Below are 131207 nucleotides of genomic sequence, written 5' to 3' on the forward strand. Positions count from 1 at the left end.
CTCAGTAGCGTTGAGCCAGTCATGATGTAAAACTTTTGCACCAAACCTGCCTTTTCCTGGCGGTTAGGAATACCGAATACAAAACCAAAGGACCCATAGAAGACGCTACCGCCCGGTTAACATTTTACATTGATTGTGTTCAGATAAGCGGTAAAGGAACCTGAACACTGACTATAGCTCTATGTTGTGTATTGGATTCTGCACAAATATTAATGACCCTCTGCTGTGATAAATGATCTCTTTATGCACAGGTCCCCTACCCTTGGCCTGCCGATGTAATTGCCTCTAATGGCTTGCTCCTTTGTTTCAAATACTCCAAACAGAAGGTCACGCTGTGTGGTAAAGTAACTCGCTTCCAAGCTGCACGGCGACCGGTCCATCATCGTGACATGGATATCAGAGGCTGGCAGATGGAGGGCTGACAAGTCTCTCCATCTTTCAGGTGCCGGTTGGTGGAGTGGAAAACTGAGCTGGGGGATCCGCTACTCTTGGGTGCTTTGAAGATCCATTATATTCCCCCATTGAATGTAACCCTGTATTGTGATTTTATAGCTTTGGTCTTACCCTCCACGAGTCAAGACCACTCATGGAAAATTCAATATCTAATATATATATTTTTTTTGCCTTAAGATTAATAACGGCTTTGCTCACAATAATATTGTAATTATTATATATGTTTTGTTAGACCATAAGGCTTTAATTCAGGCCTTTTGTGCAGCGTGAGACTCAATAGGTATACACCTATTTCGTTGACAACCCTTTGATCACGAGTTCTTGAACGATAGCGTACACGTATGTGACTACCGCCTTCAATTGTACGACGTTCTGCCTTATCATCAACTTATAGGTGTTTGCGTTGCATTGGGTGCTTATCCTGATAAAGAAGCACTTTAAGGTTGATTTTACGCTGTAGACCCCCATAAAATGTTGGGGGCCGAGTGCAGGGGTTTTGGAGAAACAATAATAAAAATTAGCTCACAGTCACAGAATGACCAAAGCTCTAAACCAAATAAACTCTGTGTGTACAGATATGCCGAGACAAAAAAACAGTACATGTAGCCGTATGTCTCAGTATCTTACACTGTGATACACCTAATGTTATCGATCTGTATATAAATCATTACCATGTTGATAATAGTAATAATAGTTTTGTGTGTGTGTATATATATATAGTAGAAGTACTAATCTAACACTAATCTACAGACACCAGACAGGCCAGAAGGCTTGTTTCTCCCTCAGAAATCTCATGTTGCTGCCACAACTGCAAGGCATTCTGGGTAGGCACATGCAAATAAGGTTAACAATTATCAACTTTTGCTTCTATATCCACTTTATACATGGATCCCTTGAAAGTAATTGCCCGCTGTTTAATAATACTTCTACTACCCCTTAAATTTTAGTGGAAGGGTTTTCCCATCACCTTTACCCACCATAACTTATGTAATGGTATTTCTTGGCTACCCCAAGCCTCAACTATTAAGCAGGTATCACGATCTCATGCTGATGAGTCCCATTAAGGACAAGACAGCTAACAATGAGTGATGATCTGGCTATTGCATCTCTTACCTGAGTTTTGTCTAAAGGCTGTCCTGTACAGCGGGCAATTCCTTTCAAGGGATCCATGTATAAAGTGGATATAGAGGCGAAGGTGATAATTGTTGACCTTATTTGCATGTGCCTACCCAGAATCCCTTGTAGTTGTGGCAGCACCATGAGATTTCTGAGGGAAAAACAGGCCTTCTGGTGTCTGTAGTTGAGTGTTTAATATTCTATCCCCTTAAATTTAAGTGCAAGGGTTTCCATATATACCAAAATATACCACCTAGCTAAACGCCTCAGTGATCCTAAATGTGCGCAGGACTATATTGTGTTAAAAAAAAAAAAATCTTGACACCAAGAACCATAGCAGCACACTTTATAGGGGTCCGTGTGGAAGTCCATGTCTTACTATATTTTTAATAGTTAAAAAAAAAAAAATGAAACAGACATCGCTTTAAGGGACTGCAACAACTACAAACGTTCAATGATCAAGTACGCATTTTTTTATCCACTTCTTATTTATTTTTTATTTTTCTTGTTTATTTTGTATGTTTTTTTTTTGTTTGCTTTTTTTTCTGGAGTAACAACACCCACCGTGCATTCAATGTAACAGTAAGAACAGCTTCTTAACACTCCAGTTTCTTTTTTTTTTTTGTTCGGGATGCAGATCACTGTACCTTTTGCTGCATCTAGAAAATGGTACGTTTTCTGTAGGGTTATCAGCGAAGAGCAGGAGGCTAATGAAGGGATGTTCAGGGAAGAAGGGGCACAACCAGTTCGATGGTTCGAGGGGGCAAGGCTAATGTTTGTTACCTGTAGGGCCTTCGATACTGCAACATTTGGATGTCTCCCTATTCAGGGAAGGCTGCAATACACAGGTAATGAATTGATGAGCCTTGGCAGCAGGCTCTATCTCCATTTGCTAGCTAACCACCTTCCCCTATTGTGAAAATGGTCAGGAATTGACATTAATTCACTTGGACTTCGATGGAAAATGATATTATGCGGCGATCAGATGAACTCATAGGTTTTGATGATCTTGTTAGAGGTAAAGGAGCTAAACACATAATCATTCCCTGTATATCAATGGGAGACATTATTGAGATCACCGGTCATTCATATCCGTAGGTCAGCATGTCCATGAACATGAAATATATGAAGATCAATATAGGTCAATTAATTGAATTCTATCTATATGTTCTATAGGTTTCGCACCTCTTTTCCTTCCATAGGTATATATGGATATACAGCAAGACTCCAGACCTCCAAGAACCATACTTGGCCAGGGGCAAATAGATGTTGACTGAGTCTGTAGGTGAAGGGGTAGATTGTCAGGGTCATAGAGCATGGAGCTATTTCATATTCTCCACTGACTTGATGACAGGTTTTCCTTGGTACAAAGAGTCTTCGTGATGGGCTGTGAAACAGTAATTTGAAGGGTCTCTTAACTCTTAGATCTTGTACCGATAACAATTGTTGGGAGCTGATTTTAGAATCTCAATTCAAACAGAGTCTTCCTACTATAAAAAGGTAAAGTCGAGACGGATGGCTGCATGCTCACAAACGAACAACACTAAAAAGCTCAACATAACCTTTCTTTAGGAAGATGAAAACACTCGCACGTAAAGGAAACCGGGAGGGAAGTTTTGTGTTTTTGGGAAAGTACAAATGAATGAAACCTTCCGCCTTCATCACACTAAATACACTCTTCTACAATGATTTTATTAAACATAATTGAAAACCAGCAGAGATGGCCGCCCTGCAGATATCAACCCAGGAATTAAACAAATACGAACTCCAATCGAATGGTTTTGTAATACAGCAACGCATTGTATGCATAACCGATAAATATTAGCCTGGAGTGAATATGATATAAACCAACACTTTTACCAAATACTGTGTACCTCCCGACCAAGGGCTGTGCCGGGGCCGGATCGTTACAAAGCCGGTACCGTTATATCTGAGTAGGACGCAGATTGCTTGTTCTATCAATCCTGCTGGTCCGTGGACTCTTGGAAAACTAACTTCCCTGGCAATACCTGCGAAGCACCTGCAAGTAACGTTAGTAACTCAAACTAAAGGTTAATGAGACAGTTTTGTCTTAGTCCAGTGAAAAATACCGTTCACATCGACTTTTAGGTTTCCTAAACACTTGGTTGTAGAAAGAGTAATATTACATTTGAGGCTGCTACAACGCATTTCACGGGTCCGAAAAAGTTGTTTTTTGTACCTGCAAACATCAGTTAGGAAGGCCTTCCGGACAAATGGAAGTATCGCATCGTACTAGGGGCATTTAACAGTGTCTGAGAAATTTGTGGGTCCAGCATTACACCCAGCAACGCTGTATGGCCCTGAATCAATATATGGGAAATATAACTAAAAGCACAGAAGGGATGTAAGAACGGATTGTTATCCGGAAGCACGGTGAAGAAACACTTATAGAGCACCGACAGCTGTTATTTCGGGTGCTCAGAGAGCAAAAGCTGGCCAAAAAAAAACATGCGGTTCAAGACGAAAGCAGGTAAGATAACTAAATACAGTATCAAAAATCAAGTGAAACGTAATCATCCCCAAAGCCGAGTCTACCAACGGGGTCTGCCCTGCCTGGATGTGTTGACATATCGTATACTATGCTATATGTAGCAAAGCATGAGTGGGCAGGGACTAGAATAAGACACCCCCCTAATGCAAATGACAGAATCTTTTTCTTTTCTTCACTCTATTAACATATCCACTCGGTAACCTCTCAGCTACACTACCCTATGCTAGCGTTTCCAACTAAAGCTCAGCTCATGCTGTGATACATCCAAAACGGTTGTTTTTGCCCCATTTGGGCTTTCTAACTAAAAAAAAAAAAAGAAAACAATTTAAAAAACTGGACATGATGAGCAAATTAAGAAAATGTAGAGTGAGGTCACAGTTCTACATATCTTATTCCTCCCCAACCGACCTTTCTTAATCATCCAATAACGCAATAGGCAAGGCAGGGAAAGCATATGGTATGGATGGGGGGTTCTATATGATTTATGGGGTAGACAGAGTAAGGTGGAGCGGGAAGGGACACAGACACGTACATAACAGATTTTTTTGTGGTGGGTATATACAGTGTTGGTCTTTCTTTCCAATCTCAGTCGCTCCATGACAGTCAAGCCGTTGTGCCCCTTCCCCTTGACTCCTGTCTCCTATCTGTCCTCCCATGCGGTTACACGATAAGGGAAGTGCTACATGCAGCCTCCTGCCCCGCTCCCACCCTGCAGCCCTCCCCTGACTACATCAGATGCGTCTGGAGGTCTGCTTGAAGATGAAGCCTCTGTGAGCCAACGTCTTCATGATGTTAGCAATGTTCCTGCAGTCATCTGAAAGACATGGAAAAAAAAAAAAACATTGTTGAAACATTGTATAAAAGACCGGCCTCTGTGATCTTCTGCATAGTGCATAGCTGTTAGCCGTCTCGTACCGGCCATCTCGCACATCACGACAGCGCCCTTTACCCTCTCGATCTGCTCCAATGTGTGTCGCGTGACACTGTGCGAGTGTGAAAATGTGCGCCTGTGCGGATCCGGCCCACAGCTGCACTTATTTGACTCAATAGCCACTGGCCTTAAAGTGCGGTCTCATCCCCAGCCCGGGCCTGGTTTCCAGACTTATTATTATATTTTCAATTATACATACATTCAAGGGGTCTGACAGGACGAGAATTGACAGACTAAGACAAACCGATACGTTAGGTGGAGAGATCCCGGCTCGCAAGCTTACAATCCTGAGGGAAACATCGAGATTCCTGGCATTTCATCTCACCGATTTAACAATGCATTGTACTGGACTTTATATACATGCTTCGTATGAAGTTAATAGAACGCTATACTATTATTACACGAGAAACACTACGCAGAACAGCTCTGGACCTCCCTTCACAGCCCAGCGTGACACCGGCTCCGACGTCAACTCCGCAACCGCTCACCGATACATTGTAAACCCCAACAAATGTATAAAATATCTACGAGGACACAGAGGTAACATATATTAACCTTTATCCTCCAGCAAGCAAAAGGTTCCTGCAGAACATTTATCTTCAAATCTCTCTGAGCTCCCTTACTGAACTCAAATGCGCCGCGTATGGAACTTTCCGAACATAAACTGGCAAGAACGTCCGCTGCATTACAGGGGGGTCCAGGACAAGTTAAAGATATGGTTATTATATATTATTATATATTATAGTCACAAACCCAAGCATCGAAGAGGTCGTGACTTTGAAAAGGTTAAACTATGTAGTTCTGTCTGTTAAAAACACATAGAAGGACCTCATAAAGGGTACTACGGCCCAGACGTGGGCTTAAAGAGAATAGGCAAGACTGTTACCATTACTTAGTAAACAGGCTGGGCAGCCGCAAGCTTTAAAACCGAAGCCGGACTTTAAATTGATTCTCGCCGTCTATATTTCATGTTGGAAATTGGCTTGTAAATCCATGTTTTGATCTATGGGAAGCGTCTCCTTAAGAAAAAGCAAAAGTAAATGTGTAATTTCTCCCATGACAGAACACAGCAGAGCCGGCCATCCTTCTTCCCTCTCCCCTCCGTTTTGGGACAGCTGTGTTCTGTCGGATTACCGCTTTTTCTTCCTCGCCCCCACGCCTTGATGTCTCCATTTCATTACGCCGCGGCCATTTATCAAGCTGTTACCGTAAGGGTGACTTTGCCAACTTGCGCGTGTGGCAGGCGGCGAGGCAGTGCCATGGAAGGAGGGAGGCAGTGGAGGGGGGGGGGTCCTGAATTTTAAGCATGGAGGGGTAGGCTGGGGAGGGTAAAGTAGAAAGGGAAGATAGGAGAGAAGGGGGAAAATGAAAATGAATGTTCGGAGGTAGAGCAGGCTGTATTGCTACTGATGTGTAAATGATAAAGAAGACTCGACATCCATCTCTTGCTGTAAACCTGCAGAGTGCTTTATAATCAAGCCCAGGCGGTAATAATGTGAAATTAGGTCTCTCTATCAAAGGGGGAGGCCTTTTAATCACGGCTTAAAGGGTGCGAGCGCTGTTTATCATAATTGAACTGTATCTGGGCTAATTGTGGCCATATTTCACTGTCTAGGAGAGACAAGCGCTGTCTGAGAGCAAAGAGAACCGGCAGAGGCTGTGGTTTTGGCTGAAGGGGACCTATCGATGGAGATACTTATACCCCCGAGCGATGCCTTCCAACCAACGGTTACCGATTTTCGGGGTTCAAAACGCCATCGCGTAAAATGAGTTAAATCACGGAAGAGGAAATGTTCTGGCCCTGCCAGGAACCCTACGGCACCTACCTGGGTCTAACCTTCCACAGATTCCCATTGTGGGGGCCGTGTTCAGTGCGATTATTAATGTGGGTATTTGATAAAATGCATTATATTATTATGTAGCATATGTTATTATACATTTGCGTAATTACCAAACACTCGTCTACATTTTCAAATATGTGAGAACTTCCTGAGAATTCATTATGATTTGAATATTTATTACACGGAAACATTAATGTCTGAGCGCTAAGGGACCGGGCATTGTAATTACATGAAATGGCTCTGGGGGGGCTTACATCGCGAATGCCTCACTGTTACCTGTGGATTACGGCTAATTGGGGGTTAACATACATCAGGGCAGATGTATTAATAAAGAAACCCGTTCCTGTCTCTTTCAAAGCAGCTGCTTCATCATTGTCGTTATTGGATTTTTGCCACAATGCTTTCAGTATTATTATGATGTAATGTTTTACATAGCGCCATCATATGCCGTAGCGCTGTACAATGGGTACCTGGGTTTGTCACAGCACCCGTCTCTAGTGCTTAGTACACGATATTTCACCGCATGCACCCCATCTCCTCTTCCCGGCTGCTTGTCACGTCTTGGGTCAGGGTGCGCTCGATAATCATGTTAGGCTTGTGACCCGGGTAATAATCTTTTCTGGAAAACACAGTAACTAGGCCACTTCTGCCGTGTAATTATGATTGGCTTTTAGTTAGTAAAACACTGTCCATGTGCAATCCTGCAACCAGATCCACATATTTTATTACAAATCACTGAAATAACATTTTAAAGGAGAACAGAACTCCGTCACCCTCCGGATGTAGGGATTAAAGATTCGCCTCTCCTCCTTCCCTCGATGGGTTAACAGAACTAATAGCTGTTGCAGTACTGGTCCCAGCGTCAGATATTAAGTTTTTGATACCCTTTAAAATGAGCAACATTGTAATAACTTTTAAAGACCTTTTAGGGCCCTTTAAGGATATTTGACTCTGCATCTTATTCTATGAATTCAATGTATTGATCCATTAAATACGATCACAAAAGGTTACAATTTAAAAATGTACAAAAGCGTACATCAAATTCCTGTTTTCACATATCTTTGAATTATTGAACTGTACAGAAATAGGTGATTAGGTGACTTCTACGAATTGAACCCGACCAAACCCGATAACGTATGTTGGCCTAAACGGCGCGCCACGGACTTCACTGTATTCATCAGGCAGAAGTCATGTAGAAGCGATTGTGTACATAAGCATAAGAGTGCCGGTATAGAGTGAGGTTAAGGAGGACAGTCTGGTGGAAACGTGAAGTTAAGGTCACCTAGAGAGAAAAAAAACAAACTTTTAATTAAACTTAAAGCTCTCTCGGTTGCCCGGGGGCAATGCATTCCAGGTCTAGTTAAATTTTCGCATATGACATAGCCCCGCAGCTCCGGGAGCAGCATGAGAAGTAATTTCAGTAATTTTTAGCTAATGGACAGGGTTATGTCCCCAATAACTTAGCAATGAATTGGACTGTACAGTTCGTGGGATCATCCCTCTGCGCTGACAGCGACTGCTTCCCATTACATCGTGAAGACTTCGCTGCTGCAGGGGCTGCGGAGGAGACGGAGGGTCAACGCAGGCATTAACTCTTCATAATGGGCAAATCCGTATCGCCTTCTCCAACCAGCGACAACGAGTGAAACGGCAAAAAAAAAAAACAGAAGGGGAAGATTTAAGATCTCCCCGACGGGGAACGTTTGGTAAATAGGCTCCTGCCTTTCATGCTGCGCTGATGTCAAAGAAGCGGGACGGCCGTACAGGGCAGGCGCTCAATGAATTACCTGGCAATATACCGATCGCATCCGCCGGGGTAACCGTCGTGAGACAGCGAACCCTGAATGTGACCTTGCAGTATATCTGAGCCCCGTACGCCTCTCACAGAGCTGGCGGCAGAGATATTTGGCCGGTGCGGGGCATGAATGCGAGGGGCTTGCCGGGGGCAGTTTCAGAAGGCCAAGCGTTTTCTACGCGATGGTTGGGGGTCTCCAGACTGCTCTGTATTGGTGCTTTTATTCGAGTAGCGCACATGGAACGAGAACATTGCCGTTATAGGCATGCGTTGGGTCCACCGTATAACAGAGGCTGCGTACAGCTCGGTCACTGTGTTTAAACCCCAGCCAGCCCCGGATCAGCTGTACGGACACATCCCTGGAAAAATCTTTGAAGATTAATATCGTCCCGACTGCGAAAATCAATGTCAAAATTTAAAGGGCAGTTCACGCTAAACAGGCCCATCGGATAATGGTGGCTTTTTAGATTTATAGGCTGAATGTGCTTTAAAAAACATTAAAATAGAATGTTATTGCATGGTCATATCTAAAGATATTTTAGATCTTAATTTACAAGTTCCATGAGTAAGGTCCTAATGAATGGCTACATATAGGTCGGTGCGCTGGGAGAAACTAGGAGTACCCAGTCTCACCAGTACACCCGCTAACTGGAATAAGTAACCGAAAATATTTATAAAGGACGGAGTAATAAGGTTCCTGGTAAGTGTTCTGTGTATTAATGTGGTCCAGCTGCATTATAATTCACCCGTGAAACGTATCATGTGCAGGAATCGAGTAGATTAAAGCTTTGAACAGACTGTCCTGGTGGTCACGGCGGCTATTCAGAGTCTCTTATGCTATTAGCGGCTAAAAGTAATTCCGCGAGACACGCAGACGAGAGAGAACGAAAGCGAGACAGACCAGAAACGCGACTTTCTCACGTAGGTGAGTGACGGGGATTAGCAGCGGCTGAAGGATTACATGCTGACCCACGGCAGCCAGCGTGAACCTCCATATCATCAGCCTCCAAACTAATCGATATCATATATGGCGTCGATGGCAGGGAAATGATCAGTACAGAGTAAAGTCGCTATCCTACATGCTTGGTGGGAAAAATGAATTGATAGATGAATTGAAATAAATAATGTGTAGAGCCAATCAAACAGTTCCTGTACTAGGAAGGGTTAACCAGACATGAAATATTTTCCATTGCTGTGTATTGTTGCCCCGCAGTCTTTATTGGGGATGCCATCCAATGCCGAGATTACGACGCACTAAATCAATTAGAGAGACAGATTTCCATCAGCGGCAAAGTAAACACACTTATTACGATTATCCCCATATTAAAAAAAACAAAAAACGATAAGAGACAAAATCATAAGAGCAACAAAGGACGCGCTGCTAATATGCAATTACAGCGTGGCATTGATTTCCCGTGTAATCCGCTGCGACTGATTTAATAAGACATTACGGGCCGGGCTCGCGGGCCGGCACCAGAGAGGGCTTTATAAACTCTAATCAAAAAAACAAAAACAGATAAAACAATGCTTTCCTTGAACTCTAATTTCCATTAGGACTGCAGCTAAACCTCTATAGGCCTCCAAAGGCCTGGCTGAGGGTGATGTGAACTGCAGTCTATATAAAAGTTGGAGGATCCCAGCTAGCCCGGTAAACCTTTCGTGAGTTGGGTGCCGAGCTTTTGGACTGGGAATTTCTATTCTATATGTTACTCCATAAGATTACTGAATAGTAAAAAGTGTTTTATGGGTAAAGAAAGTTTTCATTTTTAATTTTATTTTTTTTACATTTTCAGCGTTTTAGGTACAGTATGAAAACTAAATCTTCTACACTATTCTTATTTATTCTAGCTGCGGTGTAATCTGATCCGATGTCCTCGCCAAAGCACATGTAGGATGAAGATTGAGGAACAGGAAAAATAACGGTTTACGAAATTCATCAAAAATATGTTATTAATTGAATTTACCAAATATTATTATTACGTGCGTTACAATATTGAGTTTATTCAGTCGGCGGGGCGGAATACCGCAGTTTCTCAGTATAAAGACCAGATTTTATTTTCGGTTCCCCGTATATTTTTATGCTCCACGCCGAGTTTCATTTGGACTTTGGGAATCCTGAGACAGACACGGCCAAGGAAACATGGCGTATTTATTAGGATCCGAGCCTGTTTGTCTATCCTTTTAACGGCCCCTCGAGGGTTTTTCTAACGAGTGCCATTCTTAGATTGCTAAAATACATATTTATTCGGATCTTAAAACAGCCTTTTAAATGTCAGCTTGCGGTTCCCCTGCTCGTGGCACTCCATCGCAACGATGCGGGAAAGGCTCCCCTATCATATCATATATAAACATCAATCATACACAAAATAATCTAAATTATAATAATAATTACCCAAAAAAAAAAAAAACACAAATCAGAGTTCAAAAGTGATTGCCATAAAATAACCGTCCTCCATTATCTGCCGGTAACCCTGGGCTGACCCAGCGCCTTTATAGAACGGCACTAAATCAATTCTGTCTTATTATTACAATATCAATAGGCAATATTCCTACAATAAACTCATTGATTTTTCGACACAGTCTATCTGACTCGGGGAGCGCCCAGTAAAGAGGGACTTACAGCTTCATTCTCTACAGATCTTTATTTCCACCTTCATTTCAGATTCGGGAAAGATAAAACCTAAAAAATGAGGCAGGAGGCAGTTTATATTCATTTGGCCTATTGAATATAAAGTAATATGTTTATGTAGGACATTGAGCTAATGTGATAATCCGCCCGTGTATGAGGGAGAAATCTACTTAGCAGGTATGTCAGTCTGACAAGAAAAATGTGCACATAAAACGAGGAATACATCGAAGCGAGGGAGCGTGCGAGAAAGGATGGCTTCGGTGCTTGCGGACGCAACTCATAGAGAACCAGATCGGCTCCGGGGACAACGGTCAGATTTCTGCCTTCTGTGCCCAAAATCAGAGCGTTTATTGCATTTATATCCTATCTAATAAATTGTACATAAAGTACTAAACCCCGTGTTATCTTTAAAGGAGGAAGAAGCGGAGAGAGAGAGAGGATTCTCAGCTGTTACTGTATTAAGATATCACTCAATTTGTGTTTGTAAATGAGGAGCAGAGATGCTCTTAGTTATTATTCAAATATGTCTTGTTTTATTCAAAAAGAAAAAGCAGATGCAAAGCAAACGGTAACTCGACGAAGCAGCGATCAAAACAAGCCTAGAGGAGCTCTTACAAAGTAGAGGACTTTCTGAAGAACGGCCAGTTCCTTCTTCACAAGGAACGAGAAGGGAAATCGAGCCACATTATACCCAAGAACCCGGCAAAAAGTTAGCAAATTAAAAAACTATTGTACTATTTCTTTAGGATTCTAAAGTGACAGAAGCTACATTTTTCTAACAAGCCGTTAAGGATCATAAAGATGTTGATTGTTTCGGTTGCTTCCTTCAGAAGGTCTTCACCATGGTTGGTCTCTGGTGGACAGTATAGGGTGGTACACAAAATCACAACGATGACCCGCGTATCACCGCATTGATACTCTATAGTAGGTGTCAATAAATTACTAGATATAAATGTCGGATGAGGCGTCGTTACATAATAAACAGCTTCATCAAAATACTCTTTTAATGCCGAAGGGGTGAAAGCTGAGCACAGATAGGAATTAGAAGTCGCTGGAGCATTTGGGTGGCTGGGAATGTGTTCATTTGGTGGTGACCTGGCCTGCACCTGGGCTTCCAGCACAAAGACAGATCGCAGGCAGCCCCGAGGCTGAGCAGGTCCATATTTAAGCTGTCCCCATGCTTTATGGTCCGTACCCGCGGCGAGCCTCAGAGGGATGAGATGCGATCCGTCACTGTTAAAATGGCAGATTTCTGTAAATGAATAATACCGCTGCCTGTTCTACGCAATGCTTCCCTGAGCACGGGACGAACCCCCTCCGCTTCCGCCTTCAACCACTCCGTTCAGTTTGGAACCAAACTTATCAAACCGATCGGATCAGACACACAAAGAATCGCAGGCTTCCTCGGCTTAAACTTAAAAGGTTTCCCTTGTTTATAGAAATATTTCTTCTCACAACGAAACGAGTCGGTGTAGGTGAAACAGGAGCTCGCAAGAGTTTAGGTGACAATTTAAAGGAGCCGTGACGTATAAAAAGACGACAAGAGGTGCACACGCTACCCACAGATCTAGAAAAGACCCTTTATGCGACTGACACATTATGCCAGCAATTCTTATCGTATTGTATTATTTTACATGAAAAGCATTTATTAGGACAGTCCTTAAAAGACTGTGATTTAGAGCCAATTACATACAACATAAAGGTAAAAACGTCCCAATGCAAACTTAATGTGGGGAGGGGGACAGCGACCCTAAATCTTTAGACACGAGTCCCACTCTCACCAAGTTACCCTAACTCTACAGCTGTGGTTGAACAGGATTTTGGCTACGAGTCATATCCTATATCTGGTTAAGCAAAAAAGCACAAACCCTGAACCTAAATTAGCCACCGTTTGCCCCTAATCGCCATCTTATTGTATGTTTGCTATTCTAAAACCTATCCTGAAATAAATCAGTGTAGAAAAACAGCTTTGCTGGAAAAAGTGAAAACAGTCACACCGGTTATTAGTATTTATAATCCTGCTCTCGTCATAACTTCTTCTCCTTACATCATAAAACAGACAGAAAAACATCTGTTTGACGACCCGAAGAACCAAGAAAATGAACTTCAGAAAGTACTGCGGCTTCAACGCGAGAGCTTCGCTGGGATGGAACAGATGGATTAATAGCAAATTATGATATTAAGACTACCCCGGATCCACTTGCAGCTTCTTCTAGCGACAGTCGCTAATGAGAATAATAATAAGATTAACCGCGAGCATTAAACTGGCCCCCGCAGTACGATAGAATACTAAGAGAATCATCTGTTTCTACAGATAGGGAAAGGTGCTGCATTTAGATTACTGTAACATAAATCAGTCGTTGCAAAGGCCTGGGTGGGAGCAAAAAAACCCCTCTATGCCTGTACTGAAGGAGATAGCAGCGGAAACAATGTAGCAACATGTTAACAGACATTTATAGGCCATTATTAATAAGCGATGCATCAGATAGGGGCCGAGGTACAAACGCTACACAGTGTCTTCTGCAACGGCACAATGTTATCTGCCTCGTCGCCTTGTAATAAAAAGCTGGTATCCCGGCCAAACGGGTCAAATCCACAGCTCTTGTCTTTGGAAACGGATATCCATATAACACTGAAACACGTCACATTATAACTATAACTCAACACGTCACATTATAACTATAACTAAACACGTCACATTATAACTATAACTACACACGTCACATTATACCGTATTGGCCCGAATATAGGCCGCACTTTTTTCCCCCACTTTAAGTCTTTAAAGTGGGGGTGCGGCCTATATTCGGGGTCTAGCGCCCGACGCCCGGGACATGCAGTCCCGGGCGCCGGGCAGGCAGCGGGGTTAGGATACAGATCCCCCGCAGCAGTGCAGGGGACCTATATCCTACTGTCTGATCCGCTCAGACAGCCTCCCCTGCCGGCACTTTCCACGGGGGGGGAGTACCGGCACGGGAGGTTGTCTAAGCGCATCGCACGGACGTTCACCGGCAGCGGCGATGCGCCGTTGCCGGTGAATGTGCGCACGATGCATTCTAACCCCCCCGACTTACCAGGGCAGACTCCCGGGTGTCTTGCAGGGCCGGCGGAAGACATCTATGCACATCGCGTATACAACTTCCGGTGCCGGCACTTCCGCTGAGTGCCGGTACCGGGAGTTGTATACACGATGTGCATAGATGTCCCCCTCCGGCCCCGTAAGACACCCGGGAGTCTGCTCTGGTAAGTCGGGGGGGGGGGGGACAGAGTGGCAGCATATCGCGGGGAGGACAGAGTGGCAGCGTATCTCGAGGGGGGGAGGACAGAGTGGCAGCGTATCTCGAGGGGGGGGAGGACAGAGTGGCAGCGTATCTCGAGGGGGGGGGAGGACAGAGTGGCAGCGTATCTCGAGGGGGGGGAGGACAGAGTGGCAGCGTATCTCGAGGGGGGGGGAGGACAGAGTGGCAGCATATCTCGGGGAGGGGGGGAGGACAGAGTGGCAGGATGTTTTTTGGTGCTTTTTTTAAAGAAAAAAACTTTTTCTTTAAAAAAGCACCAAACTTTTAGGGTGCGGCCTATATACGGGGGCGGCCTATATCCGAGCAAATACGGTAACTATAACTAAACACGTCACATTATAACTATAACTAAACACGTCACATTATAACTATAACTAAACACGTCACATTATAACTGCTCCATCTATTACAGGCAATTCGTCTGTTAACCTAAACGCTCATATTCATCTGTTGATCATCACCGCTTTATACATAACGAAAGCATTTTTCATTAGATATCTTAGCGTTTCTGTGGTTTTTATACATTCTTTATAAGTGGGAGCGCCGCTATTCGCATCACTAGTGACTGCGTAGCACAAAGCAAGACAAAATGTGTTAAACGCTCCTCAAAATAAACAATTGATCCGAGCGCCACGCGGTAGAAGACGTTAACATGCGTTAATAACAGAGTGCGATTAAAGACGTGGACAGTGCTGAAGAACTACAACTCTCAGGATTCTTTGAGAGCCGTTGGTGAAGGATCATGAAGGAGATGCAGTTGACCTTCCACTGGAGAGCCACAGGCTGTGTGTGTGTTATACTGGTGTCTAAAGGGTTAAGCGACTGTAAGCTCACTTGGTTGCACAACCTTTTCTCCTCAAGGCGATGCTGACAATCACAAGCTGAATATTAAGAATAAGTTACCTCATTATCCCCAATTACATCTTTGCCTCACACCTCATTTCTTTGCCTAGGGAGGAAAATTAGTTTTCTATTGACTTCACTTTGGCGGTTCGCTCATCTGGTGGTGGACAAAGCTGAGAACAAGAAGTTTCATTTCGGGAGCGTTCTAATTGTGCAATTAATAATCATTTTGCCAATTCTTCTACCCCCCCCCCAAGTCCTGCCTCTCCCTGCAAACACAGGAGCATGCAGTCAATGGGCTCGATGACTTCTGTTTTTTATCTGTTTTATACTTTAAACTGTGTGCTTTAACTGCCATCATATATACTAATATATAACCCCCACCTTATATACCGCAGTGTATCATTCTTTCAATATGCAGCGCTGCGGAATATGATGGCGCTATACAGGTATCTCAATATATCACAACCCAAATCTGCCAGGCCTCTTTAATACATCTATTAATGAATGCGTTATAAAAGCGCCAACAGATTCTGCGGCTTCATTATAGAAACGGTAGGAACCTAGAACTTAACTGCAGATCAAAACCATTCAGTCCCACCAGTCCGCCCATTAATTCCGCCGTAAAGACTCTTAACCGGCCTTTGGTCATAAAAAAAGACAAAAGATGTAGAGGGCGCTGGTCTTTCCGCCTTACCATTGGAATGAGTTACTTTATAGTAAAGTAAAACCCTAGATGAATGTCAGCTGGCCGTCCCCAGTGAGAAGGGCTGAGCTGGCCCTGCACAGTGTATAGTGAAATCGCTGACACTTCCCACGCTAAGTTATAAAGGACCAGCTTGAGAAGCCCACTAGGGTCGACCCTCCATAAAGTCATGAAGTCAATGATTCGCTTTTGCTTTAGTGCATATAGAATACTTCATTGATCTCAGGCTCCGGAGACGTACATTTTACTAAACGTGACAAAGCAGCAGGTTTAGCCCAGAGCAGAGAGCTAGGAACATTTCTAAAACAAGAGGCTCAGCGTCTTGCGTTTTTCAGCTGTCTGCCCTGATTGCGTCTTATCAGTCAGTACAATTGCTTCCTTTATGTCAAGCGGGAGAGAGAGTTTTACAAGTCCTTATGCAAACAGATGGGTCCTTGTCTTGGACACCTTCCAGGAGGACCGGGTGTGAGTAACCGGCTCTGTAATAAACAACATATCGACCGGTCTTCACAGTAACACTGGCATCTCCTGTAAATTGCTCACAATGAGAGGGGCAGATGCATTAGCAGACGCTATTAACCCTGTGACCTAAATGAGCCTCTCTAATACCAATGTTACAATTCAGAAAACCGAATCTTGCTCATCTCACCCAGAAACGCTATCCCATGAATGCAGAAAAAACACCTTGATTTGATCTTTTTACCGGAGTGGCGAGATGCCTCAGACCTCTCCGTGGGTTGCTGGTTGTGAAGCTATGAATATGGGAGAAGAACCTGATTTACAGCGTTCTGGTTTTGGATAAAGACGTGCGGGTACAGGCTATATTCTGGCTAATTTGCTTTATTCAATACTAAGCCCATTTATAAAAACAAAAAAACAAAAAACTGTTACTAGCCAAAACGGTTATTCACACTCTTGTGCCTAATCCAGGAATTACTAATTCTGGTGTGACGTGATAAAAGTGGTGCAATCACCATGGAAACCAAGAGAATGTCCTGGACTTAAATACCTAATCCTCACTCATGGAGAAACAGTCCCGAATCCCTCTATCTTTCCTCCCTCTTTTTTAGGAACTCCACTGTAATGTATATTTGCAATTATGAAAATAAAATACAGTATTCTCATTCTAAATGCCCAATTCTGCTATATAATAGCCTAAAATTCTCACATAGTGTTAGTAAAGCCCTAGCCACCACAGCCCTTTAAAGCCGAAGGACCCTTCTTGTGTTATTTGAAATGCTGGGAGAGAGAAGACATTCAATAAAAGTTCTCTTATCTTTTTGTTCATTTATAACAATGTTTCTGGACCATGCAGGGTCCCTTTGTCTGGAGTGGATTTAAAGACCGGTATAGCAATGTCTTTATTTACAATTGGTCTGTGCCAAAATACACCTAAAAGGGGAAAAAAGTGATTTAACAGGGAAACCCTTCTATATAACTTTACAATCATCCTCCAACCATGATAACATTGCGCTTTATGTATCAAGGACCATCCTGATGTAAAGTGATAAATGTGGAGTTATGAGCTGCATTGGTTTTCATTGCGATCACTCAAAAATCTGACCCCTTATGTCTCAATGTAAATATATTTTAAACACTAAGATATTCTCCTTGTTAGAGGAAAGTTCATGGTATTGTTTCTGCGCCTGCGCAGGCTTCCATGCCTGTACAAATGTTTAATATGTAACCAGGGATAGATTGAATGATATGACTTAGTATAAAGTATAAAGACCCATATATATATATATATATATATAAATATATACGACTTAGTATAAAGTATAAAGACAGCAAGTGGAGTATTTTCTAAACCCGACCCAATAATTGGGCGTGCTATTCATTTAATCGCTGTGAGCCACAAGCGCAGTTGTAGGGTCCTTATGAAAACCGTCTAAACGTATTGAAAATGTCTCTTTTAGAATAAAAACACAAAAAAGGGAATAAAATGGGAACACCCTGCACCCAAGCACGGAATGAACCAGCCCCTTTATTAGGCGAGCTGATTTCTTATCCAGTAACAAGCTCATTCGGAATAATTAGCGTAGTTTACGTAATAATGAAATTATGGAAATGGAGACCACTTATTCAAACAAGTCACCATTACCATATTTTTAAATATTAGACTTAATTAGAGTTTATCACTTGGAAGAACACTGGGAGGCCCGGGGTACGTCGCTCTGTTTTCTTGTGTCTGGGTGCATATGCATGAAACAGTCATAACGTGTTTATTAAGAGCGGATAAGAAGGGCATAATGATGTGTTTGGAAATTAGTGCTATCATACATTTAATGCTATGCACTCCTGTAGGCAAAAAAGCATTCAAATGACTCAATTATATATCCATTATCCTGGCACGATTAAGCGCGGCAGGCTGGCTCTTTTACCCTTTACACTTTCTATCATGGAGGAACTTCAGTCCACTTAGAGCCAGATAATAAAACACTAAACTTGTTAAGGATTAAAAACAAATCAAGGGGAGGGCGACGAGTCTGATGTCGGATTGTATTGTATGGGGTAGGATAAGGCAATATTGGGGCGAGCAGAGTAATGATAGAATACTTTATGGGTAAAGGGGGGGGTGGGATTTGGTCATAAATCACGGTAATTAAGTTAACATGAAAATCAACTTTTGCATTGAGCTAAATGACTGCATTTGCATATCTGATGTTAACTTAAAAGGAGTGGAGAAAGAATGGGGGATGAGGGCAATATGAATGCTGAACATTGAAAGAATGATAAATTAGAGGGAGATCAGAGGAAACGGGGCGCTTTAAAGGCTATGGTAATGAGAGAAGCATCCAAACTAATAATAAAAAATAGCAATTCGGATGCAAATTTTACATGGGGAGGGACATTCCTTTGGTCGCTAGGTGGACGTTTCAGCTTATACCATTTTGAACCAGACCTGCGCTTGCTTAGTTAAGATGGCATTTTGCTTACTCCCAGCCAGCCTCACCCGAAAAAGTGCGCATGTAACACATTTTTGCTCTCTTCATATATGTTACCTTGTTCTTCCCCTTATTGGCAAAAAAAACACAAAAAAAAACAACGAAAAAGTGCTTGAAAAGCGCTCCAAATGTGGTAGGCCCACAGCCGAGACCTGATCCCATTCTTCCTCTTCCGGGCTACTCTCCCAAGTCAAAGATATGCAGCCCCTTCCTTCCATCCATCCATGGCCAAAGCCTAAGGAGGGCTGGATCGTCTAGGATCCCTCTCCACAATGGTGAGCCCCACCAAAGTCTTGCAGAGTGAAACATGGAACGCCAGCCTCGGCCCAAAGCTAAACATTTCTCAGTCCATCCACAAACAGAAGGTGCATGGAGGGTCCAGGTTTCTTCTCCGTGCTATTATCCACCCTACACACAGCCGCGTCGAAGGGGCATCTCTTTCTCAACGTCTATGTACACTGGGTCCGTACGTCCCATCACTCGTATCAGTACCAGTAACTGGGTTTGTGAGATGCAGGTCACTAGATGGTGTGATGCATCAAGCGGCCAAACAGGTGGGCAAAAGGTAACTGTACAATATACACCTATCGCGTTACTTTGGGGAATAAAATTAATTTTTAGGTGGAAAAGCCAAACATTATGCCTAAAATTGCACTCAAATGACACCACAGATTTTGTTGTAGGGAGAACAGCTGCTACTGACTATTGGAATTCTGATACATTTATGAATACACCATGTGCCAGGACTTTTTTCCGTTTCTACCATACACCTAGTTTAACAGCTCGGTGTGTTTAAGTGAAGTGTGTGCATCAGAATTTCAAATTGCAGTTTCTCAAAAATGCTGACATGACATAAAAATGCATGTGGAAATACTTTTTTGACCCCCCCCCAAAAAAAATTCTAATAATGTAGTAGAACCAAGTTTTGTAGCTGGATTCTAATACCTGACACACATTTATCTCAGCTTATTTGTGGTTTATTTATATTATTTTTAAACCAAGGATGGACATTTGACATGTAAATTTAATGCATGTATACCTAAAAGTACAGCTTTACCGAGGTGAGCGTTAATGATGGACAATGCTAAGCTATTAGTCTGGAGACACCCAACGGAATAAAATGGATAACAAGTACCGTAGGATAATGAGGACAACAAGAAACAGACAGGACCAGTCAGGACCCAGGCAGGCTAGACCGTGTGCCACGGGGGGTTAAAGGAAGCAGCGGGGTACATGGAGGAGCTGACAACAAAATAAATACAGGGGCAATGAGGCTACCTTAGCATGGAAAGCAGGAGGGGGTTAGGAAAATCTGAAAATAGAGAAAAAAAAAAAGGCTACAAAGGGACGGTAGGAAGAGAGATGGGCAGAATAAGGCAGCCATCTATTATGGTGAATAACTAATCTGAGAATTTATGATGCTGGTTTTCCGTTACCACACAATTTATATTACAGAAGGAAATTAAGGGGAGCGGGGAGAGAGGCTGGGTGACCATCTTTCTGCGTTACCGCTTGTCTGCCATTTGCAAATCATTATTAATTGAGGCCGGGGAGGCTTGTTCAGCAGGGGCAGTGGGCCCGGACACCGCCAACAGACACATATCTCTTCATCAAGACCCGAGCCTCGTGTCGGGCTCAGCCAATTACCCCTCCCTGATTGGGCTCAGATAAGGAAAGGAGGGGATTCCGGCCCCTGTCTTCTTAACAAATTAAAGAATAAATAGAATTTCCACACGTGGGGTGGAGAGGACCGGGGAGGCGGTAATGAAAAACAATATATCACAATCAACCGGACAGCTCTATTCATACGCAGACGGGATCAGTTCCCCCTTTATCTGCACATCCTGAATGATAGGTCCGGGCCTAAGCTTGTTGGCGGCCCCCTGGACCACTAGCCAGAAAGGATACAAACTGAATTTTAGAGCTTTACACCAAGTCTGTTTGGTGATTAAGCAGTCGCTTTCGTGTAACACATTAGATGAGCAGCGGTATAATTAGAAACGCTGTAAGAACATTCAGCATGATCTTATATTAAGGCAGTAAACTCATGCATAGCATTATGTATCTTCCTAATTGCACTTACGTTGGACAGTGTAGCACATCTATTATTAACGGAATTATATATAAAAAGGAATAAAGAAATCAGCTTCACACAAATCAATTAATTCCAGATACTCGAGTCCACGGTGGTCCTGCCTAGAACACAACCACATTCTGCGGTACAATGCGAAGGAAAAACGCTACGTGAGCTGTCATAGGACTCTCTCGGAATGGGCACCGGACACTAAAATATAAACTTCCAGTATGTTTGCATGATTATGGGTATAGTAAGATTTGGAGCAGGTGAAGAAGTTGCATTTTCTAGCTAAGGGATAACAGCTCCTAAAATTCTACTGATGCCAATATTTAATAACTTTTTAATCAACTTTATAGATTTCAAAGTATTATAAGCTGTATCATAAATTCTACAAACATATATATATATATATACACATATATATATACATATATATATATATAAAAATCAGGGGTCGACAAATTCGATTTGGATCTTGCAGCCAGCCATAAAATAAAGGAGCCAGCTTTTTTTTCTTCCCCAATAATGTTTTTATTTTCCTTTATTACCCCCCTGATCTGCAGTTAAAGGCAGTTGGGGCAATACAACATAACACACCTTTTGTCAGCTCTGCACCATTTTTTCATAACATGGGGTGTATTTTGCACCATAAAGACCCAAAGCTTGTACATTAAACCATTATTCTTACGCATGTTAACACCATATAGCAACAGACACAGACGCTAACATCTTATGCTCACAAACACACACTAACATTTTATATCTGACATACACACTCATAATGCCATAAACAACATCACACTCTTATACACACGCAAACATATACTCACACACTATATAATAATACACACGCTAACACTACAATTCTTTAGACACAGACTCTGGCACTACACATTTACACATATAGACACTGACTCTATAATATACATACACACTCACTACTCAGGGAGATTTACTGCCTATCTTCTGCCATTGTAAATTCGGCACCCTACGCTTTCCTCCGGGGCACATAACGTGCATTACTTGCCCCACAGAAAGTGTATAGTGCCGGATACATTTTTGGATGGGTACCTCTTAGTTCCTACTTTTCCTACTATGAGTTACATGCAGTAAATCCAGTGTTCACCACGGCTGCCTTTGCCGGAGCAGGCACAGAGTAGGTGGAATGGCACCTTTAACAGTCAGAAGTAGTCACCCGATGCAAGGAAAGGGCACTAAAAGATTGACACACTTGTCACAGATTGTCACATCAATGCAAAAGACTTCTTAAATACTTCTGTTATTATTTAATTAGTCGAAGCATGAGATCTGTGTAACACACACACTATATATATATATCTATATATATCTATCTATATATATATCTATATATATATATATCTATATCTATCTATATATATATATATATATATATATATATATATATATATATAGATAGATAGATAAAGCAATACAACACCTACTTTCATAATGTTTTAACATCAAATACCTAAAAACAGGTATCTGAAAGCTGTATCCCAACCGAGAGGGTAATCTATCTAGTCCTAACCTCTCACCATCTCTTGGCCTTCATCACAACCTCTGACACGTTCGGCATCCTTCACCCCCTCCCCTTAAATTTGGACCTTTGTATATTTTTACTTGACGATTGCGTCCGTTTTCTAACCACCATCTATTTTAATTGTACGGTGGGAGTCTCCATTTGTAAAATATGTCAAGGATAGATTAGTTGCTAATGGCTCAATTCCTTCAAAGTGTAAATCAATTGGCTGGATTGGTACAGTCTATCTGTCTCCGTGTCAAATTCAGTCTCTTTAATAGCTAAGGGGTTAATGTATCATTGCTCTTTAAGAATTGACCACGGTTTCTACCTGGGTGAAGCTAATGGGAAATTTCTCCAGGAGCATCTATCATGTCATATGCTCCGTTCCTGTACTAGTACCTCTCAAACCTATTTATAAAGCTATTAATAAGCGAGTAAAATATGTAACCTTCTCAAGCTCGCATCACCAACATCAAAAGCAGATTATATTTTTAATGGATGAGAGAAGAAAAAAAAAAGTATCGGTTCCAACTGGTAAATGTATATTACTCTACAATAATTGGAACCTAAAATATTCAAGTAACTAATTACGCTTCTATCTGATCTTATTTAATATTAATTCTGCCCAAAAAACAGACATACCTACGTGTTATGTATGAGATGTGACATAGAAGCGTTCATCTAGCGCACTACATAAAACTTTCATGACAGTTAAATCAGAAAGCGTAGATAACCGCATTAACAAAATTATGCAAAACTGGTAAAAAATACATTTAAAAAAGCAGAGCTATAAATGACACGGGAGAAGTAAACGGTTCTCATAAGCGCGGGGAATTAAAGATAAGAGAATTCACTGGAAGGCGCTATCCGATCACCCCTTCGGTCTTCTAGGGTTCTAAGACTCTCCAAAAAAAATATCTCATTTGGCTGCACCTGCGGTGGTAAGTCAAAAGTCATAACATAATTCATGTTTCTACCTTTTAAACATGAATCAAAAAAGTAGCAGAGCAGCACTCAAAGCAGAGAGGTACATTTTTAGTGGGTTTGAGCCAAGAACTAAAAACTTATTTTTGCGGAAGGCCAGCTCCCTTCATCTCACAGGGAGACTGGCCTATTTTTAAACACTTGCTCCAAATCACTCGTTGAAGCCTTTGTCTCCTTTCTGCCGGAGACAGATCAAACTGGCTCTTCCCTCAGTTGTCCTTTCTCCCCCGGAGAGCGTGGATTGGCGCGGGGGAATCTGTGACACAAAGACGGGCCTTTGAAAGTCTTGCAAACGGCGTTATTAAAAGAGTTGTGGAAACTCATTTAAAGTCAGTAGGAGAGGCAGCGGGAAGCTGTGCCCCAGAAAGTCAACGGAATCCAAAAGAACAACTAGAAGGGGCGGTTTACCTGGGCAACTTTTGCATCGACGCGGGGTAGAAGGACCGGGTTTAGCCATTGTTCTGTCTAATACTATTTGCTAAAAGTTGAAAATGGTAAATTTGAATGGCTGCGTTCTCAAACTGGTTGTTTTTGTGCACGTGTTAATCAATAATGACCAGAACGAAGACAAGTGCTACCTCCCGTGCTATATTATTTAATTGGGGCACTCCAATGCTTGGTCATATAACCTCCCTGCCTAGGTCCTTCCCTGATCCCTCCACTTCCTGGCCCCATATGGCTAGCCGGTCCTCCTTCACTGCAGAGAGGGCAGTCCTGGAAAATTCCCAGTTATTACCACGTAGCCTTCATCATTAGGACTATAAAAGAATTGGTGCAACTAAATATCATAAGGGTTCTACACTTTTCCCTTTATATGTGGAATTTAGCTCTTTTACTCAAATGCACATTAAAAATTAATCGGAAAAAAAATTGTGTTTCCCCTTTGTGGTCTCCGATCATCCTTTTCTGGGGCTTCACTGTCCAAAGAGGGAACCCACTGAAGTCTTCAAGGAGGACCAAAAGGCAACGTCCACCCTCCCTCCACCATCACTTCAGAGAGCTTGCTCCATTGTTACATTTCCAGAGAAAAAGCAGAAGGTGATCACATCAAAAACACCAACACACTTCCAATAAAACATACAAAGGTGTGCAAAGTGACATAACGGACACAACTCATGGCTGGTGTGTAATAAATGGTATCACTTCACTCACCAGCCATAGGCTGTGGCATAATAGGGAGAAGGAACATAAGTAAAATGGGGTACATGGAGGGGTCCAGAGTGCATTCAGCACAGCAAGTTGGGTGGATAGTGCCCCAGTCGACCAAACCGGGTGGCTCAGAGAGTAGCTCAGGCTCTATGACCTGCCAAGCCAGGGAACCAAGCTTTCCCTCTCTCTCAGACCTACAAGATCTTAGCCGAAAGGCAGATAATGCACACTAAAAATTTTACAATCATTTCCCTATTATGGCACTTAAACCTCTACCTTTCCCCCCCAAAACCCCAGATCCCTAAACCAATAGCGTCTTTCAAGTTACGGTGGCCTTCAGATATCTCTGACAATGAAGACATTCTGCTGCAGGGAGAGAAAGGAGGATTTGGGAAGAAAATTAAAGCTTGTACCGTCTCATCATCCCATTAACAGGATGTTTTACTTCAGATCATTAAATATGTATATCTTATTACATGCCTTGTTAGAGTATTGAGTTCCATTGACTGATAATAAATTCTGAGCCTCATTTCAGCTATAAAGTTATCTGGAGGTGATGAAAGCTCAATAACCTAGCCATGCACATAATATGAGAGAAGCTTAAAAAAGATCATTACCTTATATGTCAAAATTAAAAGTGAAATACGGTTTATTAACATTGGTTTTGTGCTCGCGCTCATCGAGTTTTGTGATGCGCTTAAGCAGCAAAAAACTAAACACAGGGAATTGGACAGTTGATGTTTAAGCAACTCGGAATAAATAGGGCTGTACGCCGTGCCCTAAAACGCCCAGATTTTAGAAACAAAATCCAGACGAACATTTATGCAACCGTATAAGTAACACTTAGCACTGAATGAAAATAAATGCATTCATTCGCTTCTACCAGAGTTGGATAATGAGACTTCTTCGGGTGAAGCAGGCAGTGTACGCGAGTATGATGCCCGCGCATGTGCATTAGTGCATGTGAGCTTTCTTTGACTTTAATGGAAGCTCTGCTCACGTATACGAGAAATGAGCACTAATGCGCATGAATGTAAATGCAGACAAGGAAGGCAGGAAACTCTTGTGCATATTAATACTCATCATGCCCGGAGCGTTTCCTTACCCCAAGAGCATGAAAGATATAATGAATATAAATAATAAATATCAAGTAGAGAGAATACATACACAATGTATCAGCGAAACAGTTTTGGACAGGTCAGGTACTTCAGAGCAGCACATCCCTGCTAAGAATGCCTGAATGCTAATAAATCACTTGTTTTCTGAACACATCAGAGACGTGAGTAATTTTATTCAGAAACTGCCCTGGCTGTTTTTATTTTTAAAAAAATATATTTTCCATTTAATAAGAAGAAGGTCGGAGGCGTTTAAATTCTCCGATTAGGGTACTTTCCATGAGCTCCTTTTAAGTCAGCCTAAGCTGAACTCTCAATGTATGAACTTGCAGATCAATGGTATGTATCAAGTTTAAAGTGAATCCTGGCTTCATATGTTTCAATGGCACTCAACGTCGACCCCCCCCCCCCGCGCACGGCATTTCTTTTAGGGCTGCCTTTCCTTTGCAGACAAACAAGGTGACTAGCATTCAGGGGCACATGGATCGATACTGTAACATAGATCTGCTTCAGGAAAACCAATCGCAGATCAGATTAAAACTGACTTGCTCTTGTATCTTTACAGGGTCCCTGGCTACAATGGAATTGGCAAGCAATCCAAAGGAAAAGGAGGGGGGGGACAACAAAAGGAGAATAAAAAAGGGCTGCAGACAGTTGAAAAGCCTGCTAATGCCCCATGCCACGGACATTTTAATCTGTGACAGCCTGAGGATTTGCTGAAATCTATTATCACGTTTCCCCGTCTCCCGCTCTGATAAAGGCTCTTTCTAATCTGTGTGCTGGAGGTATCGGACAAATGCATTAGTCTAACAACTTTTTTGACGCCTGTCGGAGGAGGTAGTGGCGCCGGGAACAATAACGCTATGAGAGGTTTCTCTGGTCATACGCGAGAATGCAATATTATATTGTGAAATAAAATGTTGCAGGACATTCCCTTAATTATAAGAACTTACTGCCCAGAAACCGTAGTGCAAACCCTGGTATTTATTGTTATAAGTTTAAGATGAAGGAAAATAATGTTATTTTATCCGCAAAAAAAAAGGGGGGGAATAAAAGAAATTCTAAACTAAGATTCAGAATCAGTTTATAAAGTCGTCAAACCAGATGTTTTCTAATGAACTCGGCAGGGACAGCCTAACAACACAGATGTGTCGATTTAAAACGGTTCAAATATGAATATTGTACAGCGCTACAGAATATGATGATAAAAAGATTATTATTAATATGTGCAGAGAACAGAGGGGCCAAGCTGACCAATAATAACGCATTCATCAATGTCTCGATATATAAAATGCATAAAGGCAACTTCCGATCATGGAGCACTTGCTGTCCCCTCACTAGGGCTGGCCCTTCATAATATAGTTATAGTTGGAGTGGAGAAAAGTATTGAATTGAGTTGAGTTTAAGTTTTATCACAACTCAACTGCAACTCACCGTTAAGTAAATAAATCCCTTAACCCTAAAGGTCACCGGCAGCACTGCTGCATTTTGTATAAATCCTCATATTTGTTATCATCGTTAATTTACTTGTCACAAAATGCAGGATAAGCAAAGGGCCAACGTGATATGGCACCAAGAATCCAGTTGGATCACATATATTAAAAAATGCAATGCTAATAGATGGACCCACAATAATAACCAAACAAAGTCAACCACAGAGACGAGTAAATGACTGGAAGGTTATGAATGGAGAAGTAATGTTTCCGAGCGAACCTCTCTCATGTCGCATATTCCAAACACTAACTTCTACAGTGCCTGTCAGCTATTGTGTGAAATTTAAGCTTTTTGTTCCTGTCTGATGTACGTCATCACTACCCAATGAGCCAGTGTCATCTAAATTAATGAGTTTTTAGCGAGACACCGTGAAGCGTTATTGCAGCACTGCTTTATAAATGAATTTTCTCCTTGACACTCTTCCCAAGACAAGTATCGCCATTCTGGGCTTAGCAGGTCTTTCAATTCAGCAATTCCTGACCTCCGCTCCTCACCAACCGGCAAAAAAAAGATGCGAAGACCCTGTATGGATGATAGTACTGGCCCACCCTATTTCCTCTTTCCACTGGGCTTCAGTATTGATCAGTACGCGCAAACACTGCCTTATGAGGTTATTGAGATCGATATCCCCAGAAGAACAAGGGGCAGCCACCAGTCACACCATGGGTATTCTCATGGAAGACTGGCTTCTCAATTTAGCTGTAGATGGGCTTTAAAGAAGCATCGCTTGGTTATCTGTGACACTTGTTGTGCTTCTGTGGCTTGAGATCAGTTCTTTGCGATAGTGTCAGAGTCACAAGGGACAGTGATAAATGACTGGCCGCTACTATTTCAATTCCCTTCAGCTACTGCCAACCTGTCTTGTACATATAATGTATCAGCAACTCTCAAGTTGACAATACACCATTCTCTTAGTATCATCGCCAAGATAGCTCTCATACTTGAGTTGACGCTGTCAGTAATCTGCTTGTAGATTTCAGCACAGATGCCCAAAGGACGCGGAGACATTACGTTTAAATAACTGGTCCCGCATTATGGGCACAGAGCACGCAACATACGGCTACCTGAGGCTCATGGGATATGTAGTTCAAAACAGCCAGCGTGCCAAACTTTCGCGGTCACTGCGTTGAGGCATAACTTCTCTACTTGAGAAAATACGTTTTGGGAGAGTTACTGCCCTGTTGTGTTAAAACAATGCCTACCACTAGCCTCAGCTGTAAACATTATTTAAATGGAGACACATCAGATGTACTTGATGCCTTTTTTAAGTATCCAGACGTGGACTGATCAATTGCACCCACTAGTTCTTTCATCTGGTGTTCATTAAGAATATTACACCTGCGGATATGCAGATATCATCCATTATCATCACATGCGTAGTAAAGTGGAAATACATACTGCGTAGTCACCGCATTCAAGCAGTAGTAAGGGATAGAATAGAGAAGGCTTCCACAAAAAACTATTCAAAAATCGTGGTTTTATTTATTTTGATGATTCTGTTGCAAAAGACACCGGCACTGAAAGGGTAAATGGTAAAATCGAAAAGTAATGCTTCTCGCACTGCTTCCCAGAGTGGGGTAAAATAAATCCATGTTATGTTAGATTACATTAGCCTGACATGGTTTGGCACTAAAGGGTCGACGCTGTTTCTCTCTTTTCCCTTCTGTCTCGAGGGATAAAAGGAAATGTAGACTCTGCTCGCAGGAGATACCGGCTACAAACAGCACCCGTGGAACATTAATTATAGTAATTTAACCGGGTAACACTAACTGCAGTCAGTATAACGCCATCAGTACTTACTTAACACTCCTTAAAAAGAGATTTGGCCACCGACAACCGAGAAAGTGAGTTGTGAAGGAGACCGGGTTAAAATGTTGACAGATATATACATTTCACATTTTCTGGTGGTAAAAACTTCCAGAAGAAGCTCTAACCAGGTCTGGGACAGTAGCTTCATCCAGCATATGAGCATTAAACGTTAATTGCAACATTCATACAGTTTAAATAGTGATTCTTCAGCGTTGCCCAAGACATTCTCCTCCGGTCTTGAGAGGTCCTGTTGTATCCTGAACTGGAACCACTGGGAATTTATGGAGAAAACCGAAGACTAGCCGCAGACTTTCTACCTTTACAATAGTGTACATTGAAGAACCCGTACCTATTTTAATATCTTATCCACAAAGGAATTCATGCAAAACGTTCTTCATTTAAGTAGCACCTAAGGGGACGAGGTAGCTGTAGCTCCACCAGACGCCCGGCTGAAGATGCAGAAGAAGCCATCCCACTAGAGTGCATTACCATTTAAATTGAAAGTTTCCTTTGAGAAAACATGGACAACAAATGAAGTGTCTAGTGAACGGTCGACGAGTGAAGCCGTGAAAAGGTTCAAAGAAATTTCCAAGAGAAATGTTACTGGGGATTACTAGTTAGTGAAAAATACTCAACATGTACACTTAGAGTATACCTGGAAGCAAAGGCTACCCAGTTAACCCCTTAATGACAAAGCCCGTACATGTATGGGCTCAAAATGCATTTTTCAATGGGTTTAGGGACCGCCCATTGTCCTTAAGGGGCTAAAAAATGTGGTGCTTATTGTATTGGAATGGGTGTTAAATTATGTTAAATGTTATACTCACTATTGGTAGGGTACACCAAAATATAAACTGTACACAAAAATGATATATGAGACAGGGAGAAGAACACTTCTGTCTCAAGGAGTTCAGAATCTAAATGTATGGGGTTGTGCTGTACAAACAGGTGTTAGGTTACTATTTTTTTGTTGCTTAATATTTAATTAATGGACCAGTAACTTGTTGCTTTGAAAACCTCCTATGGGGTGGCAATCGAAGGCTTACGTAGCACAACCCTGAATAAAGTGCTATCCCTTTGGGCTAATCTGCTCTGCTTTACATCAATGGGTTAAATTCCAGCTGCCTTATGAACAATGATTAATTTAACAAAAAAAAATGTATTTCAGATTTCATATCTTAACAAATTCTTTGGATCCTTCAATTATTGAAAAAACAATAGAACCACAAAAGTGATATATAGGAGTATAAAGCAAGTTACACCAAACTTCAATTTCCTGTAATAAAACTCCAGAGGGAATCTGTCTTTCCCAATGCTCACTAATTCACTCAAGTGATCTGTATTTTTTTTCTCTATTTGTAATTTGGCAGTATTTCACAATATTCCATGAAAAATTACTTAAGAATTGGAAATGTGCAATAACTTTTCTCTGCCCCCGTCGTTCGGATGAGTATCTTCAGCTTGTTGTTTAAAAATTAATGCATTGTGAAAACAACAATTTGTTTTCCGAGCCCGTTTTCAACCTTTAAATAAATGGAAGCGTCTTGTAATCCAATATTATGGCAAATTTAAACAGATTTATTATTGAAAAGTATTATTGATCTGGAATCACTGTGTATTTTGTCTTAATAAATGCCCCTGTTATAAATGGACATTATTTACGCAGCGCTTAGACTGTAAGCTCTACGGGGCAGGGTCATCATTTCCTAACGTTCTTATAACCAGGGTGGTCCCATACCAAACGGCAGACAATAGTAATCTTTATGTACTAATATACGCACTTATTGTATCACCCCTTTTTTATTATGACTTAAATACATCAATAAGTGCTTAATAAATATAAATATACATAGAGCTACACAAATCATTATTCACTGTATAAGATAGTTGTTATATGAAGAATATGTTTTATTGTGTGTGGTCTGAACACAGAAAATAAAAATAATATGGAACAAATAATTCTATAGGTAAAACCATTAAAAAAATAACTGTAGGACAAATTGGACCATATTTAAAACAGAACGTTATATGATTAAAAAATGTTGGAATGGATCAGTCCACATGGAATGAAAACAGTCAAGTGGGTCGACAACAAAAAGGTAACCAAAAAGGCACCAAATACACCGTTGTATGTCTTAAAACGGAAGGGTGAAAGACACCATGAGGAAGGCACGGTCCGTACTGTATGTCAAACCGAAGGACATTCGCCTGCGCGTCTCTCTCACTCGCAGAGCTGCAGGAGCCTCGGGGCACAATCCACCTACATCCAATCTTTACTTTGCTACACATGTTTCCTTTCCAGCAATGGATTATTTGTTATCATCAAATTACCCCTCTGATAAGATAGAGTGGATGTGATAGCAAACACAGCATTCCCCATGCTAGGAGCCATCACCTGCCCCCCCCCATCTCCATCTCCATCGACATCAGGCAAAGCACTCATACAGTGAACAGGCAGCAGTATTTTATTCAAATGTCAGCAGGAGGAGGCGATTAGAGAGGGGAGAAAGAGATAGCCGCTGGCTGCCATGTTTTCTTGCATCTGTCTTGACAGTAACTGACAGGTCTGGCCTAGCAGAAGGCCAGCATGCGCGTACCTGGACCCAGCAAGCGCACGCTGTGATCTACGGCTGTTTCGTGTACACTGCGGCCGGTGGTTTGATACATTTAGCATCATACAGACGCCTGCCCCGATCGTCCACAGTGAGACTCTAACGCACTTATCATCATACCTGTACGTGTATGTTTTAGGGAGTATGCCTAGAAGCATGACCTATCGATCATGTGACGGAGAAGAAGAAAAAAAAACGTATACAATTTAATTTATTTACTTTTGGCACTTTTAGGACTTGTGTGATGCACTCCTACGCACAGTAGGCATCTGCTACAAAGGCCAGCAAGACGTTTCTTTCTTAACACTCTTTCCTTAGAATATTAATTAATCCCCGAGTCTCACCAACAGACAGAACTCACTGCTTAGGGACCTAATAATAAGAAATACCAAATCTGACATTAAAGAGATCTACCTGGGAAACATTTTAGTTACACGCGTTAGATAACAAGACAGCAGCCGGTGCAATTACAGGAAAATGACATCACGTCTGCAGGACGGACGGACTCTGGATACACTTGGTTTTAAGGGATACAATTTAGCATGTGGTATGGTAACGGGCAGCTTTGTAGGTTTGACCCAGGATTTTACTCCTAATTATGGAGGACACAGGGAGCTAGTATGAGGACTGACAGGGGCACAGGCCATGCCAGACCAGTGGCCCTTGAGTGCCAGTGGGGTGTTCAACCCATTGAGTTCACTCATCTGGCACTAAACAGCGGGGGATGAGAAATTAGTGAAGTGAGAGAAGAGAAAGGTTGTAGCCCCAGGAGGATGATCTTTCTGCACAGGCTGGCACCCACAACACTAATGTATTCTAACAAATACAGACTATAATTATTCACAATATTAGAATTGGATTTACAGGAGCAGGTAATGCATGTATCACCATAATAATTACCAGCATTGGTGTGAATTCACGCCAAGTAAAGCGGCCCATGAAGACGTGGTTATAACAGAGAAACATACACAATGTATAAGCATTGGCTTTATGACACACAGCGCCGCTGTAAAGGTGCTGAATGCATAAATAGAGGACTTAAGCTGGAACAGCAACCTGAGTCTAGAAAGTACTTTTAAACAAGAGCTATTTAAGGTTTATGTTACAATTCAACCAAAGGGGGGGGGGCAAAAAAAGTTATCCAACTCAGCCGCTCCTATTTCAACTGTTGATACCGCAAGGGACGCCAATGCATTTTGGTCCCCAGTAAGAGCAACACTGTTGAGACTAGACAGTCCTCTGGAAGGGACCAATGATTTATTGTTATAAACAACAGTCTCTCAAGGGTGTTGGAGAAGACTCATTTTTATTAAGTCCTTTTCTCGTAATGTCATTCCTACAAAGAAACTTCTCTTTGTAAATATTTCATTAGAAAGCAAAAACCACTTAAGGGCCACTCCACACAATCCCAACTCATTTGAATATTGCTTGAGCAGTTCTAAGGAAGCTACTTATAATTTATCAGGTTTGTTTACTTGCCGTTAACAAGTAGCGTCCAACCCGCTTGGCTAAACTGGGAATGAGAATGTAAATCAAAGTGACACCTCTCGCTTCCTGGTGATGAGAAAGTTTGATTGCAAGGACTAGCTTTAACCCCCATGACTAATGAAGAGATCTGTCCATTTATTGAAGAGCCAGACTGTAGTATGGTTTTTCCCCGGTCCCTTTACCCTCTTTTCTTTATTTATAACACCAAATGTTACTTATGATCCATTCGGTGTGCAAAATGACAAATTTAGAGGGTATTCTGACCTGCATTACACAGAATGTGATGGCGTTCAACTCATTTTTCCAGATTTAGAGAGACTCAGACCTTAATTAGGTCCTCATTCCCCCAATTACACATAAACGGCAACACAAGCAAAAGTATCGACTTCATAATAATGGCCACGCTCACTTAACGAGGATGTTAATATGCAAGATACAAGCATTTTGTATTTTGGAAGGGTTTTTAAAAAGTGTATGACTGGCCTCTATTACTACTGTCCGTCACTGCTTATACCGTTTCCAAATATGATTGTCGTGGATGTAAGTACCCGATTTATTTGATATTGTTGTAAGCGGTTGCCGTTCATTCAGCGTTTGTCTTACCATAAGATACACTTAAGGGTATCGGCTATAATTTGTCATCAAATCCTTAGTACAAATAAATCAAGCGACCGGACGAGTATCCCAAAAGGCAGATTAAGGTAACCAACCTCCTGAAGTAACGAACAACATCTACCATTAGATAAGAGAACATAGCAGAGGTAGGTAATAATTGCCTGGAACAAATAGCTGTTATGAAGAGCGTTCTAGAATGGCAAAACGCCTTGTATCACCATGTCTGTGTTCCAGCAGGCAGCCTTGTAATGAACGCACCGCCTGATTTATGGAGTGGAAGAAGTTTTTACGCATTGGCCCATTAAGACAGACGGCCTTGTTTACAGCTAGGCCATCCAGCTGACGGTACCCCTTGCGAGATGGGAGAGCCTGGCTATTGCTCTTTGCGATAGACATCTCATTAAGGGTTACAGCGAACGAGGAACACGAGATCTATACTTCATGAGTCCTCTGGGAGGCTTTTACCATTTTTAATAAGCGGGCCGGGTTATCAAACCTCCAATCTGGCGACCTTCTTCAATAGTCAATGGATCTCCCAGTGTGTGTACAGTGCAACGAGGCCTTATCTGCGCAGTTTATTATAGTGGCACAGGGTTACAAGGAAAGAAAAGAGTACAGGGAAACAATTCACGCACATATGATATTAGTGCACGGCTGTGTGACAGACCGCTAGGTCGGCGGATCTGCCTGAATTGCTGACCAGTGACTGGTGTAATGTATAAAAAACATAAAACAAGGTCCGCCGTACCATCCTGATATTGTCTCAAGCTGCTAATTAGTATGGCGTTCTGAGCATTGATTATCCATCTGCTTATCTAAAGGACCCCATGTTTATTTGTGTTACAATGTGTTATCAGCACAATACGTTGACACAGTGGGGGTATTATTTAAAAAGGGGTAACGCTTTAAAAGTTACCACTGTATCAACCGATGGACTGGTCCAATCAGAAAACTCTGTGCCAGAAGTTTTTTTTTCCCTAACCTTCCCATAAATAATCCTCATTTACTGTTACTTGTCAATAAATACAATTTAAACTCAAGTTGCTAGCAAGTAATTTGATCATTTCATTTGTAAAAAGTTTTGTCAGCTTATCAAGGTTGTAATTCCAGATCTTCAAATTACAAACAGTGCTGTATAATTTGTATAAACAATCCTCGGTCAAATCTCCCACAGCAGCAAAAGGGTTAATTAGAGTCAGTTGTGTGATTTATGTAACACTAGTGATATGCACTAATGTGTCTGTTGGTTGTTTTTTTTTTTGCTGCGAGCTGCATTATTTATCCACTGGTGATATGTACATTTCACTCAGAGGGGCAGCCTCTTGGCAGCTTTGGCTTTCAAATTACTTGCATCTATCACTTCATCGCTCGTAGGTCAGAGGCACAATACCGACTTAATGATTGTGTTCTACAAGCTACAAATCTGTCACTGCTCTTTCCTGAAAAACAAGCATTCTTTGGAAGAACAGCACAGCGAGCTTGGCTAAGCGCCTATCAGCGAGATTCTGGAATAATCATGAATTATATAAGCGGCCGACCAGCTCTTTAGTAAAGTTGATTGGACTGATAACATATTTGGGAGCTTATTAACTAAATGGAATGTTGATGGCCATGAGGTGTGATCATTCTCTTGAAAATATCTATGAAAACTTACTATGCATGCACCGCCCCACACACACACTCCGATCCCCGGTACGTCATCTATCCGAATTTGCCCGATCATTTGACCACGTTCGGTGGCGCTTCAGTTTAAAGCGTCTCCAAGCAGTCAGAAACCCGTTGCCAGACCTCCCCGAGTGAACTCGAATCCAGCATTAAGGCCCATCAGATTCACTTGAGGAAGATGAGAGCTGGATGCCAATTAATTACCATATCAAAGAGGCAACTTACCTGCTTTAGTGGATGAAGAACTTAGTGGCCACCATGATCAGACAGCCTATGGTTAAGGCTTGAAGTTACATAGTAAATAAGGTTGAAAAAAGACCTAGGTCCATCAAGTTCAACCCTTCTACCTAACCTGCCTATTCTTGATCCAAAAGAAGGCAAAAAAAACCCTAATTAAGCTACTTCGAATTCTGCCAATTCTACCACCCACAATGTGTGATGCTTAAAGAAGAAAAGTCTTCTTTTCTAAAAGTTTTAGATAATCAAATTGGACATCATCCAAGCATTTCCATTACATTCCCATCCGTCTAAATCTGCCAGAGCTCCAGCCTCCTCGACTTAAATCAGGAGATAAACTAAATAAATCTGGCTATTGGACACAAAGATAAGACAGGCGCGTGGTCAGACAAAACGGCGTTTTATAGGCAAAAAACATACAGAGCACACAATCCATACAGCGAACAATACATTTTATACTATATGTAAAACACGCAGCTTTGTGGGAGAGCGCGCCCAATTATCTAAAAAAGGGATAAAAGGCAAAAAGTCTATTTTTAAATGAAATGGTTTTTAATCCAGCTGTACAAAGCTAAAGATGACAGGCCCACAGTCTTGTGCCTTCACAAAGCCTTCCGTATCTGATTTTCATATGGTAACTTTGTTCCCAAAGCTCCTGTAGCTCATTAACATGCGCAGGCCAGCGGAGCCATGACTTGGGAGTGAGCCCAAAGGCGGTGGCATGGACTTGGACAATTGATGAATGTATCTGTCCAGGGCTTTGACACCTTGATGTAGGGCAGCCTTGTAGATGTATAGATTTTCCAAGCTGACCAATCTCCTTATCACACAGACAAGAAAACTATTTATATGATGCGGTCTGAAAATAAATATTTTATTTTTTTTTTACCAAATTTAAAATAAGAACATTTCTAATGGTAAATGTTCAATTAGCCACAATATTCATTTGCTCTGCGACATAAGGATTTCTCTAATAATTCTCTAGGCAGCGGAGATGTATTTGGCCACCCCGCTCACCTCCATGAAGCGACCCCCACAGGTATGTTAACAGGTCTTTAACTTACGTTGTAACGGCTCGCTCCTTTATCTAAAGATCAGGTCAGTTCTGAGGCTCTCAGGTTGAACTATGGAGAGCAAATACAAGACCTGGCAAATTATTTAGTGTTTCTAAGCTGACTTACCTTCAAGTTCAATGGGGGATTCACCTGCGCAGCTTAATTTAGTAGCTACTTTGTATCTGCAGACGGTAGCTGTACTCTGCTGCTCTCCATAGGACTGCCAGAGTCGGACGGATAATTAGTGCGAGGAAAGCAAGCATATCATTGTGAAATTCCCCAAATATTGAAAAGTGTTGGGTTATTTTTGGCTGCACATTTAAAACCACGAAAGATAAAAGACAAAGCACACTTTTGATAAAGCAGCAGCTCCAGTTAATATGTTTTTTTTGGAGAGGTTATCAGTTTTTGTAGACCGTCTTCATGAATTACTTGGGTCTAATCACATACAGAATGTGGAATTAAGCTGTAAAATGAAAGACAGTATCCATTGGGTATAAGGAATGGTTGCTCCATAGCCAGAAGAAAACATTAAAAACAAACTTTGCAATCTAGACGATCGTCGTATTGTCCCGTAAGAAGTGTAGGTAAGCAGTCCCCAACAGTCTGATATTTTAATGATTAAAATACTACCTACGAGAACCACAGTAGATGTCGGACACGCCTGTGGTACTATAAGGGTTAAAACGTCTAATATGGTTAAAAAGGGAACAGAATTCCCAAATTTGGGGACTTTGGTTGGTTCTGACTCTTAAAGGACCCCAACAGTCCAGCTGTAGGCCAGTTTGTCATGATTGGTCTTCAAGGTCTTATCTGTCAAACTCTGAGACCTCAGACTCTGGTCCCAAACTGCACCTGATTATTTACTCAAGAGTTTTACCGTTTAATGATCTCTTGCGAGGCTTTCTAACGATCTTCTGTCCACCTCCTTCTTAATATAATTATTGTCCAACGTTAGATCTACTTGTGTACAAATATTAAAAGGTCTACAGAACAGCACACAGAAAATGCCGTAATACACAACTATTTTAACTTAAAAAAAATAACTCCTTAAAGCTGTTTATTACAAAGGGTTAAACTGCGCAAAATAAACGAACGTGAAAAACCCCTCGCTGAAGGTCTGGTGTTCTTAAAAATTTATTACTCTGTTGCAACATGAAAAATAAGACAGAGAAGTAATCATTAGTATAACCATAACTCCCCGTGCAATAGTCACACTTGTAAATTGAGATTTATGATTGCAGCTGCCAATATTTCAGCACGGCGAGGGCAGAGGAAAGGCAGAGGAAAGGCTGAGAGGCTCAGCATGCTTCTGCTACGGGCCCGGCACGCTTACGGTTTATAACAATCGTTCAGGATTATTGCGATGAATAATACACAATGAGCTGGCAGTGAGCAACTATTGGATGTCAGAGGTCCCGGCAAACATCTGAATAAGTAATAATTTTGCATCTATGTTTTCGGGATGGTACACTCCGGAGGGAGGCGGTCATTTCGTGCAATGGGAACTAAATTACACACGCATTTTTTATTCATCGCACCCTCGTTGTTCTAGGTCTGCACCACTGGTATTTCACTGCTTAAATATTAGCTCATGGGGTTTTAGAGTCCAACGTTCTGGCATCTCTTATCCCCAGAAGTTAGAATAGGAACGAGAAATCAACCATTGCGAAGTGACTCATTGTGTAAAAAAAAAAAAAAAAAAAAAAAAAAAAAAAAAAAAAAATCCCAGGATCCAATAAATCAGTTGCACACGAGATAACACGGTTTTCACCGAATTTGGCAATGTACTTGCGATACATTTGGAAAAGCAGCGTTTCGAGTCCCTTCAAAGGGTTAATCACCCCCCCCCACACACCCATTGCGGGTACATTAGGGGTGCAGCTGCCCTCTCTGTAGCAGATGAGCGAGCGGATTTGGGCGCCTGTTCCTTCTGCCCTTCGTACACCTTGCCGTTCTGCGGAGGCGCAGAGATCAGCTCCAATTAATGCCGCTCCCAGTGGCCAAGCTTCATTACCTCCCCTTCTTCATGAGAGCCATCAGCGGGGGCCTGTATGATTCTACTAATTAGCCTCACTCCGCTTATCATTCCCATTTTCTCCCCGAGACGCATGGCTTATTGACGGACGGCTTCATCTCCAGCTGAAACAATGCATTCCCTTCTGTGTCTGTCTCACTTAATGCTGTCATCACAGCTATTATGAAATTGGGGTTTCATTTACAGACTAATTAAACATTACAGCTTCTTCACAATTACAACACGGGGATGAGGAGGTAACTAATTACTTAAGAAATGAGCTAACATTTATCTCACACATTCTAACCCCCCCCTTCTCTCTCTCTCCTTCTCAACAATCAGGATTAAAAGGCTGTTGTTAAACGGATGGGTAAGAGCAGAGACGAGATGATCTGTATTGGAATTCGCAGCCTCTGGAGACCTCGGACATGTAAAACCAGCACAGCCTCCCCATAACACATAAGCCCACATGTACCAATTTCCATTACTGTATAGAGTTGACCCATGTACATCGAAAAAGTATTAATTGTAGGCCAGCATGGGAAATGCCAGCATGGGAATTAAGATCCATCACAGCTTGATCAGCCAAGTGACTGGGGTGGCCGTTCGGTCCGCTGTCAGCCGGTTCATATGGGGCATGGGAAAAACGTGTACATGATAACACCCGGACTTCTTGTATCTCTCTGCTCAAATATTAGCACTCTTTCTCTCTCAATTATTCCAGCAAGAACAATACTCCAGACGGCTTCTAGTCAACTTTACAAATGTAACTGGATTGAAATGTTACCACGTGGTGGAATAAACACGTCAAACGGTTTTATGTGCATTTTGTCGTTTAGGATCAGGTGGAGTCCTGCTCGGGCACCAAGAATTAGAGTGTTGCCGAACACGAGGATTATCCGGTCATACACAGACACAAAGAGGGACATTACTCTATTTACTAACGCATTACACATCACTATCCTTCAAAGAGTGTTCACGTAGACGCGAGTAGAAATGTGTGCTGCTTGTAGAAAACTAATCTTTGAAGAAGTAGCTACTCATACTGCAATGACTCGTTACTTGTGCACATGCTAAATAAACTTATGGTGAGGATTGATGTACCCCCCCCCCAAATACCCCGTTCCTATCAACTGCATTCATCTACAAGAAGAATAGGTTTTCTGCAGAGAGTTTGATAATTGCCTGACCGGTGCTAAAAATCGATTTGCCAGTCTTCCCAAATCCTACCTATAGTTTGCTGCAATACATAAACCCATTTAATTTACAGAGTAAAATATCAATGTATATGTATTAAAGCCCAGCAAACACAGCCATCGTAAGTTTAGGTTACCAGGATCTCTATGATTATTCATCCCCATTATCTCTCCCTATTGTTCAGTTGCTGGTTGCCGTTGTTTGGATCCTTGGTAAGGTTAGGACAAGAGAATGAAGAGAACTTAGAAAAAGAAATGGGTTAAATTCTGTAGTTTTGGCACATTTTACCAAAGTTCTCAACGTTCTTAAATGAAAACAGCTTTTTAGATTTGTTTTGATTATTCTGATTTTTAAATATTATATATAGTATCGAAAGAATAATAGAAACAACACAGAACGTGCACCCAGTAAAAGCTTTCTACACTAAGGGAGGCGCAAGCAGGATAATAAGAGAACTAAAGAGAAAATACAAAGAATAATAGAGAAGGAGAGAAAGTTGGGGGTCCAACCAATTAGTCCATAATTTACGATCATTAGCTCCAGAAAATTACACTGACAGAACACTGACACAAAAAGTGGATTTAAATATTCTAGAAGCTGTGATGGAGAGAGATACCCACTAATTATCAACACAATTTCTTTAAGTTGGTAAAAATTTTAATGTAGACCGCTGTTTTGTTTTAGTCTTTGAAATGCAACTGAATGACCAGAGATCAGGAAGATTTTGGAAGGAGTAGATGTTCATGTGCATGCATTTCGCTCATCAGCTTCGGAAACTGTGGCCGAACAGTAAACAATGGACCGACCGTCAACTTGGGAAACAAGGTATCAGTGAAGGCCGGGATACAATAGAAGGGGGAGGATGCCGAGCAACAGATTCTAATCATTGTACCTACTCTTTCACACTCCTCAGTTTGTCTCTCCTCGCACAAAAAAGCAGCTTGTCTGCTGCTGAAATTGCTTAGAACTTCGATATCAAACAACCCAGCGATTATTCTGCAAGAACATAATTGAGCTGACCCCTGACCTCCACCTTCAATCAGCGCAGTATAACTATCTCGTTTTAGCTTAGCACACACACACCCCTCTGCTAACTAGCAGCCGTCTGCTCATTAGGAGCTGGGCTATACGCTCCAGAGTGCTGGCCGGCCGTGAATGGCTCGATCGGAGTGATGGAAAGTACCAACACATCTGATCAGCCAACTCTCAGCCTCCGGTGGTTGAGGGGGAGACGGCCGTGTGCCGCAAAACACCAGGTGTCAAAAGGTCTCCTATTTGCACAGCATTTATTACCCCATTGCCCTCCCGAATAAATTAACACATACATTTTATGTACTTATAATTACAGATGCTGACATATCTGGGTCCAGCCCAGAGTAATTAGCTACGATGGGGGACTTGACAATTGTACCGACAGTCACACTTCAATTACTGGTCACTCATCACTTTATGCATCTGACTTGTCAATGAATAGCTTCTGAAAACAGAAAGGATGATGCTAATTGGGCAGCCAGTGAATTTTGTGACAACATGGGTCCAAAAGAACCTTCTTACACAAAAAAAGTGGGTAAATAAAGGGGCAGTATATTTAGCTGCCAATTAAACCTCTTATATCATTGATTATGTTTTGCTGTCTGACCTGTTAACGTGCGAGGCTCTGCTGGAGCTTAATTCACAAAGAAATCAGCATCATTAACTAAATCCTATGGAAGGGCAAGCATAGCGCGTGGCTAATAACAGGAATACTTGTGCACGTTAACGTTACAACTATGTGCTCCCAGACATCAAAGAGATGGGAAGCTATGCATCTTCATCGCGAGTTTCTCATCAAAATCTTAAATAGGTCCTTTATGCCTCGATACGTACACACCTGCCACCTCCTGCCGCTCATAACGCCAAACATAAAATCAGGCGACATCTAGTGGACAGAAGGGGAAACTGCAATCCCCATAATGTGAACTCCATGCCTTAAACAAAAAACAAATTGCAAATTCCACACTCTAAAATATTATTTGCGGTGTGAATTCATTTGCATTTGAGGAATTCTGGGATGCCATGAAAACATTATGTCCTTGGGATTCCATGTTAGAATCAGGATTTTCGCGTATGGTAATCAGATATAAAACTAAAATATGAAGTACAATAGATCTAGAGCACAACAGACTGCAGGCCCAATAAACCTACAATGAAGAATTAATTTCTGTGACTGTTTAAAAATACGTTCCTTATTATCACAGAACAAAAACATGTTGCGATACTGTATGTACGTCTTACCTAAAACAGCATTGAAGAGTTAACTCTCGGTATGTATGCTATCAGGTTATTAATATTAACACTTGGTTATTAAAGCCTAACCTTCGATTTTAAAGACATTGTTCTAGTTGGCGTTTTGCACATATCAGCTCCTGGCGGTAACGTTGGAGCCAGCTGTTGAGATCGGGTATAAGAAACATTATCCTCTACAACGTTTACCACGCTCAGAACCTTTATAATAAGCAACCGGAAGGTTAGAATAATACATTATCTGTTTCACTGGGTCCTTTGAGAGTTCTGTGACCTCTGGTTGGGTGTCCAAAATAAAATGTCATATGTGAAGAGCTCCCTAGGAGATCACATACCTGGCTGGTTTATACACATTTCTCTTTGTCCCATTCCTCCTGCCGGTCATACTCTCCAAGTTCATTATCTTGATCAGATCTTTCACCACAGAGGAGAAAAAGGGCCGCCACCAATTAAAAGATTTTTTTTTTTTTTTTTAGCTCCTACATTCCATGTAAAACATGTTAAAGTAGGTGAACATCTTCAAGTCCAGCTTAATCAAGGAAGCCTCCAGCAGACAAGGAGGCAGAAGGTCACCGAGCTGAACAGAAGCTCTCGTTAACGTCGTGTTAAGGGAGGATCTAGCCACAGGAGCATCGGGTAAGCCGGCAACAAGGCCAACTGGTTCCCGGCAGGCTCCTTAATTTAACTCCACATGTAGGTGCAAAGAGTTGTTACTGGTGGTGCTTGCAAGGAGACTGCCACTTAATTTGTACGGTTTTATTAGTCCTGCTGGTGCTTACCTTGCTGTACACAAAAGCACAGAGGACAATTTCTGTTTAACTAGCTTGGGCCAGCGGAAGGCAATGTAATTCGGCTAGCTTAGGTTTTCACGTGGGGTTAGGAACAGCATCACCCCCTAAACCCAATACAAAGTTAAGCTCATACAATTAATTAACAATATGCAATAGCAGAAGTACATCACTATTGATCTAAGATTTGAAAAAAAATGTATTTAGAAATTATTCTTCACTAATGGACCAGAGATAGTAACAAAAGTTACATGCCCAATGGGGCAAGACCAGTGTAAGACATAACCTGTGACCGTAGGAGTTTGCAATATGTTGCTAATTGTCTCTCAGCAAGTAGAAAAATGATTAGATAAGACAGGACAGTCACTACCAGCCATAAGATTCCATACATGTTCTTAATATCAACTCTGGCCCATACAATACATTCCTCATGATTCTTGGCTATGAATGATGCTCAAAAGCTGTCATTATAGTCGAACAGCATTTTATGGTTACATCTTTGCTCCCTATGTTGGTAAGCCATGTTAAGTTCACCTCAAACTACAAGTCTCAAAAATGAGTTGTTGTCCAAAACAAAGCAGAGGTTTCGACGAGTCACAGGTCAATGTCTGAATACGGCGTTACTTTGCGAAACGGGCAACAGACTGTCAAAGAAATGTAACATCTGTTAGAATCGCACTGTATAGACGTGTCATTCTTATTGTTTCCTCGCACTCCATGTCTCACCTTGAACTACCATTGGTAGGAACGACTCGTGAATATTGATAAAGCGGAAGCTTTCCTGATGTTTTCTCCAAGAGTACATGCCTGCCCGCCTGACCATCTATGTGAGAAGGAATACGAAAGTGGAAACATGTATCCCTGCCAGGGGGCACTGCTATACGGCAGGTAACCTTCAGCTCATAGAAGTTTATGAAAGCATTCCTAACAAAACCGAGGAGCAAGTAAGATTTTAGATCTCTCAGCAAGTAGAAAAATGGTTGGATTAGACAGGACAGTCACTACCAGCCATAAGATTCCATACATGTTCTTAATATCAACTCTGGCCCATACAATATGTATCCAACATTAAGCTGACATTGACTAACATTCCTCATGATTCTTGGCTATGAATGATGCTCAAAGCTGTCATTATAGTCGAACAGCATTTTATGATTACATATCGGCTCCCTATGTTGGTAAGCCATGTAGGAAATCTTGACTTGTTACTAAAGTCTTCTACTGGAAATTATATAAATTAAATAAATAACCTTTCCCCAATGGTCGCTATCCTAAGGTCTACAGCACAGGACAAGCCAAATGTTGGCCGAGAGTAATGAATGTCATACAAACACAGATTCAGGGCCAAGACGGCTCAACCTTGATTTGAGGGCATCATTTGCAGGCGGTGAAGAGGTTAATATCGTGTGTTTTAGCCTCTCTGGAATCACAGAGAGAAATAGTATGTAGACTGAGAGGGATTTGGGGGAGGTGAAGGGACTGGCGTGAAGTGCAGGGTCATCAGCAATTGCACACCCTACAGCCTTCACTCCAAAGCTGGTCTGTCTGCAAGTAATAATTTGGCTGACATTGATTTGCCTGTGTGTGCAAGCACCGGGGTGACAGGAGATAGGAAGCAGACAGCAACAGATCAATGAGAGCTACAGCTGTAACAGCACTTCTTAACACTTTCACATGCAAATCAATCGCTAGCAAAGGGTTAACCCATTGAGCTAAGATTGCAAAAACGTCCATATTTACAGACAGCATCTGATATTAATACAGCTTTCTAACGCACACATTTCTTTAACCAGGCACCAGAAAGGGGTTAACTAGGTTGCCCTATGCTGAGTACCATAAAGGACAAAGAAACAGAGGAACCATAAATATCCTATATGTCATAACTCAGTAGTATCCCCCTTTAGGAACGCCAATCCCTCTTTAGGACCCGAATCTCTGTGCCTCTCTTTACTACACCCGAAATCCCTCTTGCCTAGGAGCTCAAAATGTTTGCTGGATACGACGGTGTCTCAGGGTTCTACAGCCCAAAAAGTCACAATAAAATGCATAAAACACAGTGAAATATGTGCGTTAATTAAATTTGTGTAAATAGATTACTCAGCTTTTAACTCAGTTACTCGGATATCTAAACGGCTGTTAATAGGACACGAAGCAATATAACAAGCGTTGGTAAAGCCCTAGCCACACATTGACAGAACCCAAAGCACAGGGAGATATGGGTGGGTAACATGGAAAGGCTGAATAGCAATGTATTTATTGGCAGTGTCCCCCTCAATGGCTGGGATATAACGCCACATCCCGGCATATAAACAAGTGGCACAGCATCTGGGAACGGCATGCTATGGAGGAAGTACTGGCTTGGCACAGGCCTCCATAATATAAATGGACCCGTCGGCATTGAGCAGCGCCCAACCAGGGAGACTGATTGCCCAATTAGTTGGTCTGACCATAGTTTGGTGGCAAAGGGATCAGAAGACCGATGGCTTTCCCTAAACACATATAGCTTGGACAGTTTCATACACAATATGATAAAGGTGGCCACATCCATCTTAAGATTGCAGTTTCTGGATGAGGATCACAGTAGTTGCACAGTTGCTTTCCAACATCAGTTTTTGATCAAAGGCTACACAATCCAGCTAGAACAATTTGCTCTCTCCTTTTCTGTTATCCGAGCTTGTTTGTGAACCCTCCGAGATCGGGACAGCTCTGTGGAACTCTCGATTGTTTTCACACATACAAATGACTCTACAGAAACTTACATGACAGCACTTAGTACAGATAACTATCTGCACCGCCTAACGCTCCACAACCTCTCCTTATGGTCACTAGTCAGCACGGTTCATTAAAAGCAATCTTTGCATATAAACTGAAGGGTTAAGGGTTCATTTATTTTCGTGTCGCTGTAAGGGCGAGACACACTGACCAGGAAGGGCAGGACACTTTATTTAAAACGACAGGGTTTACGATTCAACCTCCCTTGTGTCATTTTGACGGTTTTTCTTTTTTTTTTTTGAACATAGATGCAAAGAGCAGAGAGAGATACGGCTCCATTTGTTAATCTTCCTCCCCAAGCAGACAGGTATCCTAATTATCTCATAGATACACTCCTACACAGAGGAGAGATAGTGGAAGCATTAAAGGATGCAGAGGTGGAGAGGGAGAGGGGGCAGGAGGAGGTGCTGTCAGGTTTCTTTCCGCCTTTTCAAGTCGTCTTAGCGGTGCTGTCATCCCAGCTGTGACACATCTCAGGCTAGTTAATTAGAATCATGTCACCAAGTTAATGTGCTCTGACTGGACTCTGATGGACTATTGTCCCTCCTGCCTGCATATCTCATGGCGGCCTCTTCCTCCTCGGCTTTCTGTTTCGTAGAGGCAGAGATAACAGATTATGCCTAAGTCACTTCGGTTACGGATACCCAAGGACTGGGGTTTGATTAAGTGTGGGATCGTTTGCCATCGTCGCTTGGTGTCCACACCAAAGTTTTCCCAACTTAAAGCTCACAATGGTTATTTTTAGGGTTTATGTTTGGCACTTAAAATATCCTAAAAGAGCTACATAAAGTTCACTTGTATTACATTTCAATTTATTAAGGGTTGGCTTCATTCTGGAGTGATCTGTGGTCCTCATATAGACATTAGGCTGTTCAGATACATATTTACACATTTAGCACGAACTGTGGAGCTCAGAACCGCACCGGTATATTGAAGGCAAGTGAGAAGCTTAACCCTGAATCACCTTCAGCCATTCCGTGGACACAGCTGTGACATCTGCTTCTCCCTGTAGCTACCCGAGACCAACATTATGTAACAGCTACAATGTTACAGCGATTTATCTTTGTACCCACCAGCTTCTGTATACAATGGGTGCTCCTAAAGCTCCTCTGCACTTCCTTATTAAAGGTTTGCAAAAGCTTGAGGTATCAAAGGCTCCCAAACATGGAACCCAAATATCTTCTGGCTCGTGTATGCTCATTCCTGGAGCTTGCCGAGACCCCATTGACAATCAGCTGTATCACCTCCGGCCCCTACAAAACCTGGGCAAACATTCACCAACAGTAGAGATAATGAGACCAGAGAAAACTGTGTGCAGAAACGACAAAATCTCTCTTTTAACCTTTTCCCTGCGGGACAGAGGAGATCTTGCCACAAACATATTGGCAGTTTAACAGAGGATAATCATCTTACGAACCTTGGAAAGTCGGCCCAAAATGTTTAATTGCTTTTAATTGGAAACGACCACCTAATCTGATTATGACCAAAGTGGTCTACATTTCGCAGGCAAAGTTCTTAAACAGATTAACAGCAGAAAGTTTCTGGGAGGTAGGGAGCTGCTAAAATATTGACACTTGCAAACCCCCCCCCCCCCAGTGGCCAGGGAAGAGATACATCTCTATGTTCCTATATAAAAATAATACATAAAGCTAAGCATACCATGGGCTAGTATACGTCAACATGATATGTGCCGATATGGTGAATCACTGATGTGGCCAAAATATAAGTCCTTGCGTACCCAACGTATCTATTTATGTGAACTGAGAGTCCGAGGCTGTTTGCCCATTTAGGGCTACATGGCTGTTTTTGTTACAATTTTAGTGGCTCACTGATCAACCGATTTATCAATCTAATGGAAATATACGAGGTAAATATGAACATTCCACAAAGATATTGTGATGGGTTCTACTTAGAATGACGATGACTGGGAAGGACATTTAAGGTAATACTGATAAAGCAAGTAACATAAGACCAAATCCTTGGGTACGACAAAGAACTAGACTACTGAGGACAGGCAGTGGTTCTAAGCTTTGGAGGTTGGGAGGGGGTATCCCATATGTCACAAGAGCTGTTCCTAGGTGAAAGATCTCTGCATCACTTGCAAAAAGGTCACCAATGCTTCCAGATTGCGTTTTCCAGCTCATGCACTTAGCAAAAATGCGTTTTCCTCCTTCTTGCTCCTTCATTGTCACCGCAGAGATTTGCCGGGTTGCCTCCGAAACAAATAAATAGAGATCCGTGCACAGCAAGAGGAACGCAGGAGGCGAGGAGGCCATGCCTCTCGTCAGACCTGCTCCTGTCTCCTCGGTGGTGAAAGCTCTCCCCGGTAGTTAATTAGAATTGTGTCACTAAGTGAATGCAGCTCTGCCTGTGCTCTGACAGACGCTCACCTCTGACACAGGGGGTCCAGGAGACAATCCACATCAAACTACTGCAGTGTGACCCTTTTAACACAAAGAGTAAACTCGCAGCACATCCAGTTGAAGCTCGTTAAAACTGTCTACTCTCCGAGCATCCCATTAACCTCTTCGTTCAACAAAAAAAAAAAAAACACAAGCTATTTCTCTTCGTTCTCTGCAGAGCCTAATTAATAAAATGTATTGGTAACAATATTGCACAATGACCTTCTTCTGTCTCTGGTTTCAATGAAAGTCTAAACAATGGCAAAGAGTAGAGCAAATCCAGGTAGTGAGTAGCTTGTTTCCAGTGATAAAGGGTTAAATAAACTCTTACCCAACGGTACCCTTCACCCCTAAACTGGCATGCATGACAATATGAAACATGTACTTTTGTGCTTCTCACAGGAATGATCTCATCTTAACAAGAATGACCATATATTGGCGCTATGACACACTTCAAGAACATTTGCCTTGTAATATGGGACTCTTTGGGATTCAGTTACCAAATTTTGGGTTGGTTCACGTGTTTGCTTTTCAAAAACGTACTACTATTGTGAGCTGGATTACAAATGAAACTTATAAAATGAACTAATTTCAGTGACTTTTCCTGCAGGGTAAAGTTTTCAGGATCCCTCAAACGCTCAGATCCAAGGGAGCCTCGATTAAACACGGAGTGTTTGTGCAAGTTGTGAAACTCTTTGTAATTAGTCACTGGTAGTTTCCTGCGAGTTAATGAGTTCAGATACACTGAAGTAACACAGGAAATGACATCATAGCAACTTGTTGATCTCATAACAACTCATTCTCTCTTTTCCAATCACAAATAGCTGCTTGTTACTCCAAACAAGGACACAGAGCCGTCCCATTACCTGTATTCTACGTACCACATGTGAAGTAAACAGCAGGACCCCTGAAAACATTGATTTTCATGGAAACTGAACCCTTTTAAGACCATTGGCTCAGAAATTCTCTCTGTGGCCCAGTGCAGCAGGGTGATCTAGTAGGATCACCAAAATTAAGCTGTTTGTGGTGTTAAGGCAAATTGTTACTATGAATTTATGTCTACTGAAATATCTAAGGCCAGATATAGGTTTTCTAAAGCTAAACTACTAAACAGGTAGTGAAGCATTTGTGCCAACACCCTACAGTATATTTGTAACACGTAGAGATTGCTTACACGGTTGTGTGATGTAGCCAACAAAAGGAACTGCTGTCTTGGTTCCAGCAGAAATCCTTAACATGATGTATTGGAGTCATTACACTAAGAAGCTTAGAACGAATACAGTCTACTCTATTTTGTACATCCCTGACATCTTGATCCCTCCTCTAAATGACTCTGGTGTTCTTCTTTGAAGCGAGTGACCAGGAATGTTCGGTAGACGTTTCTACACGGTCCAACGGTGACCCCATCTCTGTTCTACAAGAAAAGTCTGAGACTTAAGTGACTTCTTTTCCACTGCACGAGACAAATAGACACCATGGTGCTTCCTCTTCGAGTTGAACGCTCTTGACATTTTATCTGAGAACTTAGTGCCATCTGGTCCCTCTTTCAACTAACAAATGTTATCGTGACCTGATCTGTAGACGGTATGAGGTGTAATTCAATCCAGCACCAAAACAAGCTGGTAGACAATGTCATTGTTTTCTGTTTATTGGGCAAAAATGTTGCCTATGTTTTGACATAATATTTTTAACTCTGAAAACAACCAAATTAGTAAACCCTGCTGGAATATGTTTCTCCTGCCAAATAAATGCTGTATCAGTGACCTGATTTTGTAGCCGCTGGCTGTTTGTGTCAAATCACAATGCCTGCCACTGCCCCTAGACACACGCGCACACCCTGGAAGAAATATTGTGCCGTATGCCATGCTCTGATGCTACGAGCGGTGTCTACGTGGATCCATCTTCCTCCTTTCAGGAAGAACAAATGGCTCTTTTATCCATTGCTTTAATCTCTTCTCTGGCTCATGATGTCATTACCCATTATTCCCTTTCGACTAAATGAATCCTATACTTACATCATCTGGCCCTGACATGAGAAAAGTGTCCAAAGTACCGCACTGAGACATAATGCCCAAATCCATCAACGGTCCCATCTCTACAATTAGTTTATTTATCTTAGTGTTATTCATTTGTCTCTGAGAAAGTTAGTGCGACTCGGGCCAAAAAAAAACAAACATTTTTTTATCCTTTACAATTAATTCAGAAAAAAATAACAAATATCTCAAAAGTTAGGAAATTTCAAAGAGAATAATAACCTATTTGAATGTCAAAAGTATGGTGGGGAAAAAAAATAAAAAGTAGAGCCAGGCCAACGAAAATAACACAAAAACTTATTTCAGTTCCACCTTACAAGGGTGTTTTTCAATATATAATACTTAATGTATCGGACTCTGGAAGGTCAGTAAGAAGCCCTACAGAAATTATTGGGGCTGTATAAATAAAATAATAAAAATTATAACAAAAATAATGCTGGTATACCCAAATCATTAAATGGGCAACTGTGAGTATTTTTATATTTCAGATTCAGTTCCAGTATAATCCAAGTAGTGTTTTGGTTTGAAACGCTGCTCGGTTACCAACCCTGCCGGTGACAGATTGATTTGCTGTAAGTAAGAAGTGACAAGTGTCTGTATATATACTGACACTGGAAGCATGAATTTCCCCCGTAAAGATCCATTCCCATTTGTCCGACTGCCGCTTCCTCGCGGATAGGTTTGGTCCTTGTTGAAATTTTGGGGGAATAGCTGTCATAAGGCACTACTGATTAATGTAAAGGATTTTTGTGGGGGACACAAATTCAATTTAAGAAGCAACCGTAGAACCTGAGTTCCCATTTGAGCATAAAGCGTTAATTCAGTATGTATTCTTCTGGATTAAATTGTTCAGATGATAAACGCAGGGGGCTACATTACTAAAACGCGAGTGACATGCGCCGCGGCTTGTTTGCACTCGGTAAGATAACGATGGACCACCTTGTTTGCATCTTCTGGCTTTCATCTAAGGCGTAGGAGAAACAGAGAAACTCTAAAGGTGTTGCTATCAGCTGTGGTTCCCTGAGATAAGACAATCCAAGAGTGTGAACACTTCATAACTCGGCGTCGCCAAAGAACTCAATTTGAGGGGACGATATTACTCATTTCTTGGATACATTAACTGCATGAAGTATCAATTAAACCATTGATTGCAGGAGTGCTGGGAACTCTTAGCGTGTAATGGGCTGTATCCCAAGCTGCGGAATGGAGGTAAGAGACACTCACGGATGCCTTGCAGAGTGCTGGGGCTGACAGATGATTGATATTATGACTCAATTATAACTGGAAACCCCCATAACTGCCGCCTGAGGATGAAAGGCTGGATCAGGCGGGTCGGGATTTGAACCTATGACCAGGACTTTTACAGGAGCCGTTCCAGGCAAAGCCCTGAGCCAGCATCGCAAGCTCCCCGACTAAGAGTACTATGGTCTCCAACCCATCAAGTAAACTGGGGTATCTCGCACCAAATTGGATGAATGAGAACGACATCCACAGATTCTTTCACGTGTACCTTATCTAAGGCTGTAAACTCGTCTCCGCAGGGCACTCCTAACTTTTTGTTTCTGTAAGTCCAAAGTATTATATGATCCACCACATTCGTCCTATTTACTCATTGTACAACGCTCCAGAATATGACGGTGCTATATAAATCAATAATAATAATAAACAATACTAATACTCAAGCTTCTATTAAAAAAATTCAAACATACAAAAGTATATGTAAAAGATATTTTGGAGTTTCTGTAGTGCAGCACAGAGCACTTCTCTTAAAGGAAGGGGGTTAATTAAATCTCCTCGAACCCCACCAAAAAAATAATGGGTTATTTTTGGCGATTTATGTTATGAAATGCCTAACAGGTAGAAAAGCTTTCTGTCTGATTTTAATTTACATCATGGCTTGAAGATATATCTTCATTATACTCAGGCTGGATGGGTAAACATCTTTAATAATTACACGCGCATCTATCTGCCACCTAGACACAAAGGATAAGCAACAGACGTGAATGCTTCAGCAGGGGTTTATTCACTAAACCGTAAACGAGACGATGGATTTAATCTCACCGTCACTGCATTACGAAGGGCAGCTGCAGTAGAGTTCCCCCCCTACAGTCCTATAAAGCTATGTGAATAACACGTCCGACTATAGAACTATTCTTACCGTTGGGGTGACTTCAGCCCTCTCACAGGAGAAACTTACAGGCAGTCTACAGGTAGTCTCTATATGTAGCGGTCTCGGGTCGCTCAACTGACCACCGGTTTTTCTCATACTTCAAAAAGCATCTGATTATAAGAATCATCAGAGACTTTGTTTGCCTAAGGCACTAACAACTGGGAATTCTGAGTTTTTGCCATAATCTCAGGGTCACGCGGTCTACAGCTGACTCATTCCTATTCTACACCTCTGTGATCTTATCTAAGACTCCCTTTTGCTACCTTTTTGTATGTTATTGCTGATATCCCTGCTTGACTGCAGGTGATTCTAAGTGTACCATTAAATAATAACTGCTTAGAATCTTTGTCATGTGCTATAAATATTAAAGGGTAAATATTTCAAGCGTCAGCACATTTATAAAGTTCCAACTTATGGTAGCGACCACAGGCCCGGCCCTGCTCACTGAGGTTGGCCTTCCATAATGTATACTGAAGTCTGATATCATGGTTTAGTGAATAGTAGGGGAGGGGATAGGAAAAAAGCCTTAAACAGTATTAAAAATGTCTTAAAAATAAAAATTGGGCACATTTTGAGCTGAAATCTGCTAAATACATTTAAAAATATGAACACTTGCTGCGGAAGGTAAGTATTGAAATGACATCAGCAGCATCGGCATTATAATTCCTCGATATATACAAAATTCTGTTTTTTATAATATCAGTTTAACAATTTGTCGATTTATTCAGCCCAATGGCACAGAATAGACCTCGATAAGGAACAGGAGCCAAAACTAGTGTTTATTTATGTAGAGCAAAGACAAGGATACTTGCGGGACCGAAAACCGCTATGTTTTCTTTGGATTTTTTCTTTTCTTATAAATTCTGTCTTTAGAAACAAGCAAGACTTAAAATAATACATTAAGGCTGCCGAGGTGAGGGTGGAATCCTTAATGAAGGGCTGAAGAAACAATTTAATCTTGATGTGCTCAGCTGAACCCCTCTGTATTCTCCCACTCCTGATTTACTGTGGATTTCAGACAAGTGGGAAACGCAGCGAGAGAAAATGTAGGGAAATTATGTATATGATTGCAGTTCTTGTTAAGAATCTGTTTCCAGCCCTCGGCGCAGCTCCTCCAGGGCTGTCCCCACACGCCACTAAAATGAATGCCCACTCAAAGCAGAAACCAAATTTTAATGCAGCGCCTGTCAATAACTCTCAGAGAGCCATCCCTCAGAACGGTCTCACTAATTAAATGCTGCTGAGATTTAAATAATTCATCTCCTTAACGTGTATTGATCTCAGAGTTTTGTGGTTAGAGGCTGAGAACACAAATTAACCCCTTCACGCATAACTAAATCAGCCTCGTACAGATGCAGAGAATAATTATCATGGCTGGGTAGATGGAATGTGTCCAAACATGGTGGCCGGTTTGAAAACTATAGGCTCAGCTAAATAGAGACTTGATATATTAATATGAGCGGCAGTATAGTTAGTTCCAAGGTATATTTATATAGTTCTGCAGGCGCAGTCTGTATGATGGAGTCCACCAATCACAGAACTACGTGTCTTTTTCTTTTAACGCTTACTCTGGTTGCATTATGCATCATAGATCACGGTAGTAACTGCGGTCTCGGGACAGTTACAATGTTTCCAAGTGCCTGCGGCTTTCTACTAGATGTCTTGGACAATTACAATGCAGCATTCGTTTCTAATGTCCAATGTTACAAATCACGATCGGCGAACATTATGGAAGACAATTTCAGACAGAACTTTGATTACCGTAATACTCAAAAAAAAGGATACCTAAATACTACTTATGAGTTTAATCTGTGTTTGATGGTCCACTCCAGTCCTAATTTCATGTTAAATCCATTACTGGGGTCCTTCGTAAACTACAGTAATGGACCCCATTGTAGTGTGGTCGGTTACTGGGGTTATAAAATTAGACTTTTGGCTCTACTGAAACCAAAATGAAAACATCTTACACATGTTCAGTAGCACTGCCATTCTACTCAATTGCAGCAGGAGTGACACCTGAGGATGAGGGTGATGGTGGGTTTAGGTGGAAAGCCCATGGGATGAGGAGACCAGAAGAGTAAGGGCAGTGGGTCAATAATGATGTAGTCTTTGAACTACGGAGAATGTGGTGGCTCCTCACAAACCACAAAGCCTCCTTAACCAACACCTTCGGCCTCAGGCTTCTTCAATGACCCCTCTATTTGAGTTTCTAAAAAAAGTCTACATGAAAAAGAGTGATGGGAGCTGTTAAGATGCCCCATTTGCTTTGCATTAAATATGGCCCAGACGCCCACTGAATTCAATGGCAGCTCCTATTGACTTCAATGGCAGCGCTATTGAGAATTTGCGGGAGTATGATACTAGTGAGGGATGAAGTTACATGAGACAGAAGGCTCATTTTATAACTCCAATAACTAAAGAAGGCACGCTCCCTTTTGAATACATTACAAAGGCCTGAAACGCCCCAAAATGATAGCTTATAAGCAGAGAAAAACACTTACCTATCCCGCTGTGAGGCCTCCCTATGTGCTGCAGACTCAAACCCTTGTTCATATCTAGGAGCCCATTCTTAGGCCAGGTGCCCATCGCGAAGCTGTATGCCTAGAGGAAGGACACAAGCACAACATTGTTAGCTTTACCCTGCGATTTGTGGACACTACTAACCACATAAAAAATCTTTGTGTACCAGATAATGTAATATTTCATATTATACAAGATACATGTTTTCAGGGTTTATTTCGGTACCCTGAAATATCAGATCTCTGAAGGTATGTACTTTTGTAACAAAATAACCTATTACTTATTGAGCTGACATCCCATAATGCACCATTTCCAGTCGAGTTCTAACGTAGATGTAATATATAATACAATATATACATGTATTGTTTAATGGAGGGGCCAGGGAACAGTCCCTGGCACTTTAAGGCCAGCTGCCTTCAACACATTTACCAATCACCACTGAATACTGAGGTATATATTTATATATTCCGATGTGCTTTAAGTAGGGCTATATCTTAACTAGTTTTTAAAAGTTTTTATGGTACGTAAATAACTTTTTTACCTATTGATGCAGAAATCCTTAATTATTACTTATATTACTTAATATATATACGTAATAATTATACCTAAAATAATTATTACTTATAGCAATATGAGTGGCCCCTATTGATATCTGAAGTTTGGTGATATGATTTTAAACCCATTTCAACGTTATAAAGTAAAACCCCCGTAGTATAAAGGAAAATAAATGGTGTTTCGGTATACCATTGCATTGTAAAACATATTTTCAAACACGAGCGCCCTACATACCCAGGGGTATGACCTTTACTCGCTAATCATGTTTACAAGACGAAGCCTTTACATGCTGTCGGTGTCATGAAAAATGTTAATGCTTGTAGGTCGCTTCTAACACATAAAAGTGGGATGAAAAGCGTCTAAAACAGGTTTCTGGAACTGACAATTTGCCACAAAGCAGCTCGCACCAGTCTAATTGTAAAGATAAACCGCATGTTATGTCGTGTAATGAGCGTACTAGGACTAGTTTACCTACGAGCACACAGTAAATAGTCGTACACGCTTGGTATAGAAATCACTAAGTATATTGAATTGCAGACGCATCTTAAAAATGATAATAAAACACATTCCTCTTTATGCTTCGCAGTTAAAAGTATCTGTATATTTTAAATGTCAGATCTAATTTGCACATGAAACATGTAAATGGTTATGTAAAATACCGCACGTTCTCCCCCCCCTGTAATTTGATTATTTTTCATATCAATGCTTACCAGTCGCTAACTGCCCCAATGATTGAATTATTGAACACATTCATATAGCACGCAATGGAGAGCGAACAATACTAAATTTCCTGTATACCGTTTCAGCTGGCATACAAGCTAATGTGAACGTGTTGTTGATAAATAAGTATTGCAAAAGGTTTTTCATTTTAATAGGAGAGCCCTAATCCTAACAGATTTGTCACTAAATGGAGCATTAGGAACATCATTCCCAGAACTGATGAATGGGCAAAAGTATTTATATATATATATATATATATATATATATATATATATATACATACATACAGACACATACATACACATACATAAAATCATAATACACAGTCCCATGGAAAAATATTTTTGTGCTGTATACAGTAGCGATGTTTACCATTCAAGACAACTTGGTCTCATTTCATTTGTTACAATAAACGTCTTTTATCTACAGACTTGGAGGCTACCAATATCATGATATTTTTGGTAGCCGATTCTTTACGGCAATGCAAATAAAGTATCCTGAATAGTCAGTATCCTTAATAGTCAGAGTGTCCCTACTGGGTGATTCAGACTGAGCCATTCTGAGCCATTAGGAAACCAATGTGCTGACTGTTGCACATAGTCTTTGTGACTTTACGGGCAGAGGGGGTCATGGCTCAGTTGGGGGGTTTCAACGACCTCCCCTATAGTATGTGTAAATAATAATAATAATAATTTGAAGTGTGCCGTTGACAGAGGCTCACATAACATTTGAGGCTGATTAATGTATACTTTACATTACTTCAATGACAAAACACATGGTATATATCCCTTATTATAATTTTGGAACATAAAGATCAAATGTTTGTGCATTCATGGGAATACTTTGAAAAATAAATGCATCTTCTACAGGGTAGCCGGGATTACGACATGAAAACATGATCTGATAGCATCTAACTCCTCAAGTGCCTCCTCGCCATTAAGATCATATCTGACATTTCTACAGCCAACATGTCTCTGTTGATTGATCATAATAAAATCATCGTTTTTATGCGTCTCCAGGGGGTGATAAGTTAAGTGTGACAAGGAGGGTCCCGCAGCCTCCCAATTCCTGTCTAGCTCATTTCCCCGTAGTCTTCCTTCATGTTCGCTTTTAAATTGCTTAGCTCTGGACCGGTATGTCTGATGTTCAAAGAACGGGACAAATTATGCACATGGAAAAAAAATACATATCTACAAGCAAACTGCAATTAAAGCAGAGCAAGGCGTCGGGGGAGCAGGGATGTGAGCTCTTCTTTAACTTGGTGCTTTAACGTTACAGTTCTTAAAAGAACAGATAAAGTAAACTGAAAATAAGCAAGAGCAGGGGTTGCTAAATCCGCATAGAACCTAGGATCCGGTATTAAGGAATTCAGAAGCCGGAGGTATACTATACTATTTCTATAAATTAAAGGGGACAACAACATAATTGTTTTTGGAGAAGTGACTTTGCTGGTTTGTAGGAATTTGAGCAATTCTATTACAGTAAGTGAGCTTCCGTTTCTAGTCTACTTGAGGTTGCATGTTGTCACAGCTTACCTCTTAGTAATACCGGTAAAATGTTTAAGCAAATCTGGATGTATCGCTTTCGCATAAAAAAAGGGGGTTAAAGGCACACTCCAGCCATGTTTAATGCATACGATAAATATGTGGTCCCTATAAGTAGAACCCCCCCCATATGCCCCTTTTCTGCTATTTTCCATGTAGGAAAAGTTTCCAGCCAAAAGCATCTCCCTGCACATGATATACTAACTGCCTGCATCAGACAGGAGTCAATTCAGACCCCCCACACACACGCAAGGAAAGCGCTCCCATTGATCTCTATTGGGACACTTTCCTGCCACTGACTGGCTGCTTCAAGCAGCCAATCAGTGGCTTGAATCATGGAGGAGAAGGGCAGCAGCTTCTACTTCAGGTAAGTTATTCATTTTTGAAGAATGCATACTAAGGTACTCTTTAGTGGAGCTGCCAAGCAAGTAACAAAAAATCTGCAAAAAAATAAAAATACAAACATAAAATTATCAGATAAAAATCTTGCTCTGAATATGCAGCATTTTGTTTTATCGTTAAGCAAAATGATTGTAACCTTTCCGTTATATTATCTGTGCTGCCGTACACACGTATACGAGCGGCAGAGACCGAGCGCTGCGTATGAAGACATCGGATTGGCTGGAGAAGCTCTTGTAATTTATAACCTAATAACACAATATTTCCTGTCTCTTAGTTTCTTTTTAGCACATAATTAAGTGCTAGCGTACGCAACCACTTTCTGCAGCCATCTCGCTTCAATCTTAGCCAAACATGCTGCTCTGCGGATAATTAATAGATAACAGTGCTAATCCTATTGGGAGATGATTAGCAATTAAAACTCCTAATTAAGTCTGTGCATAATTCACTGAAATTACAGTTTATGTACACAAAGGGGAGTTTGTTTGCTTTTGTCTGGCCTTTGTACAAATATGTGTTGATATCTTTATTGTTCATTATTTTCCCCGAAGCCAAGACCTCAGTCTGTTGTACATCAGGGCTGCGTTGGACAATTTGTATGTGATCCTGGAGCAGATGTTCAGTCCCGAGAAGCAGAGACCGGCAGATAGCCTCTTAGGTCTTTTTGTTGGGAAAACACGTGTAAACGTTTTTACAGATTAATTTCAGCTTATTTGTACTATAATAACGCAATGTCACCCACAAGGGTCTAAAGGATTACTGTCCAAATCATCGCAAACTACTGCTGCCCTACAATTCCCCCCCCCCCATATAATCTTTTTTTGGACAAAATATCTATTACTTTCCAAACTGCTGTGTATATTGGCATGGACGGCCAGGATGATTCCTCCTTATTTAATTTGCTTTTTGCCTTTAGGGGCAGTTAATTGGCCCTGGAAACTCTAGGACGGTGGCATACCTCTCAACATCTCGAATGGCCAAAGAGCCATGGATGGGGAAGGGGTTCACTGAGATTTTAAGTGACTTTGTGACCTATTGATGGCTATTTAAATAATGGCACAGGGCATGCATAAAATATGACTGTCTGCTTTACATAAATTTAGAAATCTTTTTGATTACCTTGAATTTTAGGGCTCTAGAACCCTATGATACGCTCATACTCCGCAAACACTGTAAACTCCTAGAAAAGACAAACATCAGGGGAGGAAAGATGTTCCTAGTAAGGAAGGACACTTGAAGGTGTATGGACAAGGTATGAACCACACAATAGTTTCTTCGATGGTTCATACACATCTGGATGCGATCATTCGAGGTTCCTGGGACTACCGTTTGTGCTGTTGAGGTTTGGTGGGATAAAATAAAGTCACTTTTAAAAACACATTAAAATACTTAATTTGCATAGTTTTATTTGACATCAATTTTATCACTTGTGGCCGAGACACTTTAAATTTCCTATTGCAGGAGAGCGTCTGATATTTCAACTCAAAGACACTAACGTAATAAGCCACTGGCAGGCTGAGAACCTCCTGACGCCACGGTCTGTTCTGTAGGATTCCAAAACGTTGGGCTGTTCTTGATGTGACGGCCTGAAAGTGGACGAATATGGAGCTCTTCTTCCGGGAATATAATGCTGGCGGTAACAGTTAATTTATCTAAGAGATGATAATAACTCAGGCACTGTAGGGAATGCGTGCAGTGTGTCACCGCACACAGCTTAATTTACGTTAACCCTTCAAGGTCATCGTTTTGTATAAGCAGAGTCCAGGAACTCGCCAGCCATCCAGTGACTGGCCCCACCACTGAAGGTCAAGTAGGCCCGTGCTATGCATATTCAAAGCTGCCTGCAGGATCGATCGGCTTTTAATTGTTTTTTTCCTGGGTTTTGGAAGGAAGTGCCAGGGGCATTGATCAGTTCCAGACGAGGCTGTTCACACTTAAAGCGAGATAAGGAGAAAGAGGGTGTGGAATGATGATGGGAAAAGATTATCAGCTCGGAGAGGTGGGGGGGTAGAGTAATCCTTAAGACTACACAACATTGCATATAAACCGACGATCGACATAAAGGGGAAAGTGACATATATGTGAATTACACCGATAACGTGGAATTGTCAAATAGAAGTCTTCTGCGGGAGAACAGGCCCGTGCCATATAAATCATTATTACACGCATTTTGACGAGCTTCTGACTGGGGTAAAATTATAAAGTGATAATCAATAGCTTTTAATGGTTTCATTTATTGTTATAATATATTTTTACAGGAGGCAAAATTGCTGCGTTCAACAGGGTAACCAAACCAACAATTTTAACAACCACCGCAATGTTTCATACCCATCGATAAACCCATCGGTGACTAGCCTATGCCTTCTTATATGGATGGAAAGGTTATCTATAGAACTTTAGCAAAGTTTCTCCTTTTTTAATGGGAAAAAGAATAGTTTTACTCTTATTGCAGAACGTTCACTTCCCACTGAATCCCAACCAGAGTCCGAACACATCTCAGAAGTGAAAGTGTGAACAAGGATTAACTTGGCCTTGGAGCCCAATCTTGACCTCCTTCCTAACGGTCACAAAAACCCCAGAAAACACAAAAATGCATGTACACGAATGTACTGTCTGAAACGTTTAGCGCCCAAATCCTTTGTGTAATGAATATTACATATAGAAGGTAAGTGAGGTGCTTTAATGGCAACATTAAATGGTCAGAAATTCAATTTATCAACACAAATAATGAAATCTTCTCCGTCAGCCTCGGGAAAAGAAAGCTGCCGTGATTTAAGGTTGGAGGCAATGGGAGAAAGAACAGGGGAGGATGAGGCATAAAGTGTGTTTACTCATGCAAAGAAAAAAATATTTAAGTGATGTAGAGGCGGCAGATTGCTATAACTAGTGAAGAATAACACAGCGCGCTTTTCTGTCAAATCACACTGGAATTTCAGTAATAGATTCTCAGCCTGACACTCCATTCGATTCGAAGGTGATCCGGCTTTATCCCAACCCATCAAATATTAAACACCAGTATTAGCCGATCTGCCGTCGCTTTCCCCCCAGCTTACGACGCTTCTTTTATATTATTCATCCGGCCCTGGCTTCAGTCACTCTAATATTCTCAATGTTATCTAAACATGCCTTAATACACTTGGGTTCTTATCAATTTTCTTTTATAAAACCAAGGGAAATAGGGGGGTGGTGGGTAGTTAAAAAAGTATTAGCTCTTTTTCCTTGTTATTATGATTATTCTCATGGTTATATTCCGGTTTTTCAATTTCTGTGCATGGGAAGCTTAGAGGTGCTGGAGACGTGTGGGGGGGGTGAGCGGAATGGTGGAAGAGAACAGGGAACAGACAAGCCAAGTTGACGGATGCCTTTCAACAAGGGCAGTCTAGCTTGTCAAAGCCTGAGTGGGAGATGAATTGGCATATCTATTCAGGCTGCCTGAGGATGTCATGCAATACAGTTTAATATTCCCAGATAAAGCACCCGGAGCTATCACTATCCTGACACCAGAGTTATTTGTCCCTGCTTTTCCGCATGTTCTCCCCTCTCCATGAGCGCCTCACCCCTCTACTCCAACGAGTACCTTAATGTTCTAATGACCTTCTACATAAGGAAAGTCCTGGGTTAGGTCATAATCATATCTTTCCATTCTAACCTCGATTACAAGAAAGATTCTAAACAACCAAATGAAAAAAAAAATGTAACAAAAGCTACAACGAATATAAACAGAATTTAGAATTTCGGTTAATTATCCAACGCCACTAATGGTACGAGATGAGGGTCTCGCTAATACTGGTGTAATTTTAAAGCCAGACAAATATTTAAGAGCAAACATGAGTATGTCTAGGAGCCAGGAAAATATACTCGGAAAACATTAGCTGGTAACAGTAAAACCCCAAGGGCCACATGTCTACTAGAATTTGTGATGCCACCTCTAGATTTATTCACCTGACACTAAGAAGCGCTTCAATATCTTGCACCCATCGATCCCCAAGTTGCAGAATAAGGAAACTTGGTTAGATAATCATCTTTCGCTCGGAATATGTTTAGAAATGACACTGTGTAAATAAAATACTGTACATTATCCATATTCCTATATTAGTTTCTTAAATAGCTCACAATGTCACCGGAAAAGTCTTGGTAAAAATGCCACAACAAACCACACTAAATGTATCCCATCTTCGTCCGGTTGAAATGTTGTGAGGTATGACGCGGGGTAGTATTTTTATGTGGGGACATGGGGATATATTTGGCTGCAATATAATGTACCTGTGTACCATCTGCAGAAGATTGCAATCACATGATACTACAGCATGGCATGCGACAGGGAATGATGGAGTTGGCGATGTTGATGTGGGGGTCACCTATACACACACTTGACTTTCGAAATCATTACTATAACAAAGAATTTCCATTAAGCAGACGTTTCACATCCGCAGAGTTACCTGTGAAGTGCACCATTTGTAAAACCTCAGGTATTATACCCACAATTACAGGAATGCTACACATAAAAGCCATGTTACACTCCGCAAGTCCTAAAATAGGGAGTATCATATACGTGTTTTTACACAAAATTCTAAGGGTGACTTTCCTGTATTTACATTGATTAAAATCCACCAAGTCAGTAACTGTCAGTATTTGTTAAAAGCACGCAAAGCGCAATGGTTTTGCGTTAAAAGGGAAAGCCTGCCGCTTCCGACACCGATGACAGGGCTGTGTATTAAATTCCTGTCCTAGCGGAACGCCGGTGCCCAAGGGAAACTGTCCCTGATCCCCGGATCACGCGCCATTAGTTTAGTGCCCATCCATCTGTGGGTATGCCAGCAATTTCGCTGTTCCCAGCACCCCGGCCCCCCCCCCCATATGCACTCCTTTACCCTCCTGCCGTCTCGTTCACCCTCCCCTCTAGTGTCAGGGAGCTTTTCCATTAGTCCCTTTAATATTCTGACTCCCTGCACAGGCTGCCATTACATTCAAACACTGATCGCCCTGTGAAATTACTTCGCTAAAATGGAATTGTGTATAATCAGCCGGCTCCATGCACTGTCAGTCCCATCACAAACAGCGAGTAAAGCAGGCTTACGGCTGGATTTAACAGCTGCTACAAGTGTCCGCGTCTTTTATACCAAAAATATCTATATATATATAGGCTAAATACATACAACTAATTGTTTTAATCTGTTACAATATCATTTGTTTGCCAAAGGTGAATAAGGAGCCTTTTAACTTGATTCTTGCTCAGAAAAAATAGTTTTAATCTAAACTGAAATACAGAAACGCACTAAACAATGTAGCGGCGTGTTAAGGTTTGACCACAGCTACATCGGCCACAGTTCTAGAATATCTGCAAATCTGTAAATGATGGGACGTGTAGAGGGAAGAGCCACATAATATCTGTAATGGCAGCAGGGAGGTTCCCCCGACAAACATGCGTTAACATGCGCATCTGTACATACAAGGCTAAGATCTTATAGACGCATGGCTATGTGGTTGATGGATAATCATGGTGCGTATGGCTCCACTGGCAGCTTAAGATCGGAATAGATTTACCTGAGTTTAAAGTAAACTGTGAAATATTGTGAAATATCAAAAATTGGTCTCATAGGTGTTGTAGGTCTCTTCTCTAGAAATAATTCACACCCTTTATCTAAAGAACACAATCAGCTGTGGAAGTGGCATCTTATTAGGGCCTATAAGTAGCTCGAACGTTGAAGCCTTCTAAAGTGTAGAAAAGACAACAAACTGGACAGTATTTGTTTCATAAAACACCAGCAGGTTAGAGTTGGAACATAAATCACAAGCAATGGAACAAGTGGTAAAAGGATGGTATGGCTTGTATTTATGGGCAGGCCTTTCTCACGTAAGCTCAAGGGCATTAAACCCTGACAAACAATTTATCCAATGATACAAGCGACTAAGAGAACAGCATAAAGAAAGGCGAGATACGTACATGCATTTTTAAACGTAAGGGTGACACCAGATCCGAAGAGATGACCTGAGCGGACTAATATGTGAACAGACAGAACAATCCTTCCCTGAGAATTACTACTTCGGGCATTCACAAGAAGTTCATCAGGTTCATTAATCACCAGAGATCCTGCCAAGGTCAAAGCACCGTTAGCTTCTGGGTCACTCAACTCAAGAGGCTGCATGGAAGGCCAAAAGCTCCTGAAAGAACAAGGAGGCCATTGCTCTTCATAATTTAGCACCTTACTGGCATCCTTAATTCTTCTGGGGTTATTGCATAAATGTCATGTGGTAGAATGCACAAGTCTTTTTCAATCATGTCACTTATAGATCTATAAAACTGCAACAATATAATAAAAAAAGAGTTCTAACAACCAAATAATTCAGACCTCCCAACATTTCAAAACCTTTGTTTGGGGTGGGAGGGATTGTTAAAGATGGGGCTAGGGGTAGAGTTTTACCAAGACTTTTTGTCTGAGTTTATGACCTTTAGATATTTATGTAACTGAGTAAGGCATTCATCTATTTTATTCACACAGTTTTATTGATAAATACATTTCCACTGTTTCTGAACACATTATTGTGACTTTTAGGGGTGTAGAAGGACACCTGAGGGGGGGGATGGGTATTGGAGTTCCAAAGAGGGACTGTTCCTCCTAAAGAAGGACATTTGGGGGGAATGAATATTCCAAAATAAGGTACGTGCCAAAAGCTACGGCAAATGTATAGCTGCCAAGCCTCGTGCCATTGATCCAGTTAAACATTTACCTGCGTACTCTTGCATATAACATGACAAATTACACCTGGGACCTGATCCCTTTTTCTAATAATGTTGTTTATTGACGTTATTATTAAATAGCTGTCGTTTCTCATTCACAGACCAAACAATCTTCACCAAGAAGGGAAGCCTTGCAAGCTTTCTTTAAAAACGTCACCCACGGTGGGTTCCGTACCAAAAGCAAAGCTGTAATGTACTAAACGACCAGGCATAAATAAAAAAAAAAAATATTCGGGGTGCCGTGCATTTCCTATTTAGAACATCTCTGCAAATCAATCATCATGAACTTTGTTCTGATGCCACAATGCGGAGGTAAACGGGGGGGGTTTGCCAGTACGTTCTATTTGTATTCTCTAACTAATATGTAATAAAGGCAACACACCTATTAAAGGTGTGTTGCCTTTATTACGCATTTTATTTTGTATGTAGTATCTTGCGGACACAAAATGCCAGCCTCCTCTTGGAATTCTATGTGATATAGGATATGTTGCATGGTAAACGCATCTCCATATTTTAGAAAGAGGGCACACATGGAAGATGCGGTGGAGCTGGGATACAGAATTGCACACAGGGAAATGTAAACATAACAAAGTAGGATATGATTAATCTGGAGCCGGGTGTTAAGTCTCGTACCGTGGAAGTATTGATTTCCTAACACAAATGCTTTGTCAGACCTTCAAATGGGAAGACGGATCAAAGTCAAGTTATCCCGGTGCTTGTTATGCCGCCAATCTCATTTAGCTAAACATTTTAGCGGCACAATGAACCGGAGGCACTCAAGCAGCTAACACCCTGGCCAGCATCGGTAATGTATGGGGCTTCTCCAAACAAATAGAAAACTTAAAAAAATAAATAAAAAATAAATAAAAAAAAGAGAAAGCCAGACAAGCAGCACAATACTGTTTCACAGCATGCATTAAATACAATGCGGGAAGAAGACTGCCTTGGTACCATTTGAAATGGTTGTCCATTTTTAACACTCATGTCCATGCGATAAAATAGTGCATTAAATCTCAAATACAGCCAAAACGATTAAACTGATGAACAAACAACAAGCACAAGCTATTGACCGGATACTCATTAAGTTCTTCTAAAAGATGTCCCCCACTTTGAGGAAACAATACATTTATAAAAGTATCTACTCTTATAGTCCCTGGGTGCATTCTAAAGCAGGGATATAAATGAATATCTCCATTCCCCAGGTCTTCTCCATCAGGACCTGCACTCAGCTGCTTATCTTATCTAAACTGGGCTGCGGGTCACCTGAGTTGGAAGTGTTTTCTAGGCTCCTGCATGCTTGCAGTTGAAGCGGGTTGCCAGCCTGGCATTTACCAACTTTTAAAACGTCAGAACTGAATCAAGCCTCCCCTTAAACGCCGTTCCAGCAAGCAGGAGAAGGTAAGACCTCTACATTGACCATTAAAATTCCACCAGGACTCTGGGATCCTGTACTTTAGCCTCTTGTGCTCCATAAACACAGAGGTTCCGGGTGGAACTATATCTATTTTCTTCCTAGAACTGATAACATCTTCCAACAAATCCTAATGTATAAGGCCTGGCATCCATCTTCAAGAAGACGAAGGAGGGTTGCCACTTCCTTTATTTTTATTACAATTTTCTCTCCTGACAATTATTTCTACATGTCCTAAATGTCCCTCGAGGTGCTTCTGATTGAATGAAACCTGATTCACGGCTCCAATAAGTGTATTTCAATTACATCTGTCATCATGTAATGATATAATGATATATCATGTGATATTAAATCCACTGTAATCATATCAGGGGTTTTTTTAATAGTCCACTAACAGAATTATTGTATCCAAATAATTAGCCGGAGCAGGACTGATACTCTACTTTTAAAAACCACACATTATCCCAAATATTTAAGACATGTGGTATCCAAGATGGTAAAGTACGATCTCCGACATTCATTAGGAAACACACGTTTTTTTTTTTTATGGTAATAAAAAACAAATAGAAACAGGCACATTAGCCCAAAAGAAAATGGGTTAGTAGTTTAAGTTCATGCTTTTTGTTGGGCCGATAGTCTTTTTATTTGATGGTTGAATTCAGGTTATCTCAATGTGTCGTTTGGGATGGTTTATTTATTTACAGCATTTAATTCCTTTTTTTCTCATGTATTCTAATGACATAACACATTTAGAAAACATTTTTGCTGAAAAATAATAAGAATATTAAACTTGAGAAAAATAAAAAAACAACTTCAACCAAAATATACCATTAGGAAGATTAATAAATTACCATTAATGGACATGCTTCTCAAATGGTTAAGATTACAGATTAATGGTACAGTATGGAAGGTTTCCAAAGCCCCTAAATTCTAAAGGACCTGAAATAATCTGTTTCTAAAAGCAACACTTCATATGAACCATATAGATAAATATACATGTTTAATGTCTATTAAAACACAGGACATATTTGACGGAATGCTGAAAAACAAGAGGGTCGCTTTCTTCTGCTGCTGTTCGCATTTTGTCTACCGTTTCTGCACTTGTTGCCCTTGAACAGTACTTTCCGAACTTGGCCAATATTCCTTTGTTGAAGTGTCAACTCCGTCACAGATCCGTGGCATGTGCACAAAGCCATGTTTTCCCCGTGGACCATACGTGACAGTGCTAATGAACGTATTAACCAGAACTGACCGCGGAATAGATCCCCAAGGAACATTAATAACGTCCATCAGCTTGATATATAAAATAGATACCAACACTGTCACTTATTACGCTTGTTTGAGCTAAAAACCAAAGCACTGCAACTTTAAAATGATCTTCATCATCACTTAAGAAGTAATTTATAATTTATCACAATTAACATTCCTGACATATATTCTGTGTACTTTTGGGTGGAAATATAGAGTTTGACGGCATATAAGAACCATTCAACCCATCTAGTCTTCCTATTGTTCCTGCTGTGAGAACCTCAAACTTTATTCACTCCTTGGTCTTATATCGAACATCCTCACAGGTGAAAATAAAATATTAAGTTACTTTACCTGTCCAGCTGCATAAAATGAGCTTCTGATTCATAGATTTTGGGTAAATATTGCAAATATTAGGGGACGGATTGCTAAAGCTATGAAAATATGCTTCACATCCCTTGTGCCAAGCAAAGTCTTCCCGCTGCCCTACGTCACTAGGATATGAGATTTAGACGTCTCTTCAACTACTTCATCACCAATCTAATTTACATAATCCCAGTTATAAACCCATTTATCCTGTTTCTATACACATTATTGTAACTTTTAGGGCTGTACCCGCATGCCCAACATACCGAGAGGGTCTCGCTCTTCTAAATAGGCACACTTGGGACAGATGGGTACAGGAAAACGCCTGCCCGTTTTTCAGATGGCCTTTTCCATTAGCCGGCAAAGCCAAAGCCACAAATCCGAAATATGCACAAAAAATAGAATAAAAATAAAAAAAAGTCACATGATAACTATAAAACCTAATCAGCCACAGCAAGGTGAAAACCCCTAGCCTCCAACACCAACGATAGGGCGTTTGTAGACCCCTGCGCCGGACCGAGACACTGTCAGGCAATTTGCACTCTAAATTATTTCGGGAGAGAGCTTCATTACCTGCCTGGTAAGTTCTGCCCAAGCAGTTAGCTGTAAAAGGCAGCTTTCGGAAATGTTCCACTGATCATTTCCCCAATTTATTTTGGCTGCTCTGTGAAGGTGAAATAGTCAGGCAAGGTTTTAGCATATTTACCGGCAGTTTGTCACATAGCTGTCACACAACAGTCTATATCTTGTTACTCCCCCCCAAGAATAAAGTCCTGCCTCGCCGGGAACATGCTGTCAGGGGGCTTATCTAACAACCCCTGCCACACAACCCCCAGATTAGGAATGGCAACTAACACAAAGTTTAATTGAATATATATTTTTATATGTATAATTGCAGTGACAGAAAGACAAGAAGATCACCGATCACACAATTATTACATCCCAGATGCTATCTATAGCCTCAAATGTAGCAAGAAATTCTTTAATTATTAAAAATATGACAGGTCATGTATTTAATCTAATTGTGTGTGTGTATATATATATATATATATACACACACACACACACATTATATATATATATATATATATATATATATATATACACACACACACACACACACACAGCTGCCAGTCTGACCCAGTGACAATGAAATGCATCAGCCAGTACCATGTTTATATTGGATTTAAGATACTGGCAAGTTTAATGGAAATTACGTAGATTTGTTGGGGAAAAAAATTGTTGTAAATATTTGTCTCTTTCCTGTTGCATTTATAGAAATCGTCTTGCAGTCTCGATAAAGTCTCGGTTAAGAGGAGCTGCCAACCTTCGCAGCTTTTACTAAAAGTAAATTCACTTATAAGGCGACCTAGAGCTTGGGCTTTTTGGTATGAAATTTGTGTACTTGCTTTCGGACAGCTCTAGTTTAACACAAAAAGGGCTACCTTTTTTCTCTGAGAGGAGCTAAATTAGGTGGCAAAATTTGCCAAAAGAGTCTAATCTGTTTCCTAAATAAATATAATTAGACTGACTGAAAATGAGAGAGAATATATTTCTCTTATTTTAACTTTACCGAGAGAGTAGTGGATACGAGGCTATCATAGTAAGGGAATTTAAACATACATGAGACCGAGAACCGTTTATGGTCAGAGTCTTTACAGCAGAAATTACTGACAGACTGGATAAGGGAAAAAAAATTATAAATATAAAATATATATATATATAAAATTAAACGGAGGGGGAAAAAAAAGTAAATTATAACGTATCGGACAAGAAGGACTGTGGGGTTTATAACAAAAACACTGCAAGGTCAATACAGCGCTTTCTTATAAGCCATGTACTCGATACAATTATGTTTGAAACAGAGGAAGTTGAAGTTAAAATGAGAATAATAAAAAGGAAATGTGATTTTAGGCATGGTAATGATTTCTGTAAGATCTCTCCATATCTTCATATCGTATTTCCGTTCCTGGTAAGAGGAGATGTTTGTGTCCCACTAATTCCTCTGTCGGATCAGATGAGGGTACGTCGGGACGGCTGGCAGATCTGAGAACACGGATCGCCCCAGTGGGCAAACGCGTGTAGCAATGTTAAGAGTCAGTATAGTGTGCTCCCCATTTATCAAACTCGCCTGGCCCGCCAGCCGAGCGAGTCTTTCTATCATTACACCTCTCAAAATCCGATTCATGCCACTAATCCTGCCTTCATTCTCACAGATTAATAACATCTCTTTCAACCTTCACAGTGTGATAAATAGACAAAGGGAGAACAAAAGGAGAATCAGAAGTGAGAGAAAAGCAACGGAGACTCCGGGATAATGAAGAGCAAAAGGAAGATAAAAGGCGAACAAGAGATGCCAGCATCGTTTCCAGTCCTAATGAAATCCCAGCCGATGTCTGCGGCAGGCCAGGCTTCAAAGCAGGTCCCACACAAAAGGAGAGTCGAGGGGGAAGGATGGCGCTCAGGAGCCCACGGGGCCAAAGTAGGGCAAGAGTCACCGTGTGTAACAGAACGGTGCAGGGATTTAGCTATTGATCACTCACTGGGGGGCTACTTACGAAGGAGCAATGGCCATTAGCAGATGCTTAATTTCCTTCAAATGAACTCAGCCTCCAGTACAAAACATTCCTAAATGTATCACGTGCTAGAGTAAATCTACGGAAAAATAACGCCAAAATAGACACCGAACATTTCTACATGTGGTTCATGGTGTTAATGGCTTCAGTGAGGATGACACACTAACGTCCTTTTAAACAGCAAACACTATGGTGGTCATTCACTAAACAGTGATGTTTAAGCGAATTCTGGTGAGCTAACTACACTAAATCTGCTTGGTTTTCTACAAGAAGGGGCAAGTCTGACTTTGGAGATGCGTGAACTGCTGTTGGTTCTAGGCCAGTTCTAGCGCCAGAAGTGGAGGAAAGAGCCCAGGCGTAAGGCAGAAGTTAGTTTCTGCTCTTCTGTTATTGGGAGGACTTTGGCCTTTAGTGGGCACGTCAGCAAAGTTCCAGTGAAGTGGACCAGCTCCTTCACCATTACACCCCGAATAAGTGATATTAAGGTGCTCCAGTTTAAATTATCGCCCTCCAATTAAATTTTTCGGGAATACATCCAAATGCTTTAATTATACTGAACAAAATGCAAAAGTAGAAATATAGACCCAATCAAAGACCACCTCTCCCAAAAACGGGAGATCCAGTCTTTTTTATGTTGCTTAATATAAGTAAACCTAGATCTATGAAATCTACCCTTTGCCCCATATTCTACTAGCAATCCCAGTGCCCCCTGCAGGGGTTCAGATCGCTAACTGCTGCAGCGTCACAAATAATTTGGGGCAAAGCTCCTATGCTAAATGTTATTTATAAAATGCAGTGACATATGAAGGAGAATTATAATACCAGATTTAAATCGGTCAACGAACTCATTTTACAAGCCAGTTTATCTTTCTGCAATATTTCTAAAATAAGTTATGTGTTTCCAAAAAAAACAACTAAAAAATGAGATGCTACTCGGAAGGTAGTCGGGCGCATGCTGGAGCTGTTATGGGTAAAGTGAATGTCAGATTCTATTAGAAATATCTGGAACAATGCCATACCACTGAAATATCTAGCATTTGTCCCACTGGAAATTTATCTAGGCAACAGGTCTATCACAAATGAGACACTGATATGTCTCTTCAATAGTTACTAAATTTCCTGTTTTTGTCACTACAGTCCCAATTTTAGTCCCGGGGCTGGTGACCTATTCCAGCAACTCCATGGTCAAGGGAGACGAGGACATTACATGCTATGACACACACAATAGGCAGCCTGTGACATTACATCACACATAAATAACACGGAGAAACGGTGGTAAGTGCAGAAACTAGCTAGGTTTGAATCAGCCGAGTGATTTTCTCTCCTAGCTGGTTCTGGAATAGGTCTTTGTGTGCGGCTGCGAGAATCAGATTGGATCCCCAGTCTCTATAAAAAGCCGTCTCATTTCTCTCGACTCGCATGATGTGAATGTGAAAATCTGAATTATCTCAATAGCTGATCGATCTAAAAGCACAGGGCATTTACTCAGGCAATCAATGAGTTAGCGGCTGCTTGGAGAATGGAGTCTGCGGCTTCAAACAATAGGGTCGGCAACACGTCCTCAAAGCGAGCAGACCCTCTCATCACTCAGAATCAGATGATTGGTGGTACACAGCTGAAACCTACACATCTCGGAGATATTCTGAGTGGAAACATTATTGTTATCATTCATCATTCTTGCTTACAGCAATTCAAAGTAACCCAACTGAAAACAGAGAGGGGTATGTGCAAAAATTACCAGCTAATACAGTTTAAAGGGAAAGAACCACGAAAAAAAATAATCTTAGCTTCAAGACTAAACGGTAAGAAAATACATGTAATACTGATATAATGGCACTGAAGAAAAACTTTATGATTTGTTTTTTCACATAGTATAAATTTAGGCACCAAGCTAAGGAAAGATATTGAAATTTCATTTGACGATATTTCTGTACGCAACCTGAATGGATTTCATAATTGCTACATTGTGTTTCTACGGGAAAGTAAAAAACCTGGATTGACTGTGTTTCTTGATGACTGGGCTGGGGACCACAGATCTAAACAAAACATGGGGTACTTTTTCCGGCACTACCAATAGCCAAATAGGGACATATTTGTCTTCGAGGGGTGCCTACGGTCAGGACTTTACCAATAATTTTGTGCGTCTTTACGACTCGTTGATAGGAAACTTAGTAAGGCATTTATAAGAATAAGAAGCACTGTGGGGCATTGACAACATAACTGTATCCATTCTGTTCTCCTTGAATGGGCTTTTTACGCAGTCTTGGGGGGGAGCAATGATACTGTAGACTGAAGGCGTCGTCTGCTACATTAATTTGGGCCGCAGTATTATTGGGCTGACATCTTTTTTTCCCCCTCTAAATCCCAGGGTGCCATGCTTCAACGTCAAAGAATGAAAACATGGGGGTTCCTGCTCCAGTGTAAGCCCACCGGGTCACCAGTCTTTATTTGAAGAGATATGTGACCAAAAGGATCCAGTCAGAGGACTGGATCTCCCCACAGAAGAGGTAAACCACGAAGCATACCTTTTCCATCGAAGAAATAAAGTATTCGGGACTTGGCTGCACTGTGCCAATTTCCAGTGCTTGCAAAAATCTGCACGCAAATCTCAACATCCTCAACACCATCACAGCCCCAGCTTTTGGCTCGCAATGTATCCACCATGAGTGCTTTTAGTGCATTTACCTGCACAGCTGGCACGCCTCTCACCAAAACACATCAAACACACAAAAGGAATGTAATCATGAGTGTTAATATGCAAAAAAAAAAAAAAACCAAAAACACTATACTAAGAGGGAAAAAAATGCAATTTTGTGTAGGATTTCTTCTACAGCAGTAGGCGCTACTGTGTGACATCCCCTGATTATAGGAATACCCCACATACATATATTGTCTTGAAGGCCATATCCATCCATTACATATTGCCCTATAGTGTATTATTTACAATACTACTGGGCTAAGGGGTTTGGGGGTAGTGAAGGTTTTTTTAAAACCTGTAGTGCCAGGGAAAAAGGATGTTTCTATTTTACTTGTTTTCTTGCACTGTTCTCAAATCAGTATGACATCACTGAGCTCCATATATATTTATAGTTTATGAAATGCTCTCTCTTTTGTTTATTTCTTTACTATTTTCTATTTCATAGAAGAGGAAGAAACTTCTCTCCTCTCCAGTGACCTTACTGCGGGTGTCATCACTGACACCTACCGGAAGAAAATACACAATCCTGTGATAAAAATGTAAACACAGCACAAACACACATAACACCAAGTAAAGCAGTCCGACACTTTTCATCCCTACAACGTAGTCCATGACTTAACTGGCGTTAGTCGGTAGAACCCCTGGGTCATGCAACTAACTCTGCTCAAATCCATGTATAAAAGAAGTAACATTTAAATTCTCAACATTCTCCCTATATTTATATTTTTATTTTTCCGCACACACACAGTATATATATATATATATATATATATATATATATATATATATATAGTATGCACACAAACACACACAGACACTATATATACACTAAAGGTTTTTATTTTATTTTATAATATTTAACCCTTTGCCAGCAGGACAATGAAAGAAAATGTATTTATAAATCAACCTGCTCTCTTGGGCGTTAAAGACCATCTAAAGCAGCGAAAATTAAAACAAAAGAGGAAGGGGAGAAAAATAACAATAATAAAAACAGGAGGAAAAGATTTCTTTGGAAGGATAATGAGCCATTTTTTCCCCTTTTTATGACAAAGACCACAGGCAGCTGGTATAATTACACCACAATAAAAGTATAATGTGTAGCTATCCTCGTAAAGCAACACTTCTGATAATTAGGCAGAACAAACATCTTTTTTTTTTCCTTCTTCCAGAGCTATATATTTTACAGGAACGTGCTCGGCTAGAAACCGGGAAAGAACGGTGGTCTTGGTGTATAAGCAACTGCAGCTGTAGGGCACTAATAAACCACAATTTACACAGATTATTAGATTTTCTTAGATTTTTTTTTATCTCAGTGCATGCATAAAAATAATTTAAAAAATTAACAAAAAAAAAATGTCTTTTTTTTTTTCTTTTATTAGTGTCACCTACACCTTCAATCCCAAATTATACTTTTATTACATAGAAATATAGAACTTGATGGCAGATAAGAACCATTTGGACCATTTAGTCTGCCTATTTTACCTGCGGTAGAGACCTTAACCCCTTAAGGACAATGGGCAGTCCCAAAACCCATTGAAAACAATGCATTTTGAGCCCGTACATGTACGGGCTGTCATTAAGGGGTTAATCAGTCTTGTCTTCAGGAGCCATATACCCGTCCCATGCTTATTTAAATCCCCGTACTGTATTTGCCTCTACCACTTTAGTGGCATAACAAAAATGCCAAGAACCCCCCTGCAGGGGCAACCAAACCCGTCCTACACACAGTGACATACTTACACACACTGATGCACAATTATACACACACTAACACAGACACGCACTGACATGCTCTACACACACAACCATACTTGCGAACACCTCTACTTTTGTCCCTATGGAAGCATGACATCTAACATACATGTAGCTGGCCATGGAAGGCATTACCGGGGGATCCAAAGTACAGGACTGGGCCGGTCAAAAGGAAGGTGAGTATTTTCACTGCTTACATTAGTATTTCTGATGGTAATATTTATTAAATATTATTATTATTATTATTAATGTGATGATACAGCTGCCCCACAGAGCTCCTAGAAGGATTACCGGCCTAAGGTTTGACTCGGCATAGAAGGACGAGCAGAAATCCTCCTACAGTTACAGAAGGAAAAATGCTGATACTTTAAATCCACTTCATTAACCCCTGTGCTGCTGAAGAGACCTCTATTATATAAGGGATTAACAAGAAATAATTACACAATAAGCAGCTCGATCGGGAGCATCGCTCTTTGCTCTCTGTAATAACGCCACTTTTTATTAATAAAGGCAGCCCGCTGCACGACGCTACATGCGTGGAATCAAACCGCGAACGCAACAATTCTTTGCAACACATACACAATGTGAAAACGAAGGTTTTTAATCTATTTTGCCCCAGCTCTTTGGAAATTGTTCAGCTACGGATGGGAAGGTGTTCACGGGGCAATTTTCTGTCTGGGGATTCTTGGCTCTGTCCTCCTCTTTGTAAGTGACATTCACTCTAACTTCTGAAACGGCCAAAGAGGGACACTTTTTGTTTCACGGTCGTGGCCAGGGGTCACCAGAGATCTACCCAGACTTTACCCAGATCAGTAGTTATATTTGTAATTGGGGTGATTATAAAGGACAATAATGTGTTTTTTTAAAGCAATTTAATTTATAAACTGACCCCCATTATTGTTACTTTTGGGACTGCAGAACACCGTTATACACTCATACCCATACATGCCAACATTCTCACCTCCGAGAGACTGGCACCAGGGACATATGACCTGATGTGGCCGACGTCATCTACATCCTTCAATAAGAAGGTAGGAGATTCCTGTCTGTTCTAATATTGTTCCTGTTATTTGCCCAATTTACCCTGAATTTAACCCTTTGAATCCCGAACGTAGTAATCTTAAAATACAGTACTCCCTCCCCATCTCTGAAAATCAAATCCTTCCCCCTTTGCCATTTAGTCTTGCATCTAATTGCCCAGAATGTGGCAACCTGGAGCGTTCCATCTAATGCTAGTCTACAAATCCTATAACACCCAGCCAGCTTCCAGCGCATCATGGCAACCATAGCCCAAAGCTAGCGGTGTGTTTGTATAATTACCCGGCCCGGTTCTAACACCAGATCATGACCTCTTGTCTCCCGGCTTGTTTATCTATAATATGCTTACCTCTGTTGAAGCTCTTTATGTATTTAATAAAAGAATGATAAAGAAAACTCGTAAAGGAACAATGATAATAAAGATAGCCGTTACCCTTTTTAAAGCAATAAATGCTTTTTTCCCCCAGTAAGATTTTACATATCGGTAATATATCACCGTCATATAGGGGGAAATAAAAGGTCTGAGCCAAAATAATGCCTTCAGGAATGTGGATTAATATTTATTATTTCGTATAAGATGGTAATATCCGCAAAAAATAGGGAGGGGGAAACACCTGCCCCTGAAATCCTGCAATCTAATGTCTAATACTCGTTGAATAGGAGAAGAAAAGGTATATGGGATGAATGTGCGTATCTCCGGTACTGACCCACGCTGCAAAACGGGGTCAAAAGTACAGAACGTGGAAAGAAAAGGATGTTTTAATCTTTTCAGAGTAGGAGGCGTTTGTCAAAGCGGGGGTCGGTCTCTTCTAATTGTATAGCTCGGTGAACTAAATGCCGTGCCATGGGCGCTGGACAACTGTGTCATATTACCAGCAGGCTTCTCCAGACGAGAGCTGCGTACAAAAACACAAACCTTCATTCCACAACAGCTTACACCGATTTATTCTACGAAGACGGGGAGGAACTAACAGAGAGAAACATCTCCACACCTACATAAATATATAAAAAGAAAATTCGTGCACAACCTGGTAAACCTATGTAGCTTAATGGGCGGAAGAGAAGATTTTCGTAGGGACGGGCTAGCAATGTATGAGATGGCCAGTAGCGCATGTCGAAGGACCGAAAGACCATAGCGAAGGGAGAGTTTCCACTCTACTTGTCACTCCAAAACGTTGTGGAAAGTCTTCCCGGAAGAATGGGGGTCCAGCTACATATTAATGTCTGTATTTATAATGTGATGTCATAAAGGCCCTGTTGGTGTAACAGTCAGGTGTCCCAATACTTTTGTCCATATGGTGTGTGAGTGAGTGTATGTGTGCGTATATAATTATGCATTTACACACACACACACACGCACACATATTTCCTGCTCCAACCTAGATAACCACAGAAGTAGACAGACCCGATATTATTTTATATCAAGCTTGGTGCGCTAGTCCGCACAAATAATCAAAACACGGGACAATGTGAGGAAGATTTCATGTGAGCCTCACAGCCACTACCCAAAGCCTCCATAACACACTCATATATTTTTCATTTGGCTATAAAAGCAACAAATGAAGTGCTGGAAGCCGAAAGACAGGTGCCATGGCTTGATTAGAATAAGAATTATTGGCTGGGCCGCGTTGCTCGGCTCCCACGTAACGCTCAGGCAGATTATATGTAACATCCAAAATGTGGCAGCAAAACAAGGGTAATGTTCGGTACAGAATTACGAGTGTCAGCGCGGTGGGATCACTCTATTCTCAGCACGTTACATACGTGAATTATAGAAATGATGGCTATAAATTTCAGCTTCAAGCTATGCACTTTGATGTGACACTGTTACAGACTGAATGGTTATGAGTGGAGTATCTATAAAAGCGCGAGTTTCCCCCAGAACGTCCTTCATGTAATGCAGCTAGGACATCGGCATTGTCCTCCTGCCTCCTCCTTCCGTGCTCCTTATTGCTACAGATGTAAATCACATAGAAAAGAGTGTAACTTGTTATATTTAGATTTTATGCCTTCACCCCCAGCAGTTCATTGAGTAACCTTTGGTGAGGTGAAGCTCATCAACTTACAAAATAAAAAAAAATTACAAAGCCAAAGGCTTGACGTCATCATGTCCTAAAACAATGGAGCCAACACAATGACCTCCTCCCAGAAGAGCAAAGCTAAATGGGTTCGAGTTAACTATGCCTTATGCAGGGTCTCCCCAGTCCTCCTGCCAGGAGATGCTCAGCTGAAATTACCTTCCAAAATGAATAGTTAAAGGGACCAGGCAGTCACACACCTGGCTGTAGAATCTAATGGTCCCGATGGCCAAAAAATTCCAATGGAACCTTTCGACTCACCCCCCCCCAAAAAAAAACAGGTTGTGTAATCGAAAAAAGTAAAAGACAATTTATATGTGAAGATATTTCTAAATACACAGAACAAAGGGACACTGGAATCATCTTTCGGAACTTAATTAATACCGGACTGAATCAGGACACTGGATTTATGACTCATTACAGCAGCCAATAAAGTACATCCGAGGAGATATTTCTTTTAACACCTTAATTCTAAATTTCTTTGTTCAGAAAATGAACATTTATTAAAAACTTGCCAATTAATAATAATTCACTCAACAACTGCCACTGACCCAGAACATCCAAGCATCGTTAATAAAGCCATTAAGACATGTGCCCTATCCTCTGCAATATGCGATAAACACATTTATATATATATCCTGAGGTTGAAGTTGATGGAAATTACTTTGTTTTTGCGACAACATGATATATTGCTAAAACTCACAACTAAAAAACGGAAATCATGCCAGGGATTATAATAAGAATTTTAGTGAACATGTAACCAGTTAAAAAGTGTGTATTAGTGAACGGCCAAGTCAGTACTGGCTTGAGTTAGGCTCAAGGTCAAAGCCTGGCTAGGCTTTCTTGCGGTAGCAAAATCAAAAAATAAGAATTTGGACCCGGCCTCCAGAGAATGACATGTTTCTCCCACACTGGTTCAGACCCGGTAGGCTGTGGCCCATTTAATTCATTTAGAAAAACTGTGGACTGGAAATAAAATAAATAAATAAATCTAGAGTTGCTATAACACCAACAAAAATACGTTTTGTGCTGATCCGCTGTATCCAAATTCAACACGACAAGCCCATATGTCTACAAAATGCTGCTACAAAAACGTAATATATCATGAAAGTCTATCATGTTCTATAAACATTAGTGTAGAGTGAGTGAAATTGGAAGCAAAGAATAAATGTAGCGTGACTGAAACATTTTAAAAGCTGTTATTGCCAAAGGGGTACATTCAATTATAATAATGTTAATTACATATCAATGGATTGCACGTTACAATAATTAAATAAAATGTTTTGTGTGCTCTGCGCGTCACGGAGACCCTAAAGCGATGGCTACGGAGGGTGAAGTGTGGGAGAGCTTTACAGAGTGCGTTCAATGTGCTTCTCCGGTGTTCTCATAACAGCTGAAGCCCTGATTCAGTGAAACGCACAATGTGCTCCCCACTATAGTTACTATAACACTCTATATCATTTACCAAACCAAAGGGTTTATTTACTAAAGCACGCGTTTGTGGGAGAGGCGCAGTTTCAGCTCCCCGACTGCATTAAGCCTTGCGGTTTCTTCTAAAAGAAAGCGGGCTCTCCCTCCATAATTCATAGTTCAATCAACGTCTTTCAAGGAATCCCACCGATTTAAGCATGCATTACATAGGGTGAGCCAAGCTCTTCTTGCTGGAGAAGCCACAGAAATAAAATGTAATGAATACAGTCAGCCATTTTTATAGTGGCCGAGTTGAGATCACCGTTGGCTTACAAACTCACCACTTAGTGAATAAAATCCATATGAGAGCTGATATGAGATGCGTTTTCAGTACCCTGTCATCCAGCTCTATCTACAATTACGAATTAGACATCCCCTCTTGCCTCAGTCCCTCCCAGCCTAGCCCCCAATATTTTAGCTGTCCGAAGCTGGACACCTTTGGGGGGGGGGTTAACTGGTTAGAGGAGGAACTAGAGGTAAAGCCATCAACCTACCTTGACATGGCGTCACACTGCATCGCTTCAATACATTGCCCGGTGGATGACGGATAGCGAGGCAGAGCTTGGAGGGAATGTTTGTGAAAATGGAGACTGCCCGGCTTAAAACAGAAGACTTGGAAGGCAAAGAGCATGCCCCTAATCTCATTCTATACCAGGATGGCTTATGTGTGCTCAAGTTATTATAAATTCAATTGTAATTGTAAAACTTATTTTCTCCCCTTATTGTAATAGCGCTTCGGAACCTGCTGGTGCTTTTATAAATAAACTCAAATACTGACAAATTGGTTTCTTTTACACAAAAATAATAGGCTTATTCACGTTGGCCTCGTAACTACTGTGTGAACGGCATTGATACTTTTTCAGAAACTCAAAAGCGATTACAAATATTTGGAGGGAAAAAAAAAGAATGCTAATCTAAAAGAAAAGATCACATGAAAAGGAGGGATGACATTTCCGGAAGAAATACGTTCTTTATTCCACACACAGCTGTAGCCCATCTTATTACCTGATTTATTTACAATATGACACGGTGCTAATAAATCTTCCCCGAACTGGCATCGTAATTTTGCTAAATTGTAGGATAAGGAATGCACTAGAATACAGGTTTTACCAAGTAGATTGTTTTTCCAGCAACTTTACATTAATTTTCTATATAATATTTACTTTTAAGTATAATTCTGGTGGATTCACATGATCCCACAACATAATCGTATTAATGCAGGCTGAGGGAACAGCCAAAGAAAACTAACGTTTTATAGCGCACTCCTTTTTGTACCCCCATATCTGTTAAAAGAGAAACTATGTATTAAGCCGATAAGTGTGATTGAAATAAAGCTTCCTTTACCTTTATTTCCGACACGTTTTGAAACCAACAACCTGTGAATTCTGACCAAAATTGAGGAAGACGCAGGAAGGAGTGGGCGAAGAATAGAGCGTACTGGTTTGTAATCTCTCCCCAATTCCCATTCATTTAAAGACTATGTAGCCGTAGCCTTATGCGTGGCTAACCCTGCTCTCTGATCGTAGCCCCAGGTATCAAACCCTGGGTTGTTCCCATGTATGAACATTCTTAATCCAGTTTTAAAGAATCCAGTCCTGTTTTCTTTGCCCCCTATTTTCTCTCTTTTAATCAGTTTTGATGCAGCTTTTGTGAAAGTACACCGTCCCCAATAGGTCCCGCCAACCATATGTACTAATATCCATAAATACAACACGATAAGAGGAACACTATCCAGCCATCTGATTCCTTTTATTGCATAATTTAACTGAGTGGTCCCTATAAGTTTACATGCTGTGCCCCTTATGCATTTTTAAAGTATTAATACGCATTGTTCCTTGGTGAGACTCCATGGGACATTAAACTGCCCCTTTAATAATACAAGGACACATTACTTATTCTATGTTCTTGCCCAGATAACTTTCATATTCGTTTGCCTGCACTTCAAAAATCTATACTGACCACAGAAAATAGTAATAAACAAAAACTACAGTAAAAAAAAAATGGCTTCAGTTCCCAAACCAATATTGAATTAGGTCGACAATAGCCTCTAGCAGGTGAAAAGTAAGAATATGCGGATGTCGGAAAGGAGGTATTTATTACACCTGTCATCAGTCCTCACTTGGTCTTCGAGATATAAGCGGTGGTTGCATTTGGAGTCCCGAGTTGAGGAGTAAGTAAAAGAAAATAAAAAAAGTGTAGTATAACCAGACAACATATTCCTGTCCTCTGGCTGCTCTGTTCCCCTCTCTATGCTTTTGATTTAATGGTTCCTATTCCAGTCCTGACAGTAAGGTATTTCTACCCCACAGATTATAACTCACTCTTCCCCATTATTCAACTCCTGAGCCCTGGCCTTGCTGCATTTAGCCCAAACATAATATCCTTCATGCATATATTATCTGTCTGCCTATTATCTGGAATGATTTCGGAATTAAATTTCAGCCCGGCAATATTGGCTTGAAGAGACGCTCACTTTATGGGCTAGTCAAAGGTTAGAATACCAATCAAAATAACACTGCCGATGCACTGAGACATTTTAATATTCCAAAACCCGGTAATTGTAAAAGGACATAATATTTTTTCCCTGATTACCCCAAAGGCAACACATGTTAACAAGACGGGAGGAAGAGAATGAAAAGAAATTTTCAGAGTTTGTTTTTTTTTTTTTCTTTCTCCGAGGCGTATTTAAAGGGGATTTCAGCCGGGATGTCATTACAAGTTGCATGAAAGAAAAAAAAAGAACAGATAAAATAATACGCCGTGCTATTTAATAATTTCTGGTATTTCACTATGGATACCGGTGTTGGATTGTTAAGGATTGATTTTTAAATCAAATTGGATTTTTTAATCAGCAACTACACGTTAACACTATCCAATGCGCATATATAGATCTATATATATAGATCTATATATATATATATAGATATATATATATAGATCTATATATATATATATATATATATATATATATATATATATATATATATATATATATATATATATATATATATATATATATACATATAGCGCATCTATATTACTGATGCTTTATTTCATTTGGCTCGGCCCCTAATTACATCGTAGTTACCGGGTATGTATTTCACTATCACATACTTATGGACTCATTACCTGTAATTATGTTTACACTGCAATTAAACATTAATTAAATATTTTGCTCTTTTACATAATTAAATCTAAGTGGGCTCATCCTTGTAATTGCTTATTAATTTTCAGTGATTATATGAACTAGAGGTGTTCCTTCATTTTGTCTTAATTAATACGTCCGAACCACACGCCAGCTGATAAACATTTCTTATTAAAGATGCCCGGTTCAGTGTCTTCTGGCGAGTTTAAACAGTTTTTGCAATTCCTATAGACCAATATATATATATATATATATATATATATATATATATATATATATATATATATATATATATATATATATATATATATTATTTTTTTATTTTGTTTTTATTTTTTAATAATAATTCCACATGTTGCTATATTATATTTTTTCTTAAATGTATTATAATGGCATAAGGGTTCAGTGTTTATCTGCATAAAAAATGGTTACTACAGGTTACATTTTATAATGTTTCTTGAACTTTTAAACTAAAAGCCTTAGGTTTTTCAGGCATAAATAGACCTACTTAGGATATACAAAGAATATGCAATTATATGAAGTCGTGGGGAATATAAAACAGCTTTATGAATAAAACGTAGGTGTAATAGGGAAAAAAATAAGCAAAAAATAGTCTAAAATAAAGTAAATAGAAAAAAAAAATCTGAGGTACAGCCCCTCCATATGGTGAAAGTTTTTTGATTATTTTATATAAATACCTGTCATATAATTAATACAAAGAAAAAAAATAAAATGTATAACATTTTTAAAATAAGAGTTTCCAGTCCTAAAACTAATTGTGCTGGACAATAGTATCACATCAGACTTCATTAGCTTTGTTCTGCGAGAATCCATAACTTAAACAAATCATAAAGAAATTCCATTTGTAAATAAAATGCATATTACGGCATTGTCTCCATCATTTTTATTCCTAATTTTTCTTTTTTAGGTAATTTATTTTAAGGACTTTACAATAAAAGGTGTAAAACATTCTACATAACAAAACATGTAATCACCTTAAAATTATGATATGCTTTTTCAAATCATGTTGAATAATTGTTACACCCTTAGGCACAACTACTGTTTAAGACGGAATATATACTAAGGTGCCAGTTAAGCTGAGCGTGCTAAGAGCATTTTACATTGTTCTTAATCATGCTTCCTTTAAGGCATTTTGCATAATGATGGAAATCACTTAAAAAACATTTTTTTTGCTCGGAAATTAACATCTTGGCACTCGGATTAGGATATTCATGAAATACCTACATCAGTCATGAAACTAATTACATCGAAGAATGTATTTGTAAAATCAACATATTTACATACGTGAAATGATTAATGTCCGCCGAATAATGGTGTCAGAATATTGCGGAGACCACAGTGGTATAATTGTGTAATATAAAGTTCATTATTCTTATAATATTGTCTCATTCATATTTGGTATATTTAACCCACATGCTCCCATCTTCAAACCGATCCATTTTATTATTTTTGATACAAAAGTATAAAAACATGATCAGAATTTCTATTCTTGTATTTTTTTTTATATAGTCTGGAGGGTTACGGAAATAATTATTTCTTCTAGCAGTGAGGGCGCTACTATACGCACTGGACAGGGGTAATGCCAAGGACAGAGTCCAAGGACCAAGTCAGGTAAGGAAACAAGGCAGGCTAGATGGACTACACAGCCGTCGATGCGTACAAGAAACAGAGTGTGCTTCGGCTTTCTTAAAAAGTTTAACTAATAAATATTTATGGAAAAAGCCCTGGATTCTCAGCTATTTCAGATAAGTGCGATGGAGGCCGTATCTGTTATAACTTACACACCCCACTGTCTTGTAACAAGATTAAAAGGACAGAGTGGCTAGGTGGTCCACCCGGGCATTTATAAAATACCTTGCATGTCTTTTTATTCATTTTATCAAGTTTACTGCCGCACTATAGTATACAGTTTTCATTAGCAGTCCCTGGATTGCAGTGCTAGGAAATGGAAGGGTTATGCGGGTAAACGTCGGTTTTCACGTTATAGTGTGAATGGGGCTTCTGCACAATCACTATCACAGCAGTCTCAATAATGCTTCCTATTACAAACTTGAGACTAGTAGTTTGTCTCAGCCGTCAAGTGCACCGATGGACCAGTTTCGGAGACAGGACTGCCAACTCCATGGGCCTGACTAGATACTCTTCTGAGTTTGGAAGCGATTCTCTGGCCACCTTGCTCTAGCACAGGCTCATCCACAACATAAAGATTACTGTACATTCAACGTGACCTCTAAACCGCTGAAGGGTTGTACAGGACTCCAGCATGCCGACGGGTAAAGGTCAAGATGTTCTATGTGAAAGATATTGATTGATTTAGTGCTATCATATTCCGCAGCGCTGTACAATCGTGAATATTATTTCCCTTTAAACTGAATCCTAATTTTGCTTTCTGAATTTGAACTCTGATAACATCTCATTAATTGTTTCTGTTTGTTACAGGGTGTGTTTGGATTGAATAAAACAAGCGAAATTCAGATTATGGAATCTGTATGTGTTCCTAGGAAAACGTGGAAAGGGCCATCTTAAACCTTAATCCATCATTTCACATTGCATGTCGCCTCAAATTAGAATAATTGAATCATATTGGTGGCTATGCCTGGTAGCTACGGACAAGTGGAGAATGTGCATGAATTTCTCCTAGGGGCAAAGACTTGGGAAGAGGGGGGACTGAAGGTGAACCGACGCTTAGAACTTAGCTCTTGATTACACAAGTCACAGCCCTCGTTACCAGGCTTGGCTTGCCAGCTACAAGCTGCTATCTGCTCTCCAAAAGTTTACTGAACTTCAAATGGCGATCACTAATGGTCAGTGAACTGCACAGTGCCGCGATGTGCCTTCACATTGCATTTGCAAAGGCCCAGCAATCAACGAAAAAGATTTGTTCTGACAGCACAAGATGCTCAAGTCCCCACGTCAAGATTGACGAGAACGAGCAGCGGACCCGAGGTTTGTGCTGCTCTATTCGGAGAGTAAAGACAAGACCTCCTTTTTTTTTTTTGACTGTTCATTCACAACAGTTATGACGGGCTAATGCGCTGTCTGCCTCCCTTCGGTGACAGATGACGGAAAAACAGTGTTAATTAACACACAGAGCATCCGAGTATCGGGAGGGAAAAAAATAAATAAAGTATGTCGTAGACGGACAGTTCACAGGTTATGACAACAATTCTAATGTAGAATGTTTTGTTACTACAGTTATATAAAACCGTTAAACCCGTAGGTATAAATCCAATCATTTTAAAACAAACAATTGTTCTTTTTTGGACGTGGGGTCCAAAATTGATTTCTTCATCATTTAACCCTCTGTTGTATTTCCTTTTTTTTTGTCTCTTACACCATCCCCCCCATGGTTGTATACCGGGGCATTTGCAAGCACATTGAATGCCTTCGAAATCCCATAGATCAAAAGGTTTCACGTACTACCATTAGATAATAAGATTAAAGTTTAAAAAACGTCTCCAATGTATACACAAGCAAGCCAGTGTTTTTTCTGCTGGTTCCATGATCTTTTCTGAACCACTATGCAGAATACTACAGTAAATTTAACATCAAAGGCATCTGTACCGTCAAGTCGATATCTTAGCGTTTGTATAAACAATAAGCACGGGTCTTGAGGCAATAAAAAAATATGAAAGGTTGCAGAGAATGTTTCAGCCACGACAGAGGACTTTCATCAAGATGCCTTCATGTAGCATATATACATACTTTGTGAAAGATGAGTGGCCGGTATTGTTTGCAGAGTATCGCTCACCACCCTGGGACTCGGTGGGTTAAACGAGCACAGCGAGGCGAATACACGCACACATGCAGCCGCTGCCTGCGTACAAACAACCGGCTCACATCTGGGAATCTCTGGGGCGGCACATTCCATTAAGTGGTGCGAGACTCCCATTAAAGATCGTACAATAAGAGGGCGCAGGGAAACCTGCCGGGTCCCAGGAGAAAGGCGAGAGGAAGAAATTCCACTTCATTTCCATGCAAATGACACCGGCTGTGAAACACCTCCCCGTGGACAAATATGTTTAAAAGAGAAGGGGATTAGGAAAAAAAAAAAGTAGAAAGTACCTTTTTTAGATTAATCCACTGCTTGAAGTAATCTGGGACCTGCAGTCCTAAATATTCACACTGTCCCGGCAGCCTGTTGGGTAAAGGGGAGAAGAGAAAGTCCCGGTTAATCTGATCTGGATTAGCAGCCAAATCCGTGCATTTTCTGTTAAACTTTACTTCTGCTGAAATACTTGTAACATTAAAAGGATTAACTCTTTTTAGGAAGAGTCAGCAACACACCGATGGTGAAATGTCCCCTGACCACAAAAGTCCTGGGATTCCCCCCCTTGAAAGTACAAACCAACTTTGCAGCTCAATATATTGGTGCCTTCTGTTTAACAGCTTCATTACATTCCCAATGTATAAATATTTTTGCAGGGCGGTCCCATTTTTTTTTTTCAATTTGAGCATTAAAATTCCATTAACGCATTATTCTTACTGGGGTGGACTGAATCTTGCTAAAAAATAAAAAAAAAGTGCTTTGCAACCAAAAAGTAGACTTTTTAAAAATGGATATTAATGCAATTGCCCCAGAGAAGATACCCAAGAGGTGTTTGCGATACCTTTGAGTGGAGCAATATTCACTGCGTAAGACGTAGATTCACATTAGCTTTCAAAAGCCGCAGAGGTCTCTTTTTTAGATGTCAAGCGTATAGAAACATAAGTATAAGAACCATTCGACCCATCTAGCCTGCCAATTTTTCCCCTATGTAAGGACTACGACCTTAATCACTCCTTGGTCTCGTCTTAGACAGCACGTTTATGTTACTTTTACAAAACATTCCTACCCAAGTGCCCTCTAACCTAAAATCCATGATAACTCTGGAATACTTTTAACCATTTGTGTGCTAGAGGTGAAAACACATCGCAGATTGCTCCGGCAAAAAAACTTTTTTTTGTTAGTTAGTAACACTCCCCTCTCCTTAGAGGCAGAGAGAGTTGCAGGTATCATTAGGCATTCCTAAATCATCTGCTGGGTTGTCTGAAAGGGGTTCTCACTGGAACCATCCGAATAATTTATCTAGTCTATAGAACAGAAGAAAGGGGGAAAAAAAAAAAATACATTGGCGAGAGTGTGCTTAGAAAGCAGCAGCGTTAATCCAGGCAGCGGAAATAACACCAGCATGCAGTGATAAATGCATGCATTCCCTTATCACTCTCCCTAAGTGAGAGCAGAGCCGATGTAATGATGGATGGGCGTCCATTGTGCTAGGAAGGCACTAAACTGCCCTATCTCTTCTCACACTTAACAGGGCATCATTATCACGAGATGGCACGAGGTGAAATACGACGGACGGTACGTAGGGAGAGAGGGAGGGAGAGAAGAGACAGAGCTGGGAAAAAAGGAACACTAATTGAACAACAAAAGCACAGAGAACACTGAGCGTGTTATCTAAATTGTAACACCTTTATCTAGGCCTGGAGATTGACAGCAGAGCACAAATTGCTCTTTCACTTTTGTATTGTATCCTCTAGTACAAACAGAAGCTGATAAAACGTGTCAGCGGGGGTAATAGCTTATCAATTTAACCCTAATTATCCTGGGGGTCACTGGCAGAAATAGGGGTTTTGAATTTCAACAAGTTCCGCGGGTCTAGAAATAAAATCAGAGGACGAGCGAGAAGAAGAGTGAAGGCGGGAGGTGGAGAAGCCAAGGGAGAGAGCCGCGTCGGAGAGAGGATGCGGTAATTGAATTCCATTTCTCAGGTGGTCCCAGTGTATCAAAAATTAATGTCGCTGTCTCCCAACTAATCAGACTAGGTTAATGTCCATCTGCTACTGGGTTCAGCGAGTCAGGAGACAATGGAAAGGGGTCAGCCTTGTCACTTTCTGGAGAGACACAGTCTAAAGAAAAGTTATGCAGAGTGTGCTGGGGAGAAGGGAGAAAAATACGCAGCGAACATATTTATATGACTGATATCAACCTCACTAAGGCTCCCCAGAGAGGGCACATTCAGTGTGTGCCTGCGCCCATTTCTCCATCCGTCCGTATAATCATAATCTATGTACATATCTCATACAGAAGAGCGGACAGTAGCTTGGATTCTAGAATGAAGGGAAGAGAGCTGAAAAAAATGTAGGGAAAAATATAAAAATAAAATGATAAAAATGTCATGTCCGCCCCCTAGAAAGGTCACATGGACCACTGAACAGCTTTCTATGGAATGAGACGGGGGGTTCTCATTCCTTTACTTTTTATTTGAAAGGTCTAACTTGCAGGAGCTTTGTCAGTTTAGGTGATAAAGCCCCTGACAGCTCCATCAGGGGCTTTATCACCTAAACTGACAGAAAGCTCCTGCAAGTTAGACCTTTCAAATAAAAAGTAAAGGAATGGCCACCACCTCAGTGAAGAAAAGGTTGGCTTTTCAAAAGGTAATTAGTTATGTTTTCCTACAATATCAAACTGTTCAGATTTAAATATAACTATTAATGGCAATTTCTAACGACTTGGCTGCTTTAAGTACCGTTGAATGCATGAAGAGACACACAAGTCTCCGGTCAGCGATGGACAAATCAAAGTAGGATTTTGAGGGCCACCTATTTGCCGCAGGAACCACAGACTGGAGCATCCATAGAAATGAATATAGATCAGGACAAATAGTTACGTGCCACAGCAATATATTTGTAGCCATGCTCACGGGGCTCCTGGAATTTGCCCAGCTTTTTCATGGGCATCGTCACAGGCATAACGATATTTGATATTCACCAATACTAACTTCTTTGAACCTAGATTTGTTGTCTCCGATACGGAGCTTCGTTTCCCGAAGACCATTCTTGCAATGTCACGCATAAAGCCCTCCTGAATTACAAAACAGATGTCGCTAAATATTTAACACATTTAAATGAAAGCAGGAACAGCAAGGTTACCCTCGATGCAAATGAAACCAAGAGACGGCTTCTAGACTACGAGGAAAGCAGACAGACACACAGACGGCAGAAAAGAGGCAGCCTATGCCGAATCCACGTAAAAATGACTAATATTAATGCTTGCGAGGGATTTGTTTTCTACAGAATGCTTCAAACTTAAACGGCATTGATCAGGAATACTGTGATTTGCACCTTTTAGTGTATGTTACGGTCATATTCTAGGAAATAAAACCGACAGGTTTACTCTTTTTTTCACATTTTATTGATCTGAAATCATCCCAGGGTCTCGTTTCACCTCCCATGTTATATGTAAGCACTAAAACCAAGGCATCAACTATTGATACATCTTCTTCATCTACACAATTTCGGTCGGTGGGTTGTGGATATGCAGAACTAGTGGACTGTTATAAACGTATTTCAAAAATGCTCGTCTGGGATTTTTTCAAAACAAACGTATTGGAAGTAAAACCAAATATCAAGTCTAAAAGGGAGTAGATTATTGCGCACTCCTCCACTATACATAATCCATACGGAAATGGATGGATGCAGATTAGGGTTCTTCATGAAGTTGTGATTTACAACACTGAGTAATTTACCAAATTTAAAAAGGGACATAACCTTTTAATAGCGATTCTGCCTGTAACCGCCTCTTGTGACTGGCGCGCACAGCATGCACCCAACCTCGGCTTTCTGAAACCTTGGATGTTTAATGTTTACAACTTTTTTGTACTTGTATATTTTTCTTAGGACAGAGGGGGTGGGTTGCCATGTGCACCAAATTAGTTCTATGAAATGAATACCAAAGTTTTTGAGGTTTTCTGCTCTTCTGACCAAGGTTACCTTTACGGAAGAATATTTTGCAACAGTACCGAAAAGAACAAAAGCCTTTCTATTATATGTAGATACCTACCTGCCTGTTTATAGACGGTCTCACCAAAGCCCAGATAGGGGCTCAAAGCAAACTTGAAATATAACATATATATATATATATATAATATATCACTAATCCTATAGAGCACCAACAATACAATAGGGGAATGTGCACAACAACATTAAAGCGGACAATATACAATTCGACAATAGGATTAATGTATGTTAAGGCATACCGGTATAAAACTAGAAGGGAGCCCTGCTCTTGTGAGCATACAATCTAATGTCCAGTGCTGTCCAAGACACTTATTAAAGAGATCTTTAGTAAAACGGGGAAAGGATCTAGTCAAGGTGTAAATGTCACAAAAGTGCATATGCACAAAATTAAGGCCTTACGCTAGCAGTGCCTCAAAATTATAAAATCAGAGGTCAGCTCTCACTTGATCACAGCTTGGCTTGATGGTGTTTAAAAACTTAAAAGGTTTGGATGTATCAGTTAAGGGCTAATATTTAAAACATACCCCAAATATCAGGCTAGGTAGGTTGTCGTTCTGGTTGCCAACAATACTATATATAGCTATAATTCTGTGGAATTACATTTCTATTTTTGCACCCAATATGTATGCTTCCAATTGATTCCCACTTCTCGCGGGCTGTACCTCTCCGCTGTACACATGTTAACCATGTATAGTGACAGCGCCGTATCAAATAAATAATTACGACAACACGTGCATAATAAGACGGAGCTTATTACGGAATGGGGTGACAGGATATAAGACTCTGTTGACAGGAGGACCCTGTCTCTTTATCCCTCTCCTCCAGAATTTATTTATTTTAGCTTGTCACGGTACAACAGGTCTATAAGCGACACATCAGCTTTAAATATCACGGCACGTGAAGTGGAAACATGACAGCAGGGAAGCGGGGAGAGGCGCAGAATGGGATCTCAATCTGCTGTCATCTAGCACTAATGAATTGAAGTGTCAAGACCTCCAGCTTGGGGAAGGTGGGACTTTTTATTATTTATTTATTTTTGGAGAAGGGAAACAGTAACCTGATGTTTGGTCTCTCTGTAGATACACCCTATTAAAAACTAACAACAACGCGTGGAATGGTAAACTTCAGGCCTGGGGCGCTGAATTCCATTCATTAGGCAGGTTTAACAGTTTGCTCCAAATAAAATAATGCACCCAAAAGAAAAAAAATAAAGAGGTCTCTTCCTAAATCTGTTAAATATATAGGGAGGCACATACATCTCCTGCATTGTAGCCTACATTCTACAATTCGCTTCCGTTAATAAAACTATACTAACAGTATTTACAGATAATAAAGAATATATGTATTAAAAATCACCTTACGTGTGCACCTCAAGAACTTCACGTATTCCTACCTGTCGTATCTTCACTCTTGTTCTGTTGCCGATTGTTATTGTCAGCATAGGATTAGGGTGAAGAGGGACGTTGCTAGCTGTGCCATCTTTTGCCACAGATCTCAGCTTTGTTGATGTAAAATAGGCCCTTTTCAATGAAATATTTCTCAAACAACCATACCGATTGAAAATTAAAAAAGCACACATTATAGGTGGTTTTTATAATTGAATTAAGTTGTTCTATATAACAAAAAGGTATAAATGTTACTATTGCCGTTTATACCTTGGTAGTGGTTTTCAGAAAAAAAAATTAGTCTAACTTCCTATTACCTATACAGTGAAAAGGCACCCAAAATGTGGCTTCAGTTGACTGGAAACTACCGTAGTAAACAGAAATTTTCTTCTAATAGTATGTAATACACCTGTGTAATTACACAAATTATTTTAAGAAAAAAAACACTGAAATCTGGTTGGGGAGCATACAGGATGCTATAACCATTGTACAAAAACAAACAGATATTGTCTTCTATTAAAGCCACAAACGTTGAAATCCCTGGTATCAGAAAGTTCTTTTATTTGCGGCTTCGCCTGAACAGAGCAATGTTCCCAGAACCCACGACTTAGCCTAAGGACACAGATACATTGAATACAAGCGTCGGACACAAAAGCCGCTGCTGCTTCTCCACGGGAGATAAGATCAGTCTCTGCGGTTTGATTTCAGAACTGACAATGCAGGGACTCGTACTTGGCCATAAACAGAGGTGCTGCGCAGGTACACCTCACACACGAGCCCCTAGCTTCTGAATGGCACTCGCGGCCACTTGTATCTCCCGCAGTCCCGCTCTAATGCACCGTGACATGCCTCTGAAGGCGCGGAGCTGTTTGCAGTCACCACCAGGATTTGTTAGTAATTATTTTCACGGTGTCACACCGCTGTCACTCTCTCGGAGAGACACAGCCCGCCTCAGGCTGCCTGCAAGAAAGAATGAGGCAAGAAGAGAGGCTGCTTGACTTGTAGAGGTTCCCTGTATCCACGGCTTCAATTCTTCTGTGCTCTGCCTTTTGAACGAGAGTCTTCTCCAGCTTCTGTAATTTATTTCTAGCGAGAAGCCAAATGCACTTGTGTCCGGGGTATCATCAGCTACACAATCAACTTAATTAACGAGTCCCAAGCACCATATTCTCCAAACTCCAAAACCCACAAGGAAACTTTTACAGTTTTAATTTGTTTCTTGCCTGCAGCAAAAAAAGGGGGTAAAAAATACTTTGGGAGTGATAGCTCAGCTGCCGAGTGTTCTGTCTTGAAAGTCACAAGGAACTCTCGAGTTTAGAATAAACGGGATTGTTACACATTATTCCCTTCGTACCATGCCATGTGCTATAGGCTCTTGGGTTCATTTTGTAAGTATGGTGCAATATCTTCTATCCTTTGCCTTCAAAACAGAATCCGCTCTTCTAGGTACACTCGCACAATTCTTTTAAGAAACTCGGCAAGTAGGTTGTTTCAAACAACAGTTCTTCGGTGTATTTATTCAGCCTCGGTTGCTTCTCTCTCTTCATGTAATCCCAGACAGACTCGATGATGTTGAGATCAGGGCTGTGTGGGGGCCAAACCATCCCTTCCAGGTCTCCTTATTTACGCTTAACATAGTGTGGTGTCAACCGGATGCCTCCCGGATGGTATTGCATGAACTTCTCCGAGGAGACAATTACTTCTGACCAAAACCCAAACTCCGTTTGTAGAAATACAGGACCTAATCTTTGCTTCACTGTTGCCTGCAAACCCATTCGTGTACCGCCGTCAGCGAAGGGAAGCATCGCGTGTCTCAGCTGCTGCACTAAGTTTCCTGGGTCTACGGTCCTATAAATTGCCCGTTTCCTTGTGCTTCTTCAAAAAGAGCTTGGGCAGAACACCTGGCATTGAAGTTTTGGATTTTTTTGTTCACTCACTATGCATTTTGTTAAATGATAAAAAAATAAACTATTAACACGTCCCATTTTTTTTTTCTTTAAATCATGTTTTCACACCTGCCTAAAACGTTTGCATTTTTAATATAAATATATATAAATAAATTCCATATTTTTTACCAGCTTCTAAGGCCTAACCCTTTTCTTGTTCCTTATCTTATGTTAGGACACCCTTAAACCTATCCCATGTAAAATTAAACTCGCTCACTGAAACACCCTGTACCACCTCTGCCGAAAGGCTGCTCCACTTATCGAAAGCTGTCCCACACCCTACTGTTGGTGCCAACATCGATCTCGACGGAAACACCCCTTCCTGGCTCCTATAAAAATCCTGCTGGCTCCTGAAATTTTCCGGCCGGCGCGTAAATTCTATATAAATTCGGCCAGCCCTGTATATATTAAAAGCAAGCAATAAACAGTAAACAAATAGAACGATCTTAATTCACTCGTAATCCAAGGGCCTCTTAGCCAGCAGCACTCGCAAAAGAAGAATTATATCGGGAAAATAAAATTAAAGCGGTAGTATAATTTACTGACGAGCTTACACTAATGTGCGCATAAGATGAAGGAACGCCGCTATAAACCCTTCACGGCAAAGATTCTGCTTTATCGCGGTATAAAAACACAACAACATTTGCTGTTTAATACTCCCTGAAAACGTGAGCAACTGCAAAAAAAGGGAAGAACGTGGTCTCTGCCACGGGAACAAACGTTACTAAAAAGTTCCACGCGCAGAAATAGTTCTTGCGATTTGTTAAGGATTTAAACCTCTTGATCGGGCAGGCAAAAGGCATCCCGTTTCCCTAGATGTACCGATTACACCTTGTTTTTTTTGTTTGTTTGTTTTATTTGAAAGGGAAGTTATTACCTCCGTAAAAAAACTACAATAATTAATAAGAAGCCCGCCGTAAACTTGAATGGAAATAGACTATTATGTAAAGTCATTCATTTCACCGGAAAGAAATACAAGGCGATTTCTCTGGTGTCCAAATCTTTCCTGGAAACATTTGTTCCCATTTGCAAGGATGTTACGCAAATTATCTGATACTTAGTATGAAACAGAATATATTAAATCCAACAATTGCATTAATTATGGCTGTTTGTTGCTTAAAAACAGATGTTTTAATTTACAGTTTACAGGGGACAGTTATCCTCAAATCGCTGCCCACAGATCTTCATTTATGGATTAGTAATAACATAGTAAGACCCTACCTTTGGGTCTCGGAACCGTTAATGGCACAGTAACACCTAACAAGTCCAAAATTAACATTTAGATATTGTCGGTACTGGAAAAGCAAGTTTAAGAAAAAGTTTTAGATCCTCTAAGATTGACGTTCCTTTTGAAACGTATGGGGGAATTCTGCTACATTGCGTTCCATCTCTGTGCATGCGATATACTGCCCTCCAGACAGCTCCGCAGCGTGGCTCTGTCCGGATGGGAGGTAATTAGAGGGGTCTGATTTCAATAGAAGAGCTTTCCTGACACCGATTGGCTTATTCAAAGGGACAAACGGTCATGCCACAGAAGAGGATTCCAGCTGCACAGCTGCAGCTTCTTTCTCAGGCGCATACTTTTTAATTTTTTTCCCCGTTTTTGAAGAGTGCATATCAAATCACTCAAACAGTATACTTATTAAGTGGGGGCTATCATGAGTATTAAATAGTCCCTTTAAGTATTAAAGAGATGAAAGTTGACATTTCTCTTTCCAAGGAAGACATTATAGATAGATAAGATCAGAAGTGTTAGATGCTGGAGCACATTGGTAGCCCCCGGGTCGTCATTCTTCCTGGTAGTAGTAGAGTCATCTTGCGTTGATCCAGGTGAGTCAGCCATATAAGCCGCTCACCCACCTTGCATTCAAGGGGTTAACAGTATCCCAGCTGACATCGTAACAGTGCCCTAGGTAATGCTGTCAAAATATGTTTTTTGTTTAGTATGAAACTAGTGGTTATGGCAGCTAGGTTGTGTTTCTTTATGGTCTGAGGGCATTGCTGTTAGATCAGAATATGTCATTTAAAGGGAAATCACCCATTGACATTAAGCTGCATTTATTTCCAAGCGTACAAATCATCCAGAAACCTCTGCTTTCTAAATCCTCCTCCAATAGCCATTTTTGGCTGTATCCATGAAACATGATTCTGCTGTTTTTGTACCAAAATGATTATGATAAACATTTCTTTGTCCGAGTCCCCAACAGCCTGACAACTCAACGGATGCTCATGCACGCCATACATCTGGGTGTGATCTACCCACAAAAACAAAAAGTGATCTATAACCGATATAGAATGAACGACAGAGAACATGTAGGGAAGACGTCGCTACGCAGGTATTTTACAATCACAGTAACTAATTACAGCACTCTGGCCTATATTGGCAAATTTTTAATAAACACAATCATTTCACAGTTTTCATTGTGTGTTAGGGCTGCATCAGACCTTAAAGAGTGGAGGAGGGGCTAAAGGAGCTGTGCGGCTTTTAATGTGTTCCAATCACTGAGGGTGGGCTACGTTGGGCACTGCCCCAGGTGGGGGCTAGGGCTGCCCCAAAAGTAAATATATGTTTTAAATGTTAAAGTATGCGTGGATAAAGAGTACATGTGTAGGTAATGGATGAGATTATATTGGAGGAAGAGTAGATAAAATTGCTAATTCTACTTGTTTCTGAAAAGCTCAGGTCAGATGCCAGAATTCTTTGAAAACAGATAAAGAGACCTTTAAGCTTATCCATGTGTCGGGCACTGAATGTGTTCTAGAGATTTGGTACTGCATTTCTTGCTTTTAAGAGGTTAGCATTCTCCAAGACAACTGAAAGGTCTGCAATAATCTACAAGACGCCATCAAGAGGATCCAAAGGATTCCTGCAAAATCCCAATTACCATCTGTAAGGTGTTTTCAACTCTAGGGATCTCTTGATCTAACCTAATAAGCCAACAGACACATTCACCCTCATCAGAGCCAAGAGGGCAAGCAGATATCAGGGGAAATAAGCATGTCTTATTGTGTAAAAAATAGATTAGAGTGTGTTTGTGGCCGTTACGTATTCACAATAACAAAAGGGACATGTAATTATACAATTACACTTAGCTTTATTCTCAGAAGAGGACATGATTTTATAAATAGTCCACAGCGCCTGAGATTTTTTGTTTTTACAGCAACGCCTTATGGTGTAAAAATATACTCCTTAATATTACACCGAATTATACTTTTTTTATACTTTTATGGGTCTCCAGGTCAGTTTCTTCTTTCTCCGGGCCGGGGGGCAGAATGTGACCACACCCACCGGCCCTTGTTCCACCAACTCCTTGCCCGCTTTCATTGGCTCTCATCCCAGTTCCCTCCAATTAAAGTATTTCTGGAGCTAGTCCCACCCCTACACAAAACCACTCCTCCTGATGTAAAAAGTAAATAGGTATGTGTGTACATTATCTACATATACATACATATAGATCATTTGTTTTTTTAATCTTTAAAATAGGCGACAATGCCATCACCATGGTTGTTTATTATGTTAACAAGACCTACATAATATCAAATAGTTTGGGTTTTACAAAATTATTCCATAAGCCGCCCAGGAGTTCTTCAGTTATTGTTATTTTTCATTACATATAAGATAATGTGATTAAATATACGATATAATAATTAGGCTTGTCTACTGTTATATGTTAAAGTCCAAAATTAAGTAGGTACTAAAATACCCAACCAATGTACATGTACCCCACTTTTTGGAAAAATGTAAGTTAAATCAAAAATTCTAGATAAAGAGTTGTTTTCCTGGCACCTAAATAATTCTGCTCCTAATAATTCGTAACCTGTAAAAAGATTTTTAAACATTTTTTTAATTCCCACCCCTTTCTCGTGTTTCGTAGAGTTTGGGGTAAATGGAAGTAAAGGAAACTACAACCCTATCAACACCCTTTTTAATCACACTGTGCGTCTCCATCGACTTCCAAGAAAAAAAAAAAAGAAAAAAATTCAGCAATTTGCTGTCTGTCCCTCGTTACTTTTTTATATTCTTATTAAGTATTAAATTGGAAAATGTATGTCAAAATAAAATTAACCAGCCCTAACACATTCGAGTTATCAATTTACTGCTACGTGTCAGCTGGTCCTTCACAACCTGTGATAAAAATAACTGTCTGTGATACAGGCTTTGGGTAGCTCTATTTACCATCCCGCGAGCAAACATAATTAACATCTCTAAAAGCATCAAGCGAGATATTGCGCCTGGCTTTCTAGAGGCCGTCCACCCGACATTAATCACGAAGATCTTTCCTATTCCTTTAGAAGAGATCTGTCACTTTCCCCAAAACCTACATTATACAGTTCTATGCATTAAAAGAACTAACGTAATGGTGCCGCAGACTAAAATTAGTTTAACTGTGTAAGATATATACATATTAAAAACATGATCATTTTTCCCCATGAATGTCTCTCCACTCACCTTAAGTGTCCTTTAAGAAGGGTGCACGCCCCAATTAATTATTTTTCTGCTAACAGGAAAAAAAACTACAAAAGCCCAGGTAAATTGCCATAAAATGCTGGAAATTCTATCCACATAGAACAGAAATATTTCCAATTAGCGTTTTGTTAGCATTGGGTGGCATGTATGTGCACCACCAATGCCCTGCTTTACAACATAACCTACTGTAAGTGTTACAATAGCCATTAATCACGGTCTAGCCACCACGGTATTTAACTCCATACTTCCAGCATCAGTGTCGTTAAGCACAGGAGTATATATGCAGTCCTTTTCATGTTTCCTTAAGTATTTCTTGCCTTGCACTTCATTATCCTATGATCTCTGGGTGATGAGAGCGGATCTGCCCTCTGGTTTCACAGCCATTTGTACCCTTTTTGATCGAAGGAGGCTGCCCCCCCACAGCATGCCCAGTTATAACATTTTATATGACAATTGATCAATTATCTAATATCTTTTATGTGATACAGGCTTGCGATTTGTATGTACGGCACGCCATCCGGCAAACAAAAAAGGTTCTGTTGATGCAATACAGAAACACTGTTTAGTCTCTCATACTCACATAAGCTTCAAGTCCCAGTCCCCACAGGTAACAAAGATAGACTTGACGCTTGGATCTAAAAGGCCCTCCTTGGCCATCCATTCGTCGGCTCTCTGAGTAAAGAAGAGAGAAGGATAAGGAAGACGGTGATGAGCAGCTTTAGGCGGTGGAAGAGATGAGCCATTTCAACAAAGATAAGCCCTTGTAATCAGAACAGGGAGAAAATTGTGATCTTATCTGCCCTGGCCTATACTCTTACTGTTATTAACAAGATTTGGTGCTTGTTTACCAGGGAGATGGGTGCACTAGGGGGACGAATGCTAGAAGGTCACAGTACTCTTGGAAGACCTAGAGGCATAAACAGAGAGGATGTTATGATAACTTACTTTGATGTTTATCGCACGTTGACCAGTAGGAAACACTCGTAATTTACTTTGCGGAGATCATTTTAGGCTTTTTTTCCCCCTCTTTACCCACCTTGTTCATTGGAACTTTAATCAAGGTTATCCTCTAGCTCACCTTTAACTAAATTATATATTATTTCCATCATTTTAAATTTATTATTTCCATGATTTTAAATTATCAAACAAGCAATGTATACCTTGAAATGTAATATTATGTCTATAGAAATGTAATATTATGTCTATACATTCCGTCTTAGACCAATTGTGATTAACAGTGAAATTGTGTTAATTAAGGATATATACTACAATATAGATTATATCCCTCATGTTCTTGAAACTACCCTGTAAAAACCCTGGTGTATTTGGAGACCGGAGGTGGAATGTCTCGAGCAATACTCACCTCCAATACTTGGCTGAGAGTCGGCTGCCCATCTACCATCTCCTGGATAATTCCCGTCAGCTGAAAAAGAAGGGACGGTGTGTAACTATAATAGCCAAAATAGTTTGAAGTGTGTCAAACTATCCCTGGTAACAGAATTCTCCATCTTTTTGGACTCATTAGTATTTGACACCCAACCATCTGTTTTTAGCCTCGTAGAACAAAAAGGTGCTGGATCTTCGTGGGCTCTCAAATCTAGAAGCATCCAGAATCTCAGCATTTATATGTCTTTATTAAGCCATTAAGTTTCCCTGAACAGGATTGCTTAGTTTCCCTGGAATTTTATCTTTAATATGCCTTTTGAATCCAGACAAATGTTCTACTATACAGGGGTCATTTACTGTACTTCAAATTTCAGGGGAGAGGAAAAGTTTACTAAATAAGCAGCTAATCTATGAAAGCGTAGTATCCTCTATCATAAAGACCATTACAAAAAGAGTAATTTACTGCTGTACTTTTTTTAAGTCACGTATCAGTAAATTTTTATACAGATCCAAAAGAAATATAAATATAAATATATATATATATATATATATATATAATTCAGTCTGCTCACCCCACCCAGGGGTATGTTTATTAACTCACAATACAAGTTTAATTAATTGTAATGAATACAAGAACTAAGACTTCAGGGCAAACTTATTTTCTACTAATGACTAACGAGGAATGGTAATAAATACCTTTCAGTGAGAAATGTTAATTAAAGAGAGAGGATGCTCTAGGATTTTCTTTTGCAGTTCATTAAGCCATTATGATGTAGAATTCAAAAGGAAGCAAAAGCGCCTATTTAGAACTCATCGGAAATTTCAGGATTTTTACTCATGACACGAGGCTTCCCACTGGTTCACAATTCACAATTATTCTTTTTTTATTTTTAAACAGAGGCTACCAGTTATTTGTCAGTGAGTTGTCAGTAAGTCAAATTGTCCTGTCCACCCACAGTACAGCGCTACGGAATTTGATGAAGCTATATAAAAAAAAAACAATAATAAATAATAATGAAAGAAAAAAAACTAAAAAAAAAAAAAAAAGGGAATATTTCTGTTTTTTCTGACTATTATTTATTTCACAAATCCATTGTATTCTATACATTGGTGAGTGTAGCGTCAGATATGGAGTTATTCCTACGCAAAAGGAATAGATGAGCGGAGAGGTCTGCTTAAAACAGTAATGCTGCTTGGGAGGGGGGGCTCCACGATAAAAAGAAGGACCACAAATCTAGTTAGTAAAAGCTTTATTTTTGGGTTACGTTGCCTGATTTCCTCTAATGGCTGGCAATTTGAAGGGGTTGGCTTGTATGTAAATTTGTGCACATAAAGAAAATTGAAGCATGTCACAGGAGGTGGAAGGATAATTTCTGCTAGTGAAAGTTAAATGCTGCTTCAAACTCCTATTTCATTGACTGTGAAATAGCACAGAAATAAACGGTAATTGGCTTTAACCCTCTTAATGCCAGCAATGCAAAAAAAAGTCAGCAGCCCGCGGTTAGAACCGTCTGGGAAAAGCGCCGCCACCGCGCCTGACAGAAATGTGATGAAAGTTACGCTATACTATCAAATCTACTGTGTATGTGGAAACAAATCAGTAGGAGAAACAAGACGGAACAGTGTCCCTAAACGATATACCTACGAAACAAAAAGAAACTTCCATTTGTTTCCATTTTATGATCCATGGTCTGCAAAGAGCTTGCAATCGGTTATTTAGGAGAGGAGATGCCGGAGTAGCGACAGATCACTGTAATAGTGCAGGGCGTGAAAACGCACGGCCTTTTGGCGCCATACACCTGGTGCGACCGCAACGGCAAGTTTTAAGGATTTATCTGTAAATAAATCATAATGCCGCAGCAAAGCAGTTTGCCGATTACATAAGCACTCGCCTCTGGTGAGCTATCTGATAAGATGGCCAAGTCTTTCTTCCTGGACAAAGAAAGCAATAAATCTCAACCTTACGAGGGCAGGTGCTGCAACAAAGCCCTTTACTGCAATTTACAACAAAACAGAGGAATGGCGGGAGGATAAGGAGGGGGATTCGACTCTTTAAACCCTGCGCCGCGACCCCATAATCGCACAATCCGGGGGAACAGATCAACTACTTTACAGCCAAAGGATCCTATTAGATTTTTTATTATTTCACCTGGAATGTGTAAATTCTTCATTTGCAAGATTTCTAACATTTAGGTAAAGTATTTTTAATCATTTGATTAAAATATATGCCACATTTTTTTATAAAACAATATGTTCCCAAATCCCTCTGAGCCTCTTTCTTCCTCGGATGTCTCTCTTACCAGAAGTTCAGAATGTTTGCTGGGTATGAGGGAATCGCAGGGTTCTACAGCCCTAAAAGCCCCAATAATGTGTATAGAAACAGCAGAGAATTGGTTTACAAGATTGTGTATTATTATTATTCCTAATAAGAATTATTTTTCTTATAAATGTCTTATGCAGGTACATAAATGGTTAAATAGGTCACAAAGTCACATTAAAATATAGGTATATCACTAAGCAGGGTGTTTGTCGTTCCAACTTTCTGACTTTAGTACACATTAACAAGGCTCAGACACCGAGCAATCGTGGGGGCAAAAATTGTTTAACGATAACCTCTTTTCCTTACCTCGGTGCAGAATGGGGTAAGCTGGGGGTGCACCACCGGCTGCACGTACGTATGAAAGGTGGATTCTATCTCCATTGTTCTGCCATTTAACTTCAGAATGGGGAATTCGATTATTTCCTGGGAAACGGAAAACAGAGAGAAAACATTTCTTAACTTAGAGAACATTTTCTTTGTGAAAACAATGCTGTCTGATGGGTGAGACGGGGAAATGGCTTTAGTTTTAAAAGGAATTTATTTCATCTAATACAATTTAATAAACAAGCACTTTGCCCTGAATATAAATGATACAAGCAGTAATAAAATAAATCTAGCCGACGCTCGTTTACATCTCTATTCTACAAAACTGCGTAAAAACGCATAAATATCCCGATTCCAAGAAGTGCTTTTAACTATTTCAGCGCCAAAGACTCGGCCTTTCATCTTCTGCTCACCACTCCAGCACCCAGACCTTATACTCATAAACCCCATATGCCCTTTCCCGGGACACCTGAGGGTGCATGGCGTCCATTCATAACATGCCAGCGGCCACACGATGCCACTCTCCATCTGTGTTACATGGTCAGAGGAGACTGCATCTTTACCTCTTTATATGAAAGTGTCAGATTTGGGCATTGGACATTGGCCCACAGCCATAGCCCAGGTCAGCCAGCAGCTGGGCCATAAGCATGCTTCTTGAGATTGCCCCAGCAAACTCAGGACTGTTTCCAGCTATGGGCATAATTACCAATCTATCCTGTACGTTCCCCATTACTTCAAAGGCTGCCAAAACCAGTTTCCACAGAAGAGATTGACTAAATTAAGCTCTCACACAAACCCACATATATTTTATATGTATAAAAAGTGATTCGGGTTACATTTTTTAAATATTTTGCTCCCACGGCAAGTCACGGTATGACCCAATGAACAGGAACATTCCAATGGTTGTATCAAGATCACTTTTAAACGTATTTACTGAATTACATTATAAATAAAATATATATATATATACACACACAAAACTCATTGTGTTAACATGGCAAGGGGCCTATAAAAGACCAGAAAACATCGCAAGTAGACATTTTCATATTGGTATAAAATAACCCCCAAAAAACCTCTTCCTATATTCATTACAATGCTATCATAACTATTACAACACCAATTTAATATACTAATCCATTGCAGATTCCCACAGGTAATTTAAACTCACGAGAAAGTGATTATATAAAGGAATTCCTGGTCCGATGAGATGAATATGAAGAGAAAAAAAACTGCCAATAATCAGGGGGATTGTAAAATGTAACGTTTTGCACTCATACTCTATAAATGCAATAACTATATAAAAAGGGTCAGCTCTGGCGTTCCAATGGACTGCGCTCCTGTGGGAAGCATATTAGGCTGCAAGAACATATATTTTTATCACTCGAGGAGCCGAGATCTTCGTGTGAATGATCTACTTACGTCTTCTACCCTGATAAGCCGGGACACAGAAGCTGGCTGTCAGCTCGGAGCCCCCCTGCAAGAGCCGGGGAGCGAACAACATGTCGAGAAATTTAAAAACAAAATATCGCTAAGTTCTATCAGATGAAAATGACTAATTGAGAAGGCCAATGGTTTAGTCCAATGTAACAATTTGATTCTAAGGAGGGATAATGTCTTACTTTACAGCTAACCCGTCCTGTTTCTATATTTGGGGGAGGGGGGAATCCATCTTTTCTGCGGGAAAAAAAGGGGCCCCTAAAACTGATTGAGTCTTTTATTCCAAATGACCAAAAACAACATAGTAAGTTATTGGTTTCAATAAATCCAATAACTAAATTTCTTTAAACACCTTAAAAAAAGTCAAAGAAGTTCCGGATCAGCCAAACCCTAGACAAACATTAAAGGGGAAACACATCATGGTATCTGTGCACGCGGGGACTCTGGAACGACTGTGCGACTATGCTGGGTAAGCAAGGTAAGCGAGTGTGTTTGCGTGTGAGTTGGAGTGGAAGAGAGAGTGTGTGTTATGTGGAGTGGTGACAGGGACCAGGGATGCTAATCCTCCCCGGCTTCCCTCCTCAGGCCTAAAGGAAAGGAGGGAAGACCTTCAGGGGGTGGCATTGCTGAGAAGCACACAGGTACGCAAAAGAAATTGCCGTAAAATAAGTGCTTTTCTTTACGACATCCTACAATGTTATATTGCAAGCAGCCATGTCTTAAAACTAATATTTTGTCAGTTTTAAGCGTATTCTTTTTCGCTAACCCTTAAGATGCATCACACTATAATTAAAATTATACACACAGCCCTTCCAAGTTATGCTTCTCGTTTTACTTTTGATTCAGTTAATGCAAAAATACATAAAAATTATATATATGTAACCAGTAGATTGTTAACAAACATAAAAATATATGCAACAAATACCAAAGAGATAAAACACACAGCAAGACGCCAAAAGAGATAAAAGCATAATCATTACTTTTGGTTGTTAATCCCATTTTTATTTTGCCGCGTCCCTTGTGTCCCTACCAATTGCACATTCTAAAGAAAGACTGACAATTTGTTTTGTGCCCTAAGAAGATGAATTGGTCAGTTTCTTCCTAATAAAGACGCATAGCAATGAGGTCCCGCTTTATATTTTTTTAGAACAGCGGAGGGTCTGGGGTTATGCAAATGAAACCGGTGACTGATGTCATGAGCCGCTCCATTAAAAACAAGGGGGGAAAAAAACTGCTGCTTTTTAATATTCAAAAACAGTTTGTGCAATTTAATCAAAGCAGCCAAAAGCAAACTTTTACATTGCTGACATTTTTATTAGCAAATCCGTACATTTTTAAAACTAGGCATGCAATTAGGAGAATTAACCTTTCCAAACCCAACAGCCCTGCTAAAAACAGTTAACGTGGTGACTATAGGTTTTAAAAGGGCACTTAAAATGTTAATTTATCTGAAATGGAAGATTTTTTTGAGGTTTTGTATATCTTTACCAGAACACACAAATGCACGAAAATCGATAAAGTAGACCAAAATATTGTAAAAGACATATTTTGGCCATCCTTTCAAGATCTAGTGCCTCCATGGTTCAAGAAGGATTTTAATGGGAAATACTGTCCTATTACATACTCCATACTTCTTATGTTCCTGTGCATGCGCATGCGCATACACGTTATGGGTGCACGTTCTCAACATGTTGGGTTCCGAACAGAGGTTGACTCGCAACAAAGGGAATCGATTAGCGGTCATGGTCAGGCTGGGCAATCTCGGTCTATTGTGGACACCAAGGTCGGGTACCAAAGGGGAAACCGAAAACCATAAACTATACTGAGGGCGAGGTCTTGGGGAGGCCGATATCAGATGTGGTCAGGAGACAAGTTAAGTTGGAAATCCTAATTAACAGAGGAAAAGCGTACCCAAGCACAACGGCGCCCGCTCATAGACAGAAGGACTGTGTTATGAGGCTTGAACAAATGACCTACATTATACATATATTAGGAAGCTCTGTCTTATCTACCCCCGTGTTCTATGACAGAGATACTTAGACGAGTGGGGGCATTAAGCAGCTGCTTAACCTGCTTATGCGGTAACACTACCTTCATATATAAAGCAAGATATACATGTACTTTAACATCTTATCCGGCAATTGTACAAGAAGGACAAAGAAGTTCTAACACCTCTGACATTCTTTAAAGATTCAGCAATATTGTCTTTTTTGCAAGAAACCATGTAATTTGCTCATAAAGCAAGAATGTCTGGGAAATTATAACTTATCATACAACTTATATGAAGTTTTATGGGCAAGGGGCAACCCATATCACAAGCAAACCGGTCTTTGCGGTTTTTGGGGGGGACTAACTACAATGGATATGCTCTGGATGTCTTTGCTGCTGGTTTGGTAGATACTCATGCAATGCATCGGCTCTTCCAATAAACCAATAGCAGAATTTGGTTTATAGTAAGTTTCTTCAGAACAGTCTAAAAAAACACACACGTTACTTTACAAGAGCAGCCGTACCAGATCAGGTAACCTAAATACAACTTTTGTCACTGGATGGTGGGTAAGCAGGCCAAATGATTCATGGTGAATCTCTCTATGCATTTGAATTAAAGAACGGACAAATAATTGTTATAAGGTAAAGTGCATGTGAGGGCTGGAGTATTCTCTACCGTTAAAACGTTTGGGGTCACTTAGCCGTTTTCATAGAAAACAAAGGAATTTCTAGTTGTAATAGAGCTGAAACAACGAATCGATAAAATCGATAATAATCGATAACGGAAATCATCGATAACGATTTCCGTTATCGATTAATCGAGTGATCGATTCGTCGTTGGAGCACTAGGCTCCTTTTACTTACCTCCGCCAGCGTTCCCCGCTTCTGCTCCACGCTCTGCAGTCTCCGCCTTCTTCAAGCTACGTGACGACGGAGGTGACGCGCGTCTACTATCAAGTTGGAAGTGGAACAAGTTCGTAGCGGAGGTAAGTACTCTTTGTCTATTGTCTGTGCGAATGTTTATGTGCGAGACTGGGTGCGCGGCAGAGTGTGTGTGTGTGTGTGTGTGTGTGTGTGTGTGCGTGTGTGCGTGTGTGCGTGCGTGTGTGCGCGCGGCAGAGTGTGTGTGTGGGTGCGCGGCAGAGTGAGTGGGGGGGTGCGCTGCACAGTGAGTGGGGGGGTGCGCTGCACAGTGGGGGGGGTGCGCTGCACAGTGGGGGGTCCGCGGCACAGGGGGTGGGGGGTCCGCGGCACAGGGGGTGGGGGGTCCGCGGCACAGGGGGTGGGGGGGCAGGGGATGCAGGGCAGGATGTGAGTGCAGGGCAGAGTGGGGCCAGGAGACTGGATGCAGGTCAGAGTGGGGGTGGGAGGGCAGGGTGGCAGACTGGGTGCAGAGCAGAGTGGGGGTTGGGATGCAGGGCAGGGTGTGAGACTGGGTGCAGAGTAGAGTGGGGGTGGGGGGGCAGGGCAGGGTGTGAGACTGGGTGCAGAGCAGAGTGGGGATGCAGGGCAGGCTGTGAGACTGGGTGCAGGGCAGGCTGTGAGACTGGGTGCAGGGCAGGCTGTGAGACTGGGTGCAGGGCAGGGCAGGGTGTGAGACTGGGTGCAGGGCAGGGTGTGAGACTGGGTGCAGGGCAGAGTGGGGATGCAGGGCAGGCTGTGAGACTGGGTGCAGGGCAGGCTGTGAGACTGGGTGCAGGGCAGAGTGGGGGTGGGGATGCAGGGCAGAGTGAGGGTGGGGGCACAGTGCAAAGGGGTGGGGGCACATTGCAAAATTCTTTTAAATAAACGAAAAATTTGCATATTGTTTTTTTTATCCGATTAATCGATTAATCGAAAAAATAATCGGCCGATTAATCGATTATTAAAATAATCGTTAGTTGCAGCCCTAAGTTGTAACATCAATTACAAAAGCGTTTTCAATCAATTAGCCTTTTAAACATAAACTTGAATCAGCAAATAAGTGTCATTAGAACACAAGGAGTGATGGGAGTGATAAAGCAGTGATGGGAGTGATAAAGGGCCTCTGTACGCCTATAAAGACATTCCATTAAAAATCAGTCAGTTTCCAACTACAATAGTCATTTACAGAATTAAACAGGATTTCTGATCAATTTCACGTTATTTTAATGCATCAAAATTAAGGACACTTCTAAGTGACCCAAACTTTTGAACGGCAGCGTGTATATATATTTATATACACATACACATTTCTTTTTAATCATTATTTTACAGAAAAACCACACAATGTTTTTCAGCAGAATTTTTCATAAATATTAACACACAGAGGTCTGGATCAGGCAGTGGAGAGTTCATTTAAATAATTATTTATGCTAATATTCGCAAGGATTAAACGCAATTACTAAACAGTGGCTGGTACACACACATACATACATTATATATATATATATATATATATATATATATATATATATATTACGGTCCTGACACTGGCCACAGGACGGAACTGGCAAAATCTCTAGCAGTAGAAAAGGGTCAAACGTTCCTCCTTTTATTTAGTTTTGTAAAATCAAAGTGGAAAGGTTGAGAAATGGAGAAACATAATGAAAATGAACAGTTGGGTTTTGGTTTAAATGTTATAGAACTGTCTTTTAATGGACTAATATGATTTTGTTTGATTTATTGTCTTGGAGATTGATGGCATTTTTCTTCTCCAATTATCCCTGTGTAAAGAGTGGATATGAATTATGTCTCGTCTCTGCTGGGAGGCGAGGTGCAGGTCTCTGAGAATCCACGTGAAGACCGTTAGGTAAGTGTCTCTGTTCGGAGGTTGGGGGGTTTGTGAGAGTGTGACTGCCGTGTCCCTGTAAAGTCTATTTGGAAGCAAGTTAAGAAATGATGAACAGGACTTTTACCGAGTCTAAGACATCGTTATACTCCTCGGTAGCCTTCAGTACCACGGACAGCGTATGTGCATTTTGACCAAAATCACAGGGACATAGATTGTTTTTTTGTTTTTTTTTTAAGGGAGCAGGTTACATTTTATGATGTTAAATAATTTTTTTTAAACAAATTTACGAAAATTGCCCATTTTGTCAATTCGTACGAATCTCTGGAAACGAGGAGGGACCGCCAACGCAACAAATAAAAACAAAGCAAAGTGCTCCGAATTTTAATTCGAATGTCATTGGCTCTTTCACTCTTACTCACGCTCTCTCAGACTCTCACCCACTCTCTTTCACGCTCTCTCTAGAGTGAGGCATTCGGAGAAAGCATGTGAGAGAGAGTGAAAGAGGGCGAGCGACAAAATGTCATTTCGGAATGTAGAATACCCTTTTCGAATTTCATCCGAACCGAAAGAGCTGGAAACAAAATTTGTTGTCTGAGATCAAATGGACGAGAAGGAAGAAAAATTTTTTAAAAAATAAATTAAAAAAAATATTTAATATTTGTAAGATTAGTTCTTGGTCCGTTTCCAAAAGTCTAGAACCAATATTATGATGTAAGAAATCAGGGCCAGTATTGTGATGTCATGGTGGGGCTGACATGTTTTTAATGGGCATAATCTCAGTTGTTGTGACTTCACAATAGGGTGGGGCGGTGGGTTTTACATAGAGATGATTCTACACCCGGTCTGATGCCTTCCGTATAGGATTTGCAAGACTAAACTACTAAAATAAACTAAAATAAATATCACTCAGCATAATCAGCTGGGTTTTGATGATCACATTAATCTATGACTGTTTTTCCCCAGTATAAATTTACATTTACTAGTGTGAAATATGCCAATATAACCGAGTTTAACCACCAAACACACCACAGTAAAACTGCCCGGCTTGTCACCGTCTTTAATCATATTGAAAATAATTGTACCATATTTTATTTTATTTTATACAATCCAATAGTAACTATTCTTTTTACAATAACCCCTATGAGAGACAGGTCTCAACCAAATAAGATTAGCTTATGAAAGTAATAGAGAAACATAAAATTTGACGGCAGCCTAGAACCATTTGTCCCATCTAGGCTGCCCGTTTTTTCTTAGCTGTAAAAACCTCAGACCTTATTACGTTACACTTTTATTTATAGATTTCGTAGCGCTATAACAGGGGCTGGTGAACGATAACATTAAAGCTGACATTATACAAGATCGCCAATTGCATTAACACACGCTACGGCATATTGGCACAGAAGAAGAAAAGAGACGTTCTTGAGAGCTTACATTCTATAATTTGGTCCCCGCTTTTGTCTTATCTTTAGGTTAGCCTTATGCCTATCCCATGCATGACTGACTTCCCTTATTGCATTAACATTGCAAAGAACGGGGGGGGGATCTAAATATGCAAGCCGACGATACTTTTTGTTTTATTCAATGATACAAATCTGTACGCTATGCCGTTTAAATGGTTAACTGGTTTGTCTTACCTATACCTCGACTGTTCTTAGGAAAAATCTTACATAGATCAGAATGCGTTTCTAATGTCTCTGGGAATTAAGTCAGCATGTATTGTCTTCACGGAGGAACGCACTGCGATGTGGGGTACCCGTGCTGTCTAAATGTCTATTCACAACCCCCCTTGTCTTTCCCTGTGACTAACACAACAGATAGAGACGCTTCCCTAATGACGTTATATCACAACTCAATGAGATTTAACCTGTGACATGCTTGGACTTTTCATTTAAACTTTCATTAGGACGGAAGCAATGCTGGGAGAGGAATGAAGGATCTTCTGTTTGTCCCGCTAATAAAGACAAGTGTTGGGACCTTTTGAAGGTACAATTCATCTCCTGTCTATTTATAAAATTCAATTTTCTAAAGCCTATGCAGCATTATGAAATTACAAGTTGACATTCCTGCAGAAACCTAAATATCAAATTTAAATAGACAATGACTCTTCTCGCAAAAAAAAAAAAAAAGAAAAAAAAAAGATATTTCATAGAAATTACTAGGAATTCTATTCTGTAACCTTTTAGAAAGGACTGTTCTAAATCCTGGGTATGGCATAGCAGTCTACAGTGCGCTGTGTTTTTTTTAACCATTGGAACTCACATTTTTAAGTAAAACATTATTAATATTATAATTTTCATCTATGCAGCTCCAAGAATCTGTATCGTCTAAAGTGTGACCTACATCGCTGTCAAATCTTAAAAAAAAATTGTGGTATTTGTTTCAAGAAACATTGGTCCAGAAAGGGAGGTTCATTATTAAGTAGTGGAAGATTGTATTGGACATATCAAATCTCAAAGAAGGGGGGAAAATCTCTCATAGGAGGATATTTTGCCATTTCAACAATAAAAGCTATAATAGGTTTATAAAGCAACATGATAGTATTTCCGGTATAAAATAAGGCAGTCTGCTTCTCGTAGTTCCGGTACAGTCCTCCTGGAGATAGAAAGTGGTATAGAAAACGCCACCACCTTATCCATAGCAGAAGCATGCAAGCCACATATGGGTTCTAATAGAAGGAATAAAGCCCCAAAAGGCAATATTATTATTTATTGTTTTATATAGCGCCATCAGATTCTGTAGCGCTGTAGACAGGACGTAACAAGTAGTAACATAACAATTTGACTTACAAAAAAAAAAAAAAAAAAAAAAAAGGTGAGGAGATTTATTATTTGATACACTACTTGTTATGTCCTGTTTACCTGTTGTACAGCGCTGTGGGATATGCTGGTGCTATACAAACCAATAAATAAATAGAAGATGTGGGTTGACCTCTCCCCTAAGTTACAAAAAATTCATAAACTTCACTTTATTGCAACTATAAATTTTCTAGGGCTGGCCCTTAATATATATTTGAAGTAAATTGAATTGTTTACTCTTATATTATGTATACTTAGAACCCATTGCTTGGGAACCCTTGTTGAGATCTCCACGTGGATGTTTCCGGAGCAGGTACTGTTAACTAGTAATTATCACTGCGAAACACACAGGTACAAAGCAAATTATTACCCAAATATCTTTTAAAAGCCTCCAGAGCCCTGAATATACAAACATTGCTTAGCCTGCTAACTGTAGAGCTGTGGGTTACAAGCTTGAGTTGGTCATAAAGCCGTCAACTGGCACCTTCTCTAATGATTTAATGTCTGTCCCTTATGTGCTCCCTAAGAGCGGAGACCTTTGGAGCAATAAGTGTTCTGATCCAATGTTATTTACGGCAGACAGGTTACCGCGTAAACCGGCAGAGCTCTGTTCCATTACAAGGGTTTTTATTAATTGCCCAAAAATACATGTTGTAGGTTGGGTTAAAGACCGTACAGTTAACCAGTGTTTATTGCTTCTTTCAACTAGTCCTTTGGTATTCACAAGTCCGATAATCACCCAGTTCTTGGTAACAATTTAAAAGTGACGGCGGTAGAAAAGGGAGATGCTGGGACTGGCACGATGTGCACGTTAACATCGTGAGCGCATTACTTAAAGCCGAAACTTATCCAACCATCTTCCTCTAGTAAATATATTACATTATTATAGCACCACTTATAATACACATAATAAATGGGGTATATGATTCAGAAAAAAATGCTAAGTGGACATCAAAAGCTTGCAATCTAAAAACAATGGCGGATGAGTCAAGAAATAGAAGAAGGGATAATCACGGAAATGCATAGATTGCCAGTAAATATAGCTGCCCTTACCGGGCTGCAGATGTGGCGGCTTTCTATTAAACACATATAGATTGCTTTAATAATGCAATGTGTCAATACCAATCTGAAAATACTTAGGGATAAACAAGTAATGTTTCTTAATTCTTTGCACAGTTCAATTTATCTAGTTACCTGGATGCCAAAAAGAAAACAAATGCACAAAACAGAGGGGGGTGAAGAAAGGGAGAAACAATAGAATAAACAAAAAATGAGGATTGGAAAGGGAAATAAAGAAAAAAAAAGCAAGAGAGAGAACAGAAGACAGGGAAAAGCAAAGAAAGTGAGAACATTAGAGAAGAATAGAGAGGGAGGGACAAGAGGGGGAAAGAATGAGAGAGGGTGGAAAAGAAAGAGAGAGAGAAAAAGAAATCAGAAATTTGGATAAGGCTAAGACATAATTCGGCTACAGATTTGTTTCATAAACATGGGACAGAATGCAAAGTTAATTAGATAAAGAAATCTCTTTAGTTAAAAGTTGATGCACTAAACAAATACTGATTTCTCTCAATGTCCCCTTTTATCTTTCGTGATTTACACCACAGGCAGTCCTCTAAATAATTTATGGTGGGTTAAATTTACTGCACGGCACAGGCTGACTGAAAGATTTGAATTGCCAAATAATTAGATTTTAGGGGCAAAGCTAATAAATTATCCGCCGATTTGTCCGGCCTTGTTTGTCAGCCTCACAGTGCTGCAGGTCATAGCTGGCATTTGCCTGTTTGTGTTTTAATTGCTGATTTACACATTGACAGATGAAAGCTGATGCTTCATACTTAGGGCTTCTTGATGAACAGAGGAAGGGGCAAATTTGAGCTGTAAAATGGTTATTCTCCTTGCAATCTCCCCAAAGTGGTTCAATGGTGCAGACCCAAACAGTAACGAACATGGAAAATCAGCCATACAACAAACTCCGTTTCATGTTTGACCTAAAATTAACTGTTTAGTATTTTTGTAAACATGTCAGACATGTGAAACGGACTCTTAAGGTCGCTAGTGATGAACATGCCCTTGCAAACGTAATCAGTTATAAGAAGAAAGATTGTAACACTAATGGTATGATAGAAAATGGAATATGTGGTAGCCTCACATGCACCCTGAAAAATACTGATATGATCCCATATTACAGAATACTAGACTGTAGGTTGTTTATACAGAAACCCATCTTGGTGACATGTATCAGCTCATCTACGTGTATCTACTAGATCATAGTATCAAGATCAAATTGCCTTGATGTAAAGAACAGAATGCCTCAGTCTTAATTACACAAAGACAGCCCGGCTAATGAAAGTATATGAAGGCATTCCGTAGATAAAAAGTATCTCCGCAGTAGACCATCAGGCCATTGTGGCGGTTGTGTAGGGAATGTCATCCAAGTATCACACAGCTATCAACAATGGTGACCCCAATGTGTGCAGACAACAGAAGAACAATATTAAATGGAACTCAGTTTTGGTCAGTGCTTTATGACATCTCTGTATACAATTCATTTAACGTGACGTGTATTTTTTAGGGGACTTTCCCTTTCATATAAAATTTAAAAAGCTGACATTTTTTTATAATATGGGCTACACACAAAGGGAGACAATCCTATTTGCAGACACAAAAAGACTTCCACAATTTTACCTGGGGATGGATCTGTGGTTTGTCACACGTAGCCTCGAAATCCAGCACGAGGAAGTAGTGGTATCTCTGGGGAGGGAAGGAGGTCATTGCCGCAACTGACGCCCCAAACCCTTGGCTGCCCAGTTTTCTGTTGAGCATTGGGTTAGATGCTTTCTCAGAGCCAAGGGTACTGAAAGCGTCAGGGCAGGGAGTACCCAGAGATCTTTTGAGTATCTGCTTGTGAAGTATTGCTGGCCGGATGTGCAACAGTAACTGCATTGAATCCTCTGTTGCATTTAGGTTGAAACCTAAAGAAAGAAAGAGCAGAGCAAAATAAGACACTTTTTGTTAAGGTTCCTCAAACAAACCTCGCAACTTCAACACTCTATTAAGTGTGCAGCATATCGCACAGAAAACTCATAGCATACTTTCTTCTTTTGAAGAGAACGTAGCAAGTACTTTGCAACAATGTGCTTCTTTTTTCCCATACTTTTTTAGTCTTTATTTTTGTAAATAAAGGCACACGCAGCACAAATAAATGATCTGTGGCTACAACAGAAGACAACACAGAACTGACTCAATCCCTGCTCTCATTCTGCAGAATTGAGCGGGATTTGATTCTGTAGGCTTTATTTCAGCTTTCAGTAGTCCGAGCCTTTCTTCCTCTGATGGTTTCAAAAAGACAAGGGACAAACACAAGGTAGGGCATCCTGACGTTTTTGGACTTTTGATCTCATAAACTTCAGCCCATCATCATGAGGTCAGGGAAGTTATAGACTTTAGCCAGCTGGGACTACACCTTTGAACGCCTGCATGACATCGAATAAACAGAAGAACATACAATATTTCTTCCCTCTCCACGCAAATTGTACTTGTCACTGATGCTGATGCATCGGCGAGAGGAATGCTCATTAGGCATAAGAAATAAGAAACAGCCGCACGTCAGGACAATGTCTGCTTAAAGAATGGAGATGCCCCAATTAAAGCTTTGGGCCCAATATTTAAAATGTCACATTCTTAACTAAACTAGCCCAGTCAAAATAAAACAAATCTTTTATTTATCTTCGGGGTAAAGAATTAGAACAGTGATTTCTAACATATGCAAAGACTGAAGTCACCTTTAAAAACAACAAAATAGATTCTTATCACTTGTCAAGTATACGTAAGGGAATCTGCAGACCTGCACTTTTTTTGAATGTGTATTTCTGAGCTTGGCGTGATCTAAGGAGCATTAAAGTAGTGTGATCTCAGCTGCATACTTTGCAAACATACATAGTACAATTTAAAGGTGCTGTTCCACCTAAGGGGCATCTTAAAACATCCCCAGAAGTTCTGCATCTTGTAGAGAGAAGGAAAGCGATTTGTTTCTAGGCAACTGTAGTATTTCAAAAAACCTTTAAGCACATTTATTTATTTTAAAGAGAAAACCAAAAGAACAGAGTCCTGTCATAACCTCAAAGCCCTCTCTATCTACTACATCACAGCAGTCTTCCTACAGCCGCTGCCACTTCACAAATCCACAACTGCTGCCACAAATCCTAACACTAATACCAATAATAGTGATGGCCTGCGAGTGTGATGAAAGAGATGTGATGGGAGTCATGTCTATTGTGTGAGAGGTGTGATGGGAGTGATGTCACTTTAAACTAGAAGAGCGTAAAGGTAACATCCCTTCTGTAAAGACAGAGATGGGCAGGCTGAGCAGTAAAGAGACAGAATTAAGAGGCCCGGTTGAAACGTTTTCAAGAAAATACAGCAAAACAATAGTGTTATTTTGAAAGAGGAATATGTTTATTTAAAATGTACACCATAGTGATACATAATCTAAAAATCTAGTTGGGGGAAAAATGTCTATGTGGAACAGCATCTTTAATCTTTCAGGTGAAAATTAAAAGGTAACACACAAAGAACTACAGACCAAGCAGTCAAACCAAGGACCGTGTTCCGGAGTTTAGTATTTACAGTTACTATTGTAGGCTCTGATGGATCTAGATACGTTGCTTTGTTCCATGGAGTTGTCAAACAGCCACGCTCATGAGATTTCAAAGTATTTTAAATTGCATAGCAGTGACACATTATATGTCAGGATATTAGGCATCAGCCTAGGGGGCACAGAGATATGGGAAACCCTGGGGCTGATGCACAGTAGCTGTAGCCATCTACTATAGCTGTAAGGTGGACACTCCATAGGGTCACGTAACATGATGCCAGCACTATAAGTATGGAAGCACTGGATGAAGACGTTTAGCCAGGTGCCTAACAGGTAAGTGAAAGCGAGTCTATGTTTAGGTTTCTGTTGCCTAGGGGACCTGGAGAGTCTTAATCCATTAACGCTGCATAAATTATCAACAAGTAGAAGAAAATATAAGAGACCTACTCTTCCCGATGTATTTATTCCTTAATTTCACACAAAGGTATCTTCAATTTAAGACCCAACTACAACCAATGTATTAATACACAGATACGTACATGAAGCAGAACAAACTTATGTGCAATTCAGGAAGAATATTTCAAAAACCACACTGATTTTTTTTTCAAGGGGGGATTCTTTTGGCTTTTGGGTAGTATGTTGTAAATAGGAGTCAAAAGGAGTTTTAGGGACGTATATATCGCATCAAGATCAGCTTAAATAAAAAGTCCTTAAGTGCGAGCTACATTCTAAATAAATATATTACTTTGTGTAGCGTTACTGGCTGTATTGAATCAATCTTCATTCTCACAATCGTGTTCCGAGTGTCATACAAGTGATAAAATCTAAACTAATAGCTGATTAAGGCTCTATTGTTCCCTTTATACAGCATGTATCCCATCAGTTAATGTCTATAACAACTTCATGCGCAACACATCACCGGTTTAATACCCACAACCAGTAATGTACAAGCTTCGTTTTCCCCTTGATTTATTACATGAGTAATTAAAGATATTTTTTTCATGTAAAAATCCAAAACAAGTTAAGGAACAGATCTGAAAATATTACGTTTATCCGTGAGCTGCTCTTTTCCGTTGGATGCTGATGTGCTTTGGACGCCTTTAGGATCAAAAGTAACGAGCGAGGAAAGCTAGAGATGAAAGTAGCTACACTTAAAGTGCTGTTCCTCCTAATCAGTCGATGTTGAATGCCCAAACACTTTGCAGAAATAATTCTCTTAAGAATTTTCTATATCTTGCATTATTGATTATTTTATCAAAATTATTTTCTGTTAAAAACAGTTACTTTCGCCCCAGCCAATACACAATCTGAATATACAGATGCGCTATTTGAAATGTAAATAATCTATTACAGCAGATCTGCGGTTAACGTGTTAAGTCACTCTTGTTTTCCTCTTATTGAATTACTAATCTGTCACACTCCCACTGCTGATCAAATAAGAAAAAGTTTTAATGAGCAAAAATTATTCCAGCAGATGGTGAACCGTGGATACTACACAAGATCAAGTTTGGTGATGTGTAACAGCAGCACGGAAAATAACTAGTTTAGAGAAAATGTGAAATAAAATTCAGTGTTAAACGGACTAATAAACCGCCTTCTTTACAGCGAACACCCAACCCCAGGGGTAGGTATCGGGGAGCATGTTTTTTACCTAATAGCGCCTTCTACGTATTAAAGTAATTGAGAAAACTGTACTAATAGGATTGACCACTTCAACTACACTAAACAGCACTTTATTACAATATGTAGAGATGAGACGCTCAGCCAGTGACCCTACAGTATATATATATATATTTCATGCATATGACTTAATATATTTCATGCATTATACTAAATAATCTACACAATAAGTAGCATATCCCACTGCTGAAATATTTTAGCCCATAAAACTTTTAGTTCCAACAAAATGTAACGACACACACATTTTTTACTAAATTTCCATACAATAGGTAGAGTTTGGGTGACCAACATTATACAATCATCGCCTGACATTTACCTTCCTTTGAAACGTGCCCAGTCTATGTGCTTGTGTTGTATGTCAAACAGGGAAAATAAAGATACCACGCACACGCAAAACTACAATAAATTGTTAATGTTTATCCTACCAACGTTGGGCCATACAATGCCTTCATGAGGGCAGAAATAAATTCGCAAATATAGGCAATTATGTAACAGGTGCGAACAGTCTTTTACGTACTTTATTACCTGGGCACCAAAACCCAAGGAGCCAGTAATTGCCTATAGAATTTAGTTTGCACTGACGAAGGCCTTGTATGGATGAAACGTTGGTAGGATAAACATTTACAATTATTTAATGTCGTTTTGAGTGTGCATGGTATCTTTATTTACCTTGTTTAGTGCTACTTTATTGGGGCGCTGGGTATATCTCCCCGTACCATCCGCACCTCACATAATCTTGATATGTTCCTGATGATGCACATTGCCTAAATAAGATACATTTTCTCACGTGCTGTATAATGATGCTGAGGACTAGCTTTCCGTGTTTTTATAAAGATTTTTACATTAGGAAACACTGGTTAACCTGGAAAAGAACCCATAATAATGGAAACAGCGGAGTAACTATTATACACCAACGACCCAGACAAGAAGCTGATGGAGGACTTTTCATTACGGTTGTAGGATACAAAATAATCCTTTTGCATCAGATTTCAGGTCTTTACAAAATGTACATACACACAGAGGACAGGACGCCAATTACCGCAAATCACTCACAAGGTGATTTTTGCCATTTAAAAAAAAAAAAAAAAAAAAAAAACACCTTTGTAATAAAATTTGTTGAAAAGCACTCAAAGCATTGTTCTTTTATACGAAGGTGGCCTGAATCCACGCTTCCCAAGATGCAGAAAATGTATATTTCACAGCGTGTTCTCATACTTGATGGAAACTAAAATCCTTTAAAATAAATAAAGCGGGTTCACCCCAAGCTGTGGCCTAGTATGGACTTTGCCAACAAACTTTGAAATTCTTGCTCTGGATAATAAAATAATCATCGCGCAGATCAAGAAGTTTTCCCTTCACATGATATCAAGCATTAATATTAGGACGCACGTCAAGATAGCGGAAGCAAATTGCTGCATGTGTTTTCTCAAAAAACAATTACGAAAATATGTAATATATATATAATGCTGGAACATTAGCAAAGTATCATGTTTTAAGAGCCAGGAAATAATGCATAGTGACAGAGATTGAAGTAAAACTTTAAGATCCATGCCTACCAAGCTCATAAGATTTTCTTACCCTGCCAGAAGTCTCACGCTTCTTAAAGCGGAGGATATAAAAGCTACTATGAAAATGCTGTTGGTAAAACACATAATAAAAATATAAACCAGCACAGGCTGTGGGAATGACGGCAGACATGGCCAATTAGGAGCAAATGGAATAAACGAGATTCGTTTTTTTTTTTGTTTTTTTTTTTAAATGCCCAAATGCACCAGCCTGATCACAGACACCGGCACGTGATTTGCTTCACCCCGGTCCAATACATTGCTAAGGGCCGTCTCGGTCATTCTTAACTAGGAGAAGTCTTTCAACTCCGCAAGGGCCGAAGCCCCCCAAAGACAAGGCTGAGCATTGCAGGGTTAAAATATCAAACCTACTTATACGGTAAATTACAGGTGCAGATGCATACAAAAAAAAAGATAAAGATGGTCAAAGCAACGAACAAAACAAAGTTTATTGTCATTGCAAATACGCAGAAAACGTGCATGCGCCAGTTTAGAAGAAACACAACTTTCAGTTGCACGGGACAGAGTACACCATCTACACTATCATTCAAAAGTTTGGGGTCGCTTGGAAAAGTCCTTGCTTTTGATAGAAAAGCAAATTTTGCCCATTAACATAAGAAAATTAATCAGAAAAGCAGCGTAGATGTTGGGTTTTAATTAAATATCTTCAGAGGCGTAAAAAGGCCCTTTATCACTCCCATCACTGTGTTCAAAAGGGACGTTGTGCTCGCTAATCCAAGTTTAAGCTTAAAAGGCAAATTGATGGTTAGAAAACCCCTTTCGGAATTATGCTACAGACAGAAATTCCCTCATTTTCCATGAAACAGGCTGAGTGACCCCAAACTTTTGTACGTCAGCATCAACTGCAGGGACAGGAGGCCAGTTTTGTGGTATAAAGGCAACTGGTACAGAACGGTGTAACGTACATGTAACTAGAAGAATGATTAAGTAGATAATATTTCACTCTGAGAGGGCGGTAGGTAAATGGAACAGCCCCCCTGAAGAAGCGGGAGAGGTTACACAGTGAGGGAATTTGAACATACATGTGATAGATTCTGGCTAACTTTAGGCCTAAGACGAGAGCAAGGACTGACTAAGGCGTGAGTCTTCACATCAGGGTAAATGTGCAGACTGGACGGGCCGAACGGGCCTGATCTGCAATCAAGTTCTATTTCTCTGTGTATGTGTTATATGAGCCATATAGAGGAGAGGATGCACTGAGCAACACAAAACTATTAGTAAAAGCCCAACAGGGCACAAAGTGATTGTAAATGAGGGGGTCAACCAGAAGCATCAGCTGGAGGTGCAGAAGGCCACATGCCATGTGACAGTGCTACAAAATGGGTAAAGGCCAGAAACCCAACACCCACAGGAAACATGCAGGAGCGGATTCTCTGGGATGCCGGGGTGCAGGTGCACCATCCCCCCTGGCTTCTGAGGGCCTGTGGAGAACAGGTGCCCAAAGCCATGCTGCTTTGTCTTGGGGGGCCCAGCACTGCTAGCCCCTAGTCAGACTCCCTGCCAGGCCCACACACTCATGACAGACCCTGGTGGCAGCTGCAGCCCAGGCCCCTGCTCTCCCTGGACCCCACAATGCACCACCAACCGACCCCACCCCCACAGAGACACATACATATAGATAAGAGTAACACATGAGGGTCTCTCCCACTCCTCTCCTCACACATACACACAAAACACCAGGCGACTCACCTCTCACTCTCCTCCTGCCTATGGAGACGGTCGTGACGGACAGACATCGCCCGCCAACCAGGAGTTCCGTTGTCGGCCCGTTCAGCCAATCAGCGCGTAAACGGGCGGGGACAACGAGCAAGCCTCCTTTCTCTATATCACTTTCCTACACGGATTCATGTGGGAATGTCGATCCAACATGGCGGCGGCCTCGTTGCATGCCGGGAGTTGTGGTTTTTGGGAGTGCTTTTCTTTTCTGCATGCCAGCACATGGTCCGTTATTTCCTCTAACCGCTGATGGTGCCGAGGCGTAAAACAATGGTCTAAGAGCCTCATTGTAAATAGTTAAAAAAATTGCTTTGGATGTCCAGGTTACTAAAAAGGTGTTAATTAATGTACCTCATAGATTGGGCGCTCATTAAAAAAACTATTCAAAAATACAAAGCTTTGTTCATACAATTCTGTTTTTTTTTTGTTGGTAGACTGATCCTCGTTTGCCTTTGCAGCTGTTGCTAGGGTTTCACGTAACCGCTTGTCTGCCTCATTTGCAACTAAAGCATGCCCTGCTATACAATGCAAGCCGCACCGCTTATTTTTATTCTCCCGTATTACACTTTAACCCAAGCTTTTCATTAAAAAAAAGTAAAATAACTAAAATAAAGTGTTACAGGGAGTGACACCAGAAACCAACATAATCAACAGCGTTTTTATGTGGAATATCAAATCTCTTTGCGTTTTGTTTGCTTTTTTGTAAAAACTTACAAAACTTTTGGAAAATCTAATTTTTTATATCCTTCCTTACTACATCAGGGGTAATATTTACACATGAACATTGGGAATATAACGCTGTTCAAAAAATGTAATATCATTTTGTAAAAGAAACATAAAATAAATATGATATGAGGTAACTCGGCAGAGACCGGTCATAATGTAGTGAGCTTGGGCCGTAGGGGACAGGAATGGTTAATGTCTGAAGAGCGATTGGAACAATGCTTTTTTTCCCACTTATTTCCAATAAATAGATTTATTTTACTATTTGTTGGGGTATATATATAGATATAGATATTTTCAACCATTTGTTGGTATTCAAGTCCTGTCCCAGTGGTGGGAAGTGTTGGTTACCTTTACTTCAAGATAGACCCTCGTCTATCGCCCTTGGGTGTGTTAAACTGGTATAGAATTAGCACTTTTGCGACTGAGCAGAGGGCTGAAATAAAATCGCATTGGTCAACTGTGCTTATGGGTTTGCAAATTTCTGCGTACCCATTTAAATCCGTGTGGATTGAGTATACCAGGCAAAGAGATGTTGAATAGAGCCATTACAAGCATACGCGTAAAGTCACATTTCACATTTCATTTTCTTTTTACTATTTAGGTGTATAAAAGGGTATATAATAAAACCCAGAAGTGATTTTGATTTCTGTATTGGTACCGTCTCTACCTACATGGAATTTTATGAAATTAACAGTACATACATCAATTTACAAAAGAGGTTCTGTATACTGTATAAGCTGAATGTACTAACCCTTTATTCAGGTGAAATAGTAGTCATTAAGGGACTCAAGGGAAATGGATCTCATTTAGGGCATTATCCTCCGAGAAGGGAGAAATGGGCTCAACCTAGATACAGCCCCATACACACATGGGAATGTACATTATGCGTCCCTGGGCTATTAATAGTGTGCATAGTTACTATAGCCTTGGTGTATCCTCGCTGTGGGTTCTATACTAGAAAACCTGGGCAATGTGCCATGTTACATTACATTATTCTGGGCATTGTAGGAGAACACTAAAGACCCCGTACACTTGCAATAGTATTTTCATAAGAGCTGTCTGTGAATGCACAATGAACAAGGAGATTCAGGGAGGTTTCATTGCATCATGATAGACTCATACTGATTGGGACAGCTGATTTGGTGCAGCATCACAATATGCAGCAGGGTAATATGATGGCATAGTTTGGGTTAGAATGTAAAAACACATGTATTGTTAATCATCAGGGCATTATATTACAAGAACAACATGTGTGCACTAACATCCACAAAGAGTATAACACACCCAACAGGTTTTTTATTTTCGGATATATCCTTCCACCTTCAATAAGATGATATGTGAATAAAGCTTAGTTGCTTTCACCCCAAAACTTCAAAGTCTTCTCCCATCTTTTGCCATAGCACTTTAAGTTGAACTTGATACCTTTTATTGGGCCAACAGAGAAAAATATGTAAAGTCACATTAGCTTTTGGGACCTCTTCTGTCTGAAGAAGAGACCTCTGAAGTCATAAAAGCTAACTTTAGCTATTTTTTTATGTTGACCCAATAAAAAGTATTCACTTCCGCTAAAGATTCAGTTTTGTCCTGGGCTAATATGGCCATATTTTTTCCATCCTAATACTATACTATGGATTACTTGGGGTTCTGTATTTAATGGTCAAATTCCCATGGAGGTGGGTTCTGTCTTCTTCTCAATACATTCATCAAGGTTGTTGCTTTTCTTAATGATCTTGGGATAATGCATCCAACCCTTTAATGCTTGCTTCCTAGGGCCACTCTTAGCACAAACCTTTTTGCTGCCTCCTTCATCAAGAGGTTTTTGTAGGATACAAAAAATGTTATGATATTTACATGTAATAGTGGGTCATGATCATGCCTGAGCTTGTATTGGGTCTGGAGTCCGGACCTGGTTTATATTCGTGGTGTCCTTAGGTGAAAAGTCTATTGGTTCCCAGACCCTAAAGATAAACAGGCAACTTAGACTATGGCCCCTAAAGCCCTAGCCACACTGTTTCGTGGATTTCTGCAAAATCCTTGGTATTTACACAACTTTTTCTCACTTTACGACACTTAGAGTTGCGTATTATGCATATTTACAAAAAAACATAACCTGTATGTATTTATTGTGAAGAGGGAGTGAATCCCATCGCTGTTTTTGCAACGCTCCTAAAAAGTGTGCAAGTTTCTAGTCTGCTTTATGTGAAATCGGACTCTGTCTGCCGGCTGAACCATAATCCTTTATAGCTCCTAAACGTAATTGCCATATCATTTCTTACGGCGTGCAAAATTTCAGTGATTTCATATTGTGTAGGTCAGATAACTTTACTGAATAACTGCTAAAACTGTGACTTCCAGATTCACAGCGGGACTGCATACTCCAGAAACATTATGGAACCTCAAGATACATTTTAGAATACGATAAAAGGAGATTGTACTTTTTAATGCTCGAGAATGTCATTCTGTTGGCTTTTAAATTACATTTAAAGGTTAATGGCTGGTTTTAGAAGGATATATTTTTACTTTAATATGGTTACAAGCCTAAGCCTATCATAATGTTTCAGCTCCAGGCCCAATAAGACCTTAATCCCGCTCTGAATATGCCATAGGAATAAAACTCACAATTGTGTATGTTTAAGCTGTAGTAAATTTCTGTATATATATGAATGTACATGCAAAACAGCATACAAGCCTTCAATGTATGAAGTATAAACAAAATCTGACCTTTTTTCACTGCTTGCTTTATAGCCTCATGCAGCGCTCTCTTTAGACACAATTGGGCTCGATTCCCACCAGACCACCGGTACCTGAGTGGAGGTGAAAGTCTGTGCAGCTACCATCACTATCTCGACTAGCACTTCCCCGGTGGTCTGTGTGCCGCATGCTGGTGGATTCCAAGATCGTTCGTCGTTTCCCCACATTTTCCAACTGCAGGGGGTGCATAGGATACTATACATTAGAGTGCTATGGCAGCTGTTGAGGGGGCCTAAAGGACAGCTACTGTGGACGTATGATATAAGTCTGGTCCTTGGGGAGCTGCCCCCCTAAATGTATATAAATTAGGAAAACCAAGGGTAAATAAATGTGAAAAATATCCATATACATATGGTATATGGTATATATGTAGGTACCAGGGCTAATATACATATGTATGTGTTATGTTTATTTAGTATACAGAACTGTAAAATTTAATGTTTGGGAAAATTGATGAGTCTTTAAATCTTAAAGTATATCTGACTTAAAAGTACCCCAGGTGTCTAATCATTAAAGGCCAATGTGAAGAGATTGTAGTCACTTTGTCACTTCAGATATTGGAAGTAGAAAAATGTGCTCATAGATGTTACTTATATGTCTATACGAAAGGGAGCAAAACAAAACATTAGCCTTGGTAGAAAAGCCCAGAATATAATGATGATTGATAATCATCACTCACACGAGCTTGGCCCTCTTCTACATCTGTATCAGTATTAGAGTAATTTAATTGGTTGGATTTGTAGGTAGTGAATTTCACATCTTTACTGTTCTTACTGTAAGGGACCTTTTTCACTACTTTAGGCAAAAATGTATTTCTTCAAGTCTGTATGGATGACCTCTATCTTAGTACAGTCACTTTCATGAACAGGTCATCAGAGTGCTGCTGGTATTGTCTCCATATGTGTTTTTTCATATTTTTTTTATTTATAATTTTATTTTTTTATTTTGTCATTGTTCTAATGAATCCACTGGTGCTGTGTAGGTAAAATGTTATAATAATAATAATAATAATAATAATAAAAATGTCTGCTAGTCCACCCCAGAGGTTAACCAAGGCAGAGACGTCCGGGTCTTCTAAAACCCCCGAGAGACGCGGTTCTCATGTGGCACAGCGCTACCAGATCCCTTGGTCAGTTGCCATTGTTTGCAAGCCAACTCCCCATCAAGTACTTTTTTGAAAATATGTTAAAATATTTTGTTAATGATTTTTTTTGCAAATATCTCAAAAAAAAGGCAATATTTAAGCAGTGTTGGTGGGAAAATCTCAACAATAATATTACAAGGAGACAAAAAAAAAAAATGAGGTGAAAAAGACGTAAGTAAGAAGGAGGAAATATTGCAATTTCTCTATGAGGTGTTCTTATTGTCACATGACCGGTCACCCTCTAGCAGCCATGCAATAACTTCACTGACCTCTGACCCGCTTTTGACACCTAAGTTATCTCTTTAGCTAGTACCGGCCAGACGCATACGTCTCATACATATCCATCCTCCTGTGACCGTATCCTGAACCGCAGAACAGCCACGGTAGCAGTGACAAGGAGGCCATCTAAACGCGCGACCTTCCATCTGTCACCCTGCCAGACTCCTTTTAAATTTTTTCCCCTTTGATTTTAATACAGATTTATGAAGAAGTCTGGTTATCAAAACATACTGCGGTGGCAAATTGGTGTCCTTATTTGCAGCCCTACAAGTACCTATAAAACTGCCACAATAGCAAACAAATAGTATTATATGGAGCTCAATGATTACAGTTTGAGCTCTCCTGAGGACAGTATAGTGCTGCATGATATTTTTCTTAATATCGTTTTGCTCGCCTGCCCCAATTCATTCTTTCCCATTTAAATTTTTAGAATATGTTCGGTATAACAGTTCCGCCACACTTGAATTAACTCATTCACCTCAATGTCTGCTTTGATGGCAGGTAGTTTATTTAATATAACGTTATTTTAAAACTTTAAGTGATACAATGTTCCTATGGTTTCATTTAATGGAATGTGCCTTATCACAGCTTTATCTAAAAAAAATGGAGAGTGTTCATATCCGTTCCCAATATTGTGTACTTTCTGGAGATCTCTTTAATAAAATGACACAGTGGCCCTGAAATGTAACAAAATTTGATATTGTAATAAATATGTTTGATAGAAGGACCCCTCGTCGAAGACCAGTGACACTGGAAAGTGTATAGCCAATACAGTGTATAGCCAAAGAAATTAAAAGGAATGATAATTAAGAAAATGCATATATATATATATATCCCCATGCTAGTAAAGCCTACAAAAACTACCCTAATCGATATAATTAGCGACTTAGATGCACTGTCTGGAAAGTTGGGCAAATCATTTGCTCTACCCTCATATGACCATCATTACTAGAAACCAGGACTGCCATCAGGGGGTACAGACAATATAGCACTATGGGTCCCAGCCCCTGAAGGATAGCTGGAGACCCCCACAGTCCCATACTGGAATACTTCTCCTACCTTCCAATACATTGGTTTCAAGGTAGGAACCTGTAATATGGTGCAGGGACAGAATTATGTAAATGGAAGGGGTGAATGGGCATTTTTCAAATCATGAGGGACCATGGGGAAAGGGGGGAACCATGAATGATGACAAGCTAGTGCTGATTTTTTTTTTACTAAAGATCCCTATATTCACTATGATCATAAACAAGGACTAAATATGTTATTACAGTTTTGTTCAATTCAAAAGTACATGTAATAGCATTGTCATCCAAGGATTATTACATGTTCAATCCCACCAGCTCTTATTTGGAAGAAAATATATTAAAAATCACCCTTTCTGAGCGTTGGCATCATAGCCATGTTACAAAGTAATAAATAAAAGATGAAAGAAAATGAGCCCATAGTAGTCCAGCGAATACCAATTCAATGTACTATGACAAGGGTTGTCATGAGAACTTTAGCAATACCCGCTCACAGCCATATATGAATATGCTCATATATGATATCTGTTCTTCTTCATATGCGCTAGCAAAGGTAAGGGCAGATATAACCAGGTTTATGTGGATTAGAAAGGCGTAGTCTGTTCCACCGAGAATGCTGGAAGAACACGAAAGTTCCGTAAGCCTACACAATGGAGTTTAAATGGAATCAAATTAAAAGATGAGGGATTTAGTTTGCCTGGGGCTAAGAGAGGGAAGGAGAAATGCCATGGATGTGTGTTACATTAACGAGAGAAGACATTGTACTGGTGCTCTTTCCCGTACCAGTACAGATGGAGGAATGAATGCAGGTAGCGATCATGTAGAGAAATTACAAACAGCTTGGATATAAATCCCGCCCGAGCATTGATATAACGATATCTTGTTACCATAGGGGTGATGATCCCTCTGGATCTCGAATGGTTCATTTTCTGCTTCCGGTATATGTCATATTGACATATCAATTGCTATTCCTGTTATGTTTGGCTGTCAATATACAGAATATGTATCTGTTTTGTTTTAGTAACTTTTGGAATTTTCCTGTTGTTTTTCCATCCTCTCTGTTACGTCCGATAAGAGTCGGTAGAGCATTCTCTTCCCAGCCCATGACACTGGGACATTTTTATTATACATAATTATACATAATGCCGGCACACAAAATATTCTCTTCCACCAAATCACACGACACAAAGACAAGAGACTTAGACCTTTTCTACCACTGCACGAGACTCCAAATACATCTCTGCACCAAATAACACAAAGGCAAGATTTACTTGGACAACAGTAGAATTCTTTACCATTTTTTTAATTCAGTGCATTGGAAGATGACCCCCAGTAAGCCGCCAACCTCCCCACAAATAATTCCATCAATCATTAAACCTACACGGAATCCTACATCGTAAAGAAACATTCACAAGCTGCACTTCACAATTATTTTGATTTAAATACACATCTCACCTTGTATACGTGCAAACTTCCATAAAAACACAGAACCTTGGAAGTCAAAACCAAACATGTAATTTTTTTATTTTCCACGATGCTACATCACCAGCGGGTGGTGGGTTTACAAGGAGGAGGGGGTTATTAATTCTTCTTACCCCAAATGACCACACCGGTAACTGCTGTCACTTGTTGGTCATCCAGTAGGTGTCACCACTGGATATTTTTGTCCTCCTAAAGTGCAGAGGTTAAAAACGGCAAGAGGTTTGTCTTGGCCCAAGAGATTAAAAGATCCTCTAAGTGTATGGAGGGGCAAACGCAAATAATACAAACATATAATTATAAATATAATATTAGATTAAGTTTATATGTCTTTCTAGTTAAATGAATTTAGAGCTTCTTTAAATTTATTAAGGATCTTTATGGGAAGAAGTAAAGTATATATATATATATATATATATATATATATATATATATATATATATTATATATTATATATATATAATATTGCTTGATAAAATACATGCACATATGTATATATATATGAAATATCTTGATACATTTTTGACATTTCAAACACAGTCTTGTTTTCATTAGGCTGTTGAAAGCTTATTTACCTTGCGTTTTGTGGCACGCCAGTGACATGTGATATGTATATGTAATAATGCTCCTTTCAAAATCCCAAAATGTACTTTTTTGCATTGCGGAACGGGAAGCAGTCTATCGCAGGCTCAATATTATGCATTGGAACACTAGACATCTCTAGGATCAGAAAACTTCATCCTAATAGCTACCAAACCGCTTCTCCAGTGGATTAGTTATGTGATCCTGCTGGACACCTAAACAGTACTTTTTACTAAAATTTGACAAGTTGAATATGTTTTGAAACATATAAATTAGGAGTCTTTTTTTCGCTGCCGGCTAATGTATATTATCTCTATTTTTTCTTTACTCACACATAAAATATATCCCTTTTATGTTAGTTTAGCTACATCCTCACTTAGTGGAACTGCCTCTCCACGAAAGCTGTTTTATGAGTCTCTGCAGCGGGGAAGGAGTGAAAGGGTACAGCGCTGTGCCAACGAGCAAAATATTTTTCCATCCATTCTTTTAAGCAATATCATATGTGTTTAATAGTTTTAAAACGCTAACCCCCATGTACAATAGATTTTAATGAGTGCAGTCTGCAACCAGGATTCAAAAAGCATTTTTTTTCCGAATCACATAAAGTTATAATCGCGCTGAGAAAGACACATTTTTTTTAGTACAAATTGCTCTTTTTCTTCCTGATCACAGTTTTCTCTGTGAAACTTCTCTGTTTTGGTGACACATAAAAGTTTCAACATTTCTTTTCTTTAAAAATATGATTTTATAAAAAGCTCCATTCAGCTCAGAATCAAATTATCTGCCTTCATTTCTTTCTCTCTCTTTTTTTTTAAAAAAAAAGAATACTTTTATCCATACTTTATATACTTGCCTAAGGATACATCAATAGACTGTGGCTATTCTTCGTCATCGCTATAACTCTACAGTTCTCACTAAATATTCTATGAAGCCTCTTCCTGGTGGGTTTAGTTCCATTTCTTGTGAAGGAGGCTTATTGTTCTCCAGCACAAAGGATCATTTACAGAAATGACATATCTCAGTTGGTACAGGGAGGACAGCGTTACCGCATATTATGATATTTTCCACTTGTGAAAAGTGCCACATGGGGTAGGAGTAGATGTTTTCCGTGGGGCGGCCAAGCAGTCTTATCCTTATGAAAATAAACACAGCTGACACTTTGCCATTGGGTAGTAAGTGGGCATCGAAGGAGAATTATTACTGTCCCAAGTCGTTATATCCCACCGTGTGCTTCTAAAGAAAAGAGTACCAGGTCTCTTTAGGCCAGATTGCAATACATTCTTTCATGAGGTTTCTCTGTGTTCTTCTGCAACAAGGTTTCCTTCATGTTCCTCTACTTGAGAGTCTTCCAACGTTATCTCTAAATCTAAGATTGTCAGCCTGATGTGAGCCTGCTCACCACGACTGGGCATTTCTGTCATTAAATGACTACATATGTATATGGGATATAAGCTACTGACCCCAACCCTGGAGAGGTAACATTGGCCCTGGCCAGTGGCTGAAAAGTGTGACCACATGCTAAAGGTAGGTGGAAGCCACTGGTCCACTGGATATTTGCCCGGGATAACCTATGGCCAGTCTGGGCTTTCACTGACCCAGTAATCAGCTGTGTGTTCTGGGGTTTTGTGAGCTAACTTGATGTATTGCCTACAAATTACTATTCCAAAAAGGTATCCTATTGTGTAGAACACACATGAGTTGTAGGGAGTTGAAACGTTTCAGGTAATCAAGGTTGTCATGCTGTATGTAGAGGTGGCCCTGCAAAATGCATAATTAAATTTGCAAGATATTTTGTATTAATCTCACTAACTGAATTATGCATGATGTAAAGGCATGGATTAAAGGTGCTGTTCCACTAACTCTGAGCAGTTTTGCTTCAGAAGAAAAACCGTTCCAGGCACTGTTGAATGATCAGTCCCAGAAGTGTTTAACCACGTCTCATTCATAATTATTGCTAGGGACATTTAATTGTCGTGCGAGACAAAAGCTGGCATAGATAGGTTGTGGCCATAAAAAACACACAAAAAAACGTAAAGCTTCTGTGAAAATGTTATTTCAAATTAAAACAAATGACAGTGGAACAGCATCCTTAAAATGTTCTTACCAAAACTTACTCAGTTGGTTATGCCAACAACGGTTATGTATTCATTCACACATTTACACATTCTATTCTAATTTATAACATTTAATCTTCATAGAGTTCTGT

At 40.3% G+C, this 131207-nt stretch overlaps 1 protein-coding gene across 1 annotated transcript; it reads right to left on the reverse strand.

Moving 5' to 3' along the window:
• Positions 1-3240: 3240 nt before the first annotated feature.
• Positions 3241-121147, reverse strand: ERI3 (ERI1 exoribonuclease family member 3). Its single transcript, XM_053468655.1, is given in 9 exon segments — positions 3241-4895; positions 55077-55176; positions 86921-86993; positions 99017-99108; positions 99800-99859; positions 102449-102565; positions 114125-114411; positions 120989-121124; positions 121127-121147. Coding segments are annotated over 9 exon segments (969 nt in total). The 3' UTR covers positions 3241-4812.
• Positions 121148-131207: the final 10060 nt, after the last annotated feature.

The sequence above is a fragment of the Spea bombifrons genome, chromosome 6 (genome assembly GCF_027358695.1).
Source record: "Spea bombifrons isolate aSpeBom1 chromosome 6, aSpeBom1.2.pri, whole genome shotgun sequence".
Taxonomy (NCBI): Eukaryota; Metazoa; Chordata; class Amphibia; order Anura; family Pelobatidae; genus Spea; species Spea bombifrons.